At 43.1% G+C, this 120,732-nt stretch overlaps 2 protein-coding genes across 5 annotated transcripts; one reads left to right on the top strand and one right to left on the bottom strand.

Annotated features, from left to right (window-relative positions):
• The first annotated feature begins 10,976 nt into the window (after positions 1-10,976).
• On the top strand, positions 10,977-90,040 carry GRIN3A (glutamate ionotropic receptor NMDA type subunit 3A). The gene is made up of 9 exons (XM_080573363.1): positions 10,977-11,874; positions 42,725-43,329; positions 48,699-49,746; positions 65,453-65,598; positions 66,980-67,095; positions 69,663-69,814; positions 78,119-78,283; positions 79,517-79,590; positions 81,862-90,040. Exons 1-9 carry the CDS (start codon positions 11,143-11,145, stop codon positions 82,196-82,198), a joined length of 3,375 nt encoding a protein of 1,124 aa, XP_080429489.1. The 5' UTR covers positions 10,977-11,142; the 3' UTR covers positions 82,199-90,040.
• Positions 90,041-90,055: 15 nt separating this feature from the next.
• Positions 90,056-110,684, bottom strand: RNF20 (ring finger protein 20). Of its 4 annotated transcripts, none has more exons than XM_080573364.1 (20): positions 110,548-110,684; positions 109,077-109,247; positions 108,761-108,928; positions 108,504-108,651; positions 108,163-108,345; positions 106,879-106,997; positions 105,774-105,920; positions 105,506-105,583; positions 105,116-105,235; positions 101,341-101,520; positions 101,012-101,147; positions 99,903-100,024; positions 97,648-98,045; positions 96,936-97,053; positions 94,806-94,955; positions 93,650-93,862; positions 92,325-92,450; positions 91,120-91,260; positions 90,626-90,727; positions 90,056-90,398 (listed from the first exon to the last, which is right to left on the bottom strand). In XM_080573364.1, exons 2-20 carry the CDS (start codon positions 109,203-109,205, stop codon positions 90,222-90,224), a joined length of 2,955 nt encoding a protein of 984 aa, XP_080429490.1. In that variant the 5' UTR covers positions 109,206-109,247; positions 110,548-110,684; the 3' UTR covers positions 90,056-90,221. The 4 variants fall into 4 exon arrangements, with proteins under 4 accessions (XP_080429490.1, XP_080429491.1, XP_080429493.1 ...); XM_080573365.1 differs by having other exon boundaries at positions 110,516-110,670; XM_080573367.1 differs by having other exon boundaries at positions 109,077-109,243; positions 110,516-110,668.
• Positions 110,685-120,732: the final 10,048 nt, after the last annotated feature.

Here is a 120,732-nt window from a genome sequence, read left to right as displayed (position 1 = left end):
TAAATAAAAATGTGGTTTTTAAATGTCTTTTTTAACACAGTCTGGAGAACTGCATAAAGACACATATTTTAGTCTGAATTCTACTTATTTTAGATTAACATTTTTTTCCTGGGTGTTTTGCACCACTGTAACTAAACCAGTTGCTATATTAGGCTAAACAGATTAAACTTCTTCCTGTAGACAGGTTTAGCCCCTTGACAAAGTTGCAGTGCTCCGTAACAGCCACAGGCTGTTACCAAGGCATGGATAGCACATCTATACCTGTAATTTTGAGGGTTCTTTTTTATTATTATTACTCATCAGTGAATAATTCATAGCAGCCATAGTGAATATGGTTTCTTTTTCTGCTCCACAATGAGCCTGTGCTTGTGCTTGTTTCTGGAATATTTGTTGCTCCCCAGATTATTTTTGAAATGTATTCTCTCAGATGGCAGATTGATCAAAAGCAACTTCTTGCAAGTGTTTGATGGACAGAATTCAAATGCATGATAAGTTTCACCAGACAGGGCTCAGGATAACTTTTTTATTCTACTAATTTCAAAACCGTAACTGCAAGATACAGATTTGAGCTAGAACTCATTCATTTAATTAATCAGGTGTGGATTTATTTAGGAGAGTAAGGGAATTTTATTTTTCTTTGTCCTAATTTATCAACAGTTGTTGCAAGCATGCAGCTTCCAACCAATCAATATACTGGAGGACTCTTGTCAGCCTTGAACTGATGAAATATTTATTTTTTACAAATATATTCATACATGTCCCTTGTCCTTATGGAATTTTCCTTATTCTTTAGGATATGTGGAGAACCAAAACAAACTGAGGACAAAAATATTGATTTTATATGTGTAAATAATTATGGGGGGGGGAAAATACGGAGTTCATACAGCTGGAGTGTTTAACTCAGTTAAACACAACTGATCCCTCTCCTGTCAAGAAACCAGTGGCTTAAATAAAATCAGAAAGGTTTCCTCAAAATACTATCTGCAGAAACCACCTACTATTTTTGGTAGACTGAGATCATAGCAATTTGTCACGAGGCTGTCTAATATTGGATTTCCTTAGCTCTCTATTCTCCACCCCAAAATGCTTATAATCCTGTATTAGAGAGAAATTTTCTCTCTCTAGGTCATGTCAGATACTTTTTTTGGGCACAGTGGATGCACTGCTGGTTTTGTCTTCTCCATTTGTTCCACTCCTAGCCAAACCAAGTAGTTAAGCACCATCAACTTCCACATGAAATGCTCCCCATGGCTGGATAAGGCTTTGGGACATTAAGCTGTGCTTGGGGTTAACATACATTTTTAGGAGATCCTCCCAGAGGATCTGATTTTACCCTAGAGTTCTGCTTTCCTCCCTGCATATTTCTTCAGGTTCAGTTCGTGAATACTTTTTTGTGTGCAATTTCCAAACAATTCAGCATTTCCCTCAGCCTGTTTACTACTGAAGACCCCTTCTCACGTGGCAAGCAGATGATTCTGAGATGCTAGAACATCTTTCCTGCTTATACTGAAATTTATCAACTACAATAATATTTTCCCAAGTGATGTTTCCACAGTTTCCTGTTGCCTGCAGAAAAAGTCTGAGGTAAAAGAGGAACTGAATGCTTTGAAGCTGATCTGCATTCCAAAGAGCCTCAAAAATGTTCATTTCTCATCAGACTTTATCAACTATAAAAATCCTTTTGCCATGAATGTTAGAAGCAGCCAACAGCCACGTTGCCAGCTGTCACCGTCACTGCTGTAACAGCAGAAATGCCCAGCTTGCTCCTGTTGGGTTGTGCCTAACCCCACCAGTACACCCACTGAGGTCAATTACCAGGGACATTCAGCAGTGGCAATGTTCAATGGTGGGGCTGAACCTTAACTATGAAAGCCGAGTAAAGGACAGAGCATAATTTTGCTTTTCTGGAAATAAGATAGAGAAGCACCTGAGCTCAGTGTGCCAGTGCTCTCTGCAATTTCCTCTTTATACCTAGAGGCACGCGTTATCCGTAGCAGGCTCCCTCTTTCTCTCCATCAGCTCACTTATAGCAGCTGCCCTGCAGTGGAAGTAACCAGCACAACATAACTGCTTTCTTCTGGAGACCTCTCATTTAATCTGGCAATGGTCATAGTAACCCAAAAACTTCTTACACAAAAATCCTTTTAAAATGCAGAAGGCAAAAATTATATTCAAGCTATCTGAAGAGCCTTACTGAATAATTTACCTTTCAAATGCATCAAGCTGCTTTGCCTTTCTTTTCAATACTTCTAAGAAAAAGCAAATAAAAAATATTTTTGCCATTGCTCTTTTCAGAGGGATAGGAATACACAAAGCTTTGTTCATGAAAAAATCTAACCCTTCTTCTGCATGTTGTCATTATGTTGCCATTTTTTATGATTTCAGGCTTTTCCTGAAGATTTACACAACAGTGGGTGGCCACACGATGTGTAAGGGTACAGCTGATGTTTGCTTGTTTTTCCAGGCTTGGAAACAAAACACAGAAAACCTTCATTTTCTTCCTCCTCTTCACAAAGCTCTTAAGTGTTTAAAGCAGCTTGTCAAAAGGATGCTTCAAGAATCTCCAGTGGTGCACAAGTAGTGCTCTGTATTCTGAGATCTCTCCTTCCCAGTAACACCCTTCTGTTGCACTGTGAGGGGCTAGAGCACTGCTTGAGTCTGCATTTTATGGGAAGAAATTGAAACTCAGTAAGGACCCATATAGCAGAGCTGGAAAGAACACCACAGTTTCCAAGCCAGGATTACATCATAAACCCTGAGATATCTTTACTCTTTCTTCTCAGAGGAGATGTCTATCCCCTGCTAACCAGCAACCCTGTTAAAAATACCTGTGCTTGCTCCAACACAGCCCACTCGGGCAATGGGAGTAATTTGATGCTGGCAGTAGCACTTGTGACTTTCATGAGAATGTTGTTTAAGGAAACTTCAGTTTTTAAAAATACATCGGGCTTCATTTTTTTTCTTGAGTGTGTATTTAAATTCTTCAGTTCTTAGGTTGCTTCTGGAGCATAACGAAGAACATTTGTTATATGAATATGTCTGATTTAACTCTTGCTTCTTCTGTACTGTTTTACCAGGGGAGTACCCAGCATCACATTATTTAAAGGTTCCCTTGAACAAATGCCACACATCCAGTTCATCTATTTCCTTCTAAAAACATGACCTTGGGTGAATGCCATTCTCACTTGTACTTTATCTCATATGTCAGCATTTTATGGACATTTCCCTTTTGCCACTGTAATCTCCTACGTGAGCCTAACTTTCTGCATTATTTAGCCTTCTAAGACATTTACTTGTATCATGTATTTTTTCCTGATATCACTTTGAAGAGGGCTTAATTGTAATTTAGACTACATTGCAGATTACACCCCTGATGGATAAGCCTGTTCTTGAGCCCAGATGCATAGGAACAAACTGCTGAATGCCTCCTTGATGCAGAAGACTCTTATCTCCATTCATGCACATGCCCTTATCAGTGTATTTGAGTCAAACAGATAGATTGGATAGCACATCTGACACCAGGTGTCCTCCTAGGACATCTCTTACTGAAGCAAAGAGCAAGCAAGATGTATAGTGTCTCCCTGAGATTCCCTGAGTCTCTAGCTCAGCACTGTGCCCGCGCGTAACGAGGTGATTTTGTATTTTTTTTTCTCAGTGTGCCATGTCTTAATGGAAATTGCAACAAGAAGCAACTTCTAAGGAATCATTTATTTGTTACATAAACACACACACACAGACCAGTGAGCTAATATTGTGCAGAAAAAGCAAGTTACTGGGGAAACCAGGAGAGTGCTGCTCACCATTACAACCAGGTATGGGCTCAATCAGCAGGTGGAGCTCACCTGTGAAAACACAGCCCCAGGAGGCTTTCCCTTCTGGTGAAATCTGGGGAGGGAGCTCTGCTGGATGCTGGGACAGGGGCTCATTGTTCTGGACAGCATCCTTCCGGGGCATCCCTGCCAAGCTGCATCTTCTGCTGCACAGCTTCAGGCCGTGCCCAAAGGCAGGGTCCAGCCCAAGGCAGCCATCATGACTGCGGTTGGTGAGGTGGCTCCTGTCCAACTCACTTTAGCTCATATCATCCTTATTAAGGCTAATAATTTGGATAAGGTTCTCCCTGTTGCTCTGAGTAAGGATGTGCAAAATCAGTGCTTTCGATGAGCAAACAGGAGGGTTAAGCCCACGCTGCCGCTGCGCTTCTCAGAGGATGAGGCAGTTTGCCAATTTTGCAGCCCGTGGTAAACTTGACAGAATTGTTTAGCTGGACAAATTGGGTGAATTATCTCCTACACAAATGCTGTTGTGGCCTTTCTGGAGTTTGCTTATTCAGTCTTTTCCTGGTTTTTACACCACCCTTACAATTCAACTTTGATAAGCACCCATGATATCTCACTCCTCTCCTCCCTTCCCCACCACTAAGTCCAGAGGCAGCAGGAGGAAACCAGATACAGGAATAAATATGTGATCTTGCCAGTGCTACGAGGTAGGGGGTGCCCTCCTCTCCTTCTGGAAACTGAAGACTTTGCCTGAAAGTCAGTCTTTATTCATTTTCACTGAGCATTTACTCCAAGTGGCCTCCAGAAACCAACCAAACCCATGCAAAGGTGCACATAGCCTCCAATAGTCTTGTATTTGGTGCAGAAGCATGGGGGAAATGATGCAATGCTGAAGGCACCACAATGCCAGCAAATCAGGGCCGACATTTTCTTCAGAACTATGGGCTTGCTCTGTTAGGAGGTAAGGTGGCTGTCTGACCTGCCTACTCAGACAACATTGACATTAGTAATCATTTTGACACTGATTTCAAAGGGCGTTTTCTCTTTTCCCTCTTCTCCTCTCCCAGAATTTTCACAAGTGCTTGACTGTCATCCTGGAATAAAGAGGCAAGCACATACTTATGTTAAATCCAGCGTGGTCCTACAGGGTGTGACAGTGTCTGATTTTCATGGGGAACATCCTTAGCATGGCCATGACAGAGGATCTCCCTCTACGTGAAAGAATAATTGGAGGAGGGAGTACCTGCCTGTCTGTTGGCAGGAGAAAAATCACTGTTCACAGTGGCAGCACACAAACACAAGCACACACCATGCTGGGAACCACTCCTATGCTCCTGCTGGCACAGAGGAGGTGGGGCTGCAGTGGGGATAGCTTTTGTCCTAAATGACTCCCTGTGGAGAACATTCTCCCTCTCTGACTCAGTTCTAACACATTTCTGGCATAGAGCTGGTGTGTTTTGGTAGAGTTTAAAGGCCCGTGGTCATACCCCTCCTGTACACTCAGGTTTGGTGAATGTACCAAAAAGTGGCTCTTCCCCATGTGGTCGGCTCCAACAGAGTTTGACTCCAGGACTCAGAAAGCTGCAGGAGACTTTACATTAAACCATCTTCTGGGTTCCCAGATAAGCACCGCCCTAAACCAAGGGCCTCCCGAAGACTCTCTCTCTGTGCCACCCACTGTGATGCTCCAAGCAGTGCTGGGCCCATTCCTACCTACAGGAGCTGCTTTCATCACCATCATATTAACCTTGAAGAGACAACTTGGGAGATTTGGTAATACAACTGAAAAGACTTAAAAATAAAAGCAGCTACAGGCATTGGCAGAAACTTCAGGAAGTTATATCCACAGGCTTAGTGCTGAACTGGATTGTAGGGTACTTCTCTACTAGTTTTAGCTTTGCCCGGGATAAAAATCTCAAAGGTGAGAACAGCAGGGGGGAGCTATGAGAGAACCGGCAGGTTGAAAAACATGAACAAGTATCAAACTCAAAATATATGGCATGGACATAATAAGTGGCAAGTGGGAATACTGCGAAGGTTTTTATAGCTGCTTGTTGGGGAAGATATACGCCGCCACTTCAGACAAGCAGCAGTAAAAGCGACAGATCGGATCACTCACATTACCAGAGAGAACAGTTCCCACCTGCAAGGAAACCCTTACTTCCCCTTTCTGTCAATGGAAACGTTACCTTTATACCATTCAAGTGGTGGGAAGAAGCTGCAAGTGAATACTAGTTGCTTACATTTTTTTTCCATTTATATGTACCCAGAGTGTCTTGAGATCTTGTGGTAATATCAGGTTCAGAGAAGAGACCATAGAAACTGGAAGGGGCAGTGGGCTGCCTGCTGCTGCCTGGCAATGCTACAAGACTGCAGCCAAAATGGGGAGAAGGTATAAAACATCTCACCACACATTTTCCTCACCTGCTCTTTGTGCATCCTGGGTATAAGTTAAAGCCAAGACAGGTCTGACAGTACTCAGAGTTATTCTGGACTTGTACTGCCAGGAGAAAGAAAATGAGAGCTTTGTTCAGGGAGTAAGAACTGTCTCATTCTCATTTCTGAAGCAGCAAAGTAGCACTTGGTCCTGACTGGTGAAAATCAAATTAACTTCAAAGGGCTGGTTAGAACTCAACAGCAGGCCTGCCTACTCCAGAAAATTTACAGGCATAAATCTGGAGTAGCTGGTGCACTGTAGATTCACACCAGACCTGCACAAGGGCAAGGTGAAGTTTTTCAAGCATAATACTTAAGTACTTAACATACTTAATTCAGCTTTGGCTACCTGAAGGTGTTTGCAAATTCATAAATACTTATGGCTGGAAAAAGAGTTGTGGAGGAAGGAATGAAAGGAACATTCAGAGTTTTATTTTGACTCTCTTTTCCCCTTAAAACGGTAATTAAAATGAAAAACTTGACATGCTGAAATGTTCGAAACTGTGTTTAGATAATTTGGGCATCTACATAGAAAAAAAGAGGATAATTCTTTGTGCGTGGAAAAGTAAATTTTACCTGAATGCTTTATTTTTCACAGAATCACAGAAGGGTTGAGGCTGGCAGGGACCTCTGGGTCCATCTGGTCCAACCCCTGCTCCAGCAGGGCCACCCAGAGCAGACTGCTCAGGACCATGTCCAGGTGGGTTTCGGAGATCTCCAAGGAGGAGACTCCACAGCCTCTGGGCAGCCTGTGCCAGTGCTCTAAGCAGTGTTCCAGCGCTTTTCCCTAATTCTCATTTTTCAGTGATGGTTATCATCATTGGAAAGCAAAAAGGGAAAAGAATTTCATTGCAGGCTGACTGATAATAAATCCCTCACCCCTATCCAGGGCTAAAGAGACAGTGCCTGACACCCTGCATCTCAGCTAGTGACTCAGGCATTTTTAAAAAATCTGAGTGGCTAAAAAAGGGACAGATGAACATGAGCTTAAGCAACTGCCTATCATGCTCTGTCAAGCCCAGGCAGCCTCCCCTGTGGAGCAAGGGAAGCAGAAAAACACAGATTAGAATGGGAGGACAGCACAACCTGCTTCCAAGAGAACCAAGTTGCTCGGAGGAGCCAGCCCTTGCAGGAGGACGCCGCGACACAAACAGGAAAATCGTTCAGCATCCCAGGACACAAACTAACTCTCCTTCATAGAAATCACATGTCAAGCAAGCGGAAAGAGCAGCAAGAGGAACATGAGTGGTGATTTTAATCTCATCTCCCCAGTGCATTTTTCATTGCTGAAGGGTTTTCCCCAGCTTTAAGGGCCAGGCTCAGCCACCGACAGAGGCTGAACGCTTTCTGTGGTCACTGTCCCCAGCAGCCAATGCCACCAGCATTGCTCTGCTTGTGGTTACCCGAGAGGACAGCTGATCCCCAGAAGGTCCATCCGCCTGCACCAAGCTGCCTGGTCTTATTTCAGCTGACTGACTGGCACAGAAGGAAGAGCAGAGCAGATGCTCTTGCTGCAGCAGCCCCCATGAGAAAGGGGAAAGTAGAAGGCAGCCAGTCCTTGGCCCGAAGATGAAAAAAACAAACAATAATCTGTTAAAATTTAAAAATTCATTCTGCCTTGGAAGAGGGACTGCAGTGCTGCTAAAAAGCAGAGTGCAGTTGACTCACAGCAGTCTCAAATTTATTTATTAATCCAAACAAAATGTGCCTCTTTTCCACATGCACATTTATGCAAATAAATTGATTACACAATCTTCCAAATGTTGCATGTATACACTTTGGTGAGGTTTACATCCTTTCTCAGACCACTTTCTACAGATATTCCAGATTCTCACAGAACAGCACTTAGGGTTTAAGTGTCTTCTTAATTAAAGCCTGTGCTTTGGTATATCAAGGGTATTGTGGAACACTTTATTAACAGGAATATATTTGAGTGAAAATTTAAAAAAAAAAATATGCAAAGAAAAGCAATTCATAATTTGTTGCTATAGATAATCAATCTGTAAAGCACTGGAGTCTTTCAAGTCAAAATTCTTGTATCACCTGCAGAGTTTCCGCTTTCCACACAGTTCAGGTTTCTGACTGTGACCACTTGCTATGAATTGCTCAAAAATGAGCTCCAAACCAGGAATTATCTACAGCAGTAGTCCCAAGACTGGGACTGCATGATCACCAAAAAGAGCAGAAATTGCAATCTGCTCATAGATAATCCACAAACAAACAAACAAACAAAATGGAGATACTGATTTCCTTTTCTCAATTGAATTCTTCTGTAATTTTCAGAGCTTTTTCAGTAATCAGCTTGATTACATTCTCTGAAAGCTTTTTTTTATTATTTTTTTCTGACTGGTGCAACCTGTGCCCTAAAGCCATACAAGGAGCCGCTCCTATAATGAAGTTTTAGATAACTGACAGTTTAGGCTGTCTGTTAAGACACACAAGACTTATTGTTCCTTATAAAAATTTTAATGCATTTTATCCAATAACCAAGCTTGAGGCTGTGTACTTCTGAAACCTAGATACTTATGTAAAGCTTGTAGTAGTGTTATAGACCTTGTTACTCTAAATATTAGGCTAGATGTCACAGGGTCTCCAAGATGCTGGTTCTACCTGTGGTTGACAAAAGTACCCTCTCTCACAGTGGAGCCAGTATTTCATGACTAGTCCCGATGAAAATCCCAAAGAAAAGTCATTACTTAATTGCACAGCAGAGAAATTATATGCTTATCAGTTTTTTCCAAGCCTGAGAAAAAAGATGCAAACACAGAAAACTCCTCTGGAGCTGTACAGAGCTCACATGAGCTCATGCTTACCACCTGAAATCTAGCTCTTGTGTCTCTGGGAAAAGAAACCCATTTTTCTCTGCACTGTGTGAAACCTTCTATATTCAAAGCTAGTTCTCCCAGCCAATAATTATTTATTGCTAAGGGAGGAGACTTTGAATACTTCTGTTAATATGACCCACTCCTTCAAAAACAATGAGGAAAAGGTACAGGTGGAACCAGGGCTGATCAAAGATAAACATGCCAAGAAAAAGATGTGATTCTAAGGCTACAAGAAAAAGGAAGAAAAGGGAAAACAAACAAACAAACAAACAAAAAACATTATTAACTCATGCCTTAATCACAGTATTATCTCACTTCTGCACACAGCAGGCAGTGCATTCAGTCTTGGCATACACACCACCACTCTGCCATTTGCAGTTTGCTACTGAGGGACCACCACCAAGAGCCACGTGTGAATCTGGAGGTGCAGTGTGAAGGAAGTTCTGGCTTTGCAGGTCAGTTGGACAATGGTAATGCACACAGGTGTGAAACAGCGGTAACATGATGGACCTAAGGACATCGGAGGTGAAACCATTTTACAGAGATGAGAAATATCAGCAGGGTTGTACAAGACCTTGGTAAGACTTCACTCTGAATACTGTGTACACCACCGGTGAGCTCCCCTCACAAAAGATGAATTTAGCTCAGAAAACATGCCCTACAGAGCTGTCAGAGGGTAGTGACTACATCTTTAGAGTGTGAATAAGTGTCTCCTGCTACACGGATTCTGTGTACGCCAAATTAAAAAAAAAAAAAAAAAAAAAAAAAAAGGAAGAAAGAAAGGGAGCATATGATGTTACTTCATAAATACCTCCGAGGATAAATCTCAAAGAAAGGCAGAGGAAGGTTAACGTTCAAAGGAGAGGAGATCTTTACATTAGAGAGCAAGGCCAGCACTAGGGCAAGGTGAGCTGCTTGTGCAGGAGTTAAACAAAGATTCCTGACTGCTCCAGAAGCGAAGGTCTCCGTCTGTCCTTCCGCACAGGAGCCCGCAGCGCTGAACCAGCCAGGGAAGGATGCCAGGACTGTCAGAGGCACAAAGGAGGTTCGGGCTCCGGGTGTCCCCGGGTCGGTGCGCCGTGCCGCCGAGGTTATCGCCCCTTTAGTGCACAAGGTGGCTGGGGCACAGGGTGCCGGTCCTGGAGACGAATCGCGGAGCGCAGAAATAAGCTCAGAGAGCTCTAGTGCCCCGGCCAGAGCATTAAACCGGGTGTTAGCGCGGCTCCCGACCGTGTCTGGGATTAGGGCAAATCACCAGCACGAGACGCGGCGGGGACTTTGCACAGCCCCGGACACCGTCGCGCCTGTCCCCTCTCTGCCCCGTTTTCCCTCGGGAGAAGCGCTCTCAGTCACAGACGCGATTTTAGAAAGCGTTTGCGGCTCGCACACGCCGAGGAGCGGCTCCCCGCGAAGCGGTGGCTGCACCAAGAAGGCACCCAGCTCAGCACCCAGCTCAGCACCCACCGCAGAGGGGCCGAGGGGGTCCGCACAGCCGCGGGGCCCCTCTCTGCGCCCCCCACCCTCTCCTCCAGACCCCCCTCCGGCTCTTGCGGGCGGGCAGTCCCGGCCGAAACCCCCCGTCGGGGTCATCCGTCGGGGCTGTCCCGGGACGCGCCCCCGGGGAAGGGAGCGGGCGCATCCCCGTCAGCCCCCTCCTTCCTCCCCGGTGGGGCGGGCGGCACCCGGCCGGCGGGGGCGGTGGCGACTACAAGTCCCGGCTGCCCGGGGAGGAGCCGGCGCGGGGCCGCCGCTCGCCGTCCCTCCCGGTGGGAGCGCAGCGCAGCCCAGCGACCGCCGCCCGGCAGCCCCAACTTTTCCCGGAGCCGGGCAGGGGGGGGGGAAAGCTGCGGAGAAAGGGGAGCCGTGGGGGGGGGCTGCACCTTGGGGAGGTGGCTGCACCTAGGGGAGGGGGTCTGCACGTGGGGGGGGAGGGGACGACAACTGCACCGTGTGGGGGTGCTCCCTGTTGTAGCCAGGGGTCCGCGAGGGGCGGTCCGGGGGCTGAGACCCCTCCTCCTCCGTCCCCGGGGAGGGGGCGCGGTGATAGCGGGGCTCCATGGGCGGCGGCGGGGGCGGCTCTGTGCGGGGTCCGCCCGCCGCGGCTGATGCCGCTGCCGGCCGGCCGCGGGGCGGCTGATGCGGGGCGGGACGGCGCCGGGGCCGGTGGTAGCGGCGGGGGTCGTGGCGGGGGTCTCCGGGCCATGCAGGGGCCGGGGGTGTGGGGTGTCGTGGTCCGGGCGTGCCTGCTGCTGCTGCCGCCCTGCGCCCTGGTGCTGGCGGCGGTGCCGGGCTCCGCGTCCCACCCGCAGCCCTGCCAGATCCTGCGGCGCATCGGGCACACCGTCAGGGTGGGGGCCACCCACCTGCAGCCCCGCTTGGCCCCCGACGCTTGGCCCCGGGAGGGGGCGGCGGAAGGAGGCGGTGGCCCCGAGTGGGGGGTCCCGGCGGGGTCCAGGGGCCGGCGGCCGGGGGGCGGCGGTGAGAAGCGGGCGCCCCCCGCGCCCTCCCCGCGGGACGCGCTGCTGCTGGCCGTGGCGAACCTGAACGGCGTGTCCGGGCTGCTGCCCTACAACCTGTCCCTGGAGGTGGTGATGGCGATCGAGGCGGGGCTGGGCGACCTGCCCCTCTTCCCCTTCTCTTCCCCCAGCGCCTCGTGGAGCAACGACCCCGTGTCCTTCCTGCAGAGCCTCTGCCACACCGTGGTGGTGCAGGGGGTCTCCGCCATCCTCGCCTTCCCGCAGAGCCGCGGGGAGATGCTGGAACTCGACTTCGTCTCGGCGGCGCTGCGCATCCCCGTGGTCAGCATCGTGCTCGGCGAGTTCCCCCGGCGGAGCCCGGTAAGGAGCTGGGGAGGGGGCGCATGGGGGAGACGGGCCCCCCTTGCACGGCGAGAGGGCAGCGCCGAGCCCCCGCAGCGCCGGGGTGGTGGGCTGCGGGCGGCGTGGGGAGCGGCAGGGAGCGGGTCCCGCCTGGTGTCTGCGGGGAACCACGCTTCTGCACCCCGGCTGGGAGCCCCGGGGCGGCGGGGGACGAGCGAGCATCCCCCAGCTTGCACGGGAGAGGGACCCGGCGGTGACAGCTCAGCCCGCGCTGAGTTGCGGGCCTGAGAGGAGGAGGCGGGCTCCCGCGCTCCACCACTGCCTGGTGGGAAGGGGCTTCTCTGGAGGTCCTCGGCTTGTCCGTTGGAGAAGCTTCCCGGACCAGAAGAAGGTTGTGAGCCACAATAAATGGCAAAAAAAAGGTTGAAATGAACGTCCAGGATGCCTGTTTGTTGCTGGTCTGAATGCTGTGCGCTGTTGGTGTGGGGTAGTGTCGATCGTTCAGCAGGTGACTGATTTCAGGGAAGTTGTTCACCGTAACTTGACTTTTCATTGAGATGTCTAAAGCTTTAGCATTTTTTTTCCTTACTTTCAGTTCATGCATTTCCGCTAGATCTGGTTTTTGGAGCGCTGAATTGTCCAGATAAAATAGTAGAAACTAAACTCTGACTGTGTCTGTTTGATCATGTAGCTAAAGTTGTAGCAAAGAAAGTCACCGTGCTTGACTGTCCTAGGCACAAATAATAGTGGTATCTGAGGGGAGCTAAACTTTCTATCGTGCAGAGACAGCATCTTAATGTTGCACACTCTGGAAAAAGATAACAGCTCAGTATGTTGCCAGTGTGGGTTTCATGCCAGAAATCGTGTTCTGGCAAAAGAGTAGGAGGAAAATGCTCTCATCCGTGTCGCCCATGCAAGGGAAGTTGCGAGTAAAATGGCAGAAGCTGCCATTTGAGTAGCCAGGAGAAACAATTGCTTTATATAAAAAGACATAGCTCAACTTTGCGCTCAAAATGTAATCAGAAAAAAAGATTACCAACTGAATTTGCTTTGCAAAATACAAAAAACGTAGCCTGGATATGTATCTTCTATATTTCTTGTGTTAGGTGGTGACAGAAAAGGTGGGAAAAGAAGTGCTAGTCTGTAATTGAAGGTTCCGCCACTGTGTGCTGGTCTAAACTCAGCTAGTTTTCTCTAGCCCAGCAAAAAAAGAAGGTAATTTGAGTTTCTCTGCAGATTTTTGCACAAACTCAGGGGTAATCAATGCCACCAACTGCTGTGACTGCTGCATGTTTGGTGCATGTAGCGCCCAAGTTACCTTGGTTAAATCTACCAACCTTTCAGTTACACTCTGAGTTGTACCTGAGTCAACAGCCAAAGCTTCCTAAGACCAGAGCCCGAACCCAGCATCTCCTTGCTCTGTTAAAATCAGAAATACTTTGTGTTCCATGCCAGATGGGTCTGAGTTCATCTGAAGCTGCCTGAGGACACAAAAGACACATTCAGTGCAGGGTTATAGACATTGTTCCTTTCCACAAGCTCCAAGGTTCCTACTTAACTTCAACGTTATTCTCACTGGGGAGGCGAGTGCTCATTGTCATGGAGGTCTTCACTGGATAAATCTTTTCAAATCAGGACTTTGTTCATAAGCAGATGTTTAAATGTCAGTCTTCAATGGCAATGAAACCAATGCCAGACATTAAACCTGTGCTTAAGTGCTGAATAGATTCATTTTTTTTCAGATGAGCTAAAAAAATCACTCTTCAAGGCTTTGTGGATTTAAAAAAATCTCAGCCTTATTCAAAGACCAGCAGGTAATACAAGCCTATTAATCTCCAAAATTGGCTTGGAGAGGCTGAACATCTCTCTGAACACTTTGTTTCATACCCTCATGTAGTATACACCATTTTAGGCCAACTCTGGAGGCCTTACCTCACACACTTCCCACAGTTATGGGATTTCCAACACCATCCCGGTCCCGGGGACCTGGCAAGGTTGGCCATAGAAGCCCCCGATGCCTCACTGCCTGCTGCACCCCAGGATTTTGTCGCTCTGTCTCACACTAGTAGTGGTGTGAAGCAGACATCCCCCAGGCCTCCCACCTTCCTGCTCCGCAGGCCTAGGGCCACAGGCCGACCACCTGTAGCAGTGCTAGAGGGGGCAGTCAGCAGTGTCACCGTGGCAGATTTTGCTCATAAATGGTCTGAGTAGACATTATTTTCAGAGGCGAGAAGCCTGAGAGCTAGGGGCTAACTTTACTTCTGAGGTGGGATGCAGCGGCCTGCATGGAGCCTCCCTCCCTGCAGGTCGCTGGCAGCAAACCCCCCACACACTTGCCCTTGAAGAGCTTTTCCTTCAGGAGCATCACAGATGTGCTATCAAACATTACATCTGGTGGGCAGTGTCCTTAGCAGCCAATCCTCACTCTTATTCCAAGATTTTGTTAGGATGATTTTACAGTAGCAACAAACAAGATCTCATTTTCCATGTTGTGCCATGATGGAAGTGTACAAATATGACACCTGTGCTGCTGCTGAGTGCTAACAGTCTTACTACTTCATAGAGAAGTTTATAATAAGCAAATACTCATTGTAATTGAAAAGCACTTTGCTCTTTGAGTAGATCTTCTGTAAATGGCAAAAAGCAGTACTTGAAATGAAAAGGAAGATCAGTTTCTAGAAATGAAATAAGTTTTAATGCTACTGGCTGTTGCCTCCATTACAATCGACACTTCAGAAGTATAACATCAAGAGGAGATCCATGGTCAAAAATGTCAAAAGTAGACATCTGAAGTAAGCTGGATGCCTAGTGCTTTCGAATGCTGTGCTCAAGCATCCTTAAACTTATGTTTCTGATTCAATTCCACCCTTCTGAAGTTAAGGGGATAAAAAAGCTTGCAGTGTTCCTGCACAGCAATTAACGATCACATGGCAACAGCCATCACAAAGATACAGGGCTTGTCCTGTCACAGGCAACAGCTTTTGCTGAAGGCTCAGGGTTGTTTGTGTCAAAACACACAAACAGCTTCAAGGGATGCTATGCAGAGTAAAATGTGACTTTTTTTTTTTTTGATTTGTATATGTGATTTAGTGACTAACATATACTGACAGTAAATCCAGACACTGTTGTGACCTGAAAAAAGCTGTTTTCTTTTCTGAGTTTACTGTCACTCCCGTAAATTTTCACACTCTCAGTAAGCAAAAGTAACAATTTATCACCATCATTCAGTAAGCAAAAAACCGCTGGATTTCCTTACTACTTACACGAATGCAGATTGCACTGAAGCTTTGACAGATCATTATTTTGGAGACAGCAGCTCATGAGCACTGATGTCATTGAGGCAAGGCTTGTCATCTTACATGTGTTTGAAGGAAGAAGCACACTTCATTTTTTCATTCCAAGACTGCCAGTGTCATTAATAATTTTCCCAGAAATGGAACAGAGAAAAGAGATAGGGAACAAGAACCACAAGGAGATACAGGGATATCACTTCTAGTACAGAGCCAAGAGTTTGGGAAGGATAGCCCATATATAACCTATAATTTCTATTTTACAGGAGATAGTATCAGAAACACAAGGGAGATAATGTTTGCAGCAGCATTTTCCAAACTTCAGAACTAATGGAGTATTTTTAGTGTGCTTCAGATAAATCAGTAGCTCTGATGTCTTTTAACATTAAAAGGAGTCTTCTCAGAGCAACAAAACAGAGCAAAATAAATCTGAATCATCTTAGTTCCTGCATTGCCCATCCATGCTTTATCTGGTTTCCTGAGTAACTGGAATTGCCAGCACTGCTGATCACTGCTATGACTTCAGGGAGGGTCAAAAGAATACATAAATCAAATCAGAGTTTTAAGTTAAACGGTGAATCTTCTGGTAAAGTAGGAAGCTCATGCTCAGAATAGAGGCTTTAAAAGAAACTCACCATTAACATCTGATTTTTTGTTTGTTCAGTTGTGTTTTTTTTAAAGAGATTTGTTGTGGTTTAACCCGGCTGGCAGCGGAACACCACACAGCCATTCACTCACCCTCCCCCCTCCCTCTCTGGGATGGGGGAGAGAAACGGGAAAGTGAAGCCTGTGAGTTGAGATAAAGACAGTTTATTAAGACAGGAAAATAATAATAATAATAATAATAATAATAATAATAATAATAATAATAATAATAATAATAATGTGTAAGAAACAAGTGATGCACAATGCAATTGCTCACCACCCGCTGACCGATGCCCAGCCTATCCCCGAGCAGCCGGCCCCCCACCCCGGCCAGCCACCCCTATATATTGTTTAGCATGACGTCAGATGGTATGGAATACCCCTTTGGCCAGTTTGGGTCAGCTGTCCTGGGTCTGTCCCCTCCCAGCTCCTGCTGCACCCCCAGCCTGCTCGCTGGCAGGACAGAGCAAGAAGCCGAAAAGTCCTTGGCCTGGTGTAAACACTGCTCTGCAACAATTAAAACATCAGCATGTTATCAGCGCTCTTCTCATCCTAATCCAAAACATAGCACCCTACCAGCTACTAGGAGGAAAATTAACTCTGTCCTAACTGAAACCAGGAGAAGATTAAATTTTCTTTTGAAAAGAAAAAGGGAGTGGGGATGGGGAAAAGCTTCTCTCCAACTAATAGCTCAGAGTCAGTTTTCTTCCTCCTTCAAGACAGGGTTTCACTTTTATAGAAAACTCTTTCTGATTGGCAAAAAATAAATAGAATAAAAAATAAAATAAAATGAATAAAAATAAATTAAATTAAATTAAATTAAATTAAAATCTCATTGTCCAGGAGATACTGCAAAACATCTGTCTAACTGCAGCCTCTGGTAGTTCAATCTATCATTGCTGATTTGACTTGGTCCACATATCGGAATTTGTACTAGCTACTGTATAGAGGAACAATATGTGTTCAGTCTTTCTCTGTGATCAGCCCTCCTCACCTCACTGCATAAATAGCATGGCACACAACTGTTGAGCACTTGAGGAGGGTTTGTGAGAGATGTTCTTGGGGGAAGAAAAGGAAAAAAGGATGGAAATTGAAAGGCCATTCCTCTTCAAATAAAGGTCTCTCTGCAGTTCTGCTGTAGTGCTCCTTTTGAAACTTGCACAATTTAGGCTACAGTTCTGCTATAAAGCAAGAGTCTTTTTCTATTGTCACCTAATATAAAACTACAGTTTGCCTGTAGTCAGTTCTCCTAGAGTCATAAATTCTTTAAACACAAATTTAGAGGTGTAACTCACGTTTTGCTAGCAACATCGTTGTCCTGGTGTCATGTGAGATCTCCTCATTGCAACAGTCTTCTGCTGAAATGCAGCAATGCAATGCTTGCTCACTGATCCCATTTCAGAATCAAGGTGAACTCAGGTACCTGCTAACTGCTGCCATCTCCTGCCTCTGACGTGCTCTTCTTCCCAGTATTTTACATAGTTACCGCGTTGTTACTCTGAGAATGGTTTTGCTTGTGGTCCTGGTCTGTGTTGAGCATCACGGGCTGTAAGATGAGCAGAGTTCTGATGGTTCACTGGGTTGTTGGCTGAAGCCAATTTGTCTGTTACCTTGAAGTTGACAAATGATGTGTGTTGAAGGGAAAGGAGTTCTTGTTTATATTCTGGTCTATGATCAGAAAGCACTGAAGTTTTCTGAAAGTGATGTTGGCATAACATTCAGAAGTTGTATTGGCACCTAATGTATTTTGAGGGTTTTTTCCTTGTTCAGTGCCTTAGCTCAGGGTCTGTTTTCTCCACCTGTTGTACACCCGATACCCCAGGGTCATCCTTACCTGTCCGCAAAACTGTCATAATAAACATTGTTTGAAATTCTTTAGAGGACATCCATTTGTTTCAGTTCTTGACTAAAACTGAAAATTGCAGCCTACCTACCTGTGGTGACTTTCTTAAGAACAGTTTGTCTATAAAGAAGCTTTGCATACACAGAAACATGGGACAATGGAAAGAAAATAAAGAACTACCTTCTTTATTCTGCTTACATTATATGAGGAGGATTCAGTTCATTGTGTTTGCAAAGGATCGTTTTTTTGGAATGCAGGAAAGTGGTGAGAGTTCTCTCCTCTGGATCCTTAATTCTAACATCCCATTGAGACAGAAGGAGTACTCTGCTGTACTCTCTGAGTACTCAGTACTCTGCTGGGGTGAACTTTTCCAAATCTGACCTTTCGGTACTATTTCCTACCCCTCTCATTAGAATAAAGCCCCTCAGAAACCCACTGAATTTGCCATCCTACCATTGGGCTTCTAAAATAGGGGTGTCTTGCAGCTTACAGTATTTTAGCATGGCATAAGATAAACGTATACAAAACTTTGAGTTGCAAGATTATGTCATTTTGTCAGCTGTTTTGTTATGGAGGAGCAATATCATGAGTTGGAAAAGTGTTTACAAACATGTTAGTTTAAGACTTGAAGCTCTTTGTAATGCTAGAAGCTCATTTAGTATTCCTTATCACCTAAGTTGTGGTAAAATATTTCAGCAGCCTTCTTAAACTCACCTAAGTGCCTTAAACACCTATGGTAGTGTAAAGGTGTTCTTATTTTCTAATACTCGTAGTTTGTAACACAAGTTGTGAGGCTTGGTTTGGTCAACCACCAATCATAGCATTGTTCACTATCAATAATTTTCTGTACACTTTTTCCTGGCAATTATTATTTAAGGAAATGTTAGTCATGCCTCAGTTTGCATGTCTGCGTATTTCTGAGTTGGGGGCAACATACTGATCTGAGACACTAGAAACTGGATAGTGCAGGATTGTTTGAAATACATACTCCAGAGATTCTCTGTTCGAGTGGCTTCAGCTCAGCCATGAGCAAAATGTCTCAAATACAGCAAGGATTGACTACCCAGATTCAGAATGTGCGCCATGTCTGTAATTATTTAGGGTATCTGACTTTGTGAATCTTTTGATAAAATTATGTCAATGATCACTTTGTTCTTGAAGTGCATCTAGTTCTGTCAAGTTTTATCAAATCACGTACTCAACTTCATAAGCTCTGTTGCAGTTTCAGTTATATTAATTTCATTTGAAAAGGGAGATTAAGTGTTACAATTTGAGGGTTAAGTGTTACAGTTTGGAAAGGAGGTGGAGGAAAGATGATCCTCTTAGTTGAATACTGTACCAGTAGACATTTATTATATAAACTAAAAGAAAATACACTGAATTCATACAAAAACTCAGAAGCAAAGATACCTGCCTTGTAGCCTGATGTACATTTGTCTGTTAGTCCCCTTCCTTGCTGTACTCATTATATGGTAGTAGATTTTGGAGAAAATACACAAGCAGGCTAGTAACAAGATTTTCTCATTCCTCATCTTGTGCAGCTTTTCTGATGGGGAAAAAAAAAAAAGTTAACATCGGATTCAATAACATCCATGATGTTTTCTTTTGTGTTTTTGCGCTTCTAGGTATTCGCAAAATGATGTCTTCCTCATTGCATAGCCTAGAAGAGGTCTTTTATAACATACTGGACAAACACATGTTGATAATGAGTGAAAAAAATACGGCAGGGTTAAACTATTAATTATTATTTTACTGAATGACAGCTGTTGTCAGAAGAAACACCAAACTTAGTGGTATTCACTAAGTAAAAATTAAATATTGGCTGAGATAGTAGATACTAGTAGATACTATATGAATACAAAAGTTACAGCAGCAAACAGACAAATGTAAGTTAGGGTGTTCAGTATAAATTCCCTCGAGAATTTGTCCAAAAAAATGTAAGCACCTCATATTTCCACTAAAATTTGTAGCAGACCTAAGTAACCTGCGAAAATTAGCAAATAGCCAAGTATCTTGCCATGCTGTATATTATTCAATTTGATGCTCACAATTAAATTCAAAGACCACTTATAAACATTCTCATTCAGGGTATGTTTAATGGGTTGTTTATTATTTAAACAAATGAAATATTGAAAGCTCATCAAATAAGATGTTTAGTTTGTGTGTTCCATTCATTTTCTGCGTGGCTTTCCTTGCAATTTTGTATGTGAAAGAAATCCAGGCATATCACAGCTAGAATTTATATACTTGTGATTAAAAAAAACAAACTGGAAAAAGCGTAGTTTTTTTCCACATTCCATATCTGTCTTTCAAAGAAGAATCATGTTTCTGTAGATGTGAGTGAAGAGCTTTTAAAGAGGGGAAGGACCGTGTTTTCAGTTCAGTCAAACAAAAGGGCCCACCAAATCTCACTGCCATTCCAGTACTTGCAGAGTTTATTCTGAATAGCTAAAAGGAGACACAGAAAAGAGAGGGAAGAAAACAAGAAATCACAGTGAGAAAACTATAGACATAAGTGTAAGTGACACCGGGGGAGATAAGGTGAAAATAAACTGAACTGAGAAACAAAGGAGGAGATGCCCTTCTCTGACTCTTAAATTCTGTGCCTCCAGAAGCAGAAAAGCAGGAGAACTGAGTTATACATGAAATCACTGTACCAGGCGCTGGGGTCACCAAGCAGAGAGCAAAGCATCTCTCCCATGTCAGGGCTGAATTGGCAGGACTGCGTTGCTCCCTGGCTAGGGACCGTTGCCTCCACTGTGTAATTCTTCCCGAACAAGTCACACGGACCTCCCAGGGGACTGCTGAGCCAACAGCTTTGCCACGTGGGGGTCAGGCATCTTCTGGTCCAGCATGTCACATCGCTGTGAGACAGAGCAAGCTCATGCCAACACATGCAGCATCAGATCAGTAGGTGCCTAAACAGGACTTGCTAATACCCGGGAGCAAGTCCAGACACAGCGGCTGTGGGATGGCATCGCTGGACGTCAGTGGCTGTTCTTTACATCTGATCTGGCCCTGATGGGCTGACCATTTCTGCAAGTATCCCATTGATAAGCCAGGCTGGTTCTCACCACCATGGGGAGAGGATGTGCAGATGGTGGAAGTAACAGCAGAACTGGGAGAGGGATTTAAGCTTGAGTAGGCAGCAATGATAGATGATTCATTTATTAAGGGAGTCACACTCGAGCAAAGCCATTTGTGCAAGGGACTCCTCAGCAGTGTGACTAACAAGTGCACGATCTGGTCCCGAGTGTTTTGCAGCTGTCACATCAAGCTCCTAATGTTACTTTTGGCAATTATTGACAAGTACACCAAGAGCTGCCAAGACTAAGAAGGGACTTGGCAGCGGGGCACACCACAAACCGCAGCAAAACACAGCATTACCTGCCACTGGTGGAGGGCGCTGGAACCAGATGTTGGCACACAGCTCGCCTTGGGATGTGGTTTTGGCTTGCACATAGGATATATGTACCCTACAGGTGTAAGCAGAGGGCCTGTGAGCACTGCTGTCCCCATGACTGGCTACCCCATCCATCCCTGTAGGGTGTGTGTGCAGGGCCAGCGAGCGGGCTGATGGTGCTGAGCCCCTTGGCTGCACACAGCTGCTTGGCATCCCCCTTGCAATGAGCTGCGGAGCTGGGAGAGTCCTCTGGAGCTGATGGGAAGGTTTCCACTTGGCACCCTGCGGGAAGGATCTGCTCATCAGTGTGCTGGCTTATTAACTTCTATCGCAAGTACTTCGGTCACCTGAATCTGCCTGGCTGCAGATGTGGAGGTGGACAGGAGGGGAGAAAGAGTGATCATGAGCACAGGTGCACCCTCCGCTGCCACTAAAGCACAGCAAATGGGGAAATTACTGTGATCGTTTGATTGGTGCTGTTATAGAGAAGAAATCAAATGTCAGGAAATTCAGAAACAGGCACCATTTTCCTTTTCTTGCTACAATATTTTTATTACTTTTTCTTCACCAGCTTTCATCTGTGATGATAGCTTCCAAAGCCTATTTTACAATGTAGAAAGTATTTGAAATGCATTATAAAATCTATGGATATGCTGCACAGGCAGATTTTAAACTCTTAGCATTTCCCTAAAGGCATACTATTCCACTTTTAGCTTTTTTAAGAGTGTGAAGGAAACGATTGCCCATGCTGTTCATCAGACATTTTACTAGGCTTTCTAACTTAAGACAGAATTAAAAGACGAGATCGATCTTTGAGCAAAAACTGAGGTTTTAAAAATGAAGCTTCGCATTTGATGCAAGGAAAGAACTATTAGACGTTGCAATTAATAGCCAAAAAGAGCAGCTGTATTATGCACCAGGCTCTCACAATGTTGCTACTGATAAAGCAGTTACATTAGACTCATCTTAATAGCGTACTCACTCAAACCAGCTTAAAAAGAACTTTTCTTCTTTTTTTTTTTTCAAGCCAGATGAAAAGTCAGTATTATGAGTTCACAATTTGATAATTTTCTGGAGCTATTTTAGATGAAAGCATAATTATTTATCACTTTCTCAGCTTGTAAGGCTCACTCATACATATATCAGTTAAACAGCTCGTAGTAGGAGAACAGTTGTTTCTAAGAATTTACTGTACTCGACATAAGCATCAGAACATGGGAAAAATAGATCTGGACATAACTTGGAGCTGATAGCTGCCCTCTGTAGAGTGTACTGGAGCTGTTCTAGCTAATAGCCTGGAGTTTTGCTCCTGCATTAGAAGGAGAGCAACAAGGTGAAACAGAGTGACTTGTCTGGGCTTTCTCAGCTTAAATTGCATGTGATAGGTGCTGAAATGTAGAGCTCTGATGGGACAAATACATGCCCAGTAACAGCCTTGAGGGAAACAGAGGTAAGCAGTTAAAGCAAAACACATCGGTGCTTTTGGTTTCAGCTTTGGGACATGAAAGCTTTGAATGTCATTGCTGTGATAGCGAGACAGGATTTTCCAAGGGCTTTTTTTGAGTACAAAACCAAGCAGGGCTGTGAAGCAAGGTTCTGCTCCTCTCGTCTCTCCTTCCTCCTCACTCATCCATCAGCACGCAGCTGGCACTGGTGACACTTGGTGATGCTGGCTGGGGTGCCTCAGGACCCCAGAAGAAAGTGGTGTGCCCAAGGGAGTTTGGTGCCCTAAGATCCCCACGTCCCCCCTTGTTCCCAGGTTGGCAAAACCAGTTACACTGCCTGGTGTGGCAGGCCAGCGATCCATAGCTGCTGCAAGCCACCCGGAGGGGCAGCTCCTGCCAAACTCACGCTGGCATCAATAAAGTTGTCTGCTGCAGAGCTTCAAATACCTCATTTATGTTTTTCATGAGGCAGGGGATGCTAAGCTGTGCAGAAGACTTGGTAGAGTGGAGCTCAGCTGCTGCTTGAGTCTGAAGGGCACGGAGAAGTTGGGAGGAGCAGTATTCCCCTCGCTGGCTTCCAGGCGTGCTCAGGGTGTGAGTAGATGTGTCTGATCAGTGCAGCTGGCAGGCTCAGCTCAACTGGGTGTTTTTCTTGGAGTGAAAAATAGGGAGGCAGTGATCAAAGATGGCATCAGTGTCAATTTCCCAGGGATTCTGGAGAGAAAGAAACACCTATTAATCACGTCTTTGAAAGTTCTTGTAAAATGTATTGGTATAGAAACATGTTGGATAGACCAGTGTGGTTAACAATACCCTTGTGGCCTCTGATGAAGAATCCTGCATCAGCAGTCAGCCCCAGGAAGGCAAAATGATCATTATCCAGTCACCCTTATGATCATCCTTTTATACGGATGAATTATTTACTTAGTACAGGGTAACAAGAGTACACTTGTTAATGAAAACCTGCTTTCTTCATTGTTAGACTCGTAAGATCTCTTCAGAGCACGTAGTTCTTCTAACAGTATTTATTTCACATTCATCATTCCACATTTTGTTTAATGTTATCTTTCATTGTATAAATAGAAAATCCTCCAGCGCAGAATACTCGTGGGAAAGGATTCCTTCATACTGAGATCTTTTTTTGAGAAAGAGAGATGGGTGAGTGGTCTGTTTTGAATATTGATGCCCAGAATCCCTAGGAACCCTCAATTTTTATTCAGCTACACCATTTTGTACCTTCTCTTCCATTTTCATTGTGCCTTGCTTCTTTCATCCTTTCTTCATCTTGCCCCCTGGTCTTTGTTCTGAGGTCCTGTCTTCGACTGTAGGGTAATACAGATCCTAAATTAACAGAGACTTGACTCCAGAAAAAGACCGCAATGCTCTATTGTGATACAAATGATCAGCAACATAAATTGCTCATCACTCACTGTTCATCACATTTTCTGAAGAGCACCAAAAATAAGACACTTATTTATAAATAGCTCAGCCTGCTAGTTTCCAGTGAAACTGAATTTTGTATCTTCCCACCATTTTGACAGTGCATATAAATATGTAACATGTAGTTATGTGAAAGTTAGCTGTTCCACGATGTCCTCTGTGGGCATTCACAACCCATACAGGTTCACAGCAAAAGAATAAATTGCAAATTGAGACCTGTGGTGGGATGCAGCATACCACATGATTAGCATAAGAAAGATTCCTTGCTTAGAGAACAGGAGTTTGTTGCCCAGATCATACTGCTCTTGTATTCCTCCCCAGAAGTGTACTTTAAGAGGAAAATGAAGTGAGAACTCACAGTGAATAATACATCTGATAATTACTGACAATTTTTCTGCATGAAAAACACCTGAAATTTCTGGAACAAGCATGAACAACGAGGGCTAACTGCATCCTGGAGCTTCCAAAAATTTATGTAAAAACTTTCCTGGCTTTGAACTGGGACCAGTTTGAGATATGGTTTTGGTTGCTTGGCTAAGCCACATGGTATTTTTTTTCTCTTCCAATCTGATGAACATGAGAATTGGAGACATACATGGAAGCTGAAACTTGCAAATACTGCAAGCATACACTTCTGTTGTTCATTTTCTACAAACATTTGTCCTGGTGTAATTGGATTACTTAAATGTTCATGAAAAGCAAATGTTGAGTACAAGAACAGCTGAAATGAATAATTTCATTCATTTGAGTATATATGTGTTGTTTCTGATGCATTTGGCATCATTAACAAATATGTATATATATATATATTCAGACTTCCTGTTCTTTTAAGCATGGTATGGCTTTGCTGTGGATGAGGAACTGGTCTAACAGATCCGTGGCTTGCTACTGTGATATTTAAACTATATTTACACATGAGCTTAACACTGCTATCAACTTTAACCTTTAATTCTACCTGACTTGAACTTATTTTCACCAGAGATTCCATTCCCTTCACTTAAAATTCTATAGAAAGCCATTTTCTGAGTAAGATCAAGGATAATTCAGACAATTCATCTTTTTCTGGACCCTACTTATTCCAGCATTATAAGAGCAAATGCATGTCTTCCGAGAGCTATACAAAATTATTGCAATCTTATTAGAGAATAACAAGCAGCAAAATGGCTTCTTATTGTTGTTAAGAGGGAGAGAAATGAGAATTCAATCTAACCATTGAACAGAGGACTCAAACGGAGATTTCAGTCTTCTCCAACGGAGGCTTAAAAATCTATAGGAAAATACAATGGACTAAAGACAGGAGTATTTACTGGTCTGCCCGTCTGGGACCAGAGAGGGCCGGCTGAACTTCCTTGCTTTGTCAGGAGTCTCTTCTGGGAGGTTAGTAGTTCTGCAGGCGTGTCAAAAGCAGCAGCAGCCAGTTGCCTGCCTGCAAATGGAGCACCGAGTCTGCACGTGCCTTTGGCCCCAGCCTCGCATAACCATGACGTGGTCTCTGCTGGAGCCATCGTGTGCCGCTGTGGCATCCTTCCTTCCGAAGAGTGTGAGCGGTGTGGGGAGGAAGAAACAGCCAGCCCTGGGAGCGAGCATGTCCAGGACTGCATCAGGAGTGAGCGGCGCTTCTCATTGCACGGAGTGGGACAGGAGAAGACCAGTGTTGCCCACTGGGCGGACAACTCCTGTTTCCTTTGCCAGGAGCACAGAGGGTGCTGTTCCTACAACCTTCACACCGCCTTGCCCAGTGCCCCCCCACCCCTGGCTTAACAGTCTGGAGGTGTTTACAAAATCTCCTGTTGGTTTAAGAATGGTCTCCAAACAAATATTGTTTACCTTGCTTTCATTTCAGGAAAAGAGCTCCAAAGCAAACCTTTCATTGAAGATGGTGCTTGAGTGTCTCTCTCTCCCTGTGATCTCACAGCTGGCTGGCTGTTTCGCTCAGACTTATTAATAATACATCCTGGTGTTCTGTGTGGTACCACCAAGGGTTTTAAGCAGGGAATTTTACAGAATATTTCAGTTCGCTTACTCAGAAGGGGCAGTGCAGCCTCCATGTCGATGCAAAATATCAAAATTCAGAGCTTATATTTTTTTCACCTTCTGTAGCTCCATTCCAGGTCACTGAAATGTGTAGAAGCATAATTTATCCTTTGAAAACCTGACCAAAACTTGCATTCAAGTGCTAGTGTCACGAAAGCACAGAGAGAATCTGACACAGGGAAAGGGAAGGAAAAAATATGTTCCAATTTCTCCAGGAAATACACTGTTTCTGTGATTTTTATTATAGGTTCTCTCCCCCTGAAGCACCATCATTTCCTGCAGAGAGCGTGCAGCTTTGATCGTATGTTCTTGTCAAGCCCGTAAGAGTGGTGCTCTGTCATCCCTTCCTTTCAGGTTGTCTGGGGGAATTAGGTACTCCTCTACAGCACTTGCAGTTGTTTGGAGAGTTAAAAAGACTCACCGAGCCAAAAAGCGCCAACATGGATTCCTGGTCCCCAGGCATGGTTCACCAGGCTGCGCAGAGACATCGTGGATTATTTGCATGGAGATGAACGGACACAAGCGTCTCGCTGAGATTAGTGAGACATGACGCTTTCGTATTTTATCACAACTGCTTATCCATGTCAAAATCCCAGGGTGTGCTGCATTTTCACTGGTTCTTATCCTCTCCTTTAGGAGGATACAATCACCCACTCAAGAAGCAGAAATAGTGCATGACTAACTATGTCACGGAACAAATGATTAGCACTAAGTAGCTTGTGCTAGCTGTTTGCAAACAATCCATGTGCCGACAATTATACTGAAGCAATTTTGTGAATACCTAACTCCATGCATTTTGCATAACTCAAGATGGGCTCCCAGATCGTTAAATCCGTAACTTTTGTCTCATTTGCTAAACTCACAAACTCTGGCAACGTGAGGCTGGACCACGATGCTGTCCGTGGCATGGCACTGGCAAGGGCGGTGGGAGGGATGGTGGCTCCAACAGGAGAGGTGCCGCTCACGACAAGCCACAGCTGCGGTGCCCTGAGGGTTTGCAAGCCATCAAGTGCAGGGGAGGGCAGCCGCACGCAGGCAGATCCACAAATACAGATGTTGTGTTTCCAGATCTGCAGTTATGCAAACCAGGATGCTGATTTGCCCCAGCTGTACCCAGCCCGCACACAGAGATCCCCATCTAGCTGCCAGCATGCACTCATTGGGTTCATTATAGCAAAAGATAAGGGCCAGCACGTCACCCACCTGCTGACGTCACGGTGTAAGAGCTGACCTGACGAGTGCCTAGCCTTGATGCAAGACTTTTTTAGAGATGAGCAGTGAGGGAGAAGGCATCTCGTGTGTTGGTAGGCAGCTCAGCGCTGACAGGAGTTTATTGATTCCTTTGGTGCAGAGTATTTGAGTGTTTTGTTTCATGGAAATGTGTAGCCCTCTCAGATTCTAAAACACAAAGCTCTTAAAAAATAAATTAAATACCCAATGTACTTGGGTAATAGGTGCTTTTCAGTGAGTGGAACGGTCTTCAGCTGTCACAGGGTTGTGCAAACCTCACATAACCTCAAGGAGGAGATGCAGTATTTTGTAGGAGGGGGATGTTGAGGTAGTGGAGATTTAAAGGAGTTGCCACAGAGAAGGTCAAGTCAGTACAGAAGAGAAAACTAGATTTGTAAAGACCTTTCCCCTCATTCCCACACTGCAAAGTGTTCTGCCCATCAATAACATCCAGCCTGCTAAATGGCTGCTGTTAGTTTCATTACCTTCTCATAAACGAAGCCAACCCCAGTAACCTGCCACAACATTTTTTTCCTTTTCCCCCTCAAGGAACATAAAGTAGCAGTGCAAACAAGTTTTTGCATAAATAGGATGTCCATCTTTGCTTACAATTCCATCACAATGCTCTGCGCAGTTGGTCCTTATTACTTTTTTTTTTTCTGTAAGAGTAAAAAGTATATTGAATTTCTCCATCACCACAGGTTTTGCTAGTAAGAGCAGTACGCTGAATTATTGGTATCGATATGCTATTAAGTTTTTCGTTAACAAGGGAAGATCTAGTATTTCTTTGGCACTGTATGTATTTCCTTTTTTTTTCCTTTTTTTTTTTGCCCCGACTCTGTGCAGTGTAATAGCATGCATTTGGGTGGATATGCCAAAGGAAGGGGGAAGCTGCAGGTGACTCCATCTCCATGAGATTTCCGAGGGGAAAGAGCCTAGCCCTCACTTCCGGGGCAGCTGTGGCATTCTGCTACAATAGCAGAAAGGGACCTACAGGGCAAAACTGATGAGCTTATTCTGACAGCATAATGCTGGAGCCAACTGCACTTGCCATGGGCAGAGCCGGACTAAAAGAGACTTGGCCCATGCCAGCATCTTGTGATCAGCGCTAGCTGCTGTCAAGCGATGGTGGCAGACAGCAGTACAAGTCCTCAGTACAGCCAGATGGTCCTGTCAAGCACGGTGTGCTGTTTTTCCCAATGTGTGTGGTCATATATTTATCTTCAGTCTGTGCCCACTATCACATGCCAATGCATACGAATGGGTACCTTGCTTCAAGTCTAGAAAGCATCAATTGCCATTGCTCCTCTGGGTCCAGACTCAGTGGCCGGTGCAAAGGAGGGATAAATAGGTATCATTCATATTTTACAGTGACTTACAATCTCCATAAGTTTATCATTGGTCTGAATGTCCATGTTAGGTGCAAGATAAATGAAAACATGGTAGCTATAATCAGTGCAAATATTTGTGCACAGTAGAGAGATGATGGTACTGTATATTTTCCGTCAAGTGTTTAAGTGAGAACAGTAGACTGAGTCACAAAATGAAACTGTAAATGTCCACCCGATGGTCTTGCCCTTTATACATAAAGGGCTGAAGCAGTCACGGGGGGTGACTAGATGTATTCTCCCAACCCCCACCACAGTACCATGTGTAAACCCTGTCTGTTCTGTGCACTGTCTATTACCTTAAGGTCTGGTTTCTTCATTGTGTACATGCGACTCTGTTGGAACACAATGGATTATTAGTAACTTGTTTACCCACTTAGAACTAATGAAGAAACTGCAGAATACTAAAGCTTGCAGGCATCAGGTCCCAGTGAGGCAAGCATCACTGGGTCAATAAAAAAGACAGACCAGCGCGCTGTGAGTAGTGCAATGGTGCAAATGTCCAAATTATTTAACAGTAACCCATAAAATAAATGGATGCTTGTTACCGCACACATTGTTTTATCTATGGAGGCAGCTGTGTCTAGCACAGGAATGAACAGGAGTTTTGAGCCCTAGATTCTGCTTCTGGCAAAATCTTGGTATATCCTCCAAGACATGAAACTTAACGTCTTGTTCTTTTTTCCTTTTTCCCCTTGGATCCTTCCCTGTGCAAAGAGACATGAAATATTTATCTTGCTGTAAGCTGTAGGACGTCTAGGGCAGCAAGCCACTCCACAAAGGCATCTGTGCCCTGTGGTGCTCACTCACACACTGCATCACGGTGGGGCTTGTCCCACAGCAAGGCTCTTGCTTACAAAGGGAGCACGAGGCAGGGCAGGGATTTCAGACCAGATTGCCCAGTTTCTGTATTTGACACCCATCCAGGGCCTGTGTCTCCTGCTCCTCCTGCTCTCCATCCGAGCTTGGAAGCAGTGTGCCGCGCAGCCTGTCGCACGCTAGTGTGGGTGGCTGCAAAGTGCATGGTTGGAAGCTCAAACGCTTCTGCCTTTGGTGGTAGGGGAGCTCCGGATCACAGGATCATGCCTTACATCTCTACTGCATGCCCGGGAGATAGATCGGTAGTGTGTGACGAAACTTCCAAATTGTATTACGGTTGTCTTGTGTTTTTGTTGGTGGTGGGTTTTGTTGTTGCTGCTTGTTGTTTGTGACAGTGAATCCAGGATTGGGAAGGAAAAACAGGGAGCAGCAACTGAAAATTGAAAGTGGATGTAAGTCACTAGGCTTTGCAGCATTTCCAAAAGTCGCACGTTCGTCTCCTATTGAAGGCTCATAAATCTGCAGCCTGCGAGCTAACAAGCATCCCGCCTCCCGGTTTATTCATTTTATCCTCCTGAAGTAATTGCCAGCGCTGGGTGGCGCATCACTCTCTGCTGCTGCTGGCTGTCTCCTGCCCAGGAGGGCAGCCTCCATGGAGTGGGACAAGGCCTCCATGGGGAACTGAGGCCTCGGGGCAGCCTCCAGGCAGCCTCCAGGCAGGCCTCGGCTGCCTTCCAACGGGAGCCTGGCCCCAGGTGGCCCCCTCAGCCTCAGCCCCACCGGGAGGCTGCAGCCCCGGAACACCCAGGGGGGAAATACCCTGAGGAGGGAGGAAGCCCTCAGGGCTGCCCGTTTGGAAAATAAATGTAAAAATCTGCAGTATTTGTTTTTAAAAGAGGTGCTCAATTAGGAGTTTCCTCCTCCTCACGCCTTTCCCCTAAGAGGCAATTATAACTCTTTGTGATTTCCCAGCTTTCTAATTAAATCCTTGGTGTATTAAATAGGAAACCTCAAGCGGAGATATTTAAATGCTATTCCTGATTTTTAGCCAAGCAAGTACACACAGAATTCACCTTAGAGCCATGATTTAAATGTCTAGCCTCAGAAGGATGAACTACTAACTTAATCTGTGCTGGCCTCATTGAACAGAGTTAAGAGATCAGTCTTTGCAAGCTTAATTCCCAGCTTTCTTTCCTACAAAAAAATCAATATAGAGTAAAATGCACCTGTAGGTGAAATTAATCCCGTGCGACATGCCCGGAACAAGGCACAGCAAACAAGGATGCAGTGATGAGCTGGTCCTGGCTTTCTGAGGAGCAAGACGCAGATCAGCATTCATTTCTCCCACTGTACCTTGCCATATAGAGCTGTCATTTTGGTAAGCGCGTGCTCACACCCCACAGGCGCTTCTCCAGCACGCAGGGACATCTGGAGATGTGGATGCTAACTTGGTGGCTGGTCACTGTGCTCGAGGAGCAGCAGCACCCAGCACCCTGCATCACTTCATTGTATGGCCTCGGGAAGAACAAGAAAGGCTTTTTGGTTGAATTGCCACCTCCTTCCCCGTTTGTCCCCAGGATCAAATGGCCTAGTTTCACTCTGCTGGGCTGCAAACACCGGATAGCACTGAACAGACTGTTGGCAGGTATATAGTCATTTGTAAAAATAACGAGACACGGGACAGAGCTTCTGCAAGTACAGGGAATGCAAATGCACTGGGCGAGTTGAAGACACTTTTAAGCCAGGCTGCAGTTGGACCAGTGGGTGAAAAAAGTGCTCCAGATTTTGTTCCTTGCTGCAGGTGTTAGTGGTGAATAAAATTTAATTGGATAAAGTGCTGCATGGGTAGAGGGGTACATAGCCACAAGGACAATAGCAGCTGTTATAGAACGGGATCAAACTTCTTTTACCTTCATAACCTGAATCAGCCTTCTCTGTACTCACTTTACATTCTACATTTTCTCCTGGATTCATTTCTTTTTGTTTGGACAGAATTTTGCTCATGTCTAAAAAGTTAGGTCTAATTGAAAGTGTGCTCATAGCCTCTAGTGCTTGTGAAAAAGCAGCATTTTCTAGTGATGGACTGCAACAGGTCCATCGTGCTGATGGCAAGGTAGGAGCTGTTGTAACAGAGCCAGGATGGTAATGTCATTGCAAAAGCTCTTTATACAGAGGAGCTCAGCAGGGTTGACTTGCCAAGGAAGCTGGTGGAGAACAATGCTTGGCAATGTGCATTGTAATTACAGCTTGGGTTGCCAAATTCTCTATAACTCTTTGCATAGTAGTCCTCAAGAGTGAGGCATCAGAGCAAACACCGCATGCAATCAGCATGAGCTATGGAAATATGTTCAATATGCAAAGCCAAGAATTTAGTGTTAGTCTAATTAATGTCCTAGCAGTCTAATCAAAGTAGTATTACTGGTCACACAGCAATGATATTAACACTTAGAGAGAAATTATCCGAATATTACAGCTCATTCTCAGCAATGACATCATTGGAATTACCATGCACACACTTCTGGTATCTCTTTTCTCAGGTGTTAGGCTCACCTTTCCATGCATCTCTGGGATCCCAGGTCAACATCAGACCTCCTTTAGGGAGTCAGAGCGAGAGTGTGTTCTCAGGGGCGGTTTAATTGGTTTAATGGGAAGTAGTGTGTGTCCAGCGATCTCTGAAGGGAGAAGTATTATGTTGATGGTTGGAGTTTGTTTGTCCCCTGAGTTTACTTTTGGTCATTTCTGTATGTTTGCTAGTGCTGTCTGCATATCTGCCGGAAATAGTTGACAATTTCTCATTCATTTGCACTTCCATCTTACATATGCATTTATGGTATGTGGGGACATAAAACATGTTGCATACTTATTCTGTGCTCTCCCTAAAACCAATTTTTCTCAGCTCGCAAAGTTGTAGTCTCTTATTGACTGGTAACTGACCATTGGTGAGTGGTGATTTTTAGCTCTGGCACCTCTTGTGCCATCCTGTGCTTTCAGTGTCAAGACTTGTGCTGTCATCTTGTGATAATACTGTAGTGGGTTTACGTGGCAAGGTTTTGGTAGCAGGGGGCCATAGGGGTGGCTTCTGTGAGAAGGATCTAGAAGCTGCCCCATGTTAGGTAAGGGCCCCACTGCTGACCAGAGCTGAGCCAATAAGTGATGTTGTTTTGCACCTCTGTGCAATACACCTCTGTGTATTTAAGACAGGGAAAAAAACCCTGCGCCACACAGCAGCTGGAAGAGTGAGAGGAGTGAGGAACAGCCTTGCAGGTGCCAAGGTCAGTGAAGAAGGAGGGGGAGAGGTGCTCCGGGCGCCGGAGCAGAAGTCCCCCGCGGCCTGTGGTGAGGACCATGGTGGAGCAGGCTGTCCCCCTGCAGCCCATGGAGTACCACGGTGGAGCAGGGTTCTACGCTGCAGCCCGTGGAGGAGACCACGGTGGAGCAGGTGGACCTGCACCGACGGAGGCTGTGGCCTGTGGAGGACCCCTGCCGGAGCAGATTCCAGGCTGGACCTGTAGCCCGTGGAGAGGAGACCACGCAGGAGCAGGTGACCTGGCAGGAGCTGCTGCCCGTGGGGGATCCAGGTTGGAGCAGTTTGCTCCTGAGGGATGGACCCCATGGTATGGACCCATATCTGGAGAAGTTCTTGAAGAGCTGCTGCCTGTGGGCAGCCCACGCCGGATCAGTTCAGCAAGGACTGCATCCTGTGGGAGGGACCCCACAGCACAGGGGACGAGAGTGACCGAGAAGGAGCGGCGGAGAAGAAGCGCTATAGACTGACCATAACCCCCATTCCCCTGTTCCTCTGCACCGCTCGGGGGGAGGAGGTGGAAGAGGGTGGATGGGGGGGAAGGTGCTTTTGGTTTCTTTCCTTTGTTTCTCGCTTCTCTAGCTTGTTAGTAATAGGCAATAAATCTTACTATCTCCCTATGCTGAGTCTGTTTTGCCCGTCACAATAATTACTGCCTGATCTCCCTGTCCTTATCTCAACCCTTGAGCCCTTTTCATCGTATTTTCTCCCCGTTCCTCTTTCAGGAGGGGGAGTGAGAGAGCGGCTGTGGTGGAGCTCAGCCGTCCACCTGAGTAAAACCACCACAAATACTTATGTGGGTCCTTGATACAAGCCCTCCTGTATTTTGTTTCTTTTGTTTGTTTGTTTTGTTTTTGTTTCCAGTGGCCTTTGAGCTGCGATTTCTTGATAAGTCAACTAACATTTTATTACTGCTGCCAGATGACACTTACCTGACTCCTCTATCTAAGGTTGTTAGTAATCACTCTAAAAGATAGTAATAGTAAGAAGAGCTCTTCCGTTCAAAGATGGACATGGAGTGCTCTGGTAGCCACCTAAAACATTACCTTCAAGCTAAGACAGCAGCACTGGTGTGTTAGAAGAATTCCTTTACAGCAACAGACACTTCTGATGCACCTCAGATGTTAGGAGGGCCAGGATGGAGGAGGCAGATCTGTAACTTTGCAACCCCAAAGTGCTTACATTGTCCTCTCCCATGTGCTGCCATGGTTTTGGGTCTACTGCTGGCTGCACTTCAGCTTTCTCTGTTCACTACCAGAGACCTGCTCTCCATTCACTACCAGAGACCATCTATTCCGGCTGCACCCTGAGAGCAGGATCTGGTGGTGAGATGCTTAGGTCGCCCTTGCCCTCCATGCAGCCCCACTAGATCCAGCAAGACCTCTGCAGTTAGAGGTTTGCTTTGGCATCACTTTAACACAGAGACCTTTTGACTGATCATAGAATCATAGAATGACTCTGATTTGAAGGGACCTTAAAGATCACCCAGTTCCAACCCCCCTGCAGTGGGCAGGGATGCCACCCACTAGATCAGGTTGCTGAGGGCCTCTTCCAGCCTGGTCTTAAACACCTCCAGGGATGGGGCATCCACAGCTTCTCTGGGCAATAACTGATGGCCAGGGTGTGAAAAACACCAGAGTCTGTAATTGCATCACTCAACTGAGGAGCACACAGACACCCTTAGACAGCCTGCTGAAGAGCTATGAGTTGATTGAATGTCACATCTTGATTGAATGTACCTTTAAAGGAAGAATTAAATTCTACTAAGTGTTGTTTTCCAACCATCCATGCTTGCAGTGGCGTTCACATGAACCCCCAAAAGATATGCTTCTGTGGAACTGTCCCTGTACTTTGCATCCTTTGCAAGCATGGAAGGACTTGTGATTGGTCTTCTTGTGTGTAGCATAAACGCCAGATGAGAAATCCTGCTCATGGGCATGACGGTCTAGGTGAGGTCAGCTACAAGAAAATGTCTTACTGGGAAATGGCATTGTAAAGGAAGCCTGAGGCAAAGCTAGCAAAGATCTTATTGGGCGTATGTGCGTATGATGGTATGTGCGCACTTTGGTGCAACAACCTGATTCTGTATTGGTGTTGAGCTTCTAGAAAATAATGCCGCGCAGTAACGAATTGTCTGTTTTGGCTAATATGTGCATTTAATATCACCTGGCATCTTTTATACAATTGTTTACAAGGGCTTTGCAGACACCAACTACAAATCACACCTTCCCACAAAAAGGAGGATTCCTCATGTAACTGTTGATATAAGAAAAGAACAAATAATTATTTACAAATGTCATGAATTAATGGCTGGGTTAAGAGCAGGTAGTAATAATTTGGATTCCCTACAAACAGTGTATTCTTTAAAAGCAAGAAAATATCTCATCTCCCACTTTTGTATCTCCCATTTACAGTACGCTAGCACTTGGGAGCCAGAGCCACTCACAGACAAGGACCTGGTCAACTCTTTCTCCCATACAAAGCACACCACAGAGTTTCTCTAGAGCATTGTATTGGCATTTTAATGATGGAGAAAAGCCTGTTATGGAGAATTAATGCAACTCCCCCTGATCTATTTGTGTTAGCAATCATCTGTCTTCTAACTGTAAAAAGACATTTTAGGGAAGGAAAAACTATTTTGGGTCTTAGCACCTGTATGAAATATTCTTTGTTGAACTTTTTTTTTTTCATTTTTTCTTTTTTTTCCCCTGGAGCAAAGAACACCTTGAAGTTTTTGAAGTAATATTACTTATGATAATTTATAAGTGGCTATGGAGATAAATGATGGGCCTTACTTTCCAAGAACAGCTGAATGTTCATATTTTATACTGCCTGTTTGACCTTGTAGAGAACTGTATATATTAGGATTAGATTGGAATATTTGTATGTAGCCATTAGAGATGCTGAGCAACACAAAGTCATGACTGTCTAAGTAGAGAAATCATTCTGAGGACGAACTAAGTCAAGCCTTAAATTAATCTAACTGTAGTGGGTTTGTGTGTTGTTTCTTTTTAAATCAACAGTCGTTGCCTTGTTAGGATCTGCTGATAAGCGTTGCCTGGACAGATGCCAGGCTTTTTTTGCTGCAAGAATCAGAACAGCTTTCACTAGTTTAAGCAGGCTTTTCTCTCTCAGAAACTTTGAAACTGTTTGCAAAAAATAGCCTCTACTTTTGGGATCTACCATGTTTCAAATGATGCTATATATGATGAGGTGTATATGTGAGGGCAGAAGATATGCAAAACACGAAAAAAGAGGAATTAGTAAAGTCATCCTCCTCTTCTTGGGCCAACACAGGAGAAATTCATTTGCTTGATAGAGGCTTGTTCTTAAGCTGATGAATAGTCCTAATCATCTGTGGATGGGATTTTCTTCCCTAGAGAACCAAAAGATGGGACTGTTTTGCTGTTTAAATAGCAGAAGACACTGGTATTTTTAATCATACTGATGCTGCTTAAGTAGATGTTTAAGTGTTTTTCTGGATGAAGGCCTAGAAGCTGAATCTAATGGTTAGTGATGTCTGTGACAAGCCTTTGGGGGCTTAGCTGGGACTGGAAGAAAGCCCGGAAGCAGCATTACACCAGAGCCCGGCCCACTGTGCTCTTCACAGAGGAGCAGTGGATGTGTGCCTGCCCTGCCCACCACTCTTGGCTCTGCAGGAGCTGCACTGGAGGGGAAAGAAATAACTGCCCTGAGGCTGAGCTCTGGTGGGAGACCTTCTTTCCACCTGTGGAAAACACTGCAGCTGAACAGAAGAATGGATTTTGAGGAAAAAGTCTGGATGTTGCACACGTGATTGTGAGAACCTGCAGATGAGTGAGTGACTTCTGGGCCATAGTCTCCATCTCGGGCAGAACAGGTTTCTTACTGCCCTGACTTCGCAGCACAGCAGTGGATTTGCTGGAGCACACCTTTCCTCTCTCCCCAGTGCTACACATCCAGATGCACAGAGGACGAACACACAACCAGGGCCATCCCAACAAGAAATCAAGACTTGGTTGTGTGCAAAGGGCTGTGGTCTCCCATTAGTCCTTGGAGCTCTCTTGACCCTTCAGCACAAGCACAGCATTTGACACCAAGGACACGCTGAGCTCTTCAGGCTAATGACTGAGGCAGGGATATTTTCTTTGCGTGGAAGATATGGAGAGCTTTAAGCTTCCCTTATCAATGGTTGTGGGGTGAGACCATCAGTGACCCTGGTGAAGGGAGAGGAAGTGTTACCACTCTTCTGACTCCCCACCACTCTTCCGAGTGTACCACGCAGAAGTGGTGCAGTGGGCAGCTCAGTGGCTGGTTGGGCAGGTTGGCAGGACCTCACCATCTAGAGTGCTTCCTGCACCCTGCCAACACAAAATCCTCTGTGAAACATTGCAGTTTCAGCAGAAAGGTGGATATCAAAGGAAAAATATATATATACTTCATAGCATCTTTCATTATGGCATGAAAGGAAAGGTAATAAGTTATCACTTAGCCCCTAGGGAACTGGGTTTTAAGCCTAAAATTTATAATTTCAACCATAGAATAAAGATCTCCCTGGATTTTGAGGCTGCAACATCAGTTTGCTCACTGCTGCCATTTAGCTCTGTTTGTAAAGCTGCGAGTCCCCACAGTTGCGCTGAAAACCAGAAGGCTTTTTTTTTTCCTTTAGCAGAACTTTCTCTGATGTAATTATATATCCTGTTGTCTCTTTTTTGTTTCTTATCATAAATAAATATTTTAGTACTGTCTTTGCCCCTGAGAATCAGTGGGGAATAATATTTTCAGTGTATTATTTACTTTTATACAGTTGGCAAAAAATACTCGCATACATGCTTTTAGCTTTGCTAATGAATCTATCATAATGTCAAATAAAATGTTACTGTGACCATGCCTAATTAGCATTACAGTTTTGGTTGAAGAGATAAATGGTCAGATTCTTCAGGGTACAGTCTAGCTCCAGGCATTGGTTGTGCTCACAAGATTTGCAATGGCTAAGAACAATTCTACAGACCACTGAAACAGAGCCTTGGAAAATAATGCATTAATGAAATGCAAATCATGTTTCAGTTGTTAAATGAACCTACTATCTCAGGTATCTCAGGCAATGAAACTAAAAGCTGTTCTGGTTGTGATACAGAAATCAAATAAGTAGCTACTGTCTCTTTTGATGTAGGAAAGTGAAGCACATCAGACCATGTAAAGTTTTATATTCTATGAGTAGCTTGGTCCAAAGCCCACTGAAAGTCAGTGGAAAGACCATTGGTATCTGATCCAAAGGCGATTAGTCAGAAATTAAGGATTCTAGGCCTGTTCCTTACCCATTAAAACTGAAGTCAAGTTCATTATGGCTGGTTTATAAAACAGAAACTAATGATGTGCAGCAAGAAATTAAGTCTTCATAAACATAGAAAATGTTTTTGCTAGTGAGGCTATGCAAATACATTATTAAAAATAAATCACAATTAACATTATTCAAATGAGTTTTAGTTCTCTGTGTAATTTAGAGAAAAACTGATGCAAGCCATAACCTTTAATGACAGCTTAAAGTCAAATTTAAGCAAAGCAATTGATTTTCTATACAAAATTTCATTGACAGTTTGACTGAAGTAGTCAGACTTTAATAATTTCCAAAGTCAAGTAATAAAGGTGTCTGCCTAAGAACTTTGATAATGATGGATGGGCATAGTTCAATATACTGGTATTATCTCATAAATCTTCTATTTCAGGATAAGTACAAAGTTATACACATCTAAATTATCATTTAAGTTGTCAAAACCCTTTGCAATTAACCTATGCGGCTTCCGGGATCGGTGCTGAATCACTGAATAAACAATTTTTGGAAGTTCTTCATTAAAAAACAATAATTGTTTATTTTTTTAGAACAATGAATTAACAAAAATACATAAAAGAATTAAGAACACTGCAATATCAAAGTCTGTATCCTTACATCCTGATTTTTTGTAATTTTTTCAGGCCTCATATGTTCAATTGCATCCTACAAATGAAAAATAAACCTTTCAAATAAATATTAAAAGGGTGTTAATTCCATACATCTCTGTATAAACCAGTAAAATCAACCAGCAGCTCTCAAGAGCTGGCCAGAGAGAGTTCTTGTCTGAGCTGTGAACCAGCGTTGCTGACTGAGTTTTCCTGTGCTGAATCCCAATACAGAACAGACATTAACTGCTGGTACAACAAAATTGCCTCTTCCTTCCCAAAGTCTACAGGGGTGTTTGCATGGTGGGCTGAGGATTGGCTGAAGGTTAAGCAAAAGATAGACACCTACTAGATGAGTGTTATGCATATCATAGTATCAGAAGAGTTCTGAAGACGAATTTGCAGTCAGTTCCCTTCAAACTACCATCTGGTCCCAGTACATTAAATGAAGAAAAGATAAGTGTGTTTGGTAGGGCTGAAAGTTGACCAAGCATGTTAACAAGGAATCTAGCAATTAATAAATCATTGTGATGAGTGCCCATGTAGATATACCTGTTGCCTTTAGAAAGTGCCAACTGAAACATGGATAGTTTAACATCAAGAACTAGTTTTAAAAGCACGTTTGGCCTAAAACAGGTTAACCTAAACCCATCTCTATTCAATGAAAAAGCAGTGTCTCAATACAAGAACAGTCTGTTGGACTACCTTGGCACACCTAACTATTTTGCACATAAGAAACAGACCAGCATGAAAGCTATTCAGGACTAACCCTGTAGCTGCCCTACTAGGTAGTGAGTCCGTCTCACACCTGAGACTACCCACAAGTCTGATGGAAACTGTCATCATCTGCACAGCTGAGTAAAATTAAATCCAGTTTTCCAGCCCCAAAGGAGACTTTCCCATTCTCTGGGCTATGTGCGCTTGGTACTATGTTTGCTGTAGGTGCAGTGTGATGCCCAGTGACCCTAAGGCGTAATTTGTACCTTTCGTATGTCTTTTTCGTATGTCTTTCAAAGTGTTTTAATACTGGAAGAACTGTGCTATGGACAAGGAGAATTCTTACATAGTGTGAAGCCTAGTGCATAAGCACTGGGCTTACCATGGTGCAGGTAGGCCTTCAACGATCTGAACCTGCTGGGTAAGATGGAGCGCTATTTCTCATGCAGTCTTACCCATACTGCCAACTGCGAGTGATCCCCAAAATGTGTTGCAACCCACAGTGCCAGTGCACGGCATCAGAGCTAATTGCCATGGTCCAAAACAAGACCAGGAACAAAGTAAGCAGGGCAAATGCTCATGTTTGTTTCATAGGGTGGCTTTATTCAGCAGTATGGACACAGACATTCTTGCTGAATTCTGTCAATCATCAGTACAGGGCTGTTTTTCTGCATCCATTAGATTTTTTTCTTTTATACCTGCACCTGTATTATAATAGCTATACAACTATGCTTGGGATGATAGGATTCTGAATATACCAGAGAAATTTGATCTTATTAGTACAGGTATGGTCCGGTTGTGTGCTGTCTATGTTCTGTTAAAATGTTCTACTTACATAGAATAACTCATTTCTTAACTAACAAATTAACCATGCCAATAGACTTGCAAAGTTTTCTTGGTTGAAGGCAGATAATATTGTAAAAAATATTCATACTTTTACTTGATCTTGGGCAGAGAGGACACAAGGAAAACTCCTTCTATTCCCTTCTATTTCAAGTGAGTGACAAACTAGAGTTAATTTGCTATATGATCTCATAACCTTAGCAAAAAAAATCTTGTCTTAATTGAATTTTCAGAGAGTAATTTATTCAAATCAGCTTCCCAAATCCAGATCCAGATATTATGCACAAAGCTTTTTTTTTTTTTTTCTGAACTAATCATGTATTTTAATTAATAAGCAATGTTTTCCAGGATAGAACTCACAGAGTCTGCACAGTTTAGCTTCTTGTGCATTCAGTAACTTGTCGTTTATCAAAGAATCAATCCTCTTGCATCTTATTGGCAGTACATGATGTGCATTGATAGTGGACAGTGATCTATTTAATTAGTTTATTCATGTGTCTGTGTAAAAACAGGCCACAGATACCAAAACCAAGACATAACAAAAGAGCTGAGTGCATCTTCAATTACAGTATTCTCTCTATCAAGCTCTGAATTTAAATTATCTGCTCTGGAAAACACATGATGTATTCACATAGCTACAAAGTAACACAGTGAAAGCTTGTTGCTTATAAATGCTGTTTAGCTCTTCAGTTCATTGTTTTCTTGTCTGTATGTTTTTCTCATTCACCTTGCATCTATATCGGAGAGCCAGGATTTTATTTCAGTAAATTTTGAGTTATTCATAATGACATTTCTAAGATCCAACCAAACTGGAGTCTGTAATGATAAAATTCTGTCAAAATCAAAATGACAGCTTTTTATACTAGCTTTAAACAGAGTAAAGGTCTGATCCCACTTATACATAATACATGTTAACTTCTTAAAATGTAAGAGAATGAAGAACAGACCTGAAGTGTGTTTAATAACTTAAGAATGGATAGAAAGATGATAAAATGCAGGAACCTGTGTAGGGTAGCATATGATTTGAAGGAGCATGAATACTGACAAATGTTTAAGCCACAACAAAGATCTCACAAGCAAATTAAATACTGAAGCTGACTTCATAACTCACTTTTTTTTGTTGTTGTTTGTTTCTTGAACAGTCTCATGGCTGGAATCAAATGCCAAAGTAAGTTGGAATAACTTTTTAGTAAAGCTACACTATGGACTGTCAAGTTCTCATCCGAAACCAAGCAATGTAACGCATATATGCTAGCCTGATAGAAGCATTTTGGTAAAGGAGAAAATCATTTCATGCCAGAAATTGTTTGGGTCCCTTCATTTATTCTTGCTTATTGAATCTTCAGATAAAATTTAACTTTATTTTGGGGGTCAGGAAAGGGGGAGGAGTAAGAATAAGGGAAAAAGTGTTCTTGGATGAAATAATAAGAAAGGAAGAAATACTCAAGAGAGCAGATGAATGAACCTCACGTCCTTTCTCTTTTCTCTTTTCCTGGAAGAAACACAGCTAAAAGCAATGATGTTGGGAAATGTAAGCGGCTAAGTTCTATGGTATTATCAACAATATGGAAAAAAATGATATGGAATGGTTATTTATCGAATATTGTCCAGCTCAGAAATCATGGAGCCTGAATATCTTAGCCTCTTGTGCATTCAATAACTTGTCCTTTACCAAAGAATCAATCTTCTCATGTTTTATTGGTAGTACATGATGTGCATTGATTGTAGGTTATGATCTGTTTAATTAGCTTACTCACGTCTGTGTTGAAAAAGTCCCCAAATACCAAAAATAAGAAAGAGATAACTAAAAGAACAGAGAGTTTTTCTTTATTTTTACCTACCTCCATCCGTCTTTAAGTTGACTCCATCCCAGCCAGACCCAGTGCAACTTTTTAACAAAGCACTTGGCAGCATCCATTAAACTAAAATATTAACACCATGACTGAATGCAAACAATAAAGGCATACCTTCTCATATGTCCAGTCAGGAGACCATGGAATTCATCGACTGAGAATGCCAAGAAATCCAAAAGTACAAATGGATTTAAAGAAATACAAATTACTGATTGGAAGAAATACAAATTCTAGGTTGGATATTAGGATAAATTTCTTTACTGAAAGGATTGTGTGGCATTGGAATAGTCTGTCCAGGGAAATGGCTGAATCACCTTCCCTGGACGTCTTCAAGAAACGTGTAGACTTAGAACTTAATAGCATGGTTTAGTGGTGAACTTTAGGACTAAGATAAAGGTTGGACTAGATGGTCTTAGAGGTCTTTTCCAACCTGAGTGATTCTATGAAATTACTGGAAACTTACTCTTTGGTGATTATTGAAGTTGACTCAAACTTCAGGAAGCCAAGGAAACCCATGAAGTCCATTTAAGCTTGGGCTGGTCTAAGTTTCCGTGTTTCTCACACCATTACCTTGATCAACAGGTGATTACTTTGAACAACATGAATGAATATGTGATCTTCATATAAAAGTAAAGCAAACACATTAACTTTGGTTCCAGCATATTTCTAATCGGTATCTTTCATATTTTTGACTACAGAATCCCCTTCACCTGCAAATGAGTTTAGAAAACTCATTGAGTTCTGATGCTGATGTCACTTTCTCAATCCTTGCAATGAACAAGTGGTACAATTTCAGCTTGATGGTATGCCAGGAGGAGTGGAACATCACAGATTTTCTCTTCCTCACACAACAGAGCTCCAAGTTTCACCTAGGATCCATTATAAACATCACAGCAAATCTCACTTCAACCAGAGACCTTCTGAACTACCTACAGTTTTATCTGGAGAGCATCAAAGAAACAACGTCTACTATGGTGATGTTTGGATGCGACATGGAAAAAACAAGGAGAATTTTTGAAATAACTACCCAGTTTGGTGTGATGCCTCCAGAACTTCACTGGATTATTGGGGATTCACAGAATGTAGAAGAACTGAGAACAGAAGGTTTGCCACTTGGTCTCATTGCTCATGGCAAGACAACACAATCAGTCTTTGAGCATTATGTACAGGATGCAATGGAGCTGGTAGCAAGAGCTGTAGCAGCAGCCACCATGATTCAGCCTGAACTAGCTCTTCTTCCAAGCACAATGAATTGCATGGACACAGATGAAAAAAATATCACTTCAGGGCAGTACTTATCAAAGTAAGTTTTCTTTTTCTTTTCTATTTTATAGCTAGCATTTGTGGTATAAAATAAAATCTTAGTTTCCTCTCCTCTTCCCACCGTTCTCCATGGCTTGGCCATAATGCTACCCTCCCTAATATGCGCATTTGTTTCAGTATTTCTTCCTACTTCATTACTGCTGGAGAAATAAACTTAAACTTAGCCACAGAGGAGATGAAGCTAGTTGTGGATGTTGTGGATGACCCTGTTCCATGGCAGTAGAGATATCATAGTAATTGTAGGATAGGTTACAGACTAAGCTCCGAAAGTATCTTGTAATTATGCCTGTGTGTTATGTCTGTGAGGGAAAAGTCAGGACTATTGTCAAATTCCCTCAGGTTTTGAGATACCTGAGAGAATACAAAACACAGTAAGACTATTTGTGCTACCAAAGTAATCACAGAATATAAAAGCAGATGTTTGCTTTCAGGCACTTGGTAGTATGCTTCCATGGGAAAGAAACAAAACAAAACAAAACAAACAAACAAAAACAACAACAACAACAAAACACCCTTGACCATGTCATAGGCCAGTGATGCAGACCAAACTGTCTGGTGCTTGGTACAGGAGGCTTCTCTTTCAGCTTGTAAAACTAGTCCTGTAGACCACTGCACATCACTGTTATGAAGTTATTCCCAAATCCACCTGGGGATTCATGTCTACAAATATTTTGGATTTGAACATAAGGAAAAATGCATGGTTCCTTTTAAAAACAAACAGAACAGTCCTTGCTAAGTATGTGAATTCATCACCTGTTTTACATCCAGTGACTGTTGCATATTTTTCCACCATTACACCTGCTTTTCAGTCTACAGATTTTAATAGACAGGGTTAGGATAAGAGTTCTTGAAGCTTTTGTTATTTTTGCAACTTTTTTTTTTGAAATGCTGTCTGAGATGTGTCTTCATGATGAAGTGGTAACAGCACTGCTCAAAACACAACCACTTGAGATGTTAACAGTTCCTTAATCAGCCCTCACCCATAACATAAGGGACAAAAAAAAAATGATTCTGAATAGTGAAATAAGTCTTGGGAGTAATATTGCACTGCTTTGTAATATATCCACCAACTCGTGACACTAATTCTGCATCATCATTCTGTCTGTTTTAACCAGATCATACCTAATTTCCTGAAAGGTAAAACCCACAAACTGGCTTCTTGAAATACCAAATGTTTGAGGTAGTAGTGCTAGAAGGACAGACGTTTTGAGGATTAAGGAAGAGACAAAGAGAAAGAAAAGCAAGATCAAAGCTCTGTTACGTATTCCTGCACAGTATTTCTACATCATTGTTTGTTCAAAAAACTATTACCTATCACATCAACATTGACTGCTGTAACTCTTGTGTTATTTTGGGAGACAAAATCCAATTTCACATCTATGAAATTTCAAGTCCCTTCATCTCACTAAAGATATTGTGGAAAAGAAAAAAGGGTCAGAGGGTAGGTAGAAATCTGTCCTTACAAGGAATGACTGAATAGGCTGGGAAAAGAGACAGCTTATGGGGTTAGTGATAGAGGTCTACAAAATCACTAATGGAGTGGAGGTAGTAGACAGAGATAAATGGTTCATTGTCTTTTTGCCTAAAAGAAGCAAGGGCAGCATGTGAAGATGAAGTCAGAAAGGTTCAAAACAAATCAAAAGCAGCAATTCATACCACAGTACAGTGGTACAGTACAGTACAGCCAGTACACCTGTAAGGTTTCTGGCAAAACACTAGCATCTTAACTGGGTTCAAGTGTAAGGCTGAATAAAATGCCTGGAAGAGAGAAGAGAGGAAGGGACACCACACAGACAACTTGCAACAGGTTCTGGAACTCTGGAAACTGTCAGATCATTTGAAGAAAATGTCATATGCTTGGCCTGCTTTTCCCTAGGCATCTGCTTGTGGACCCTATTAAAGACAAAATAACAGGTTAGATAAACCCCTGGCCTGAAGCACTGCAGCTGTTTTTGTAGCGTGTAAGTGAGGCAGATTCCTGATGGCCAGAACCGATGTATTTGAGTTAGCAGCATACCTATTAATTCACCCTTGTAACAGTGATTCCTGAGTCATGATGCGCTGATGAGCGTCTCAACAGTGACCAACCCTCTCAATTTCACGGTTACTTTTAGGCGATCATAGCCCTTCAAAAGTCAAAATATTTATCTGGTGCATAACTGAGTATTTATTTACATGTGCATTTCTCTGCCTGAGCTGATCCACGTGCTTTAATACATAGCCTTGGGGCTGTGGTGGTGGGGATGGAGAAGGTGCAGAGGTACGGGCCTTCACCACCATGGCTGCCGTGTGCAGAGAAGCAGCAGGCCCACAGGCAGGCTCGCCTGGCACCTGGGCTTTTGTGGCCAGTGCCGTGCTTGTACTCTGGCATTGGAGACATTTAAATGTCACCCAAGAGCAGAATAATGACAGTGAATGAGACCAAGATCTGCTCCGTGGCAAAACATGCTTTTATTGATATAGGTATTGATACGGAGATACACACAGTTAAAGACTGTGCTGCTGTAAATCTCCATCCTTAATTTCTCTCATGACAAGGTTGATTCCCTCATCCATTCCTGTCTGCTCACGGGAGCATCCTTTTTGGCAGAATGAGATACTAAAATTTCAAAGCCTCATCTTGTCTTTATAGCTCGAACTAGACTTACATCTTTAATTTGCCTTCTTGGGTAATTTCACCAGCCTGCTATTTGCCTGCCTGTTCTGACTCTTACCTTCTGGTAAATTTTCTAAGAAAGATATAGAATGACCCAGCCATCAAGCTTGAGAGAAAAAGAAATTGTTAAATTAAGTCATTCTTAAAAGTACTACAAAGATGTCTCTTCTGGAGTGTGGTAGTACTACTGAAGTTGTAATGAGCAGTTCTTACAGCAAAGCACATTAAAAACATGAATAAAGGTGAAAAGAGCAACTGGCACACTTCGGACTGCTTGGTCAAACTGAAGAGATGCTAGTAAAGCTTTGAGACAGCAGTCAGCCTGCCAGTGTGATCATCAACTCACAGATACTGACACATCAAGGAAATTAATTAATGGAGGATCTGTCCCTTCACCTTTCGAAACCTGTACACATCGTCTTTCCTTACAAATCTGTCCATAGCCCTACTGAAAAGGACCAGTTCTGGAATTTCCAATGTGTCTGTGTAATACTCAGCACTTGCAATTCCCCAAATTTTCATACTAGAGGCTGCTGGCCTAAATAATGTAGTCACATCCTCTTATCTATTTTGTAAGTTACTGAGTTTTTCCATGAAGCCCCTGGCATGAGTTTCACTAGTACAGCATATGAAAATGATTAGCAGCCTTAGCCACTTGCATATATAACAACATGTTGTTAAAATGTATTTCCCACATGGTTCCCCTCATTTATTTTGATTAATGTCCTGTCACTACCAAAAATATATAACATGCAAATGAGTTGCAAAAGTAAGCCACTACCTCAATAAGGTAGCAAAGTCATACATTTAAATGCTACTAAATCTCTCAGGTAAATGCTTCTAACACAATTCAACTACAGGACAGGTACCGAGTGCTTGGTTTACTCTCATGGGCACGCTTATTTCTACGCTGAAAGTCAGAGAACACTGCATAAATTTCACTGTTCTCATCCTACCTGTAGAAAATAAATCTAAGGCATTATTCCATAGCTTCATCTACTCCCAAAACACCTGGTCTGCAGCTTTCTAATATCCAGGTTGTGCTGCTGCAATGGAAATGTGGGGCCAAATTCATCAGAACTTTGCTAATTTATTCCCCTTGGGAATTTGTTTCCCTTAATTTTGGCATTTTGTGAATTGCTAGCACTATTTTCAACACTATTTCTTTCATAATTTTATGCACAGGCACATCTACACATTCAGTTATTGTCATAGTGATGACCTCAGCATATAAGCCCAGCAAGGCTTGTTAGGAGGAAATTGCTCATTTTTTTACAAAGACTGAGAAGGAGAGATAGAAAACAGAAAAGTTAATGGCTACATAAACCCTTCTTTAGTGCTTGGGATTGCCTTCTTCTGTAGATGTTGTCTTGATAATTTTTACATGCCTGAGCATGCACAAACACAGTTAAATACAAAATGCGGGCTGGGAGGAAAACACCAGTCAAACAATGGCAGAGACCACTGGTTAATGAAGTTGCAGTATCATTTAGCTAACACTAGACTAAATGGTAAAGATTTTTAAAATGTGATTAACATTTATGCGTCAGGCCTGTATACAAACACCTACATGCATTTTTAGGCATAATTCTCAGACTCAGGTAACACATGTACAGTAGCTTTTGACAGTGTTGGCTGTGTAATCATTCTCCAAACTCAACACACTCAAAATAGGCTGCATAAGAAGAGTTTCAGAGCCATCTCTGAAAAGGTTCTCACACAACTAACACTCAAAACTATATTATTCAGTTTCTTAAATTTGCTCTTTGCTGAGGGCAAAAAAAATGTATGATCTGAACACATATGCAGTTTTGACTGCTGAAAATCCATCAAAATTCATCAAAAGTCATCAAAACAAAGGCTGCAGTCCAGTCAGAAGCATGCATGCACAAACAGTTGCTATGTATTTATCCTTTTCGAATCAATTTCAGGTTAGTTTTTTTCCCCCTCTAGCTATTGATAAACAATTAACACCACTTAAAGGTTATGTCTTGTCTATTGAGGCTGGAATGACAACTTTAGCCTTTATACTTCTTTTAATACTCACTTTTATCCAATTCCCAGAGCTAATGTGACGTGTTATATTCTACTATGACAGCTAAATAGTCTGTCTTCTGAATGCTTCTTACTGAAAAAATACTTGCTTCACTTACACCATATTAGCAGCATTAGCTGCATTTTAAAATCCAGATTGGTTCACTTCAGAGTTCGTGAAATCTGTTGACAGCATTTCAGTAGCCTCTATTACATAAACTAGATCTTACTGAAATTGTAAGATTTTTCTTGGAAGGACATTTCATCATTTCCATTCTTCCATTTTCATACATATTTTTGTCTAGGAAACTGACACTGATCTGGTGAGTTCAGCAGAGAATTAACCTATGTTTCATTTCCTTATGGAGGAAAGATAACTGAAAAAAAAGGTATTTGTCACTCATTTTTTTCTAATAGGTAAATAGAATATCATTTCTGAAGAGTTTCCATTTACATTACCTAAAATATGCAGGGGAGAGAGCATTCCCAGTTACTTTAATCATAAATTAAGTGGCTTATTCATTCTGCCACAGGAAAGCTATGAGTTATCTAGGTGTTCAACTGGATTTCCTAATCTAGTCCTTTAAACATAAATTCATGGTGTCTGCATATGGCTTGAGATGTCTGCTTCTGATTACTCTGCTTTCTCCCCCCAACAGGTTTTTAGCCAACACAACATTTGATGGCCTCAGTGGCCACATTAAGGTGAAAGGCTCCTCTGTTGTTAGCTCAGAAAACAACTTCTTCATCTGGAATCTGCAGCACGACCCTGTTGGGAACCCAATGTGGACTCGTCTGGGGAGCTGGCAAGAAGGAAAGATAGTCATGGACTATGGGATATGGCCAGAACAAGCCCAGAGACATAAAAATCACATGCAACACCCCACCCGGTTGCACCTCAGAGTGGTAACTCTCATTGAGCATCCATTTGTCTTTACAAGAGATGTAGATGATGAAGGTCTTTGCCCAGCAGGGCAGCTGTGCCTGGATCCTTTGACCAATGATTCAGCTGTGCTGGATAACCTGTTTGAAACCCTTCAAGGAGGAAATGACACCGTTCCGATTGAGCTGAAGAAGTGCTGCTATGGCTACTGCATTGACCTGCTGGAGAAACTGGCTGAGGATATGAACTTTGATTTTGATTTGTATATTGTTGGTGATGGAAAGTATGGAGCCTGGAAGAACGGCCACTGGACAGGACTGGTGGGAGACCTTCTTTCTGGGACAGCTCATATGGCAGTGACATCGTTTAGCATTAACACTGCTCGCAGCCAAGTGATTGATTTCACCAGCCCTTTCTTTTCAACCAGCTTGGGCATCTTGGTGAGGACCAAAGACACCGCAGCTCCAATTGGAGCCTTTATGTGGCCACTTCACTGGACTGTGTGGCTGGGGATATTTGTCGCTCTGCACATCACAGCTATATTCCTCACCTTATATGAATGGAAGAGTCCTTTTGGGATGACCCCCAAGGGAAGGAACAGGAACAAAGTCTTCTCTTTCTCATCTGCTCTGAATGTCTGCTATGCGATCTTGTTTGGAAGAACAGCTGCCATCAAACCTCCCAAGTGCTGGACTGGAAGATTTTTAATGAATCTATGGGCTATTTTCTGTCTGTTTTGTTTGTCCACATACACAGCCAACCTAGCTGCTGTCATGGTAGGAGAGAAGATCTATGAAGAGCTTTCTGGAATACATGACCCAAAGGTAAAGCATGTCTGTTATTAACTCAGCCTTTTCTTCTTCCTAGTTGAAATTCACTGCTGCACAGTTTATGGTTTCTAATAAAATCAGAAAGCAACCTGTCTGCAAAACAGCAGTTACACTACAGTTAATGATCATCTGATGTCGTTTCAGTAGAAACGTCCACTGAGAGATCTTTAAATACCCATAGAAGTGGAGGGGTTGATTTCAAAGATCTGTGGTAAGGAAGGTGGTCAAGGATTTTGTTTTTGCTCACTGCAGAGATGATAAGTGGCTTCTATATGCAGATTCAGGGTTAGATTTCAGTTCCAAAGTCTTTTTGGCTGTGGTTGTTTTGATCAGTTGGCTGATTTGGGTCATTCAGAGATTTACTCAACCACGCACACAGCATGGATATAAAACCACTGGTGTTCTAGGTAGGGTTTTGTTAGTATTTCAGAGGTCCTAACAGTACTTACAAGGGCATTACTGGCAAAATTCCCCATGAATGCTAAATCAAATGGAGAAGAACTGAAATTGTTTGAAAAATCCAACCTTCTGCATCAAAACAGTGAGATTCACTTCATGAGTAGTCAAACATTTGATTTCCAATGTCATACTGGGAAGTGTACACTGGAGGGAATGGATTATGTAGTAGACAACTTGCCTGCAAATAGCTCAGAAAAACATAGTGGGAAAGCAAGGAAAAATGCGAAATCAGGACTGTTCACACCTGCTCTCTCCCTCAATCCCAAGGAGGGTGAAGCAAATTTTGGTTGGAATTTAAGTCTCAGCCAAATTCCCCAGTCCACCAATTTTAAACACTATTCTGATTTTATTTGCCACAAAGTAATGGTCATGAATAAAAGAGAGCAGAAGGGTTTATGCAAAGAGTTAAAGGCTGCAGGTGACACAAGAGCAGGCATCCTCTTCAATTGTGTCTAGGGAGTAGGATGACAACAGCAAATTTTCCTTGTTTGTTTGGTGCTTTCTCCAGAAAAAGTGTGATTCATGGTATTGTTCACAATTTTATACTCATGACTTAACTGCTGGTTAAGTCATAGCTATAGATATGGATAGCTATGAAACTATCTCCCACTAGTCTCAGGTAGCTGAACTAAATACAGCATTGTACCACTAGAATAAGTCACCTCAAGAATGCAAGAACTGATCATTTATTTTACTTTCATAAATTTTGAAATTAAAGGTTATATATGTCCCTCCAAGCTCCATCTTTTATGTTAGTGATATTTTGCGTTCAGACTGATGACCATTCGGTTTTGACTTTGTGAGTACGAATTCTGACTCACTTCTTCCAACATAATCTAGATCCTTTCTTTCAGTAATATTATAAACAAAGAACAGAATTTTCTATGGTTGGCCTAAGGCACTCTGATCTATGACTTAAACCAATTTTCTATTAATAATCCCCCTTTTTCCTCCCAGAAATATGTCATATATTCTACATCCATAAGTTCGTTAAGCCTCGAAACTGCTGAAATCATGTGTATGTTTTATTCAGAGCATTCTGAGTGAGTAAATGAGAGCCTTTCAGTCATTGTTGTGTAAGCCATAACATGGACTTGAAAATTAGGTTAGTCTTGCTCTTTGCATGAGCATTACCTCCATCAAATCAAATCACATCAGATTACATCCTATTTTTCTGCATCATTATTGTGACCACACATGGAGTTCCTAAGAGAGATATTGGGAAATTTCTGCAATTTTAAGAAGATGAAATTATTTTAAAGCTGCATGGTAAAACTTCTCCATCAGGTTACAAAATTGGGCACAGAGTATTGAAGCATACTGGGAACTGCAAACATGGGTCCTAGGCCTGAATAAAACAACGTTGACTGATGGTTTGGGGTTAATCACCTTAGTGATCCCAGTAAATCAGTGGCATTATTAGCCTTTTCTAGACAGCCATTTCTCTGCTTCATGAAACAAAGCTCAGCTTCTGAATAGTTACCAGTTTCCAATGTAGGAATAAAACAAGTAGATTTTATGGGAGAAGATCACCTGATGTGACATGAACTGCAAAATAGTTTCAGGTATTCCATTCACGCATTTGCCTCTGAAGTCTTAGTGTGTAAGAGCAGTTATAATAGAAAATGCACTGTTTTAACCTCTTCTCACACAAAGCCTGAGCTATACCTTTTCAAAGTGCTCTCTGATGTGTAAAGCTTAGGCTTAGGAGATGTTTGCAGCATAGCAGTTGTAGAGGTACACCCACAAGTTTAGTTAGTTCCTTAAAATCATTTTTACGTGATTTGAATATTTTACCCTTTTTCAGATTTGCTTGCCTCTTTTTTTTTTTTTTTTGAAAAAGATGGCAACAGGATGCAAAAATAATCTTTTTAATATCAATGTGCTTTTAAACATTCTCCTACTGCTCTCTACATAGGTATGCCTTTGTACTGTGCTTTTGAAAAGTATTTAAAAAACAAAGCCCAAAATAGATGAGCAACCTTCTTGAGTTGATGTAAAACATACAATTTCTGTAAGCTGGCAGCCACAAACAGTAAATCCCATCTGAGACTGAAAGCAGTCAGAAGAGAAGGCAAGTTGGGAAAAACTGAGTCTTTGTCAAGATGAGAAACCTGGTATCTAAAGTCAGTATTTCCAGGAGTATATATACTCTTTCTTTTCTACTTTAAAATAAACATCTGCCTTTCTAGAAAAACACAAATTACAGCAGTGATGTTTAATTGGACTGAGCAGTACAGTGTTCAGCAAGTGCTCGGTATAGCTATGCAAAGGAGACGTGGTCCTGTGCTGCTGGAGTCTCAAAGTCTCTATTTCATTAGAAATAACAGAAAATGAAGTCAACAGAGATCTTAGGGATCTCTCAACCAGACCTTCAAATCTTACACAATTTAGACCATCATCTCTTCCCAGTGCAAACCAGCAGACATGTCTTTTGCAGAAGAAACATTCACTTGAATACATTTTCAGGCCGCTGTTTGAGCGGAAGAAGACAGCTGCAAGGATGAATGTGCTGTTTACCTGGGTGAAAGTTGCTGCAGTGCCTTGATCCCCCATCTGAAGCAGCAGACCACTTTCAACACCATGTGCCAAATAAGTTTAAAAGCTTGCTTGCATATAGAAGATAGAGACATAGAAAAGCAATTTATTTGGGTCATTTTATACTGCTTTCATCCCTTTTCTCGTTTGAATCCCAGGTGCTTATTTCAGTTGTTCTTCTAATGTCACATCTTTGGATGCACAAAAAAATTATGGCATTCCTCTTTTTCAGACTGCTTGGCAGACTGTGTATCTGTTGTGTAAACTCAACTTCTGTACAAGCTCGGTTTTTCAGCCTACAAGCACGCAAACCAGCAGGCTGCCTTTGAGCTGGTCTGGTCATTTGTCCTGCCTACCTGTCACGGCCTGGAAGACAGCTGGCACGATTCCTGACATCTCCCGCATCTGCTTACCACCTTGTTTATTTCATAGCTCCTTAGGCCCTTGACATTGTGATCAGTCTTAGCTGAAGAAGCCACCCACTGCCCAAAGTTTTTATCCTTCGCTGGTGCCAATGCACATTTTCACAGTGGCAAGACCGGGTTGCAGAAGGTAACACGTTAAAACTGACTGCTGCTAGAGCAGCACCGAGGTATGCAGAGGGGGACAGATGAGTCCGGCTGTTGTCTGTTTCCCTACTGACAGGCATTCGTTCCTCTGTGACTGCATTACAGACTGACAGCAGCATGCTGAGTACGCAGCTGGCAGCCACGGGCGGAGCGGAGAAGGGGCACGGTGATAAGCAAGGGGCTCTGGGTACAAAAAAGAGAATTTGCTGCTAGGCTGCTTCAGAATCATGTATCCTTATGGCTGTTGTGTCTTTTATTCAGTCTTGTGACAAGCCCAGATATTTTACATCTTAGTTTCTAGAATGGTTTCCATAAAGAGATACCATCTGCTTGCAAGTGATCTAGGTCTCAGTGCCACGGGCAGGGAAAAGAGATTTTATGTATGTACATAGGCAGTCACAGCGCCTTTCTTTGCGCAGCAACTCTTTAGAATAAGGCCTGGATCCAGTATGACTCCTCACTGTCAAATCCCCAAATGAAGTTCTGGTATACAGGCTCTCCCCAGGGAGCAGGGATTGTCAGTGGCAAGTTTTGAAGCAGGGACTTTGCTTGCAGGCTTCTAATGCAAGATCCTATGTTGGAAACGCACAGTAAAAGTCAGGAGCATATTGAGTAGTCCAGATAACCTGAGGCAAAATGACTGTGGAAGCCCAGAGGACAGAAGACACATTTCAAACATGACAACAAGAAAGCATACAGCAGCAGAAGCTGAAGGGCTGGACAGACTTTCCAGGAGGTGGTCCATCACCTGGCCTCTCTTTCTGCTAATAAAGGTGTCCTTCAACCGTATAATGAGATTTTCAGGCATTATCCTAGCATTGTCACAGATGTAGCAGCTGTAAGTTCTTCTTTGCCAAACTGAGGATTCGCTTTAGCATCTATGTCTGTTAATTTAGCATGGCTATGTTTTGATCTGTCTGGATAACTTTGTCTTCAAAACACTGACGATGGCAAAGTTACTCTCCGCATTGTAATTTGACATTAAATATCATGCCTATTGAGACTCATTTAACAAAAAGTGCTATGCTTGCCTGTGAATCCCACCATCAGTAATTTTCTTGTGTTATCTCACCTAACTTCACATGTCCACAGTGGAGACATTGTGGGTGATTTACTTAGTCTAGTATGCTTTCACGATTAGTTGGGAGAGGCAGACACATCTGGCTGAGTCCTCTGTTGAAGATGCTTTGGGATGAGATCACCCAGACCCTGAAATTGTCTGCTTCTCTCCTTCATGCATGATGGTGATGGAGCATATCTCGCAAACGCTGTAGAGTCCCCAAGGAATACACTGCAGACACCCACAATCACTCCGACAAGCCCCATCTGGCATGTCCTTCCAGACACCTTGGCGTGCTTTGGAATTAATCCTCAGAAATATCTGATGCTGTCTCCCAGAAATCTCCAATCCACTGCCGTGCCACCGGAACACCTGCTTTTATGAGCTGTCCATCTGTTTATTACAAGACTAAGCACTTTGAATAATCCAAACAAGATTACTGAGATATTGTTATTCAGGAATTCAATGCTTACAATCACCTGGCTTTTCATTTCTAAATTTAAAATGTAAAATGCGGGGGTGCAAAGTCTCACATCTTGATTTATGAAAATCTAAGTTAATTTAGAGGCCTTATGGTTATGATTGTATCAGCTGAAAACTCATTGTTACATGTAGTGTTAAAACAATCCAGAAATACCAACTGGTAAGTAACTGCAGATGAGATTTAGCAATATCAAACCACAGAAAAGGAAAGCTCCAGCCACTTTATAGGCCTTTTTCACAGTTAGAGGCATGAGCCAAACAATATTGCATTTAATGAGATTTTCCTCCGAGTCCAACAAGCTTTAGAGTGAGGCCATAACTGTTATGCATTTATTGATAAATTTTCTTCCTGAAAAAGAGAAGTCTTGTAAGAATTACACCAACACAAATGCACTTAAATGCTGCTGTGGTCTTTCACTGCATCAACCTAAGAGGAATCATTATCAGGAGTGCTATTTACACTGCTATGTATTAAATATATAATGAAACAGCAAGTATTTAAATATGCATTAAATGCATTAAATTGTATGGCAAAAAACAATCAACAACCTCAGAGGAGTTAACAGAAATTTTATTGCTCCCGTGGGGTTTTTTATCTGTCCAGGACTGCATGATTCATTTCTTTTCAGAGTTACAAGAAGTTGGCTGCAATGTCTAGAGAGCATAAATTTCTGTGCGGGAAGTTACTGGACATGGGAAGGTCATGACTGACAGCACCACAGCCTACTAATTAGTGTATGGTGCCTTCCTGAGTATTAATGAGTCAGTGAAGGATTTGAACTCAGGAGGACTTTTTATGTCACGGAGACCAGACAAAATGAAAAAAATATCAAATGAAAGAGAAATTAAGTACGAAACTGAAGAGTCGGAATGAAGAACAGGCATTGCAGACTAATCTCATATGGGCATGAAGGACACCTGCAATGTATGGAGGTGAAATCTTGGCTTCTTTATCTCCCCCATGCAGTTTATGGTGGTGAAAAGTGAACTTGTTTAGCTTTCTTATCACCTTGTTAAAGCTTTCTCCTAAAGTTATGGCTTTGAAGGTTCAGAATCTGGATAGTTTGGATTTTTTCCATGTTGATATCCAATGTAGCAGACAGTTCACTGCCCCATTCTCCAAATCAAGTCTCCTTTCTCTTCAAAACCTATTTTTTGTGCCTTCTTGCCAACAGTCATCCTTGTGGTATCTTTGCCTATTATCCCCTGCTGCTCCAGGTCTTCCTCTACATAGAATGATTTGTTCTGTCACCCACTGTCTTGAGTGCTCTTTACCTCACCTTGCTGTTTGATCCAAAGCAGATAGGCAACAGGGTGGAAGAGAGGAAGTCCTGCTGTCTTCATTCCTCTTGAAGAACATCATGAAGGTTGTTCTTTCAGCACCAGAAAGAATTAATGTCTTCTAGGATTTTTCCAGCCAGTGACCTTCACATCAGTTTCTTACTCTCAATCTGCAATGTACCTGTAAGTCACGTCATTCAAAAGCAATGAAAGTAAGCCCATCACTAGAAAAAGCAGCTGCATCGTAGATGAGGCTGAGACTCCTGCAAGAAATAAAGCAAGCAGATGAAGATGAGGAGAAGGTGCTGCTGAAGTAATTGGCAAAGAACAGAGGACAGAGAAGACACATAAGGTTGATCTTATCTCCTGGCAGATGGAGGATCATTGTACAGCTGACTTAGCAGCATGAAGGAAATTTATTATTGTTCACAGCCATTGTGATGTATAAAATACACCTGGGTACCAGCAATTCCTAGTGATAGAAGTCCTCAGTCAGCACCAGCACTGCTGGATTTCAGGGATGCCAAGAGGTCAAGCCCCCTGGAAAGAATCACAGTTCTCATTGAATACAATGAGATTTGACGGAACACCAGGTAAAGTCAAGTAGTGTTGTCCATATTTCACTGTGCAAAGGGCCAAGGTATCTAAATGACCCCATCATTTTTCTTTTAGTCTCTGTGCTTCACACATGCTTCATTGTTCAAAATTGATTCCAAGAAGAAAAACAAAAGCCGAAAACATTTAGTTTCAACATTGGATTTACTGATAACTAAGGACTCCCTCTGATTTACTGTCATTTGATGCTTTTGAAAAAAGAGCTGATAGCAGATAACATTTTTGAGAAATTAGTTGTGCTGGTAGACAGTTCCACAGTCAGTGATTGGAAAGCTCTGGTGTCCCTAGAGGCAAAGTGCTAATCACATTAATTTCTTGTAACTAGTGACCCATTTGCAACATGAAACTGCTGCCTGTTCCTTTCCCAGAAACTACAGAGCACAACCCCTACCCTCCAAGCTTAGGCAGTGCCACCGCAGAGGACAGAGTTCATGCTCTGGCACCTGGGGGACAAGTGCCAGAGGGCAGGAGGACTGGCAGGATGGTTCTGATCGACCAGCAACAGCTGGAGCAGGAGGATTTAGTAAGAAAAATGATTTGAAAGACACTTGTTTTGAAGCTTGGGGGTGAGGAAGCTACCTCCATGATAAGCTGCTATAATATTAGGTGTTCCCTTCCAGAACTTGGCTGATACTAGAGAGCTCTTCGGCAGTTTTTCGTCAGCAAACCTGAAACCCAGGATGGAAGGCCAAGAGGGACTATTCAACCAGAAAACTCCGATGTGTCTTTGATACTGAACACATATTCAGCCAAGCAGCATTCTTTCCCTTCTGATTTGGAAAGGACTTCACCTTAAAGCAGCATTAGCTCTGTTTACAGGTGGGAGGTGGAAGAACACCATAGGTGAAGTGACAGTCTGGAGCATTTTTATGGCTGCTTTGTGCTGCTGAAGTACAACTGGAACCAGTGATCTACAGTCTGTTGGGAATTACATCCCTTTTTTTCCCTTCAGTCTATCAATTTTGCCTGTAACTATTACACATACTATCTTGCAGTTCTCAGCTCTCCTAGAATAAATCCCAGCTGAAAGATCCCACTGTCCAGAAAAAAGTGCTATTAAAAACAGAGATAAGCACACCCAGAAGTTTATATTCACCACCATGCTGTTCTTATGAATCTTATTGCACTAAGACACTGCCCAGCATCTCAATCAGCAAAACAATCCTTGGAAATTAATACCTTTGCAGACCAGAGTGCCCAGTTTCACCCCTTAACAATGCAGCTTCTGTGGCACACAGAGGAGCAAAGCAGTTTTTAATTAATTCTTAGCACTCACACAAGGAGTATCAGTAAAGAAGCTTTGTATTTTTAAACAGAGATCTTAGATTTTTTTTCATACACACTTAGGTTGAAATACAGGAGAATAAACTCTCAGTACTGGACTGTGCATTGGTTCCCAGATTGAAACTGCTCATTGACTTCAATGCAGCTGTAGAGATTTATGCCAGCTAATGACCTAGCTGAGTTGGATTCTAAGTGACAGGATTTTAACAAAATTTGACATTATCCTGGCAAGCCAAGAATCAGCTCCACTGCCACTTCTTGCAATAGAGAAAGGAAAGCGAGCTTTCAGATGTATCCTGCATGCACCATCTCCTGGAGTCCCTAGGAACATCTCCACATCCCAAGCCTGAACACATGGGACAGCTTCTGAACAAAGCTTACACTTCCAGAAGTTCAGCTGTGAATTTTCATCTGCTGAAATTTGAAATTCATGTGCTTCACTATGAATAATTTTCTTTTCTTTCATCCTTCTCTGCACCCCATAAATATTCACAAGAGTTTAGCTTTCAAAAATTCTTGCAGATAAGTCGGGAAAAGCCCATGAACATAGTTCTACTTTGTTTTTAATTTTGTTTGTTTTGTTCTTTTTACCCTGAAACTTTGCTTGGCATTAGCAATTGAATTTCTTCTATCAGTGGGCCATGAGAAATCTATTAGCAGGTAGGCGACCACTTAAAAGTTTAGGTTAAGGAAGGCAAAATAAAAAGCTACTGATTCATAAAGGCTTGTTGCAAAACAGACTCTAAAAGCATGTCAGCCCTTCACAGCAGAGCAGACCACTTAATGCCACCACACTCCAGCAGTTAACAACCAAAACTGAACATTTCTTCCAGAGTCTGCAGCAGTTGCCTGGCAGAGATCGTGCTGGCTCCAGCAGCCTGCTTGCTGATATGTGGGGTGACCATTAAGCACTACACTCGGTGTTACACCAGGTAACCAGTAATAGCACGGGGCAGAGCTAATGAAACCTTTTGAGAATATTTTTTCCTCTAAGGTTCTTGTAAAACTTAGGGAAGTGTTTTCAGACATGTTCACCCTTTCTATATCCTATGAAAATTAAAACGCAGTATCGCGGGTGGTGGGAAAAGTTGAATCCGTGTTACCTCTGCATCCGTCACTGCAGGGTGCAGTCACTGCCACTGCACCTCACTGCATACTAGGTTGCCCTTTTTGTGGAGGTGAATTTTGGAAAGGAGAGGCTGGCTGAATGAACAATGAAGTCATGATCATGATTTGAGATGCTGATTAGAAACAGTCCCAGGACAAGTCCTTCTTAAACCAGCTATCAGCGTGCACAAAATGGTCTTGAATCAAATTCATTGAGACAGTTACTGCACCCCATCAGTCAAGTACTGGGGAAAAATTGCCTAGAATTCAGTCATTTATGGGTACGTTGATTTATCTGCTTATAGAAAATAGCCATAATTCCACTTCCTTACAGTTTCTCTGCTTAGAACTTCCTTATCTCTTCACCGTTCCCTGCAAGCTCAAACTCCACAGGATCAGAAGGAAGCAAAGCCAAACCTCACTTCAACAAGTCCACCATGCCAATTCATGCTTCAGCATAACTCCTGTCATTTTGAGACCCCACAGTGCTTCATTCATTAAGTACTCTGAACACGCAGCCCGGTATCTGCTGCCTCAGTGACAGGCTTCTGTGAAAGTTTCCATAAATACAGTGGATGCATTGTAATCAGCTAGTCATTCCCTGTTCAACTTCTCCTTATTCGCATACAAATGCAGAGAGCTAGTTACTTAGGAGGACCATGAAGATGTGACAGAGAACTTCTACAAGAAAAAATTGTTCTCACTGAGTAGTTTCACTCCCCCTGTTCTATTGCCAGTCTTTTTGGAACTGAGATCATCTTTTCACTGTGTTTATATTCTGAACACCTAGGTTTCCTACACACTGCAAGAATACATGACAACCAAATGCGATGCAAACCTCAGAATGATAGAGACAGCAACCAGGGCACCAAGGGGGAAAAGTCTTTGAGACAAACCTAGTTTCGCAGCACTGAAAGTTCTGAAAGTTCATTCAGAAGCCAGAATCTGACAGAAAGATCCCCAAACACAACAGCCAACTTTGGAGGTTAACTCCTAGCAGCATCTCATGCATTTTCAGCTTTAGATCCCAACTTGCACAGGACATTTCTATGCCTAAGTATTTTCAGGTCTGAGTCTAGGTGATCTCAGCCTAGCTGATGGTACTGAATGCAGTGGCACTGTATTACATAAACTGGAATGTGCCAAGTAATTCAAATCCCTGACATTTAGGATTTTATTTTTCTGTTTCTGCTCCTGTGGTTTTATCACATTGGTATTTTCATGCATAATTGGCACCCCAAGGCATAGATGTATGCACATACCCAATTCTTCTCAACATCTTCCTCCCAAATAAAACTCTCCACTTCCCACTCAGCAGATGTTTTAACAACAGAAGACGCAAACCAAGAAGATCCAGAAGTAAGGTGGCATGCCAGTGGATATGGTGTCTGCAGTATTTGCTTTCAGCAAATTTGTTTCCCAAACATTGTTTGTCTAGTAGCACAATGCTATACAAAGTACAGACGACTCAGAGAAGTCCCAAAGCTTTTCCTGGCACTTTCAGAGAGGATGGGTGTTCTGCAGAGCTCTGTAGTTTCCTTAAACACTGAGTGACCTAAGCCTCGGTGTTCAAGTGACCCAACCAACATTTCACCTTCTCAGCACCTTGAACCACTACCCCTACCTTGGATACCACGTTTTCTTACACAGTGAGACTTGTCCTTAGAAACACCAGCATATGCATCCCACCATAGATACGTCCTCAGAGACCACAGGGACAGCCTTGGTACCCCAAATACAGAAAGCGTACTTACTTCCAGAGGTCTTTAGCTTTTCTTCTGCACCTTTGTCCTGCTCTTCCCAGGAGCATGTTGTAGGCCTCCCACGATCTCTGTCTTCACAGAAGATTGGTCATCTTCCTGAACCACTCCCAGACCTGTGCTGCAAGATCTTTTAGTCTTAGCATTTCACAGCCCTGCGTATGTGAAGTCAGAGTGCTGACTGAAGAAGATAAGTGCTCAGCCCCGTCTGGCACTACATCCATCTCTTCTTTCTCGAGCTGGCCCCACACACTAACCCAGATCCAAATGGGAGGCCTCCACGTGTATCACAATTTCATGTGCACCAGCTATCTCACAGCAGACAGGGGAGATGGTTTTAAAAATTTGGGATAACACCTGAAAGGCTACAAACTGGCCACCCCCCTCTCAGTTTTCAACCATGATGCATGCACCCAGGTCCTTCCAGGGGGCGAGCACACCTGGGCTCTGCTCTGTCCTCCAGCAGCTCCTGGTGATGCCCTCCTGCTTCTCCCAGTCCATGGCTCAGCACTGCACTTTGCTGAGTGGTGTGCTGTGGTGGCCTCGCTGGTTACTATTCAAATGCCTGGTTAAACAGCAACGAGCCCCATGCGCTACAGCAATGCTCAATTCCCGTGCACTGTGTTGGAGAGGCTACTTGGAAGTGCACAGAGTCAGCCTTCTGGCTGAGGAGCTGTTGCAGTCAGGAGCAATGACCCTTTAAGAAAATGAGTGATTTCCTTTCTCCCAGGCCTTCAGAAGGGAGGTCTGGCAGTTAAAGAGATGAATAAAGAGAGATATATCATCTGTACCGATATAACCTCTATAGCTTTTTCAATGCATTGTCACATCGGGACCAACATGTCTCCTGAAAAGGCTGAAAGCTTCTCTCTAGGCCAGAACAAACCCTGTTCCTTTGATTTTTTACAGCATTAGATACGTGATTTTGGAGGCACCTTGAAAGGTTATTTAAAATGAGAGCCAGGATAGCTCTTGCCACCACCTGGAGATGGATCTGCAGCCTTTGTGTTTGTTTATTTTAATCATACTTGCATCACCAGCAAATCTCCAGGTACTCTACAGATGCAAAAATTGTTAGCAGTTCCTGGTGCCCATTACCTGCTTTGTAATGGTTATTCACCTTTCATACTGACTAAGTTTTTAATGAAAAAATGCAACAGAATATAGGCAGAAGTGCAATCTCCACATATACAAAAATACCTGTAATTTGAACGGCTGTTTCTTCTCCATGAGACAGCTTTTATATTTGCTATTACTGATACCAGAAATAAGTAACTGTCTCCACCAAATCACCAGTTTAAAAAGTAAATAAATTCCTGAATCTTCAAATTGTGGTTCTTAAAATGCTGTTATTTTAGAGTTCATGTTTTCAAGGATTTCTCTGAAGTCCTAAGCATTAGGATTGTGTGACTTATTTTTGGCAAGACTCTTTCAATACAGAATTCTTAAGATCTAAGAAACACAAAAGAAGCAGAGCATGATGAACAGGAAAGAGGCAATTAATAAGGCAAAACTCACACAAAGACTGACATTTACCTGTACTGTCAGCATACAGATATTTGTGGTTTCCATCTTTTCAAAGAATCTCTCCCAGAGAGGACTACAGAAAGTAAGAAAGCAACAGTGACACAACACTGAAAACTGAAGAGTCTTGTTTCCATCCTGAACTTTTTATCTTCTCTTGAAGCAAGTAACCCTTAGGAATCTTAGTGGATTAGGCAGGGAAGGCAGTGCAGGTAGTCCATTATCTGCTTTTGGCAGCATTTTGCATTGTTAATCCGCTGTTCAGTATAGCTGCAAGTAAGCCTTTTCCTCATGTGAATAAGCAGCAGTAAGAAGAAAGCAGAAGTCACAACAGATATACAGGATTAGAACGTTATTAAGATTTATCCATCAAGAAAAGAGTCAAGAGTCATCAAATACAGAATTGCAGACACATAATTATACTTAAGAAAAACACAAATTACCGGAAGCAGGAAGAGCATAGGATGCAAAGGATCACTACATAACTTTCCTACACAGACTTTCCAAGACATCCCACCAGGCATATGGTGCTGCTAGAGACAGGATATTAAGCCAGATGGACCTTTGATCTAACACATATTCCACTGTTGTCATCATTTATGGTGAAATTTGACAATGTGCCCAACACAAAGCAAAGCATGGATAGTCCTCAGTAAGGCTTTTGGGACAGAAAATTGAATGGAGATGGACTTAACTCTTTCCTCTGTACCTGCCTTTTTCATAGAGGCTTAAAAATCTGTCTAGATTTGTTGCACTGGTGATGATCTCAGTTAGACTTCACCTTCCACCAGCAGTCTTTATCTGCAGAGCAGATGTGGCATTGCAATTGGCATCACTAAGTGGACCACAAATGTCACAAAAAACACCTAAGCTGACTTGAAAGGTGGCAGCATGGTTCACTGTTGAGACCCAGAGAAGTTTCTGGTCTCGTCACTGAAATGGCCAAGAAATAAAACCTGAAGAATTAACACTTATTGTGGGGACTAGCTTCTTTGGTCGTAGAGTACATGGAGCCTTCTCCAAGGTCATTCTTTAAGCAGGTCATCTTCCATGTCTGGAGACTAGACCTAGTTTGGATTGACATTGTTCTGGAAGGCTTCATGATGTATTGTCACAGCACCGCTCTCTGTTATTTATGTCTTCTGGCACTTAAATGCTGTTTCCACACTTCCAGGCAAGAACATTTCCCTCTGCGCCCACGGTCCTTCTGGCATAGCACGCACTATTGGCCAGCTGCTGATGGATGTACGCCCTGCATTGTGCATCCTGTAGTCATCCAGACCAGGACACCTGAGAAAACATGATAAGGCTCCCTCCATGCCCACACAAAAGCATTTACCTCCAGGTCTTATTTCTGGATTGCAGCACAAGAACCAGGTCAGCAGAGCACAATGTGAAAAGCAGTTGCCCACTTTCCAGATAAATTTACCGGAAATAAAGTATACTCATGGGTTCCAGGATACCAAAATATCATTCAAAAGACCTTTCTCTATTCCTTCTCAGACTGAAGATCATGAATTTACATCCTACATTTGTTATCCTTATATTCTATGAATATTCTTTTATCTGTGGGATCATTGAAGAGAAGCATGGGGAAGGTCTTTTTGTACAGCTTTGTGTTGCTGTGCACTCTGTTTTGCATAGATGATAATGCAGGCAACCAGATGGACTGGCAGAACACCTCTCTGCTTGCTCTTTGCAAAGCAGAGCATGGCCATGCTGGGATCGTCTTTGCAAACTGTTGTGGAGACCTTCAGCTTCCCGGGAAACAGAGTATGTCTGCCTTAGCTTTATTTGGCTTCCTGTGCTCTGAGGCTGGTACACTGCTGAAGGCTTTCCAATTAACATGGTCTTGGCAACACTCAGTCATCTCAAGGAAGTGCTCAGCATAACTAGAGGGCACTGCCTGAGCTGCTGCACTTTGAGAATTTTCCTGTGAAGTGTTAAATATTCCCAAGACAAGCATGATACTGTGGAAACACCGTTCTGTGAAATTTGTGATCAGACAAACTACTCAGGACTGTAATACAGGAGGTGGACCCGGGAAGCAGGTTTTGAAAAGGAAAGGACACACAATTGCATGTTTGTCTGGTACAAAAATGGTATGTGTATAGCTGGGTAATCAAACGTAGACCTTGGGCTTTGCTGAGGGTATTCTTCCTCCTTTCAGCCAGGGGAGTCATTTTTGTGTCCACAACAATTCAGTCTTTAGTTTCACTGTGGTGAATGACAGCAAAGGCAGCAGCAGTTTGTAACATGATTTCTGGGCTTCTAGAAATGAAATGGTGGTGCTGCCCTTCTGCAGAAGAGTAAATGTCATCCTTTATGAATCCGTAAAGATATTCTGACAGAATACATCCAGACCCTACTGGCTATCCAGAGCCTCAGGCACTGGATCCTAGTAAGCCTAGAAGCTAGTCATGATACTTGCTGAAAATTTGACTGGTTTTATAAAATCAAAGAATCTGAATGGTTTGTGTTGGAAGGGACCTTAAAGCTCATCTAGTCCACCCAACCTTCCATGTGCAGGGACACCTCCAACCAGACCAGGTTGCTCCAAGCGCCCTCCAGCCTGGCTTTAAACACTTCCAGGGATGGGGCAGCCATAGCTTCTCTGGGCAACCTGTGCCAGTGCCTCACCTCCCTCTGAGTGAAGAACTTCTTCCTGTTATCTAATCTAAATTTACCCTTTTCTAGTTTAAAACCATCACTCTTTTTCCTATCACTACACACCATTTTAGGACAAATGGTGCAACTAAACACCTAGATTTGGGGGTTCTTGGTGTCTCAAAGGAAATGTTTTTCATGTAATGAAGCGAATCCTGAGAGTACACAAACAGGCTAATCAGTCACCTGGTAAGTCCTTAGATACCTCTTCTGTGACGTAGAAAGCTGACCGTAGGAAAACATAAGATAAAGGTCTATGCTGAGAATTTCTGACAAACATTCACAAATGAGACCAAGATACCATTTGTGAAGAAGGCAAGTGACTCTACTAATCTGTAATTTCATCTCCTTAGCTCCACCACCCATCCCAAGGGTTTCGCTTTGGAACTGTGCGAGAAAGCAGCGCAGAAGACTATGTGAGGCAAAGCTTCCCAGAGATGCACGAGTATATGCGGCGGTACAATGTCCCTGCAACCCCGGATGGAGTAGCATATCTAAAGTGAGCCTCTGCATGCAACAGCAGATCTGGCGTGGCAGTGAGATGGTGATGAGCTACGCACTTTCAGTGTCTCTTATCCCATAAAACAGTCATTGAAGGCAGTGTGGCAAGCATGTAATCATCTGGATGGAGTGATACTCGGAGAGCAGGCTAACATAGCACCAGCTGAAGCGTTTCCAGGGGAAGCAGTGCTTCGCATTAACTGCTAGAGTGCCATCAAGCATGGGCAATGTATAACTCCTGGCAGGTTTCTGTTCCTGGAGACCTTCATGAGACAGTGAGAAACGTTCAGAAAAAAACTCCTTACCCTCCAGGCAGAAGTTGAGGATGAAGATCCTCAGCATCTTCACCATGCTAGTGGGAGAGAAGGCCTGTCAGAGAGAGCCCTTAAAGCATTTATCATTAAAATTAATAAAAGCAGCATTAGACTGGTAAAAAGTAATAAACACCAAATTTTACTTTAGGGATTTGTGATATCCCCGTGTTTCCAATACATTTGTGTCTAACAAACTGGGGTCATACAATTGATTCACTCTGCTAGGAAACTGGAGAGGAGATAACAAGCCTGAAATACTTCATTCATTTTACACACAAAAGTTGCATAGCAGATGGCTTGAGGAATTTTCACCAGAAGTTGTTTCCAGTTTACACATTTTTCCCAAGCCCATTCTAATAAAAATTCATATATGTGGCAGTTCTTTGTTTGGGTTAAATTGGAATCATTCAATTGAAATCAATGACATGGTATAACTTCACATCAGGAGAACATCCAGGCATTTAAAGTGACAAGGGTGAGGGTGCAGCCCCTGGGGCAGATGAAAACAGGCAGTGCAACTGATCCCTCATTAGGTTAGTAAAATCTAATTGCCTGTGTTAATGAAATCTGAACACAGAGAAAAGCTGATCTGGTGAAGGAAATTAATTTACCACAGACTCGGGAGAAGGGGAGAGGAACACTTTTGTATTGAGTTATCTTCCTGCATTTTGGTCTAATGACCTAAATTTCAAAATCACAAAGAAACTAGGACAGCACAAGTGTATTAGCAATTTTTTTTCTTTTCTTCCAATAAGGCTGTGTGCTGCCTTTCAGCTGAGTCAAAGTCTAACCTGTTGTAGTGTTCTCCGTTTTTCAGATCAGGTATTTCGTGGGAGCAATGTAAGTCATAGCCCTGCTGCCCTGTTCTAGATGCACAAAGTCTGTATCTTTTAAGCTCATCTCCCTCCTTCAAACATAAATCAGTCTTGCATTTACAATAGCAGTCCCTGGTTCCTGTTTCCGTTTGGTGAACTTCCAGAGAACTAGATAGATAAATGTTCAGTGAGTACCACTGAGTCTTAGATTGTGAAATGATTCTGTTTCTGACTTTGATGTTGAATACAGGAGTGATCCAGAGAAACTTGATGCCTTCATTATGGATAAAGCACTCTTAGATTATGAAGTATCAATAGATGCCGACTGCAAGCTTCTAACTGTGGGAAAGCCCTTTGCCATTGAAGGTAATAATCCATTTTACAGCATGCTGCTCTATTTCTCATACTTTCCTTTATTGTGATTCAGTGAAACTGTATAGGTGGACCCCTTGAAGCTTATTGTAAAATTCTCGATGATGAAGCAGGACCGAGGTTTCACCTTTTTTTTTTTCTGTGTGTTTTTTGAGCTTTTAGATCATTTGCACCATCTGTTGCCATACTCAATATAGGAGTTACTCAAAGTGCTTAAATGGTCTGCCTCCAAAGAAGCAGGAGACACAGCCCTTTTCACTACTGATAATGAAATAAAGTTGCTCCAGAGATAAGGCTTGCTTTCTCTAGGCTCACTTTCATTACACAAGTTCAAAATTCAGAGAAGTGCATTCAGAATGCCGTTCCACATTTTCACCGTTCGCTTTCTAAAGGTCATTGCAGGATCCCTGCTGAATTTGTAGCTAACTGCAGCAAAAGAGCAGAACCTAGCCGGGTTCATGGTCTCCTGCAGTCCTGCTGTACTCGCAAAGACACAGCAGAAGGCAGCAGAAGGCAGCCTGGAAACAAGGCTTGTCTGAAGCCACCTCCAGCATGGGCAAACACTTTAGCAGCCATTAGTCCTCAGGAATCACTTCTGTGATAGATAGCCAGCAAAAATTATTGAAGCTCCTCCTTCCCTCCCCTCCAAGAGCAATCACACTGGCCTCTCCCATCTCCCATTAAAACAATCTCCTTCAGAAATGTTGAAATCTGACTGAGGAAGGCAAAATGCTAAATGAAGGCCAGGAGAAGCTGAGCATTTTAAACAGTTCAGATAAAGTCACCAGCACTAGAGATTTTAAAGAATGCTTTTTTTCACTCTGTCAGTGTTTCCCATTTGAGTTTGCACCAGAGACTTGAAAGAAATCCTTTTTTTTTTTCCTTTTTTCTTTTTTTTTTTTTTTGGTGTTACTGGGAATGATAGATGTGCAGACAGCTGTTTAGACAGAAGTAGGATGTGTGTGTGTGCAGTTGCATTTTTCACCATGTATGTGTAACTCAATATATCTTCACTTTCAGAGAGGACAGCTCTAACAAAGTAAGCCATCAGCTTCCACAACTTGGAGTCAATTACTGAACACTTCAACACAGACAAACTGATTTAACCCTCAAATACACATTTTTAAAGAACTGGACTTCATAGCACTTAATTGTGGAACAGTTAAATAGGCTGGAAATGTGGTAACAATGAATGGTAGCTATGCCTTCTCTGAAACCATTCCTTCAATGTTAGCAGATATATTTAGGTAGAAATACAGACACAAGGTAGAAAAATAAGCAGCAAGTACATGTACCAATACACTACTGAAAGGCAAGGCACTGTGCTGGCAAATTTACCAGTCCTGTACATCCTTGCCTTGCCTGTCCTTCCCTTCCCTTCCCTTCCCTTCCCTTCCCTTCCCTTCCCTTCCCTTCCCTTCCCTTCCCTTCCCTTCCCTTCCCTTCCCTTCCCTTCCCTTCCCTTCCCTTCCCTTCCCTTCCCTTCCCTTCCCTTCCCTTCCCTTCCCTTCCCTTCCCTTCCCTTCCCTTCCCTTCCCTTCCCTTCCCTTCCCTTCCCTTCCCTTCCCTTCCCTTCCCTTCCCTTCCCTTCCCTTCCCTTCCCTTCCCTTCCCTTCCCTTCCCTTCCCTTCCCTTCCCTTCCCTTCCCTTCCCTTCCCTTCCCTTCCCTTCCCTTCCCTTCCCTTCCCTTCCCTTCCAGACAATATGAAATTTGGCATTCTGGACTGAAAACAAACAAAACCAACAAACAAACCAAAAAATCCACAGTGAATTAGAAAGGAATCTCTACAGATTATTGTCAGGACACCTCTGCAGGCAACTGCGTGTTTTGCAGGCATAAATTATATTTCTCTAAATCCAAACCAGGATTCTGTAAAGTGTAGCAGACCATATTAAAGTTCCTGAATCCACTTGTATTTAGACTGAGACCTTTGCTAGCATGCTGAAGTGGTAAAAGAACGCATGGATATTAAATTCTGGCCGGAGCAGAACTGTATGAATGGGTAGTCCAGCCCCTGGGGTTTAAATTGCTGTGTTACAACAATATGAACTGCTCCATGTGCATTTACATGCACACAGCTTCTCGTCAGAAAACACACAGGAAGAAAAGAAAATGTCACATCTGGCACCACAGTCACATCCATGGCTCTAACAGTATAAAGGGATCACAATGGTTTACTTGACATTAAGGCTCTCCTGCATTGGTAAATCAATATAAAACAGACGAGCCCTTGATGAAGGCACACAAAGGCTGTGTTTCTAGATATACAACAGGTTTATTCATCTATGTGTACTGCCATCTTAAATTTTTGAATCTCCATTTTTATCATTTTTTTTTGAATCTCTATTTTGTGGCTTTAATCATTTTGAATCCTGTTTACATTAGGCTATTTTACTTTGTAATCTCAGCTTTTTCCATCTATGGGAAACCAGCATCCAGGTTTGGACCTCAAATAAAATGCCAACCTGATCTGCCGCAATAGCACTCAATACCAGAAAGCAATATAATTCAGTAAGAAGCAAACACGAAAGAGACGTGACTGTACTCTTTTTCCTTCTAGGATATGGTATTGGTCTTCCCCCTAACTCTCCGCTCACCTCCAACATCTCCGAACTGATAAGTCAGTACAAGTCCCACGGATTCATGGATGTTCTGCATGACAAATGGTACAAGGTGGTTCCGTGTGGGAAAAGAAGCTTTGCCGTCACAGAGGTAAGCGATGATCAATTGGTCACATAACTGAAGGTGCTGAGGATTTGCCCAAGTCATTTCCCCTCCTACACAACGTGCAATACACTTAGACACATGACAGTGATGGGCTGCAGCTGAAGGGAAGCATTAAGCTTCAGAAGCAAGAGACGTTACACCCAGCAGTGTTCAGGTCAGAGCACAAGAAAAACATCAGCAAGACAGTGCTGCTAAGTTAGGCTTGCAGTGCATGCAACCAGAGAGCACTTCTGGAGACAAACAGGGTATGTAATGGTGCATTAAAAAAGTGATCTGCCCACTGCACAACAAATCTGTCTGATTCTACTCCATTACGCATATCACCAGCTACAGAAGCAGCCAGGGACTTTGGACTCACAGGAGTGATTGCTGAAGTAGCCCACACAAAGAGCGACAAAAGGAAAAGAAACAGAGACAGCAGGAATTTAATACATCCCAAATTACTAACGTAACCCCAACCACTTCCTAACATGGGTCACAGGTGTCTGCACCAAAGACAGGACTGCAGCCTGGGAACAGCTCACCAAGATACCCTGCTAAGAACTGATGAGCAGCAGGTCTCAAGTCTAAGTACAGTTACAGGAAATGGAGGCAAATCCTCATGGATTTATGGCCTGGTATTAAATCAGAGAAGTTATACCAGCTCGTAGCAGCTGAAGATATAGGCATTATTTATGAGAAAAAAGACTGCTCTTATCAGAATAGCAGTTTTTTCTCAAGTTCTCAAGACTGTCAAGTGAAAAAAGATAAAGTACTGAGGAATCAAAAGATCTAGCATGCCTGCAGATTTTTAACTCAAGGTTTCCAAAACACATCAGTTACATGTTCTCACTGGTACAAAACACACAGCTGAGAGTGTGCTGTCTCCTCTTCAGAGCAGGTTCAGCCAAACATCAAACCAACCCTCCATGTTCCCCAAGGAAGTGGTAGCGTGGCTGTTCTCCCCTGAAAGAGAAGCCCACTTTCCCAGAGCTCTGATTCCTGCTCTTTAGTGGCCACCTGAACCTCTTGTCTGCAACTTCTCATTGCTGACCATATTGCTAGAAAATTAGCATTTTCTACTTTCTAGAGATCAGATGAAGGAAAACTTTGACTGCTTTAATACCTTGATTATTGGGGTATTTCTGCTTCTTCTATTACGTTTTTAACTTTTTCATTAAGATTATGTCAATATGAAATAAAATAGATTCTAACACTGGGCATTTGTATAAGAAAATCCAATTTATTTTTATTCAACTTATTCATTTTTTTTTGATTGCTTCAACACAAGAAAGCACAGCTAAATAAAAACGAATTCACTGCTATTTTTGATCTGGATGATCTGAAGATTAAACTATCATCTAACAAGAAAGGTACAGGGGGAACATTCTTTTAAATGTAGCTTGCAGATCCGTTCCTGAGAAGCACTTTACTCAATGACCCTTTGTCACTCTACACTTTAACACAATTTTTTGAATTAAATCTCATGAAAATTACCAGATCATAACAGTATTAATTACCCCAACTGTTTTAAAACTGAAAACTTCCTTATGGCAGAGACAAACTTACCATATTAGTAATTCCCCAGTGAAACAACTAAATACTTTATTATATATTATATTTATTATATATTAAGTATTTGCATTTTAAAACAGGGAAAAAAGATAAAAAAATTTGCCTGAAAAGTATCTTTTGAAACAATCCGCAGTCATAGCAAGGGACAGCATCATTTCTTTTGAATTAAAAGTGACCTTGCATTAAATGTGAAGCTGTAATCAGAAGCCTCATGAAAACCAGCTTCCTCTGTGGCTCACAGGATTTAATCACATGAAAAGGTAGCTTTATCATTGTTAGTGTCACTTATGTTAATATGTCATACTGATACCCAAAAGCCTAACCATAGTATCCTCCAAATGATGCTGTCTGAAGTTTCAATTAAATGTGTCAAGGGCATAACAATGCTTAATATCACGTCGGCGACATCTGAGCAGTCACACAGCATTAAGAGAATGCTCACAAGCCTGTGTCTTTTCCCAGCCTCTTGCCTTCTAAATACCTACAAAATCTCACATGCTGATTCAAACTCCAGCCTCACTCCACTGTTATTCCCAGTATCACTATGTCAGCGGGAACCAAACTTCAAGGACTTTCCCATACAGCACATTAGCTCCACCCAAGCTTAGCAGAGACTGCAAATTCCTTCTTTTTTTTTTTTTTTTTTTTTTTTGCATTTTTGCGTTTTGCATTTTTGCAAACCAAAATAGAGCGAATTGGTAGCTTTGCAACTTCCCACTCATGGTAGCAGAACAGCTAGGGACACTATGACTGCAGGCAGGATGGATAACAAGAATGGACAAGTTGCCTATCACTAAGCAGCGGTCTTTACTGTTAGGCCAAGCAGTAATGATCAGGGTAGAGTGTTTAGGAGATGAGCCAGCACAGAGCAGTTTCTCACCACAGTTTGAAAGAGAAGGGCCCATTGTAATCCAGGGGCTAGACACCCTTTGTAAAGAGCTAGCTGTACATACAGAACTGGCAGTTCAATTAGATAGCAACCAATACATGGAGTAAAAAGTTACACTTTTCTATATTGATACACGGCAGTAAAATTAAACAACTTATTGATACTTCATAGTGATACACAAACAGTATCTAACCTGATATTTACAACAGCAATATATGCAAACACACAGGTGATGCTGGCACAGACTGACCTGTTACAGCAGATCCACTGCTTTCCACTGGGGAAGCCACGTTGTTGTGCATGCCACATGCTGCTGGTGGTGGGGATCTGCCATTCACCATGAGTTCCTGCCTGATCCAGACCAGGAATGCAGTGAAGGCAAGGGTCCGTTCATCTTCTCTCATTGGTGGTGGAATCCACCCATGGTTCTTCTCTGGAGTCTGTGAGGGAACTTGGCCAAACTTGACCTGCCGTGGCTTGTGCCTACGTTGGTGATCTTTGGCCTCAGTATCACACGGGATGCACAATCAGACAGTACCTTGTTCAGTACCATGCCGTTCATCCTGAAATAATTTTACCCAGTTATCATCTGGCAAACTTCCTTTGTGCTCTTAGTTTTGACTAGTTTCCTTAAGGGTCAACAGGTACTTTCAATTTTTGTTATACCAGTAACATGACAACTCAACAGTTGGGTTTCTACCCATCATCGTGAAGCCGTGGTTTGGCTGCTTGTCTCTGGTGCACTGCAGGTGTCAAGGGAAGGCCACACAGACTCCTCCACAAGGGAAGCACTACCCTGTGACAGACGCTGCATTGCAAGGGGGTTGTCACAATGCAGGAAGATGCAGTGGCACCTTCCACTCAAGGGGCATCACTTGCTCTATGAGGAAAAATACTTTCCACCATAGTCCTGGAGAAAGGGATATATGAGTCTGGATTCTGACAGCATAGTCTGGAGAAACACTTTTTGAGTATCCTGGAAAATGAATACCAGATTTAGATTCACCTGTCCAAACTGAGAAAAAAAAATAGTTCTCTATCTGAGGAGACAAAACTATTATTCCCAATTCACCAGCCTGTAATATCAAAGAAAAGAACAACTCACCACCTAATTCCAATGGTATGTGTATTGTTCTTCCTGCTGCAGACAGGGCTTAGATAATGGATGAGCCTTAAGAAAAAGATTTACAACAAAAGAGAATTTTTTCCAGTCCTGTGCAAAACTCTTCACAAGAACGGAAAGAAACTTGTCTTGTTAATGTGAGACAAAATGATTTACAGTATCTCAAAATTTGGCACTTGAAATCCTAAAGCCATAGTCACCGATCTTTGCCAAAGATAATCTCCCTAAAGAAATTAAATACAGTGCTGCCATTTCTTTGAGAGCACACAAAGCCATAAGAAAGAATAAAAAAATAAATAAAAGCTAGTCTGCAGCTACAGGAAATGCCTCAATCTGAGGACAGGGACTGCTTTTTAATACTGTTTAGTTACCTAAATATATGCATCAGTGTCAGCGGCATTTTGAAAATCTACTGAGATACCCAAATGGCTTTAAAAATCTGCCTTTCATATCCATTTATCCCTAGTAAAGCTGGAAATAATTCCTTCTTCACAGAGGTGCTGCAAAATTTAACTTTCTGATCTTGGTAAAGCTTTTTAAAATCCTTGTGGGGAAAATGCTATCAAAAAGGGTACCTTATTTTATTATTATAGCTAACACGCATGACATCCCTCCTTAGAGCTTGAGTTCAGCAGTGTACAGCATTAATAGCTGTGTGGTGCTGCCAACCTGCAAGGAATCCACAGAAATCTTTAGAGGCTTCTGATTAGTCAAAGCTGGACCACAAATGTATTTGATGGCCTATTCACAGCTCTCAGTACAACGAGGGAGAGTAAACTATTTGCAGTGTCTCAAAGCACAGAGTAAAGCAGGATTTTTGCACTTGAAATCCAATAATTAAACACTGAGTGCTGTTTTTGTCTCTGCTCTCCCCTTCAAACAGAACACAAACTCTTCTCTGCATCCTCCACCTTCTCTTAAGTGCCCAGAGAAAAAGCATGTAACTCTGGATGGAACAGACAGCAGGAAATGTTTAGGTAGCAGTTGGAGATAAGGGTTGATAAATCAGAAATGTCTTTCCAAGGGTATATAAAAAGGCAGATACTTCCATGTCTGCTCTTGTATTTGTTAGTTTTCACAAATTGCCAATTTGCCCATTTGTAAGCGGCAAATGACTCAGAGGCTGTTGCCACTGTGTCCTTGCCACCCTATCAGCTGTAATCATCAAAGGATTGACTGTGCTTGCTTATTGCTTCAGAACCACCACATGGACAAACCTGAGTTCCTTCTAAAATGCAGGGAGCTACCTCCTGAATTTATGATTACAAATTTGGAGCAAGAACTCTATCCTGGGTTAATAGAAGCTCACCAGACTGTGAGCTTTTATTCCTTAATAAGGACAAGATATTGCACTAAAGAAGTCATCTGTTGCTTTTATATTGTCAGCAAAGGACTAGCATACAAACCTGACCCACATCACTTCAGCAGCCAGGAAAGCACTGGGTGTACAGAGAATATAGTCTATTGCTGCTCTTTCGCAATATAACCTATATGCACACCTACAAATGCATACACAAATGACAAAATAAGGATTGGAGTTTGCTGCTGTGATACTGATCATCAGGAAACTATGAAAATGAGAGATGCCTCTATCAAATGCTTGCCTTTATTATTTAATGTGTATGTGTCTCAAGTAATTATGAACAGCTGATAATCTGCCTTCTTACAAGGGTATGTAAATCTGCTGACTTTACTACAGATAATAACTCCATACACTGTAACACAGACTGAGCTAATTACTTCTCCTCTACCTCTTTGCCATGCAATTTATTCTCAAGATTTCCCTTTAATGTGTAGCCTTTATCAGGCAGCTCTTGCAATGCATTATCTTCTTTATTGCTAGATGAAATACTATTGAAGCTTTGTTTTGGCACGGCCATTCCCAGTGAAAGATGTCTTGTTTGGGACAATTTCAAAAGCTATCCATTACAAGTGAAAAACATATCTGGGATGCCACTGCTGGAATTTCTTTCACCTGTTTCCAGGGAAGGTAGAAAACCATTCTACAGAGCTGACAGGACAGTGAGCCAGATTCTCATCAGCATAAATCAGCACAACTTTACTGAAGACAAGGGAGTTATTTTTCATGCGAGGAGCTGGCCAAGTGTTCTTTCTGCAGCCGGTGCTAGAATGGCATCAATCACCACCCTCAGGCTGGAGGAGACATCTCAGGTGTGCAGGAATCCCCAGTGCAACTGCCACTATGTCTCCTTTATCTTTTTGTCTTTCTTTCCCTTTTTTTTTTCTCTTTGAATTGCTAGAGTTTTATCATATTCCGTTAAACCTAGTCTCTACTCTCAGAGCAATATAAATGCTCCCTGGCATACAGCAACCTAACACTGGCAGATCAGCCTCTTTACTGATCTCCCATGCTTTTGGGGATTTCTTTGTTACTTCCCATGTAGTTAAGGAAAAGGACCTTTGCCCAGCTGATTCACGGTTTCCTGTCCCCAGGGAAATCTATGGCAAGCTCAGTGTCCTTCTGTAGACACCTCTGTGTGACACCAAACAGCAGCAGCCTGGGAGCATATATATAGGTATGTTCTTCAGATGACTGAGCAAGTCCATTCCTTATCAATTAATTTTCTATTTCTCATTCAATTTATTCTTGTAGTTACTGTTAAGTCTACAACTCTAAATATGTTGTTTCATACTGATCCTTGAACTTTCTATTTTGGGAAGCAAGTGATGCTTGATCTTGTTAATGCTTTGTGAAGGATTAACAAGAGTGAATGTCCTATTCAGCTAGCATGGATAGCAGCACTTTGGCTTCTTATAAGTACTTTTTTATGCTGAATTCAGAGATTGGCCATATTCAGGTCTACAGACTGAGAAAAAGATCAGATGCAGGGCCTCAATATGCTATGTAGGCTAAAACTTGTGTTTTGCTGCTAATTAAAAGCAAACAAACAAAGAAACAAACAAAAACAGGCCAGTAACACAGAGCTCCGATCAAAGAATTTGTTTTTACAGTGGTTTAGAGTATTACCACCTGTGATTTTTGTAACCCCTCCTGTTCCCCTGACAAGAAGGACAAACTGTGGGACAACAGATTCTTGCCAACAAGAAATTCCAGTGCTGGAGGGAGTTTTGGTTTTAGGTTGAACTGATGAACTGTCAACGTGAGCAAAACATGGGCAAAAAATCTTGTTTCAAGATTCTGACACTCTTCTACCCCAAAGTCATTATCTTGTATTTTTCTTCTTTCCTTTCCTTTCCTGGCTGCAGTAGTTTTCTTTAGAGACTGTTTTTACACCCCCATTACAGCTCTTGAAGTGTTGATTCATTACTAAAAGAATTCTCTTTTCAAGAATTCTGCTTGGGGCAAGAAGGTTGCAGAGGGTCCTCAAAATGACGTTTCATTGCCATTTCTACATACAAGTGTTCACACTCTGCTTGACTGCTGAAGCTTTGTTCTTAAAAACCTGTGATATGCTGCCTCATATCATTGTGTTCTAAAGAGAAGAAACCAAATAAAGAAACCGAGAGGGAAATACCATCAGTAACCCAGTAAAAGTATATAAAGAGACTTTAGAGTCTTCAACTTCAGTAGATTCATCACAAATCAATTCTGGCTTAAAATGACCACATAATAAGATCTATCCAAAAATGTGATTTATCTAACTCTCAACTAGATCTGGTTTCTTTTGTGGGTTGCACAGCTATAGTCATAACAGAGCACTCTCCACCTCCACGACAAAAACAACAAACTCAAGGCACACAAAGGTCAAATATTCATGGTGATAGCATCCCAGATGGCATCTCCTGACACGTAACCCTACCGAAGCAATTTTCTAATGTCATGGTGAGTAACATTCTTTAATAGAAAGACAGGGGTAGAATCTGTATTCTTGGAAATATTTCCCAAGAAGTCTGTGGGCAATAATTATTAGGAAGAGTTTTTAGTTGTTGATGAATTCATAACTGAGTTACAGGGGCATGACAGTAAGGGTACTGAGACTTTACATAACAGGCACGCCTGACCTATAAATTGGAGAGCAGTTTTTTGTGGTATAGACTGCTGCTGTACATAGTTCCTCAGTCTTCAGACATGATTAATGCCAATAAGAGATTCAAATTAATAAATGGCTCCTAAACTACATGAAAGGAGTGGGTCAGGGGAAGCCAAGGTGAGTGTTCATTTTTCATAATGGTGGTGAAGATTCCTAAAAAACACAGTTTTAGTTGCGTTAACGTAGGGAGCAGAGAGATGCAATGTTTGTGCTACTACTTCAAAACATTTTCTCCATGACCTTCCATCAAGGGTAACGCACAAAAAGAGAAAGTTAATGATCAGTTCTCAGAAAATATGAACAGTCTTAGCTCACTGCTGATGAAAGATTTGCTCTACAGTTCATTGAGTATATTCTGTCAAGCAGTATGTGCTTTTACAAATGCAAATGCAAAGATACCCCAAGTACTGGATTCTCAAGTGCTCAGCACTTCATCTCATTAGGGAAATAGCACAGCAAAAAAAAAAAAAAAAAAAATCCCTGGTCTATGCCTGAATCTCACTCCCATTACAGGTCTTTTGCTCTGACTGAACACCAAGTTCTCCAGTGGCCACACAGCACAGAATGGTTTTGCTGTGACCAAGATCCAGACTATTCTGCAATACTTCACTGCTGTGTCAGACCACATTTCCAAATGATGAAACAGAAGCATCTATTAAAATAAACTAACAGTCTCCTTCATTAACTTCCCCTTTTGATTTTATTCACAGACACTGCAAATGGGCATCAAGCATTTTTCTGGGCTCTTTGTGATGTTGTGCATTGGGTTTGTCTTGTCCATTCTCACAACCATTGGGGAACACATTGTGTACAGATTGGTTCTACCACGGATCAAGAAGAAATCCAAGATGAAGTACTGGCTCCATACGAGTCAGGTATGTATTCAGTAGCAACCCTATGAAAATAATGTCAGCGTGATTAGGAAAGCCTGGACAAGAGTAACGTATAAAAGGCTGCAAGAAGAGCACCACCAAGTGGCAGTTGAAGTGTGACAGCAGCTACTGGAATTTGAAAAGTCTTACTTAAGGATAAAATCAAAAGCACAAAGGAAATACTTTCAAATATTTATTTACTTTATTTATGTTCAGATTTAAAGTGTTCAATCTTTCTTTCTTGGCCCTAGCAATAATATGTGAGTTTCCTGGTTCTATAAGTCACACAGAAAATGTTTCTTTATTCTCCTTCTAGGAACGAGGAAATTTTCTTTAAGCATATTTCTATGTAATTCTAATTCAAAAATAATAATAATAATAAAGAAAGAAAGAAAAGTAAGAAAGGGGAAAAAAAATAAGATCAAGACCTCAAAACCCTGAATGATACATCATGAGTTTTACTCCTTTAGCTTCTAACTCCTCTAAACTTCTAAACCTGGTCCGGAGGTGTTCAAGACCAGGTTGGATGAGGCCCTGAGCAATCTGGTCCAGTGGGTGGCATCCCTTCCCATGGCAGGGGGGTTGGAGCTGGATGATTTCTGAGGTCCGTTCCAAAAGTCATTCTATGTATCTATGCAATGTTCACAACTGCAAAGTCTACAGAAGGGGCCTTTCCATTTGTACTTTTAACCATACCACTCTTTTGGACACCAACAGCGTTATTAATTTGGCCTGGATAGCCCAAAGATTTTATCTTATTATAATGGGCTTCTAACCTTTTTCATGCATGCACGAAGTGCTGGGTAATTTCCTCCACTACTCTAAGGAAAAAATGGAAGAAAATTGCTCTGCATGTTTGCGCTAAAGGAAGAGGTTACTTTGCAGCAAAAGGCAAAAAAAAAGTAATAATAATAAAAGCTTCTACTGCTTTCAAGCAGTACAGTGATAGATATTTTTAGAAAATAATGTAGTTTGCTAAGATCCACCTTTGTTCTCTGGAATTCTAACACCAAGGATTGCTAGTAAACTACGTCTCCACCTTTCAGATTGCCCTTCTTCAGGGAAGTATGGGAACATACATTTGTTGTAATGGCAAAGCACAGACATTGCTTGTATCCTTGAACAAGCAAAATAATTTATACTCAAGTCCATCACACAAAGCCCAAATTGTTTATGTATTTATGGAGCTATTTTTAATCTTGCTTTTAGTAATTTATTTTCTTCTTTTCCCTCTAGAGATTACATCGTGCTCTGAACAGTTCATTTATTGAAGACAAATGCCAGCCTAAGACAAAACGAGTAGAAAAGAGGTAGGAATTTTTGCCTGTCTTAAAAACCAAAGTACAGAAATTACTTTTAAATGAAGTGCAGTGTGTCTGGATATCTACTTATGGGTCTAATACACTCCAAAGATAACAGAACAGGAAGAAAAAAAAAAAGAAAAGGAAACAATAGAAATGACAAGAGGGAAGCAGAAATGAGCTGTTTACAATAGAAAGCATTAAACCCAGAAATCTTGTTCTTTCGTGATTTCCCTTACAGCTAAATAAAGCGCTCCATTCTAAATACACGCATTGCAGATTTTAAAGTTTGCTGCCTTGTTTTTCCTCATATATTAATGAACTGGCAGATGTATAGGGCCCTTTGAGACAGCTTTGCAGTGAATAACTGATCAGGTGGTATATGTTTATTTTTTTTTTCAGCTTTCTTATTTTTCAGAATAAGAACTAAGCTGAAAAAAGGAAAATGCAGTCCTTTCAAAAACCTTTGTCTCTTGTTGGAGAAAAAAGTAGGCAACAAACTTGCCTTGTGCTCTGAAGAGCAAACAGTCTGACTTATCTATGACCCTGGGGAACACAAGGCATTCTCTTAAAACTAAACACTTGCTCAGTAACTTAAAACTTGATGCAGGCAACAGCTTTTATACCCGAGTAGAAAATGAGTAGAGACGTATAGAAAAAAAACATCTTCCTGGCTGCTGCTGTGTGTATTTGGCATGACTGAAACTGCGTGTAACTTCAGTGTGGCCAGAACATGTAAATGAATGTCTTGCTCAGTTTGTTAGTCCTGCACCAATGTCAGCAAATATAAGAAATAAACACTTACAGGCTTCTAGACTGCCTATATGTAAATGAGTTCATAAAAATGCATGCAACTAATTTCCTCTGTTCGTTCCTTCATTTATTGCCCCAATAAATCCTCAGTGTAGCACCTCCTTGCCACAGCAGCTCCTTCCTTTTGATCTCTAAACGGTAGTAACAAGTGCTGCCTGCCGCAAAACATGTCTTCCTCCCACATCGCCCTTGTAGGGGCAGTAGCAGTCCAAGGGCAAAGGAGTCCTTCCAAGTGGGGGGACTCTGCATCTCTGATAATAATCATAAAAAAAAAAAAGCACTGGCTGTATTATTTGACAGATACTGAGCTGTGCAAAAACTTCATAACACAAGGAATGGTCACAAGCCTTATACTGTGGCTTAGAAAGAGAAGTACACAAATATTCTTTAATAATTCAGAGCAGAGATGTGCTGCTGCCAAAAAACCCTGCTTGTGCAACACCTAGCTCATGTGTGTGTTTCTGCATGCCCACCTACAGTCTTTGCTCTTCACATGGTCTAAGCTGCCATTTGCACAGAATTGTGGTGAATTTAACTCAAGACACCCAGTAACATGGTGCCCAGCTTGTAACGAATAATAATGCATCAAGATAGGACCCAGGGCTCTCAAATCAATTATATTACTGCACTTTATTTTATTCCTGCTGAGGACTGTGGAATTACTAAAAGCACCAAGATATAGAAAAGAGGTAGAAAGAATTTGTATTACGGTACTGCTATTTTCCTCAGGGAGGAAACTCCGCTGTTTTTTTCAGGTCTTAACTTTCCAAAACTCTTTAAACTCCATACTAGGAAAACTTCTTAACATCAGTAGCTGAACTCCATAGGATTTCACTTACTTGATGAAACCCAAGTGTTAACTGCAGACTTGGGCCTCTGTTACATTCACCTCCCCAGATCACCTGAGCCGCAAGCAGTAGAATCTGTGGCAGTCACTAAAGCTTTATCAAAGAGCTGTGCTTTAAACTGTGAAATAAAAAATATATCTGAAATGACACGTTAGTGATAATGACACTGATGTCTGTTGGGAAGCTCACGCTTCTACACTGCAAGGTTTGGATAAACCATGTCATCATGTCCACTCCCCCAAAGGACTAATGCTGTAAAGAACTCTAGATGTTGCAGCCACAAAGGCTTTCAGAAAGCTTTGGAAGCAGTCTTAAATCTTCCTGAGCTGGAGTAGAGAGGACTGTAATTCAATAACTAAAAAATAAAAATAAAAATGTGGGGAACTTGAATTTTAGGATTCTGTTCGATTCTTTGGTATGGTTTACCACAGACATTTGGCCATCTGTGTTTATAATTTGTACTTCTGAGGAAAAATAATTCCAAAGATAAAGGAATCATATTTAAATGTAATTGATAGCAGCAGCAGCATATTTTTCCAGTAGGATGGCTCCCAGGGAGGGGTTGCATACTCACTTGAGAAGGCTATGATTTTGTATTAACTCTCACACCTCTGTTCAGGTCCCATGTAGGGAACAGCCAGCATGCTGTGTGGAATACAGCCAACAAAGGCAACTGTCACCGGAAAAAATACGTCTGCACCAACGAGGGGCAAAATGAGCTGGCGATCCGACAGCACCAAGACATCGCCCTGCCGCAGGTGAGGAGAGAGACTCCGGCTTCTTTAACGACCAACGGGAAAGCGGACTCCCTCAGCATTGCCAGGACCTCGGTGACACAAGAGCTCACAGAGCTGGAGAAGCAGATCCAAATCATCAAGCAGGAGCTGCAGCTCGCCATGGACAGGAAATCAGAGCTGGAAGAGTATCAGAGAACAAACAGGACTGCAGAGCCCTAGGCCAGCATACTCGGGCCCTTTCCCCTTTTCTCCCTTTCTCCCCTCCTCTGTAAAATTTTTAATGTGCTTTTGTAATGCCGGGAAGAGGCATGAAAATAAAGCAGGCAATATGCTCTTCATGAGAGCAGAGTTGCAGCAGCCCACAGCCACTGCCGCCCTCCTGGGTCCTCCTCCTTTCCTAACAAGTTTTGCATTCTCCCAGCCAACTTCAGCCATTCCCAAGGGACTAGAGAAACAAGAACTGTCTGAACAGCAGGAGTTCCTGTTTCCTTCACTTGGCACTACAGTGAAGTTCCCTCTTTTTTAGCCCTCTCTGTGCATTAATTCAAAAAGAAAAGGAAAAAAAAAAAAAAAGAACAAGGCAATCTAAACTGCTCATTGGAAGCATGTCCCTTGTTGGTATGTTTTTGTTGTGGTACCTACGGGTTTAGTCTCTGTTTATGCTAAGGCTCCTTATGGTTGCCTCATTACACCAGGTGCTAGTTTCTATGTTGGCAACCCCTTCCCTCCTGGCACAGGCTGTGGTTCACGAGACAAATTCTTGGTGGCAGTCCCGGTACACACTGTTCCCTTAGCTCTGTCAGCACAAATGCAGATGTGGCTGCTCTGTGACTGTGATAAAGGAACTCAACCAGCTTAGAAATAACTTGGCAAAAAAACAAACCACCACCTCTGTCTGCTTCTGAGCCTGGGTTCACTTTGCACTCCCACCCAGAGAGAAGCCATGCAAAAACAGCTGCACTGGCAGACGTGAGGGGATGGGTTCACAGTGGCACAAGGCAAGGATGAGGGGAGGGGAGAGGGCAGCAGTGCTGCAGACCATTATCTACGACCAAAGCTGAGGTATCTCCTCTGTGAAACCACTCCCTTAACATTCTCTGTCTACAATTGATGTTAAGGTTCTTTCTCACAGCCAAAGTAACATAAAGGGGATCTGGTCCACTGATTTATTCTGACACCAAACTCCCACCGAAGTCAAAGGGAATTTGGCACCAAAACCTCCTGGTGGACCAATGCTCACTGTAAAGGGGATTGAGATTTGCTGTTTCAAAGGCAATGTACTGAGTGGTGCTCCCTCCAACCTGGATGATGAGTAGAGTGGAAGGAAGGGTAAGCTGTTCAGCATCTGAATAAACAATACATCAATCCAAGTGACTGTGTTATTAATACAGGATTTCCATGAGTTTTCAAACAACACTTCACAACACATCCTGTATTACAAAGAATGTTTGTCAGAATTAACTCTGGTTTCCCAGATACATCAGTAAAATCGTCTTTACCCTCCCTGTATCTCCAGCCAACTGTGTGAATGTTGCCAAGGGTGACAGTCCTAGCAGGCATGGTTAAAGGCTTCAGCCAGACATGAAAATGTATTAAGGGGTTTGAATAAGGCATACTACCTTTTTTTTTTTTTTTCCCCCCACCTTTAAGCTTTCAAAAACACTTGCAAATGAAAAGCTTTGCACGGGCTACTTAATGCTGATAGCAGCAATACCCAGACCAATTAGTTCCATTAAGAGAAGCTCATATTCTACTCCCCGATCAGTCTTTGGCCTCTGCTTTTGGGCAGCAAGCACGGCTGCTTCTTTCAATAGTCAGTTACCCAGAAAAGAGTGGATTAAGACATAAAACAGGAACGTGGGGCCAGGTGACGTGACACCTGCACATCAGAGAGGTCTGAAACACCCAGGAGGTCCCTTCTTACCCTGCACCTAAAAAAATACACGACCCAGATCAAGTCACTCAATTTGCATTTGTTGCCTTCCCTTACCCTCCCTCACTCATTTAGATAACCAGCTTCTTCTGAAGAGCTTTTTATCTGTGTAATATCCAGTATCTTCCAACCTCTGACTTCATTTGGTTAGAACAAATGAATGCTATTTTTTTCATTATTACAAGACAAACACTAGGAAAGAAATATTCCAAGCCAATTTTATCAGTAGATTTATCAAGTTTGTTACTTCCATATCTCTACATGTATTATGAGTCCAGGGAAAGTTGATCGGTATTAGCTTTAAAAGATGTGAAATTAAAAATCCTAACGAAATCTTAACTGTGCATGTTCTGGTTCAAAGTCCAATCCAAACATCCAATCTTTCAACAAACCACTCTTTAAAGACAAAAACACAAATGAAGAAATGTCAGCCACCTAATAATTAATGGTAAACAAAAACCTGTGTTTCTGCTGGGTGCCTTAGGGGCTACTCACATGTCAAATGCAAAACAGGGATTGCTCCGAATTACCACAGTATTAACCAGAGGCCTTTTGGTTGAGGGTTGAAGTTATTGCCCAGCAGAGACAGGTTTTGTCAATAGGCAGCACTGAATGAGGATGTTCCTTTAAACAAAAGCATTATGTAACACTATCACAATGGTTTCAAATAGTCACGCAACCACGAAACAAATCTGAAGGCTACATCAGTTTAAGGTAATCTGAACTTAATTGCTAAAGGTGCACAGTTTCCCTATCAAAACATCAACCTGGCAAAGAAAACAGGGAAAAATGAAAGGTTCTTGCAATTTGCCTTTTTCACCAGACCTCAAACACACTACAGGGAAGAGTGGGTTAACCCCACACACAAAAAGTACAAGACTTAGGGATGTAGAGGAGGTCAGCTCACACACATCTGACCAGTTGCTTGGTCCTTAGATTTCTCAACTCTGTACCAAGACCCAGAAAAAAAGAAAAACACAAGGATTTTTCAATCAGGTCTGCATTTCCATAGCCATGTTATTCTATTGTCTCTCATCTGAGAGAGAAGAACCCAGCCTGATCCCACAGGGAACAATGTTTGCCATGGCTTTCAGGATGTTTGCCCATCCTAGAATGAGGAGTATTGCACACAAGTCAGTGCCTGCAGGCTGCATGGAGAGGTGGGGATTGGCTGTGTCAAGGGGCTGTACATGGTCCTGTCTCGTGCCTCAAGTTTAATTCCCCCCTCCTCAGACTGAGGCAGGAACTTTACTTCCTCAAGGATTTCATCCTGTCCGGATTCCACAAAGCCCTACACATATTTACAAAGGCCACAGAGGAGAAAGCAGAAGTAGATTACAGCCAATGGACTGGAAACAGAGAGCTATCCTTAGGGCTAACTTGATGTTATAGAAGAGGCAGACAGAAGATTTATAGGACAGCAGTCAGTTCAAACACTTTTTGAGCTCATATTATCACAAGCAGAGAGTAACTTCAATCAACATATTTGAAGAACGGATGGCATCTGGATTGAGTAAGAACACAGATGATGGTTTTCCTGCTTGACACAGGGTCAAGCTAATGATATAAGTGACCTGTGATGTGTCCTGACATTTTTACACTCTATAAGATTGGTGGAAGGAAGGAAAATCAAAGAAAATTTCCAGACTTTGCAGCTGTACTTCTTTCTGACCTCATCTATTTTGAATGGGATTTTTTGTTTCTAAATGGTAATACTTTCAATTCATCATTCCACGCTGATTTATTTTGCCCATGACACACAACCGTCACCTTTATAGGCCACCTTCTTGATGGCAATGCTCCTCAGAAACCATACTGTGAGCTCTTGCAAACTCTTTACACTCCCCCAAATGCACTCCGCACACACACACACACACACACACATCACGCTTCCCCACCTTGTTAATGCTACAGAGGCTTTTTCTTTATTTACATTTGATTACTCTGGTTCAGTTACTGAATGTGGACAGACTTTCTCTAAAGAATATTTGTACCCCTTCTTTTTCAACAGAATTATTTTTAGCCTTGATATACTTTTTAATCATTTTCACTCATTCAGGCAAGCCAAAACAGACTATCTAAAACATTCACTGTTTCTCAGTGTTTAAATTATAAGCACAGAAAGATGTTTAATAGCTTCCACAATAATCTTCAAGGACTTACTCAGCTTAAAACTAAAATATTATTTTATAATAAGAAGATATTTTTATCTTGGGGAGGAAAGAGAAAACGAGTGTCTTCGAACGTCATCTGTGAATCAAATCCAGAGTGCTTCAAATGTTTGTTTGTTACTGTGACCAGAGTAAACCCAACACTGACAGTATATGCACAGAAGTTTACAGCTTAACTTAAGGTAGAAATGCAGAGTGACTTCATGACTTTAGGACTTTGTATACCTATAAAGGCTGTATAATTCAGGTTTTTCACAGCTGCAAAAAAGTGTGGTGTTACAGCAAAGCTGTTCAAAAATCCAGGCAATGTTTGCTGGTGACCAAAGTCCTGCTTCTGATGAGCAGGCATTTGTACCACGAAATCTCCCATAAGTATATTATTCCTAACACATCCTCTCCTTTCTCTGACATGAAGTCACGAACTGTAATCCAAACAGCAACTTCTAATGAAAGTGAAGGTTCTGCTTTCATTCCTTCTGCACACACTAAGACAGCATATAAGCCATAACACAAACTCTCAGCACCCCAGCTTCCCCTTGCAAAGTCAGGGACGTGTTCCTTCTCAATTTTGAGGATTCACAGTAATTTACATGGTTCACAGGGTTTAATTCATATTTTTGAGTCTTTTGGAAAGCTAAAAGTAGCAATGCATACTACAAGATTGTGTGTGATTAATTACTTTCACTTCACTATTGTTTTTGTTATTTTTGGTATAAGCACATACAGGAAGATAATTCAGATTTTATGATTCAATTAAGGTGCGTGGATGAGACAAACCTCTGGCAGTTCCAAGAGGAACTTCCAAGAAAATCAAGTATTACAGGAAAAACACCATACCTTATGAAAGAATGTTGTAAATAAGTGACTTACCTTTCATTTTTAGCAGCAGACTTCAAATGTAGCCTTACAGTACAGGGAGTATAGAGGCTACAATGCATGTTGTGTCTATCTACAATGACAGAACGGATGCACAAATAATCCAGCATTTTGGTACTTCTGTTGTGTTAGGAATAAAGTTGTGAATGTATAGCCAAAAGGACAAAAGTTGTTCCAGATAACTATTTTTGAAGACAGAAGAAGAAATTCACCACTCTGCTTTACAAGCTGCAGGCTTTGGAAAAAATGTTTCCAATAACCCTGCAAAAGACAGAAGCACATCTAGATACTACCAAAGTCAAGAAAAAAACAGAGAAATAACCCAATCCACAGCTTTTATTATAGCTTGTGCATTACAAGATTAATCTTTGTGGCAAAACTGCACCAAAGAAACCCCTACAAAGTATTTTCTGGAACCTAAGGACAATGACAGCAATCTCTCAGCCTAGGAGAAGACGTCCACATCGACCAGGGTCATCAGTGGTATGCTATTTTCAAAGATTTACCAACAGCTTCTTTCTCCCCTTATGAATATAAAGATGTGCATATGCTTTTGGGGACGGAGGATGTTTACTAATGCACCAGTCTTCACAGATTCTTGGCCTGACTCAGGAAGATATATGCCCAAGGAGTCACTCCACTAAGCTCTACAAATGTACCAGTTCATTCCTTATTTGGCCTTTCAATGGGAAGAGCTTCCCATTCACACTCAGTAATGCCACCATACTTTCACAGGATTTAATACTATACAACCAGAGCAAATTCCTGAAATAAAGGAGGGCAGACTTTGAGCTGTTCAGGACACTGGTTGGCAGAGTCCCTTGGGAGGCAGTTCTGAGGGGCAGAGGAGTCCAGGAAGGCTGGGCACTCCTCAAGAAGGAAGTCTTAATGGCTCAGGAGCAGTCTGTCCCCACACACCCAAAGACGAGCTGGCATGGAAGAAGACCGGCTTGGCTGAACAGAGAGTTGTGGCTCGAGCTCAGGAGAAAAAAGAGGGTTTATGATCTTTGGAAAAGAGGGCGGGCCACTTGGAAGGATTATAAGGATGCTGTAAGGCTGTGCAGGGACAAAATTAGAAAGGCCGAAGCTCATCTGGAGCTCAATCTGGCTACTGCTGTTAAAGATAAAAAATGTTTTTATAAATACGTAAACACAAAAAGGAGGACTAAGGAGAATCTCCATCCTTTACTGGATGCAGGGGGGAAACTTAAGTCACAAGAGATGAGGAAAAGGCTGAGGTGCTTAATGCCTCCTTTGCCTCAGTCTTTAGCAGCAAAACCAGTTGTTCTCTGGATACCCAATACCCTGAGCTGGTGGAAGGGGGTCAGGAGCAGACTGTGGCCCTCACAATCCACGACGAAATGGTTGGTGACCTGCTACAGCACTTGGACGTACACAAGTCAATGGGGCCAGATGGGATCCACCTGAGGGTACTGAGAGAACTGGCAAAGAGCTGGCCAAGCTGCCTTCCATCATTTATCGGCAGTCCTGGCTATCAGGGGAGGTCCCAGTCAACTGGTGGCTAGCAAATGTGATGCCCACCTACAAGAGGGGACGGAAGGTAGACCCAGGAAACTATAGGCCTGTTAGCTTGACCTCAGTGCCAGGGAAGCTCACGGAGCAGATTATCTTGAGTGTCATCACACGGCACTTACAGGGCAAGCAGGCGATCAGGCCCAGTCAGCATGGCTTTATGAAAGGCAGGTCCTGCTTGACGAACCTGATCTCCTTCTATGACAAAGTGAAGCGCTTAGTGGATGAGGGAAAGGCTGTGGATGTGGTCTACCTTGACTTCAGTAAGCCTTTTGACACTGTTTCCCACAGCATTCTCCTCAAGAAACTGGCTGCTTGGACTGGCGTATGCTTCGTTGGGTTAGAAACTGGCTGGGTAGCCGGGCCTAAAGAGTCATGGTGAATGGAGTTAAATCCCGTTGGAGGCCGGTCACGAGTGGAGTCCCTCAGGGCTCACTACGGGGGCCAGTCCTCTTTAATATCTTTTGCGATGATCTGGATGAGGGGATCGAGTGCACCCTCAGTAAGTTTGCAGATGACACCAAGTTAGTTGTGTGTGTCGATCTGCTCGAGGGTAGGAAGACTTTGCAGGGTGATCTGGATAGGCTGGACTGACGGGCTGTGGCCAACTGTATGACGTTCAACAAGGCCAAGTGCCAGGTCCTGCACCTGGGGCACAACAACCCCAAGCAGCGCTACAGGCTGGGAGATGAGTGGCTGGAAAGCTGCCTGGCCGAGAAGGACCTGGGAGTATTGGTTGATAGTTGGCTGAATATGAGCCAGCAATGTGCTCATGTGGCCAAGAAGGCCAACAGCATCCTGGCTTGTATCAGAAACAGTGTGGCCAGCAGGCCTAGGGAAGTGATTGTGCCCCTGTACTCGGCTCTGGTGAGGCCGCACCTCGAGTACTGTGTTCAGTTTTGGGCCCCTCACTACAAGAAGGACATGGAGGTGCTCGAGCAAGTCCAGAGGAAGGCAACAAAGCTGGTGAGGGGTCTGGAGAACAAGTCTTATGAGGAGCGGCTGAGGGAGCTGGGGTTGTTTAGTCTGGAGAAGAGGAGGCTCAGGGGCGACCTTATCGCACTCTACAGGTACCTTAAAGGAGGCTGTAGAGAGGTGGGGGTTGGTCTATTCTCCCACGTGCCTGGTGACAGGATGAGGGGGAATGGGCTGAAAGTTGCACCAGGGGAGGTTTAGGTTGGATGTTAGGAAGAACTTCTTTACCGAAAGGGTTGTTAGGCATTGGAATGGGCTGCCCACGGAAGTGGTTCAGTCGCCATCCCTGGAGGTATCGAAGAGGCATTTAGATGTAGAGCTTAGTGATACGGTTTACTGGAGGACTTGTTAGTGTTGGGTCTGGACTGGGTGATCTTGTAGGTCTCTTCCAACGTAGATGATTCTGTGAAGGCCTCACTTCTTTCTGCAGGACCACAGACAGCTCTCATCCCACCAAGCCAGGACTTCACTGAGATATTTTCCAACTTGACAGTGTGAAATTGATAGATGGAAAACATCCTCTGAGGCATCAAAAAAATCCACAAAAAAATGAAGGCGAGAATAAAAGAATAGGGACAAGAAAGGAACTAAAATCCACAATCTATTTCTTTCCATTCCCCAACCACACTGCCCAGAAGAGACTGTAGATGAACAGACGGAAGCACTGACTGCCCCACAGGTGACAATAAGAGAAAGTGAGGGAGGCTGGGTGGTCACAACAAGCAGCAACTTCCTCTGACTCCAGTGGAAAGAATCAACCGATGTAGATCCTGTGGAAGTCATTGGCTCCAAAGGCAGCATTGCACTTGGGGCACTTACGCTGCCGGGTGTCATAACGTGTTTTCACACACTCAAAGCAGAAGACGTGAAAACACTTTGTGAGGACAGCATCCTTTTTGCGCATGTTACAGCACGGGCAGGTCAGGCGGGCCTGCAAGACAAAATCATTATAGAGAAGGCTCACTGCATTGCACTAGATACATTAAAATGTGACTAAAGATGAAGGTCTTTCCACTCCTCATATGGAAAGGGTGCTTTCTTCTGTGCAAAATAGATCTACAGTGCCAAAGTCTAGACAAATAATATATACTGAAAGCATGACTACACAGCCTTTTGGTTAAAGCAGAGCTAAGAGGGAAGCAGGAGACAGCTACGCACCTTGTAATCCTTGATTTCTTCCATCAATATCTCATCACAGTTGGGAACCATGTCAGGCTTCTTAGTGGTCTCCAGCTTCCTGCGTAACCTAGAAATGTCTTCCTGTATGAAAACAAGAGGGCAAATAGATGACCAGTGTCTTCTGTCACAACTAATCCAAGGAAGAAACAGAGGTAGCACCTACCCAACAGTGCACCTAGCTAAGTCACTCCACCTATACTTTTATTGCTGATAGACCAAAAGACTTACGAGAGATGACATCATCATCTGGTGCCACTTGTATTGTCAATAATATCAAAACCTACACAGCCAAGAGGCTACTTCAATAGACTGAGCTGAAATCCAAGTGAATGGACAACAACAACAACAACAAAAAGTTTTAGCTAGGAAACAGTAAGGAAACTTACGTAGCTGGAATCTGCTCTGAGTTCAATGCAAAAGGGAGACAGACACCAAGGAGACAGATACTGAAGGATTGTGTACAAACTGTATACCTCAGCCCTTTTGAAGTTGAACATCTCTTTCTCTCTAGTTACTCTGTTTTCCACTATCTCATCCTGGAAGTCATGTAGCTTCTTCTGAGCCAGCTCTAGCTGGGTTTTCAGGTCATCTGCAAGCTGGGCTGCATCCATGGCCTGAAAAAATAAACCAGTATAGAAGTAACAGACACAGAAAAAGTTCTAGTGATTTCTAGTCCCTCCACCTGACAATTCAAGACTGCCCATAGAATACTTCCAGGGCCACTGGAGATTTACTTTTTTCAATCTGATTATGGTATTTTCAAATGGAAGAACTAAATTTATTCCCTAAACTTTACAAGAACAACAAATTATCTTCTTGTCAACAAGCTCTAATCATTTAGTTTGAACACTCCTCTTTGTTAAAGATAAGCCCTATTACACTGTAATGCAACTTGATTAGAAAAACATCAATGCTCCCACAATTCTTTTCTCATTCAAGTGTTTTCAGCCCTCCACTCCTACACTTTCTCAACTAAATTTACAGGCAGGCCTAAAGCTAAACTAGAGAGAACTGCAAGATGAGTTTTGTTGCGTTTTTGTTTGTTTTTAAACTGTTTTCTCTCTTCAGCAGTTTCTTAGCGTTCTCTAACTACTATTAGCCAAGTTCTCTTAGTACTTCAGAACATGGTATTACACAGAAGTGATTGCACAGAAATCCGCCATCTCCTCTTCAAAGTGCTATTCCTGCCTTCCTGTCTGTTATGTCATTCCTGTATTTCTACTAAACACTCGATAACAATGGCAGGATCAGCCATGACACTCAGTTTTATTCCACTCTACATGCCTACTTTGTTTTCTGATCTTAAGCATTTAACAAGTGTCTTAACGTTCCCCAACCATAATTTTCTTTTATTTATCTCATATTTCCTATGAAAGCTTTACTTGGTGCCAGTTAACTTAATCTGGCTGTTGCCTCTTTCATGATAGTCTGAGCTAAGGTGCCTTTTACATGAAACCTATCACAGAAACAACTACACCTTCCTCATCTTTATCAAAGGAAACATCAGTCTACCACACCTTAATTAGAACTCTCTTTAGAACTCCTCAGCATTCTGGTATACTAGTCCAAAAGGAAGGAGTATCAGGTACCATAACACCAATGAAAGACAGGAGCCTTCTATGCTCCCCTCAAGACCACTCCATCTTATAATCCAAGAGGAAATCAAGCAACTGCTCACCTTGCGTTTGTTCATTTCCAGGGCCTGTGTTCGGAGGCCTAGCTCTTTCTCCCCTGTTCCAATACTGCTTTGCAGTAAGTGTTCCTTCTCCTCCAGTTTACGTACAACTTGCAGCTGGGCATCCACCTTGGAAAGGGAGAGAGGAGGTACAGAAGGACTGAAATGCGTGCTCTGCAGGTCTTCAGAGATGGCAGAATATACATGTAGAACCGTTAACATAGGAAAATGACTACTGCGTTCAGCTCTGGGGCCCCCAGCACAAGAAGGACACGGACATATTAGAGTGAGTCCAGAGGAGGGCCATGAGGATGATCAGAGGGCTGGAGCACCTCTCCTATGAAGACCAGCTGAGGGAGCTGGGGTTGTTCAGGCCGGAGGAGAGAAGGCTCTTTGGAGACCTTATAGAGGCCTTCAGTACCTAGAAGGGGCCTACAGGGAAGATGGGGAGGGACTCTTTGTCAGGGAGTGTAGTGATAGGACAAGGGGTAATGGCTTTAAATCAAAAGATAGTAGATTTAGATTATGTAGTAATTTCCAACCCAAACTATTCTATGATTCTGTGATTCCCAGTTTTCTCCTTCCTCCTGCTGTCCATAGCAATGAACCTGTATGAGTTTATGCTCATACAGCAGTTCCTTACTAAGACAGACCCCTTCAAAGTCTGATATGGTATACCTAGGATGATTAGGGGAACATTCCTTCCTGTACTCGTTTTGGCTGAGATAGAGTTAATTGTCTTTATAGCAACATGCATGGCACTATGTCTCAAATTTGTGACCAAAGCAGCATTGACAACACACTCCTGTTTTAGTTGCTGCTGAACAGTGATGAAACAGCATCAAGACCTCTGTTTCTCACCAGCGTGTAGGCTGCACAAGAATTTGGGAAGGGACACGGCTGGGACAACTGACCCGGGCTGGGCAAAGAGGTATTCCATACCATACGACATCATGCTCAGCCATAAAAGCTGGGGAAAGAAGGAGAAACAGGGGCGCATGTTCAGAGTTACGGTGTTTGTCTTCCCAGGCAACCATTATGCGTGACGAAGACCTGCTTTCCTGGAAATGACTAAACGTCTGCAGGCCAATGGGAAGCAGTGAATGAATTCCTTATTTTGCTTTGCTTTTACATTCAGCTTTTTCTTTACTTGGTAAACTGCCTTCATCCCAACCCGCTGGACCTCTCACTTTTACCCTTCTCTCTCACATCCCACAGGGGGATGGTGGGTAAGCAGCTGTGTGTGGCTTGGCTGCCTACCGTGGCTAACCCACACCACCTCCACCCTCCTGTGAGCTTGGTTGTCCTCTCTACTTCTCCCAGGTTACCTGTGTCTTCAGTGTTAAAACTTGGTCTGCCAGCTCCTCCTTCTCCTCTTTCAGCAGCTTGTGGATCTGGTTGGACTTGATGCGCTCAGACATCAGCTTGAAGTTGGCATCATCCTTCTCCCGCAGCTGCTGCATCAGGCGGATGTTCTGCTCCTGCATGTCTTCAAAGGCTTGGCCTGTGACATCCATTTCTGACAGCAGAGCCTCCTCCTCCTGCAAGAGGATTACAGGCTCTGGCAGAACTGTTTCCTGTACCCTAATGGTTACCCTGAAAATTGTACTCATAGACGCCAAAACTAGCACAGACCAAAGAAGACTGATGGTATCTTCCCAGCAACCAGACAAAAGTACTCCCTAGAAGTCTGCATCACAGCAGAGATGCCCTGAACTAGAAGATGTACAAAAAAAAGACTTGTCTTGACAGGAATTCACAGACTCTAGCTTGTATCTGCTAGGGGAAAAAAAAAAAAAAAAAAAAAAAATCAGATGTGGCACAGACCACCTCCTAGCTTCTGGCAGCTGGCTAAATAGCTGCCATATAAACTAGGCCAATAACACTATATATGGACAACTCAACAGTTTCCACATAGAATGCTGACAAGGCCTTTATACTCACTTAGGCTGCTTCAACATTAATGGAGTAAATGACAAGACAGTGCAGTTCTGTACAATAAGAAAAAAACTCAGTTCTAAGGGTACACATCAAATGATTGGCTTGCCTCTCCCCTGCTCAATGGGTCCCACTCTGTTAACATTAGATTAAGCCCTTTTTTGTGGAAAAAGACTTAAAGGGAAGGTATGTCACAGCACCATGCACATGCATGAATTGTATGAACTGTGCCAATAAAAATACTTCTGAAAAAAAGTTACAACTTACTCCTGTAGAGGCTGACCCAGCCACTTCTCTGTGCTCTTCACCTAAGCCACATGGACAACTAAGTTTCCCTACCACGCCTGACATGAGCTTTGTGACAGCTGGTGCTGGGATTTTTTGTTTCTTTTTTGCTTCAGTAAACAGGGACACAACTTGCACATCACTGGAATGAATATACAGAAACAGAAATTCATTCCCTCAGGTAATCTTCCTGGCTGTAAACTGAAGGCACCTACTTCCAATATGCCCAAACTGTGACAGAGCTTATCGGAAATTTCTCACCTGTTTAGCCATGGCTAGTTTCTTCTGTAAATACTCGATCTGTTCCTCTACTGCTCGGATCTTGCGGAGCGCATCCTCATCAGCCATCTTTTTACTCTCCTTTTTCTCCTTGTCTTCCAATTCTTTCACCCTTTGCCTTAGTTCTTCCAGCTAGAAGACAGACAAGACAGAAATGACACTAAACACAAGAATGTGGCCTGAACATTGTTAAGAGCTGGTTTTCCCCACAATTATTCAAAGCTTCAGAAAAACTACCCTCAAAGTATGGGAAAATAAAACCCATCTCACTTCTACAAGCCATTGTATTACTGGCAGAGAAAGCATTAAGCCAGGCTATAAGACTGAAATCTCGATTTCAAAACTTTTGAAAATTCCATAGCACCTCTTACCAGAGTACATTAGTTATCTCTTGCAGTTGCATATATAAGGCTAAGCAGAAGAAGAATATCTGCTCCTTTAAGGCATCTGGTCAAAGATTGTTTTCAGTGCAAAAAGGGATGATTAAAAAGGAAGAAGCCATACACAAAACATACAAAGACACAACCTGACTGACAAAACACAGGAGGCCGCAATAGGGTGACTGACCAGGTTTGGTTCCTTACTGATGTGAGAACAGAAGCGTGTTTATCCCAGGAAGGTTATCTGGCTGGGGACCTTGTCAACTAGGGCACCAAGGAGGAAAAAAAAAAGTGGGGGAGAAACCAGAAATAAATATGCAGAGGTGCAGACCTGACAAAACAGACATGGAGATAATGACAAGAAACAAACCTTGTCAGTCACACTAACTGTTGGGCTGTAAACAAACTACAGGTGCCGCTTCCAGGAAGATCAACCTGGGCTTTGCAACCAAACAGACTAAACCAGAGGGGACACCAAACTAGAAAGGGTTAAGGAAATCAGTAGAGTTCTGCAAACCCATGAAAAGATGTGCACTGGGAAGGGGAGCAAGGATCAATGAAGAGGTTTACAGACAGAAAGGGGTACAAAAGGATTTGGTTGCAGGTGAAATACAGCTGGTCAGTATGGTCATCTGCCTAATCACGGCAGTCTGGCTTCTCTACTTATACCTTCTTTGCAAATCTTTTCTTAACCACCTCTGTGTAACCTCATGCACGTGTACGTGTGCTGCAGGGACTAAGTGCCAGCTACTGGTAAACTGGTTTGTGAGTTAGGTATGGGGCCCAGGACACAGTCAAGAGGTACTGGATAGACTTGAGCGATCTGCAAATGTGTACACACTTGTGAACCTGGATGGTGCTGTGTGTGCACGCACACCTTCAATAGTGAACTTTCATCTCTACCAGTGGAAGAAGAGGAGGTGGACTTGGCTATTCGTGTCTATGTTTTATTTGAGTCCTACGTGTAGGTGCTGTTGAAGGCAGTGGCTTCCAAGTGGCAATCTGTCTGACAGGCTGTGTCCTCTGCATATGTCTCTGGGATATGTGCTCAGTGTCACTACTGTTGAACCCATAAAAAAAGAAAGTAGCAGCCACACCCCTCAGCCTGGGCAGAGATCCTGAGTTCCAGGCTGAGCTCCAGTGGCTGGACAGGAGGAAGTCCTGAACCTGAGGGGCTGGAGAAGGCAGCCATGCTCATAACATCACTTAATATTACAGTGTAACTCTTCAGCGAATCTTCTGCACATTCACTCAGATGCAACATTTTAAAATTTTATTCTCAAATCATTGTTCAAGCCTCATTTTAAATACATCAGGTGATGGTTATTTGCCACATCCACTGAGAAATCTGAGACCACACTGCCAAAATATTCCTGAAAGCATAGTTTAATTTTTGTCTAATTTGCTGCCTATCCCTCTTTGTCTTCAGGTCTTTCTAAATCTTGTTAATGATGTAAAGCTAACAACCTACATGTTACAGCAATGGAGAGCTAAACACGCCTTTGAAAGAACCACCACCTTTAATACTGACGATGAAAATATTACGCCTCAAAAGGGCATCCTGTAATCTCTCTTTTCGTCTCCAGACTATTCCAATCTCTCTTGTAAGTAACAAACACAGGAAGAGAAACCACCTCCAGCCTGAAGACAAAAGCACCATAGTGCAGGTGCAGAGTACTTGAAGTTTTAAGTAGCACACAAAAGTAAAAGAGGGAAGAGAAATGAAGTTTACCTCAGCTTTTGCTTTCTTCTCAGCTGCCATCAGCTGCACTTTGTCTCTCTGTTCTTTGGGGGCAGAGCGGTACATATCTAACAACAGCTTCATCTCCTTCTGGCTCTCCTGGGCCTTCCTGGAAACACAGAGATAGACAACTGGGAGTACTTGGCAGAAAAGCTACATTGTTGTATAACTAGCATGAGAGTCAGACCAGTATTTGCTCCATCTCCCACACTGCACATATATGGAGTTCTCCCCGGCTCTTCTCACTCTGGCAAATGCAAAACAGTCAAGGAGCACAAGACGGAGACTGAAAAGAAACAGGTTCAGGCACATATGGGTTGAAAAACTTAGAGAAGGCAGAGGGTGACAGAATTATGTACCCAATGGAACATGGATAGCAACAGCTATCCATCTCTGCTTTGGTACTGTCTAAGACAGGGAAGGCCACTGTGCTCTTCACTAACAATCTGCTGCTGTAAAGCTTTACACAATTGTAATGACAGCAGCAAAGATTACTTGACCCACATTAAGAAGTACCTGGCTTGGTATTCATGGTTTAGGCTATTGTAGAAGTGTGACTATGTTGTCCAAACCCTTATCAGACAGAGAGGGTGCTAGAAACCTCTCACTTCAGTAGTCAATCTCTTAAGAGCTGCAAGTTATCTTACACAATCACCCAAGCTAGCTCAACTCACGCAGGAAAGAGAGGATCAGCAACTCTTACTTGAGCTCTGCCTTCAGCTGCTTGATCACTTCAGCCTCTTTCTTTCTTCCATCTTCATGTTTCCCTTTCTCCTTCTCTTTGGACTCTCTTTCCTTCTCAGATTCCTTCTGCTTCTGTTTTTCCCGCTCCCGCTCCTTTTCCTTTTCTTTCTCTTTCTCTCGCTCCCTCTCTTTCTCCTTTTCCTTCTCTCGTTCCCTCTCCCTCTCACGTCTTTCCCGCTCCCGTTCCTCTTCATCTCGCCTGGCCTTAACTTCACTAGCATCTTCAGAAGCAGCCTTGGGCACAGGTACTTGGGCAGAAGGATCATCTGGCTCCTGTTTGATCTCTGGAGGCTCCTCCTTTGTGTCTTCAGTGCTGGACTGGGACTGTAAGATAGTACTACCGCTGCGAGAGCGGATCTGTAATGCAACAGAAAGAGAGAAGACACAGAAGGAAATTAACCATTAAGTACTTAGCCAGAAACCTGTATCAGTTATCACAGAATATCCAAGTTAGAAGAGACCCACAAGAATCATCAAGTCCATCTCTTGGGTGCCCCAAAGAACCACACAAAAATCAGACCCTGTGTCTGAGAGTGATGTCAAAACGCTTCTTGAACTCCGGCATGCCTGGTGCCATGACCACTGCCCTGGGGATTTTGCTCCAGGGCCTGACCACCCTCTCAGTGAAGAACCTCTTCCCGAAGGAACCTTATCCCTCTTCCCTCACTGTCCCAGATATCAGCTTGTGTGCTTTCTCTGAAACTGCTAATACTTTTCACAGAGAACTGCACAACTACAAAAGGAAGGCAATTAATTTGATAAGTGGAAAGCAGGAGAATGTGGGTTCTCCATCAGAAATTACACTACATACATACTGCATGCTGTACTAGAAAGGCTGATATTAAAAGCAATTATGTGATACTACAAATAAGGAAGTGATTAGTGACAGCCAACATGGCTTCACTAAGGGCAGATTGAGCCAAACAAATATGGTGGGGTTACAGGACTGGTAGATAGGGGAAGAGCAACAGACATCATCTATCCGGACTTTTGCAAAGCATTTGACACTGTCCCGCATCATATCCTTGTCTCTAAACTGGAGAAACATGGATTTGGTGGATTGACCACTTGGTGGGTAAGGAGCTGTTTGGATGGTTGCACTCAAAACGTTGCGGTCAACGTTGTCCAAGTGTCCATTGCTCAACATTCAAGTGGAGATCAGTGACCAGAGGTGCTCCTCTGAGGTTGGTATTGGGACCGGTGCTGTTTAGTATCTTTCTGGGTGACATGGACAGCGAAATTGAGTGCACTGTGCATCAGCAAGTTTGCCAATGACACCAAGCCGTGTGGTGTGGTCAACACGCTGGAGGGAAGAGATGCCATCCAGAGGGACCTGACAGGCAGGCCCATGCGAACCTCATGAGGTTCAACAAGGCCACATGAAAGGTCCTGCATCTGGGCTGGGACAATCCCAAGCACAGATACAGGCTGGGTAGAGAATGGATTAAGAGCAGCCCTGAGGAGAAGGACCTGGGTGTGCTGGTGGATGAGAAGCTCAACATGAGCCAACAATGTGCGCTTGCAACCCAGAAAGCCAACCGTGTCCTGGGCTGCACCAAAAGTAGCGTGGCCAGCAGGTCAAGGGAGGTGATTCTCCCCCTCTGCTCTGCTCTCGTGAGAACCCACCTGAAGTACTGCGTCCAGCTCTGGGGCCCCAGCACAAGAACAACATGGAAGTATTAGAACAAGTCCAGAGGAGGGACGCAAAGGTGATCAAGCAGCTGGAGCACCTCTCTTATGGAGACAGGCTGAGGGAATTGGGGATGTTCAGACTGGAGAAGAGAAGGCTCCGGGGAGACCTTATAGCACCCTTCCAGTATCTAAAGGGGGCCTACAAAAAAGCTGGGGAGGGACTCTGTGTCAGGGAGTGTAGTGATAGGACAAGGAGTCATGGCTTTAAACCAAAAGACAGTAGATTTAGATTAGATGTAAGTAAGAAGTTCTTCACTCAGAGGGTGGTGAGGCACTGGAACAGGTTGCCCAGAGAAACTGTGGATGCCCCATCCCTGGAAGTGTTCAACACCAGGTTGGATGGGGCTTTGGGCAATCCGGTCTGGTGGGTGGCATCCCTGCCCACAGCAGGGGGATTGGAACTAGATGATCTTTAAGGTCCCTTCCAACCCAATCCACTCTGTGATTCTACAAAGGACTGACCAGTGTTCACCATTCCACTAAGCATTCCCTGCTCCCCTCTGCCATTTCCCACTCTGATACCTTGCTCAAGTCAGATTGGGCCTCTCTCAGTTTGCGCTTGTATCTCAACACCTCTCCCTTCAGCTGGTGGTTGTGATTTTGGAGACTGCTGATGAGATGACGCATCTCTCGATTAATTGGACCTACAAAACCAGAAACACACTACTTTAACAACACACTTTTGCTGATCTTCTGTTAAGACTTTCACAGAGATGAAGAACAAGCTATCATTCGATAGTGACAAGGGATCAAAACAAGACTATAATAATTCTACTGCACAACAGAGCATTTAGAGAAAAAAATCAGGCTAGCTTTACAAGCTACCATAAGTCCTTGCAAATTCCCAGCCCTAGTTTTCCTTTAACATTATTCTTCCTTTAAGGAATGTGGAGGAAAAATATAATTGTACTGGGTCTGGCTGGGATGGAGCTAGTTTTCTTCATAGCAGCTCACTCAGTTCTGTTTTTAGATTTAAGACCAAAACAATGCTGGTAACACGCTGATGTTTTGGTTATTGCTGAATAGTGCTTGCTGCGTCAAGGTCTTCTCTGTTTCTCACTCTGCCTCCACAGTGAGTAGAAAAGATGTGCACAAGAGGGTGAGAAGGGGCACAACCAAGCAGATGACCCAAACAAACCAAAGAGATACTCTAAGCTATGTAACATCAGGCTTAGCAATAAACAAGTGAAAAAGAAGGAGGTTAGCCATCTTCTGCTTGGGAACTGGCTAAATATTAACCCACAGCAGTCACGCTATAAAAAATCTCTATAATTTAAAGGCTACTTTAAGAACAATTTATTTCTTTCTTCTGGATAGAAATTAAGCATTACCAGTGTCCTGTCTAGGTTGCTATCCCAGATTTGTAAATTAATCCTCCCAAAAGTAATTTTTTAACAGTGCAAAATGCTCTGTCATAAACCAAATTATTAGCAAAATCCAGTATTTTGCAACACCTACAAGGAAGTCAGACAGCATGGAACTGGCCTGCCCTGAATCATGAGAAGAGCTTTGTTTTTGAAACCTGACGGAACAAGTATTTAATAGTAGAAAAGTAATGATATTGAAGTGTTGTGCTGCAATGCAGCCTTCTAATTTTATATTTTTTTTAACATAGCAGAAAAGTTCCATACCTGCTTGTTCATTGGCAGCAAGTGTCTGTTCAAACTCAATCCTCAACATCTCATACTCTTTGCGGACTTGTGCTAGAGTGTCCTCTAGCTGAATCACTTCTGTGCGTAGTTTCTTGTGAAGGCTGACCTCATCCCTCTGTGGAATAAGAAATGGACAGAACTTGGTGCAGTGACCCTGGAGTATCTCTCACCTCATCAGCAGAAGGTACAAGAACAGATAAATTATCACCAGGAAGAAGTGATCCCAAACATCTCCAGAGCCACCCAAATCAACAGTGATAGTTGATGGGATGATAATGTTCCCCAGTCTGAAGGAGCACAGGTGTTACCTCGATCAGTTCCACCTGGCGCTGGTGTGTGGTGCGGGTGCCATGAAGCAGAGTGCGGGCCTCATCAAGATGTGCCTTCAGCTGGAGACTCTCATTATACAAAACAGAAAATTGGGACTGCATGCAGCGGTATTCTGGAGTCTCCTTCACAGCCTCCTCCACTGCTCGTCGCAGCTCAACCTGGTCAGGACACAAGAAGATGCCACAGAAAATGACATCACGTCCCTGTCTTCGGCATCCATTTTGCAAGGTAGAATAACAGTGAATTAAGCTGCCACAAGCAACTTGACAGTGGCAACAGCACAAGTATCTTAAAAAGCAGAACTTTAACAGCATTGCTGTGAAGTAGATGCATATGAGATGCTTAAGTATCAGCTAAAAAAAAAAGTGGGTACTTTCTCTCTACTGGTATATACTAGGCTGTTTCTCTTACACAGTCACATTTATTTTTCCTTTTCAGGTTTTGCAACAGTTTACCTCAAAGATACAAATTTGGGAAATACAATAAAACTTTTAAACTGATTTACTATAAAACCATAATCACCTAAACCAATCAACACAGAAACACTAAAAAGCATGGCTGGGCACTAGAGAAACTAGGTGCAACTAGGCATTGTTAACTTTCTAAGAAAAAGAGATATAATCATAGAATCATAGAATAGAATATCCTGAGTTGGAAGGGACCCTTAAGGATCATCAAGTCCAACTCTTGATACCGCACAGGTCTACCCAAAAGTTTAGACCATGTGACTAAGCGCACAGTCCAATCTCTTCTTAAATTCAGACAGGCTCGGTGCAGTGACCACTTCCATGGGGAGCCTGTTCCAGTGTGCAACCACCCTCTCGGTGAAGAACCCCCTCCTGATGTCAAGCCTAAATTTCCCCTGCCTCAGCTTAACCCCGTTCCCACAGGTCCTGTCACTGGTGTTAATGGAGAAAGGTCTCCTGCCTCTCGACAGCCCCTTACGAGGAAGTTGTAGACTGTGATGAGGTCTACCCTCAGCCTCCTCTTCTCCAGGCTGAACAGGCCCAGTGACCTCAGCCGTTCCTCGTACGTCTTCCCCTCCAGGCCTTTCACCATCTTCGTAGCCCTCCTCTGGACACTCTCCAACAGTTTCATGTCCTTCTTATACTGTGGTGCCCAGAACTGCACACAGTACTCGAGGTGAGGCCGCACCAGCGCAGAGTAGAGCGGGACAATCACCTCCCTTGACCTACTAGCGATGCCGTGCTTGATGCACCCCAGGACACGGTTGGCCCTCCTGGCCGCCAGGGCACACTGCTGGCTCATATTCAACTTGCTGTCTACCACGACCCCCAGATCCCTCTCTTCTAGGCTGCTCCCCAGCGTCTCATCGCCCAGTCTGTACGTGCAGCCAGGATTTCCCCGTCCCAGGTGCAGGACCCGGCACTTGCTCTTATTGAACTTCATGCGTTTGGTGATCGCCCAGCTCTCCAACCTATCCAGATCCCTCTGCAAGGCCTTTCCACCCTCATTCGAGTCCACAACTCCTCCAAGTTTGGTGTCATCAGCAAACTTGCTCAAAATACCTTCTATTCCTACATCCAGATCGTTTATAAAAATATTGAAAAGTACCGGCCCTAAAATGGAGCCTTGAGGGACCCCACTGGTGACCGCCCGCCAGCCTGACGCAGCCCCATTTACCATAACCCTTTGGGCCCTGCCCGTTAGCCAATTGCTCACCCATCGTATGATGTTTTTATTTAGCTGTATGGTGGACATTTTGTCCAGTAGGATCCTATGGGAAACTGTGTCAAAAGCCTTGCTGAAGTCCAAAAAAATCACATCAGCTGGTTTCCCTTGGTCCATCATACCGGTGATCTTATCATAAAAGGAAATCAGGTTAGTTAGGCAGGACCTACCCTTCACAAACCCATGCTGGCTAGGACCAATGACTGCTTTGTCCCCCAGGTGAGCCTCAATAAGTTCAAGAACCATCTTCTCCATGATTTTACCAGGCACTGACGTGAGACTGACAGGCCTGTAATTGCTAGGGTCTTCTTTCTGACCCTTCTTGTAAATCGGCACAACATTTGCCAGCTTCCAGTCTACCGGGACCTCTCCAAATTCCCAGGATCGTTGAAAAATAATTGAGAGAGGTTCCGCGATGACGTCCGCCAGCTCTTTCAGCACCTGGGGATGAATCCCATCCGGACCCATGGACTTGTAGGGATCCAGGTGGAGCAGCAAATCCCGCACACGTTCAGGGTCGGTTGGGAGTTTGTCATCCCCACCGTCCCGGTCCTCCAGCTCAGGGCACCCTGGGTCCCGAAGCCCATCATCGGCATTGAAGACAGAGGCAAAGGAGGCGTTAAGCGTCTCTGCTTTGCCTATGTCATTGTCTGTGAGGAGACCTTCCCTATCAAGGAGCGGCCCTATGTATTCTTTAGTTCTCCTTTCTCCTGACAGAAAGCAAGTGAAAGAAAGCATAGCATGTGAATTTTACTATAGAAAAGTTAGCAAATGGGTGTAACTACCAGCAGTGAAGCAGATACACATATACACACATAAAGCTCAACACTAATTAAGAGAAAAGAAGAGTTGTATGCCAAATGGTCTCAAAGCAAACTCATGTGAATAAATATAATTTATATGTGCCTCAAGACAGCTTTTGGAATGTCATCTCTGAAACTTGACTAATCAGCTCAGGTGATCCTTGCAACAAGCTAAGTTAAGTATATGATATATAGAATTAACTAAATTTTATCTACTATAGATTCACCACTTTTTGTGTCACTACCATTAAGATAAGAAATTCATATGCTATTTCCTATCTAACCACTCTAACACCCGGAAAATATTTAAGTTCATCTATTCTTCTAAGAGTCTAGACTCTCCTACACAAGTTCCCTAGTTCTACTCACGTGGGGTGAAAGGGAAGTGAAAGGTGTCAATCTAGAGATGTGGAATTAAATAACCAGACATCATTAAAATATACCAAAGAAATGCATCAGAATGAAGAACGGAAATAAGAAACTAGTATAATTTCCACTGATGACCACATGGTGTCACCAACGCACCGAACTGTAAACTTACGTAGCACAAACATGCAGAAGTCCTGTACACAACCCACCTAAATCACAGAATAGTTTGGGTTGGAAAGAACCCTTAAAGACCACTTAGTCCGACGTCCCTGCCATAGACAAAGCTTTCTTTCACTAGATCAGGCTCCTGAAAGCCCTGTCCATTGTGACTTTAAACACTTCCAGTGATGGGGCATTTACAATTTATCTGGGCAACCTGTTCCAGTCATAAAAAATTCTTCCTTAAATACAATCTAAATCTGCCCTCTTTCAGTTTAAAACCCTTGTCCTGTTGCTACGAGTAAAAAGTATTTCTCGACCTTTCTTGTAAGCTCCTTTTGGGTACTGAAGTGCTGCAATATGGTCTCCCCAAAAATTTCTCTTCTCCAGCCCTAAACAACCCCAGCAACCTCAGCATTTTTTCATAGGAGAGGTATTCTACCACTCTGGTCATTTTCATGGCCCTCCTCTGGACCCACTCTAACAGGTTCTTTCTTGCCTTTCAGATACTGGGGACCCCAGAGCTGGATGCAGTACTCCAAGTGGTGATCACAATAGTGGAGTAGAGGCATAGAATCCCTCAACCTGTTTTTTACGCACCCCAGGATGTGAAAAGGAAGCACAGAATAGAGGAATACAACTAAGGATTCCCAGAGACACGGTACAGCACAAAAAACGGGACCTGACCACAGAGAACACCTTCATCATCACACGGGTACAGATATCACACCTTAAGTTTTTCATTCTGTGTTGTTACTTCCGCAAGATCCTGGCGCAGTTCCTCCAACTCATTGAGGCGGTTCCCAGCAAGCTCTTTATTCTCCTCCAGTTCTGCATTCATCTCCTCAAACTGTTGGGGATAAAATGCTTTTAAATTCTACCATTAATATATTTACTGATGGTACTAATTAAGTGTCTACTGCAAAAGTAATCGTCTGGTAACAACACCAACTGAGACAGAGTCTATTTCCCTCAGGTCTGTTTCACAGCAGGAAACTTAGATACAAACAAAATAGTTTGCCCAAGGTCACCCAGGAGATTAGTGGTAAAGAAGGTCCTATATACCATCTGTCCTTGACTTTATCCTTCCCTCTGCACATGACCAAGTCCTTGAGATTACCTTGCGGGCATTAATAGTGATTGTGCCCCCATAGAGACTGCTCCCAGCTCCATACACCTTGTAGCCTTTGGAATTTACCTGCAAAAGAAGCAACAGGTTTCATAAACACTCAACTAAGCCCCAAGAATATGCTGCTACATCATATTCAGAATCAAAGATGGTATAGTAGAGATTCTAACTTCTCATAGCAAGGTACCCTAGGAAGATGTTGTGCAGCTCAAAACTACACCCAATTATCTGGATTCCTAGTAAAGATGATAGTGCTTACCCGTTCAAGAACATCTGCTAAGTGCCGGTTAAGACGCTGCTCTCTCTTGCGGATCTTGTCAATATTCCATTGAAGGTCATCAATCATAGTCTCCAGAACAGACACACGAGACTCTGCTGTCTCCACTCTCTCTTGCAGCTTGGAGAACTGCAATCAAAAGAGTATTTTAGACAGCAATATTAGATAGAATCAACAGTTTTTCAGAGTGCTAAATATTTATTTTTCTTCTGTTTTGATGTATGAATACATCATAGCCTGGATTCATGTCCTTTGCACCTTTTGCTATTTTGCTATTGCCTTTTGCTACTGAGACAGATTAGTCTCAGTATCCAAATTATGAACTATCCAAATTTTACACTAGGTAAAAACAGTTATGAAAAAGAACAGTACCTAAAACAGTAATGAAAATAAGACAAAACTGATAACGGAAAAAGGGCAAAATGTTGGGGATATCTGGCAGAGTGTAGAAACAGCCACCTCACCTTATTCAAAGGCACCTTTTTTTTTTAATCTTTTAAATCCTTACAGTCACCTACTCTACAAACCACTGAAGTGCCTTTGAACAAACACTGAACAAGGCCATGGTTAACCCAAACAGGTATTAAAAGAACTGATGCCTCTGAAGCAAATACTGCCAATAATCTGAATCCCTTAATTCCTTAATTAATCCCTTAGTTAATGACTGTGTTGATCTTGTAATTAAGGCTTTTACACTTTCATACATGACCCAGAGAAACCAAGAAGGTGAAAATGACAGGGATATCAAGTCAAGCATCTCATCTCAGATACTTACACAGTCATCTTAACATCACCTTACCATTTCCTCTGCTCTGCTTTCTAAAGTCAAAACCACTCAAGTCACTGATCCAGTTATTCTCTTTCCTTCAGCAATATAAAAAGCAAATGAATCTGAATCACACAGAAAAACCTACATGCAACCACCCATTCCATAACCTTTGTTCAGAATCTGTCTTTCAAATTCCATTGCTCCTGCCCATCTCCAAAGCAATAACCTGTCTTCCAAACAATTTTTACCACAAATTATTCTAAGTGGGAAATAATCAAGCACAGAACCCCAAAAAAGATTTCTCTCTTCCTTTTATACCTCCTGAGACATGATTCGATGTTTTTCCTGAAGAAGATCAGCCAGCTCCTGCAGCCGTCCATTTTCATGTGACAGGTAGGAATTAAGCTCCAGGACTGCTTCTTCCATTAGTGTAATATCTGAGAGAGGCACAAGAAAAGGAAATGAACAGAAATCAAAGAAGGCTGTTTTTAATTCTTAAACAGCAGAGAAAGCGAAAAAAAAAGTTTCTACTGTTAACTTGTGCTTACTACATCCCTCCAGCAGGTGGTTCCTGATCTCCATCCACACACAGTACTCAGTAAGCAAAAGGTTTTGCAGTTTAACATACGACACATTCCCGACTGTCAGTTACTATCTCCTACTGCCAGAAATCATTCCAATCGTGTCAGCATCAGCAATATAGAACATGTATCCCACTGACACCCTACTGCAGGTCAAATTCATGTGCATCTCCTTCAACAGGTGGTTTAAGCTAATATACCAAATGACAAATTATAACAAATGAGTGCAGGCTCACATGATAGCATTGGCACTACTTCAACAGTCTGAGACTGCCAACTAAGAATAGTAATACTCTAGCACACCAATGCTAGATTTGCAGAGCTCTTCATTCAGACCATAAAAACACTCCAGAAACTAGGAAAACCAAAGATGACTTGGTACTTCCATGTAAATTTGCATTCACATCTCTAAAAAGACTAGAATTCTAACCTTAAGCCAAGTTTTTCATATATTCATCTGAGTGTAAAGTGAATCTTCTACACTAATTTTCAGACGCTAGTCATTTAGGTTTCCTCTACAAAACTCTGCTTTGTGTCCAAAAGACATTGGATGGGTACCATTTGGCTCAAAACCCAGAGGAAACTGAGGAGTCAGTTACTCCTAAGCCTTTTACTCAGCTGCAAGGGAGAAGTTCAGCATCAGTTTGCAATACTTGTTTGAATTCCTTACTTGAAACCTTTAACCTGGTGGCCAGGAATAGCTGGGTGATAAGGTTCAACTGCAATCTGTAACTTCTTGTGGTGCAGAAGCACACTGCAGGCAGTAATAAACCTCTCCTTAGCCCAACACTGGGCAGAGCTCTCAGCATTCAAATCTAGAGACAATTATCATATACTTCTAACATGCAGAACTTGGAGGTTTTGATTATTAGGAGTTTGGAAAGCTAGGCAAACTTATTTTGGAAACTAAATGAGATTACAACCTAGTCATTCTTAACGCTTACAATGCAGCATCACATCTATGCTGGAGGCAAATGGGGGCCCTTGAGTATCAGCCAGTGGTCAGCCCCCTTGGTCATACCTCCACTATTCAGCTTGTGGGACAGCACATCCACTTTTTCCTGCAGCTTGTCATACATTGTGACAATCTGAGCAACAGCACGCCGGGAGGACTCTACACGTTCTTGCAGCTGAGACTCTATCTCCTCACTCGTGCTGCTGGCTAGGGTGGCTAGGAAGGAGAATGCTGGCTCCAGTCCTTCACCTAGGACCAGAAAGATACGCAAGAAGTAGATGTGCTCTGGCAGAAAAATAATGCTAATCTTCATAATCAGAAAGCCAGGGACAGCCTTTAGAAAGGGAAACCAACATTGTCCACAGCAAAAAAACATCTTTTCCACTGTTCCCAGCCAGGTGCCTCACCTCGCTCTCTCTCATCTTTGCGCTCCTGATTACTGTCTGAGTCTGGTTCAGGTTCTGGTACCACCAGTGCTTTTCTTTCAGACAGGAGATCTCCAAGACCTTGGTCCAGGTCAAAGCGTTTAAGGATGATGCGGATGTTTTCATCAAACTGAATAACACAACAGGCAAGACAAGACAAAGTACAGACATGAATTAATGGAGAACAGGGGAATAGAAGAAAGTGCAAGAAAGCAGTATTAACCAAGCACGTTGCTAACCTGATTCCAGTAACGATTGATGATCAGCAGAGAGGCATCATCAGTGGCCTGCCGACGCTCCAGCTTCTCTATGTGCTCCCGCAGCTCATCCTCAATGGCTTGCCGCTGGTCAAGCATCTCTGCTAGTTTCCGGTTCTTGGTCTGCAGTGTCCGAATGTCCATCTCCTCCTGTGCAGAAGCACAAGTCAGTGGCACACTCCACACAAGCCAGATCACTAGACCAGGCTCAGCAAGGAAGAGAGATGTCCCCAGATAAAAAATAAAAATTAAAAAAAAATAACGAGAGGTTGAGTGGCAATACACAAGAAAGACATACCGTTGAAGAAACGCCACCGAGTTTAATGGTCTCCACTGTGGTTCCCGAGTCTTCAACCCCAGCCTTCTTCTCTGGAGGTGCAGAAGGGCCAGGGTCTCCAGCTGCCCTTTTATTGCCAATTCCAGACATGGTGACTGAGACATACAAGGTCCCCTCTTCTCCAAATTCTGCCTAAGTGTTAAAGAACACCATTAAAAAACAGCAAACACACCGACATAACCAGCTCTATTTAGGGATTTTTATGTACCGACCCATCATGGCTAACAAGATGCCCAACACAATACAGACCACGTAACTCAGAAGGTCTGGGCAAATACTGATCAAAAATCTTAAAAGACACCACTGGGGTTAGCACAGTGAACAGCAATACGATGGAAAAAAAATATCCATCATTATTACCACTGATCTGTAATGTTCAAGCAGAAGCACTTTATTTTATCATGCTCTTCAGAAAGAAAACAATGCAGATTCAGTCTCTTTTTCTCTTGCTCTTTTATTAAAAGTGATTTGGGTTAGGATTCAGGAGGCTGCTATGTATGTCTGAGACTTCCTAAGACTGTGCGTACATGGCACCTGTCCACTTCACACCAACCAAACTGTTGGTTGGTGTGAACCAACAAACCAAACTTCCATTTAACTGTTTTCCCCGTTAGCAACGTAATTTGGTGGGCACTGATTTTTAGCTAGAACGACTAAGCCATTGGGAAGGGCAAGGGGAGGAAGAACGCCTCTTGATAAACGCATCTACTACCTATCAGCCCAGTGAGACACCCATGACTACCCCCTTCCAGCTGTTTTATCCAAAGTATTTCTTTCATTGCCAACACCAACCCCTACAGCTGCAGCTCTCCTGTACACTACTCACTTCCTCACATACTGCACGTCACTAAGCATTCATGACCACAGACCTTCTCTTTTCTTCACCTCGATCCCAGCCTATTTATATTCACCCCTCCACAACAGACCGCCCTGACCAAAGACTGACAGACCTCCCACACCAGGGACTCCACTTCACCTTACTCTCACTCTTACTCCTAAAAGCCTCTTGCAGAGACTAACACATAACTCTACTTGGCGCTCCCCACACTGGCCCAAAGCCATCTATCCCAACCACCACCAGCCACCTGCTGAAAGCAAACTTCCCCGTGCCTAATATTTAGCTCGGTCTGACCCAGACAAGCCCATCCCCTCAAAACTTCTCGATCACGTAAGTAATTCAGGCATCCTCCATAACTGTTGTTTATGTCACTTCCCCCTGCATCCCCGCTATTTGCCAGCCCTCTGCTCCCTGCCCTGGCCCCCACACGCAGCAGGGACCCCAAACTGCTGCCACCGACCCCTCGCACCCCCGGGGGCCGCCCTCAGCGAGCCGAGGCCCCGTTGCCCGCCCGCCCCCCGGGCACCCACCGACCCGTGGCCGCCCTCCCGCTCCCCCGCACCGGTCCTGTCACGGGATCGCCCTCACACGGACCGGCCCCGAGGCCCGGTCCCGGCCCCAACACCAGCGGCCTCCTCCACCGCCCTCCGACCCGCAGGAAGCCGCCAGCCCCCGCGCCGCGACCCGAGGCGGGGCCGAGCAGCCGCCCCCCCCCCTACTTCCGGCGGCCATTTCGCCCTCACCCGTCATGGATGCTGCGCGGGAGGCCGCTTGCCCGCGCCTAAGATGGCCGCCGTTGCCATGGTGCTGCCGCCGCGCCTGAAGCCGGCGCCCGTGCCCTTAAGCAAAATGGCGTTCGCCGGCCCGCCCGCTGGTGGCGAGGGGGCGCTGGTCACCAAATTATTACTCCCGGTTCCCAAATGCTTCAAAGCTTGAAGTACTACCTAAACTAAAATTAAGATTTGGGGGTTAAACAGATCGTGTTTTAGATAGGCACTCAAACTGGTCTTTTAGCTGTTCTTTTATACAGCTCATTACCAGATACAATTTGGGGCGTGCCCTAAAATGGGATTTAAATGGGAAAATTATTTTAGCCAGCCAGATTATAGTGCTAATAAAGGGATGCTGTCCTTCGAGATACATGCATAATTTTGCACACAGCCTGCAAATTAGATGAAGATTGCCCTCCTCCCTTGTCCTCTTCTCCATTTTCACTCTGATCTTGAACAACTCTTGAAAGCCACATAACTTTCATCTGGGCACTCAGACACTTACCTCCTTTAGAAGAAATGTGCTGTTTTCCTTAGTGGTATTTATAGATTAACTGTCACATTCTTGTGAATTGTTATGCGCAGACAGTACAGCAGATGTGGGTGAGAATGCAAGCTTAAGTACTGGTGCTAAGGAAAGAGGAAGAGAGGGTGACTTAATAAATGAGAAACTTTTGTGAAGAAACTGGGAGAACTGAGTAATCCATTGTCAGTGAAGAGGAACAGCAGAGAATGTTCTGCAGCAATTTGTAATTTTCAGTCTGTTAGAGAAGTTGGAGGTAGAGTTGCTCCTTCCTGAAACTGGCAAATTCAGCCACAGTCCTTCATTTGCAATTTCTGTAAGAGGGTTAAGCACATAATTCACTCAAAACTACAGCTGCTTAACCACTGGAATGGCAGAGAGTTTCTTGGAAAGGGTGTGCACTTGTGTTTATATGAGCAGAGGGGGAGACCGATATGAAGAAACATGCCAGAAACCCAGAGATTAACTGAATAAATAACACTGTGTAAGGAACAGCCTACAGAGGGCAATTCTGAGCTCCTAGTGCCAGTGTGCTAAGGCTGTGACCACAAAAGGACTCCCAGAGTGACTGATTATCCCTACATAAGCAAGAGCTGCAGTCTTGTGCCCACAGTTGTGCTGAGGATACTCAAACCTGATGCCAGTTAATCTCTGTTCCAAATCAAAAGGACCCACAAAAGCCCCAATGCTGGCTCTCCCTCAAATTGCAATAGGAGTAGTGTATACCAAAATTTGGTATGAAAGTCTTAGAAATCGACTTAAAATACTTCTGCTTCAACCAGCCAAGATGCTGAGACAAAGTGTTGTGAATTATTCAAACTTTACTGAGATGTGTCTAGACAGGCAGTAGATAGATCGGTAAAATAATAAGCAAGAAAGATGTCATTTTAAGCAACTACTGTGAAAGAGATTAACTGCCCTAAAAGAGCTAACCAGAAGCCAAATTTAAATCGAGCAACACCCATGGCATAAACCATTATGTGGAAAAAGTTTCTTTTTGCGTCAGCACACATCAGCTTTTCATCTGCTAGGTTGTAAACTGGAAGCCCAGCAGTTACTTCATAACAACCCTAACAATTCTAACCCTAACAATTCTAACAAATAGAGGGTACAAAGCACAACCCTTAGTGTGTCCTGTGGTGGTTTACATGTGTGCTAGTAGGCTCAGAGCCTACTAGTTTGGGTCACATGTGCTCCGGAAAAGTAAGGGAAGTCTCAACAAGGAAAAGAAAAAAAAAAAAAAAAGAGGAACATGAACAGCATTGGGACATACTTCCAAATAGAAGTGCCAGATCCTGTCTTATGTTTGTGCAGATCTTAGGTTTCAAATGAAATGTAGTTCTTTCCTTGGAAAAAAACTGCAATCAATAAATAAATGGGATGTGGGGCTTAGGCAGATCTCACCAGCAGCTGCTCATTTCCTCATACACTGATTACACTCCAAGATTATTCCATCTTATTCTGCTATTTTGATCGTTAGATTTTGAAGCAGAAATAGAAACATCAGCGCATTAAAAGACATCCCTTTCTGATTGGCTGATTTGTGTAACAGCTACTTTCATGCTACCAAAGTGTGATAAACAATAAGAAAATTACCATCTTATGTTTTAAATATGACATTTAAAGCACAAAGCTTCATTCAGTCCTTGATCAAAATTGTTCCAGCATCCTATCTTGTTGCATCTCTTTAAGGATGTGCTTTAAAAATAGGACATTTTTTGTTTTTCTCTCACAAATGTTGACAAGCAACTAACATTGTTGCTGTGGGCATGAAATGAAATGAAAAGGTAATGATGCAGTGTGCTGTGCTGGGTTTACATTTTTAGGGACAGCAGTAGAAGTGTATTTAATAACATCATGGGTACTGTACCTGATATCCATCCAATGCAGAATGTGCATCAGATCACACAAAAATGTACCACTGTACAGCATCCTTGATGTATGCAACAATTACTTTTTATATAATTTAAGATGCTACAATTTTCTTAGAAAAGCTGAACAGAGAAAGTTAACACAACTGCAAGTTGGTAGTCAATGCACTTGGACTTACTAAGTGGGTTCTCGCTTTACTACAATAAGAATTTTTACTTTAAAAAAAAAAGTTGTTAGTTACAATTTATCTAAGTTTGTTCTACAGCATACAGCTCTAACACTAGAATTATGATGCATCTGGGACGGGATATACAAATGATATTTTACCTTGATTAAGGAATAAAAGTCCATTTTCAGCTAACTAGAACTGATTTGGACAGAAATGTAATTATACTCCGCACAGAATTTCTTACTTTTGTCTTGCAGACATTTTACTTCCCTAATTGTCTCCCTCCTGTAGAGAAGCACTTGGTGCTACAGCCTAAGTGGAGAATACAGGTATGAATACAGGAGGTGATTAGGTGGTTGTATTTGTGAAATACTGAGGTCTGTGAAGCCTTACTTACTTCCTGCTCCTGTTTAGTTACTCACAAGGATGGCCCTCTGTGTATTTTCCAGACATGAGTTCTCCATACGATCTAACTATATAGTTACAGCAGTAGCTTCTACACTGCTCAGTAAGTCATAAATACAATCGCCAATAGTAACACTAACACTGCTTGCTCATGCCACTCACTGGCGGTGCCTGAAGTACCGGACAACCCTGGAGCTACAAGGAGATAAATGCTGGAATCAGATCAATTAAAAGTTGGAGGAGAAGTGCACATTGCTCTCCCTCTCCACCCAAAGCATCCTGGCAGGCAATCTGAAGAAATAAGTAATGAGAATCTCCAGTCAGTAACGCAGGCTGAGCAGACTTGACAGAGATTACTAGCTATTGCCTTGCTGTCTCATTGCCTGGTTGCAGTAGTGATAGTGAGAGAGAAAAAAGGCCCAGCAAATGGAACAGGAGTGTGTTTTCTTTCTATTCTTGTTGCTGGCCAGCATACCCCCTTAATTTTCTGTCTGTGTGTGAAAGGATCCTATGTGAATATGAGTTGGGAAACAGTGTTGTGAACAGTTTCCTCAAAATAAACTTAGGTGTACTATCCATACTAACAGATGTGCTTAAATTTTAAAGAGCTGCTGTTCAGAAATTGATTTATAGCTTGGTGAGTTCTATACTGTTGCCTTGTGAAATTGGGAAAAGAAAATAAGATTTATCTGAAAATACTCATCAGCAGATAAATTTACAGAATAAGCTCTAGAAAAATCAGTCATAGCTTTATACAAGCAAATGGAGCTCTAGTTAACATGTTAACCTTCTTAGTCTAGATGAGTTATTCATGTGTCATTCATGGACTTTTATGTCCCTTTTCAAGTACGGCCAGTGCCATAGTTGGGTTCCCAGGACATGTCTAAACTTAAACATTCAAGAAAATCAATATGAATTAATTAAAAATATGAGATAAATTTGAACTTTTTACTCTCTGTGCTTCATCCTGTACAGACACTATCATTTAGAATGGAAAACGCTTAAATTTTACTTTGCTGCTTTCACTTCTAAAAACCTTTCAGCTAAACTGAAATAAAACTGCTTACATTTCAAATAATGCTGTCCCTTAGAGATTTGACTCAGTTCAAAAGTAGCCATATTTCAATACAATTTGCCTCAGAGTCCTTATGTAGTTAAATCTGTGTGTCAGTGTTACACAAATTTTCCAGCTACACATGCAGTTTATCTCACCCCTACAGCAGACCTTTGGTTCTAGAAGTGCAAACCTAAACATTTGCCATGAATACATATATATATATATATATATAACTTGTGCTCAGTGCTTTCTCACACAGGCATAGAATTTGTTAGTGAAATATGCCCAGCGACCATTCAAAAAAACTTGATTCCAGTTTGCAAGGGAAAATTAAAATCTTTCCAGAAGTCTATGTGAGACAATTCCCATCTGATCCTCAGTTTGGAAATCTTGTGTCTTGCCACTTCACCCCATTCTCTCTTTTTGCATTACGAAGGGTAACACTGTTCCAGACTGTTCTCCTGTGTTACAATGCACAGCAAGTAAATGAAAGGCAGTGTGTTCTAACAGACAGCTTGGAGAGCTGCGTGGTTCCAATTCCAAGTTAAAACCTTTGTCCCTGTCTTTTGAAATACTCAGTTGTGGACTGCAAGAGTCAGAATGTTGGAGCAAGATAGCTAGGAAGTTGGATCACTAGAGCATCACACTTGAGCTGATAAGATCCATATCTCTAAGTGTGATCACACCTGTAGTCCTTCTGAAATTCTGCCATCATTTAACACGTTAGCTTATGTCAATATATATATATATATTTTTGCTATAAACAGCCCCACCTAATGATTTGATCAGAGAAGCAAAGGAAGAATAGAAGAGCTCTGTGTGTGTGTGTGTGATATGCAGTAGCCTCTAAAAAGAAATGGGTTACGTTTGGCAATAATTGTGTTTCTGTCATCTTCAGATGTGTACAGTGTAGGTACAAGAGCTTACACTAATGGTGTATTATAGTATATCTTCAAGATGAGTTAGTTATAGAAATAAGCCTGAAAAGTCTGAAATGCACTTATTTATAAAAGGCTGCACAGAGTGAAGGCTTGGGATGTACTCGAAGTGCGCTGAGTCCTAAGTAGGTAACCAAATGTACAGACCATGGTGAAAAGAAGATCAGAAGATTCCAGCCCTTTCAGAGAACGTTAATGTACCCTAGACAGCTAAGCCAGCATGAATTCATCTGCTTTGGAGCTGTATTTCATCTCACTATTGTTGTCTAAAGTCAAACACAATAGCCTGGACAATGTGAGCTTGCTGCCTCCAGTATACAACAAAGGACTTTGAATTCTTTTTGTCCCCAGTGATCAATAGTGGGTCTAAAAGGAAAACAGAGAAAGCCACTGTATGTAATTTGGTTTTCATCAATACTGTATTTCTATTGAAAACAGTGATCAAAAATGTTTGCTGCTTCCTACAAAGCAGATTGTAAGTAGGAAATATTTATTGATTTACTTTGTGATTATTTTTTTTCTTTAAGTAAGAGGCAAAGAAGAAAATGATTTAAAGAGTTAGCTTTAGAAGCAAGCAGCAGATATGTACAAGAAGATACCTATTGTGAAGGTACGGGAATAGCTGGATAATTATTATCATCTGCTAACTAAATGTAAATGAATAATAGTCACCACACTGAAGACGTTCACAACCTTTACAACTGACCAGGTTATACACATACTGGTACAACGTGTAGTGCTAAACATACCATTCATTCCTTCTTTGGATTTTTCCTGACGACATTAGGCTTACAAAATCTCTCTCTCTCTTTCTCTCTCTCTCTCTCTATTCCTTCCTTCCCTGCTTCTTTTCCTCCCTCCTTTTCTCCCTGCTTCCCTTCCTTCCTCTCTCTCTGTCCATCTGGTCCATCTCTCTTTTTCTTGTCTTTTCACAGCTATCTCCCTGACCATAATACATTTTGAATACATTTGTCGAATTTCATTGCAGCTGGCTGAAGGAGGTAAGTTTCACATGGAAGTTTGCTGCTTTATACCTCACGCAGACCCACATCTCTGTCCTGCTGAACAAAAGCCTTCAGAATACCCTGAAGAGGTGCCTGTACGGATAATCAGCACATGAAGCTCAAAATCAACTGGAGCTAAGTGTGCATACACGCACACACACACTGTTGCCTATGGCAGAAACATGAAAAAGCAGGGCTTGCTGTGTGGGAGGAAAGCTGAAGAATGCAAGCTCAGGGGGGACAAGGAACATGAGACAGGAGCTGAGGGCATTTCTGAAAGTGATGCACAGGCCACAAATGACACATCCATCATAAACCAGGGTTCTCAGTTCAGCTACCCCCAAGGCCATGAATTTCTGCTCTTTTTCTGCACATTCTATAAAAAGCAAGAGCTGTACCTGATCTCAAGCAAACCAAATAAAATAATAATTCAATTCCCTTGCACAAATGCTTGGTGCTGTGAGAGCCGTTACAGTGGCCAGCTGGATGGCACAGAGAAGACTCCTCTGGCAACAGAAAATACTTGTATCTGCATGGCTTCCCTGCTCCAAGACAATTCTCACTGTAGGCCTTTTTGCCAATTAAAACTTGAAGGATTGTCCTGTTGTTGCAGAAGATGAGTAGTTTCAGAAGTAACTATTTGTGCGCATTTCAGGTTGCATTTAGGTTACTGTGGGAGCGTTCACGTCCCCAGAGGTTCATTTCTGCTCTCCGGGCCCCTCCATGTCGTGCTGACATAATCATTTGGCAGGGTGGGCTGACGAGAAAAAGATACAGGTAACAAATAATCCACCAGAACAAAAGGTTTATTTTTCAGCCAGACCACTCTCCCTTATGCTAGCAGGCATCAGGGGACAGACAACACTATGAAAAGGATGAGCAGTCAGAGATGACAGACTTCATTAGAACATGCTACTGACCCAAAATTACTGGTGACTTTTCTCCTTCAGTCTTTCAGATCTAGCAGGAGCTGTTTTACAGGAATAAGCCTTTAAGGGTGGATTTTTTTTTTCCCCAAAAGCAGGCAACTGAGCAAGCTAGCAGCAGAGAAGACTATAAAGAAAGGCTCCACACACGAATAAAATTACCTAAACATTTATCCCTGAAGAAAAGGCCTTGTGGCCCGTTCCTGTTAATTTGCTACTGCCAAATTGTTCTGCTAGCTGAAACCCCATCTGAAATGTAATACTGGGTGCAATGTGACATGTGTTTCTGCTGATGTCACTCAATAGCTCTCCCACACACATGCTGTCACAGGAAGAAATAAATATTTTTTTGTTTCTCACAAATTCTGCAGTTCTCGTCCTGCTAAGAGCACATTAATGGTCTTCCCAGGGATGTATAACTCTCTTTCTCACCCTCCTACTCTCGCGTGCCCTTTTGCCTCTGTTCTGTGCTAGGATCTGTCATGTTTCCAGTGCACCAACAGTTGGAGGCCTGATGACATCTAAGTGGAAGGTGAAGTATGAATCACTGTCATTAAAGAGTGTCAGGCAAAGAAAGAGGTGGGGATAAAAGAAGGATTTGGGAAAACAATCTGAAAAATGTCTTCTATTGTCCTTCCTTGCTATTTCACGTATTAACATGCATCTGGGCAAGTGCCTCACATTTCGCTGGCAGAGCAAGTCACTACAGCAACCAAAGCCTGATGCTACGATACTCGTAGTACGAGCATTACTGTACCTTTGGCTTTTTGCCCCTTCACCCACATGGTCTCCACAATAAAAAGCCTTTCAGCTTTTGCCAGCCATTTGAAGCGAGGCCCATAGGCACCCCTAACCAAACTGCTTATTAGGGGGAACGAAATAAGCTGATTAATTAAATAAAACTAACAAAAAAGTACATCGCGCTAGAAGCATCTGACCAGAGGACTGAGCTCCAGCAAAATGCAAGCTGTGCTTAACTAAGGAGCCAATGTGACAGTGAAGGACAGAAAACTTCCTCGGTGGCACGTTTGGGGTGTCTGCAGCTATTTCCAGCATCACGGGCACAACGTGAAGGCTGCGCACAACGGGACCGCAGAGGGAAGCGGGAAGCGATGCCATGCTGCCTCCTCTCCTATCCATTTTTTTTTTTTTCTTCTTTTTTCTCCCCTCTCCCTCGAAGCCAGGCAGCCTGACTCGGCCAAAAGCCTGGGCGAGGGGCCGGAGGCTCGAAGAACGAGGAGGAAGCGAGAAGGGGACCCGTGCTGCGCCGCACGGGCGGCGGCCGTGCCGCAGAGGCGGGGTCTCGGGGTCCGAGCTCCCCACCCGGCTCCCCGGGGCAGGGCTCCGGGCAGGTTTTGGGCAGCCGCAGAGGACGACGCAGCTCCGGCAGCGGCCAGGGTAACATTTATTTCCTCGCTTCTTGCGAGAGCAGCAGGAGGAGGGGGCCCCCGCTGCGGGGCAGCTCCCCCGGGCACTTCGGCTTTCCGTTCACACGCGTTGCTGCGCCGCTTCGCTTCGCCCCTCTCTCGTCCTTCCCCTCTTTCCGAGCATCTCTGTGCCGGCGCAGTCACATGTTTGGGCTCAGATGCCTTTAATCCCACCCTCACTTGCCCGAGAGGGAGGAGGAGAGGGAGGAAGGAATAAATAAATAAATAAAAAATAAAAAAGGAAAAAGAAATTGCGGGAGCGAAGTGAGCAACAAGCGGAGCGGCGGAGAGCGGGGCCGGACGGCTGCCCCGGGCGGGGGCAGGGTAATTAATGAATTAATTAATTGGTCGGTCCTCGTCACGATGCCTTTTGCTGCTGGAGGCGGGGGGGGGGGGGTTGTCGCGGAGGTGTCACCCCGCGCAAGTGCCGCGCATCCCTGGGGCAGCGCGCAGGGGGATGCGTGGCCGGCGGGGAGGGCTTGGGGTGTCCGGAGACCCCCAGAAAAGTGTCCTTCCCCCCCAGGGAAGGAGTGGGAGGGCACCAAAAAACCGGCACCGTGTTACGGAAACAACAAGAAAAAAAAAATAGCCAGCTTCCTTCCTGTGGTGGGTGTCAGCTAAAGGAGCCCTCGGCATAAGTTTATTTGGGGGCAAAAATCGGGGGGGGGGAGGGGTCGGGACGGGGCGCGCTGGGATGCCGTCGGTGCGTTTTGGTGCTGAGGGCAGGGAGCTGGGGGGGCTCTGCTCCGCTTATCCAACGCCCCATCCGCTGTGACCATCCCAGTAGGGTAACTGCTGTAATCCCAGTGCTTTGCGGGTCACCTTGTGCTGCCACCTGGCAGCTCTCCCTAAAGGAAAGGGGGGCAGCTAGGGAGACTAAGGGCTGAAGCCACTGGCACCTTTTTAGGTGCATAGGTTTTGAAAGAAATGTGCAGCCGAGCTGACGGTGCAGCAAAACGTGAAGTCACACCAGTGTGAACTGCAGGTTCAGAGGCTTGCTTGCTCTCATGCAGCTGCTCAGAAAACCACTTCGTGTACACCCAATGGCTGCCATAAAGACACACCAGGTTCAGCAAGCACAAAAAACAACTACCCTCCTGCCCGTGTGAAATGTGCTGCTTTCTGGTCAGCCCAACAAGGGCAGTACTAATTATATAACAGAATATTTTCCAGCTTCTGTATTTAGCCCATTTTCTTCCTGTGGGGATCAGACACAGCACTTTCCAGAACCGGGACATCACACTTAACGGGCCTTTCAGGAAAAGCAGCCTGTTTCATACATGGGGAGGGCAGGAGGGAAATGCCAAATCCCTCGGTGTCAAGTGAATACAGAGGAAAAGGCTGTAGTATTTTTAACATTAGTAGATGGTGTCTCCCTAAAGAGAGAAGAGTTGTTTATCAGAATGACTAAACAGTTTTGCTTTCAAACACCGATCAGAATCAAAATGTCGTGGTAGTCACCTGGTACAGTTTTGCATTTTCATTGTTACACAGATGTGTCCCAACAGGAAACATACAGCCTTATCAGCAAAGGCCTTTGCTCGCAGAAGTAGTGTCACATTTCCTTATTACCGGGTTTTTATTCTTTGCAGTCATAAATGAAGAACAGTAAAGCTGCAACGTTCTCTGAGTGGTGCAGCCACCACCACATCCATTTGCTTTTATTTTCCCCGTCTGTGTCCGTACAC

The sequence above is a fragment of the Anser brachyrhynchus genome (genome assembly GCF_964034855.1).
Source record: "Anser brachyrhynchus genome assembly, chromosome: Z".
NCBI lineage: Eukaryota > Metazoa > Chordata > Aves > Anseriformes > Anatidae > Anser > Anser brachyrhynchus.
Note: the sequence above shows the minus strand (reverse complement) of the source record. Positions and strands in the feature narration are given on the sequence as shown.

Excerpts from the sequence above, each read along its gene's own strand:
- GRIN3A (XM_080573363.1), top strand. The coding sequence starts at position 11,143 with ATGCCGCTGCCGGCCGGCCGCGGGGCGGCTGATGCGGGGCGGGACGGC. Across the intron at positions 43,330-48,698 it reads TCAGGGCAGTACTTATCAAA|GTTTTTAGCCAACACAACAT; the intron begins GTAAGTTTTCTT and ends TCCCCCCAACAG. Across the intron at positions 65,599-66,979 it reads GATGGAGTAGCATATCTAAA|GAGTGATCCAGAGAAACTTG; the intron begins GTGAGCCTCTGC and ends TGTTGAATACAG.
- RNF20 (XM_080573364.1), bottom strand. The coding sequence starts at position 109,205 with ATGTCTGGAATTGGCAATAAAAGGGCAGCTGGAGACCCTGGCCCTTCT. Across the intron at positions 106,998-108,162 it reads CCACAAGCTGAATAGTGGAG|ATATTACACTAATGGAAGAA; the intron begins GTATGACCAAGG and ends TGCCTCTCTCAG. Across the intron at positions 101,148-101,340 it reads GCCAGGTGGAACTGATCGAG|AGGGATGAGGTCAGCCTTCA; the intron begins GTAACACCTGTG and ends CTTATTCCACAG.